This window comes from Mesoplodon bidens, assembly GCF_964165515.1.
Source record: "Mesoplodon bidens genome assembly, chromosome: 15".
Taxonomy (NCBI): domain Eukaryota; kingdom Metazoa; phylum Chordata; class Mammalia; order Artiodactyla; family Ziphiidae; genus Mesoplodon; species Mesoplodon bidens.
In genome coordinates, this window is record NC_138171.1 from 14,517,853 (window position 1) to 14,662,031 (window position 144,179).

The 144,179-nt window shown below is 45.8% G+C and overlaps 3 protein-coding genes across 9 annotated transcripts; all 3 read left to right on the forward strand.

The window, feature by feature from the left end:
* The first annotated feature begins 2,560 nt into the window (after positions 1-2,560).
* TP53RK (TP53 regulating kinase) lies at positions 2,561-6,204 on the forward strand. 2 transcript variants are annotated; one of them, XM_081256945.1, is made up of 3 exons: positions 2,561-2,962; positions 4,553-4,992; positions 5,436-6,204. In XM_081256945.1, exons 1-3 carry the CDS (start codon positions 2,680-2,682, stop codon positions 5,445-5,447), a joined length of 735 nt encoding a protein of 244 aa, XP_081113071.1. In that variant the 5' UTR covers positions 2,561-2,679; the 3' UTR covers positions 5,448-6,204. The 2 variants fall into 2 exon arrangements, with proteins under 2 accessions (XP_081113071.1, XP_081113072.1); XM_081256946.1 differs by having other exon boundaries at positions 2,566-2,962; positions 4,553-6,192.
* Positions 6,205-13,879: 7,675 nt separating this feature from the next.
* Positions 13,880-101,158, forward strand: SLC13A3 (solute carrier family 13 member 3). 6 transcript variants are annotated; one of them, XM_081256932.1, is made up of 14 exons: positions 13,916-13,968; positions 43,893-43,954; positions 52,728-52,993; positions 56,037-56,197; positions 65,336-65,402; positions 68,106-68,291; positions 70,519-70,644; positions 74,850-74,945; positions 75,921-76,025; positions 80,375-80,472; positions 85,751-85,863; positions 94,320-94,481; positions 97,633-97,770; positions 99,191-101,158. In XM_081256932.1, the coding sequence occupies exons 3-14, from the start codon at positions 52,758-52,760 to the stop codon at positions 99,365-99,367; spliced, it is 1,665 nt and encodes a 554-aa protein (XP_081113058.1). In that variant the 5' UTR covers positions 13,916-13,968; positions 43,893-43,954; positions 52,728-52,757; the 3' UTR covers positions 99,368-101,158. The 6 variants fall into 6 exon arrangements, with proteins under 6 accessions (XP_081113059.1, XP_081113058.1, XP_081113056.1 ...); XM_081256934.1 differs by lacking the exon at positions 13,916-13,968 and adding an exon at positions 23,217-23,295; XM_081256933.1 differs by lacking the exon at positions 43,893-43,954 and having other exon boundaries at positions 13,880-13,968.
* Positions 101,159-106,430: 5,272 nt separating this feature from the next.
* OCSTAMP (osteoclast stimulatory transmembrane protein) lies at positions 106,431-113,983 on the forward strand. Its single transcript, XM_081256426.1, is given in 6 exon segments — positions 106,431-106,512; positions 109,227-110,229; positions 113,205-113,557; positions 113,559-113,622; positions 113,625-113,705; positions 113,708-113,983. Coding segments are annotated over 6 exon segments (1,689 nt in total). The 5' UTR covers positions 106,431-106,468; the 3' UTR covers positions 113,852-113,983.
* The last annotated feature ends 30,196 nt before the right edge of the window (positions 113,984-144,179 follow it).

Here is a 144,179-nt window from a genome sequence, read left to right on the forward strand (position 1 = left end):
ACTTCTAACAAATAGAATACAGAAAAAATGATGATTGTTATTCTAGAGATCAGGTTATAAAAGATAGCAATTTCCGTCTTGCTCACCCTCTCCTGATCTCTTCTTACTCACTCACTCTGATGAAGCCACCTGTGTGTTGTGAACTGCCCAATGGAGAGTCCCACATGGCAAGAATTGAGGGTGGCCTCCAGGCAATAGCCAGGGAGGAACTAAGGCCCTCATATTAACAGTCTGTGAGGAACTAAATCCTGCCACTAATCAAATAGTCATACAAACAAACAAAAAGACAATGCAAAAGAGGAGAGATTCACAGGGGCACCAGGAATTATCAAGGTTGTTTTTTCCCTCCTATGAGAAGTCAGGGAGGGCTTCCTTGAGGAAGTGACATTTGAGCTGAGAATGGAAGGATGCCTAGATGGGTCTAGGCAACAAAGAGAGGGAAGAGCACTTCTGACATGGGAAATAGCAGGTGCAAAGACCCCATGGCAGGAGGGAGCCTGGCAAGAATGAGACTGAGAGAAAGCAAACGTGTTTGAAGATCACAGAGCAGAGGGGAGTTTGGTGGGAGATGAGTCTGAAAGAGGGACATAGGGGCGCATGCAGGACCTCATGGATCTTTATCTGAAGCACAAGGAGTCACTGAAAGGTTTTAAATAGGTTTCCTACCACAGAAGCCAGAACCAGTCTGACCATAGCAAGCCTAGGACTTGTAAAGATGTTTGCGCAGTGGATTTTCCAAGGAGGGTGTTGGAGGTCGGAAGGAACGAAAAGTACCTACAAACTGAGAAGGTATCTTGAGAATAAAAAAAGAGGCAGGCAGCTCCATAAAATCAATGGATCCGTTTATTATAGGGTAACTTACAGTGTAGGAACTGGTGGACAGCAATCCACCCAGTGCATTTGCAGCTGCACTCTGAACCTTCAAGGGGCCATTGCGACAACTTTATAGTTAACCTAGGGTATGGGGGCACATGCTTGGAAACAGGAAATGTATTCCTAAGTCAAGATTTATGAATGGGTAACTAGTTCTGTAGGTACTAGGAGTACGTCAGCAAAGGTCTTCATCATTGTTTGGAGGCTAACGGAGCATAGAGGTCACCTGGACCTAAAGATCATTAAACAATATCTATTAACTACAAAGCCCTTGATGACAGAGCAAAGATTTACTATGCAGAACAGCCGTAGGTAGGGTCAGTGGAAGGACAGCAGGAACTGTACGGACTCAAGATGGCGTCAGTTATGTTAACAGCCATACAGAGGGGTTCAGACAGATTTGGTAACCATGGAGATGATCATGTGGACACTAACAATTATGATAATGAAACTACAAACCTGGGAAACTGGGCACTATAAATAGAATTGTTTCTGGGTGAGCTTTAAGTATGCTGGCTGATGAAAGGTTCTGGAAACCACATTATGTCAACACAAAGGGTCTGATGATGGAAAAGGTGACCTACCCTGTGCATGAATGAACGCAGGGACTGTGGCGCTGAGGGTTGGTGTCAGTCGTAGCAACCCTCAGACCCAAGGGCCTTTCTTCAATATTTCAAACAGGGTCTCAGTGATGGGGGAAGGCAAATGCACACGTGAAGAGTGTATGCAATCCACCAGGTACCCTCATGAGCAACATCTTATTTAATTTTAATAAGCTATGGCTAAAGTAAACTAATTATCTTCTTTCTGAAGATGATGGATCTGAAACTCAGAGAAATAATGTTTGTTGCTGCATCACACAGTGTGACAGGCACTTGAGGCTGCCTCCACTATGTGTGAGAGTGAACACATATACATTAAAAAAAAAATCTGGGAAGAAATGTTATATCATAGTTGACGGGGGGGGTGCAGATTGATGGCAGGGACAGGGGTTCTTCAATTTTTCTTGTGGACAAAACTGTGTATTGTAAGAATTTGTTATAGCCTGTATTAGGTTTGCAAATAAAATAAACAGTAAAAGTTTATTTGCTAATCACTCCCAGTTCGGCTTGGGTTCTGTCTCCTTTGAAAAACTCTGCAGCCTGATTATCCCCACCACCCTCTCTGACTCTCAATTATTATTATTATTTTTCTGTAAGATGGGCTTTCATCATTTAACTTTATTCCTCCTGAATGCACTCAATAAACGGTAGCTGTTACTATCCTAGCTCTAAAGACGACGTCGGACACATGGTTCATTGTCCACCAGCCACACCCGACTCTGACTAGTGTAAGCCCCTATTGGGGGGGAATTCAGGAGCCCAGGGACGAGGAGTTCCAAGAAGAGAACTCCTGGGGGTGCAGCTTCCCAGGATCCAGAAAGACTCCTGAGAAGAGCAGATTCCAAAAAAGTTTTTCCGCGAGAAGCACCGAAGCTTTCCGAAAATAGCCGAAGAGCTGGGATGCAGGGGCCAACAAAGCCGACCGCGAGAGTCACCAAGGGCTTCCGGAAAGAGCCGAGGAGTGGAAAGAGCGGTTTACCGAGAGTTGCCGAGAGTTTACGGAGATAGCCGAAGAGTGGGGAGGCGGGGCCACTAGGCTTCGAAAAGAGCCGAAAGGTTGGGAGGAGGAACCACTTTCACAAGGCGGAAGTGTCGGCGTTCGAGTGGCCGAAGAGCTCCGAGGATTTCCGAAGCTAGACGAAGCAGTTCCGACAGTTTCCGAAGAGGGCCGAGGGTCTCCGAGCGGCTATGCGGAGGCGCAAACATGGCGGAGGCAGGGTCCGTTGCGAGTGAGCTGAACGAGGGCCTATCGCCCGCGGCCGAAGCACTGGTAGCGGCCCGGGAGCGGAGCAGACGCTTCTTAAGCGGCCTAGAGCTGGTGAAGCAGGGCGCCGAGGCGCGCGTGTTCCGCGGCCGCTTTCAGGGCCGCGCGGCCGTGGTGAAGTACCGCTTCCCCAAGGGCTACCGACACCCGGCGCTGGAGGCGCGGCTCAGCCGGCGACGGACTGTTCAGGAAGCCCGGGCGCTGCTCCGCTGCCGCCGCGCAGGTGAGGCCGCCCGGCTTGGGGGCGTGGGGGACGCGGGTAAGCGGCTCCCCTGCGCTGCGGGCTGCGATTTGCCTCAGTTTCTCTGTTTGTACCTTCTGCATGGCTTTCCGTTAAGAAATGTCATCCTTTCATCCTTCTTTTCGTTCATTAACTCTTCAGAAGCCTCTTGGCCTTGCAGCGACTAGCATTTGTCCCGGAGCCATTGGCGCCTGGTTCAGTTCTAGGCTCTGCCACTCTTGCTCAACATTGCGCATGACATTTAACTGTCCTGAACCTCGGTTTCCCCATTTGTACCGTCTCAATTTTCGATCATTATCTTTTTTTTTTCCTTTTAAGAAGCAGACGTAATTACAAGTACTTGCCCAGAAGCCAGGCTCTCTGGGTTCAAAATACTCCGCTCCTTCATATATAGCCTTTCAGCAAAGTTATATAACCTCAGCCTCAGTTTCCTCACATGTAAAGGGAAGTCATTGTAGCTATATCCATCTCATAGGGATGTTGTGACCATTAGACGGGATGTCTATGCCATGTATTATGTTTGAACGTAGGACTGACTTGTGGCGCTCAGTAAACATTAGATTTCATTCAACTGTTTATTTTTTCATTAAAACATTGCACCATGACTGTAAACCTTGTCCTCAGATGAGAAACGTAGGCTCAGAGAAGTAACTTGCCCAAGCGACCCAGCCAGGCTCTCAGCCCGTATCCCTCTGACCCAGAAACACTGGCTTTTCACTTTTACACTTCCTACCTTTGTTTCTGTCATTGGTATTTTTTAGGTGTCTGCTGTACTCCAAGACACTGTTAGGTGCAGGGAGATCTGGAGGAAATTCAGTAGCGGACAAGCAGATGCACCTCTGCCCTTGCTCAGATTTAACGACATTATTCACGTGTTCATATTTTCTGTTTTCACTCTCTCCAAGATCTAAGTTCTGTTAAGCAGGGATCGTGCCTGCTTTGTTTTCTGCTGTGTCCCAACAGATTTGTCTCCAGTATCTAGAAGTGTCTTGAGGGTGATTGACATTCAATGAAGATTCATTGAATCTTCAAATTCAGAGAAGTCATTGAATTATTGGGAGTATTGATCTCATGTTATAGAAGCAGAAATGACAGCTTAGAGAAATTAATGTGACTTTAAAGTTATACAGCTAATAAGGAAGGGAGCAGGGATTTAAACTTGTCCTTCCTCTCTATAAAGATGAATCTCTAAGCCGGCACATGGCTTGGCCTCCTGCTGGTGTCCTTGTCAGGTAGAAACGGCTCTGACTGGGCTGTGCTTACCCTTCTGGCTCTTTATTTTGTTTTGTATTTTAGCAAATAAGTATGACAAATGAAGTCCAATCATAAAGGGTGGAAGGGAGGAGGGAGCTTTGGCTCTGCTCACCTTAGCTATGGGGTGGTCTTAGCACAGCCCTGCCGGGGAAACTTCCAGAGAAGTTAAGCTGTACCATTCTGCAGCATTCCTAAATCTTTTTCCCAAAATACGCAGATACACACTGTAAAAAACTGGCTCAGTCTTTGAAACTTAAGCTTACTATTAAAAAAAAAAAGTAGTATCTAATTCAATGACCCCTTATGTCTTGGTTGCAGGAATATGTGCCCCGGTTGTCTTTTTTGTGGACCATGCTTCCAACTGCTTATTCATGGAAGAAATCGAAGACTCAGTGACTGTTCGAGATTATATCGAATCCATTATGGAGACTGAAAAATCTCCCCAAAGTCTCTTTGGCTTAGCCAAGGCAATCGGACAGGTTTTGGCTCGAATGCACGATGAAGACCTCATTCATGGTGATCTCACCACGTCCAACATGCTCCTGAAACCTCCCCTGGAACAGCTGAGCATCGTGCTCATAGACTTTGGGCTGAGTTTCATTTCAGCACTTCCGGAAGATAAGGGAGTTGACCTGTACGTGCTAGAGAAAGCCTTCCTTAGTACCCATCCCAACACCGAGAGTGTGTTTGAAGCCTTTCTGAAGAGCTACTCCGCTGCCTCCAAAAAGGCCAGGCCAGTGCTTAAAAAATTAGATGAGGTGCGCCTGAGAGGGAGAAAGAGGTCCATGGTGGGGTAGAAGAATTCTGTGACGACCGCAGACGGTTAAGCTGTTCACAGTAACTGAAGGAATGCTGTTAATATGAGATCCGACCTAAATAAAGGTGGTGGGATATTTTTAGGTGCCGTCTGTGATCATGCTTCTTAGGCATTATCATCTGCAGTTGACTGTTCTCAAGAGCTTACTCTGTACATAAGACATGTCTGGCAGAACTGGGCATTCAGAATAAATCTCAGGCTTTCTCTGCAGTTGTGCCATGTACACCTCAGATCGAGGGCATGGCGTTACAAAACATTGAACCACATACTGAGAACCTTATGCTGTTTTCAGTCTTGGTGAAGCAAGGACAGAGTCTCAGTTGGTGACAGTATGTCTTTATCAGCCCTCTAACCCAGCCTTTTTTGTTGTTGTGTTCACGACAGACTCCTCTTTGAAACCAATACAGTGGGTTACAACCAGCATTTTAAGAAAGAAATGGAATCAGAGATTAGAAAATATCAGAGCACATTACATGTAGTATTGTAAGTATTGTTTTATGAAACTTGTTTGAAATGTGTATATAGACAATGGTATGTACTAGGTTTTGATGTAAAATACAGTTCTTTTTGAGGGTCATGGTAAAAAAAAAAGCTGAAAAATGCGCTTAACTCCAATTTCTCCTTTTTAAAAAAAGCAGGCTCATAGCTTTCAGGCAACTGAAATTTATGTAATTCTGTACAAGACTTTTTATTTTTGTTGCTCTGTGTTTTTATGGCTATCTTCTAATTAAGATAAGTGATTGGTATAAAGTTCCTTTTAATTTCTATAGGTAAAAAAGCCGGTTTATATCAAAGACAGTAAGTAGATTGAGCAAAGATAGTGAAGTAGCTTGGAAATGACTGAAGTTTGATAAAAACCTGGTTTAAGAGAAGGTGCAGGAAAACTGTATTAAGATGCAAAGTACCGCGAATTAGCTCACACTTATCCTTGCCCAGTTTCTTCCCCCAAAGAACTTGTGTGTGTGTTGGGAGGGAGGTGGGTATAATAAAACACTTTCCTCCTTGTAAGCTCTAACTAGCAAGTCAGTATTTTGAGTGCGGGTACTGTACTGGGTACCAGGTGCAATGATGAGCGGGATGGACAAGCATTGTTCTCATGGAGTGAACATTCTGGAGCAACTTGGACTGTGTCAGTTTTGTTCACCACAGTTATCACTCTGCACACGGCAGATGCCCAGGAATGAAAGAAAACCTCCCTTTCTGGGTAGTGGTAACTGGTTGAGAGAACTGACATCATTGTTTGGTTACTACACGTCAGGCATTGAATCTAAAACAACGCTAAATTAGGTATTGTCACCATTCGATAGAGAAACGGGCTCAGAAGTGGGGGAGCTTGTCCAACATGTCACAGGTAGCAAGGGGTACTTTTCCCTGGCCCCAAAGCCCGTATGCTCTCCACTGATCCTTTAAGAAATGAGATGCATTTCAATATATGACACAAATTATTATAATATTTGTTGGCATTATGTTACACGATTTTCAAATAATTCCAAGGCCACAGGAGCTGGCCATAATTTTTTTCAATGAATATTCTCAACGTGACTGAGGGCTCATTCCCCAGTTTCCTCATATACTGTACAGCTAATATGGCTGATCTCTACCTCGTGGGGAGAATGGTTGACCCATGTGTGCAGCAGATACCTAGCGCTCGCTATGTGCCAGGCACTGGAGATATGGAGGGGACACGAATCTCTGGAAACAAACTGAGTACCTAAGACAATTTCAGGCAGTGATGAGGGCTGTAAAGCAGTGGTCCCCAACCTTTTTGCCACCAGGGACCGGTTTCGTGGAAGACAGTTTTTCCGGGGGGTTGGGGGCGCTGGTTAAGGCAGTCATGCCAGCGATGGGGAGGAATGGGGGGCAGTAGAAGAAGCTTCGCTCGCTTGCCCACCGCTCACCTCCTGCTGTGCGGCCCAGTTCCTAGCAGGCTACGGACCGGTACTGGTCCCGATCCGAGGCCCGGGGATTGGGGACCCCTGCTGTAAAGGATGCTGAGACTCTGAGTGACCTCGAGTGGAGTGGAGGGAGAGGGGGGAGTGGTCAGGGAAAGCCTCGATGAGGTGACCTTGGGAGTAAGACGTGACGGAGAACCAGGAGATGGGGCATGGGACGCCATGTACCAGGTTGGTGAAGGAGGAGCATCCCTGAGGGACAGCAAGGCTGGTGGGGCTGGTTTGCGGCCAAGCGAGGAGGAGCAGGAAGTGAGATCAGAGAGGTGGGTAAGTGCTGGGTCATGCAGGGCCGAGTAACAAGGCTGGGTTTTTATTCTTAATGCAGCTCAGGAGGTTTTAAACCAGGAACATCTGATTTACATTGTGAAAGGATAACATTGGTAGAAAAAAAAAAAAAAAAACTGCAAGGGGCCAGAGTGGAGGCAAGAAAACAGTGAGAAGGTTAGCCTGTGATGACGGTAGACCAGGGTGGAGGCGTCGGCAGGCATGCCGCAAGCCGTGTGGCAGTCACCAGGGTATGTGACACGGCGTCCAGCGGCTGTGGGAGTGGCGGCAGCAGCAGCAGGGAAGCAAAAATGACCTCTGCAGGCATTAAGAGGGAGAGGGAGACACCGGAGGCTGGAGACACTTCACACGTGTTCCCAGCAGGAGTATTTCCTGTCTTCGTTCTCAGCCGGTGGCCAGGCCAGGGAAATAAGGATTAACAAGCCTTCCTAGGGGAGCAGTGGATTCCTCTCCTAGTTCAGTGTCTCACAGAGGGCTAAGGAGCCCTCTGCGATCCCAGATCCCTCAAAGTCCACAGGGGACAGACAGCCTGTGCTTTGCACCGATGAGCCAATGGCACCAGCAGCAGCATGTGAATTCCCACTGGTTATAACAAGGGTTATAACGGATGAGGAAACACTCTTAACAATGAGAAGTAGGACGTCCTAGGGTCACAATAAGTGACAGAGCTGGAATTCAAGCCCACATTTTTAACAACAGTTAACTTTATTGAGCAGTTACTAAGTTCTTTGTGTGCATTAACCCATCTTACAGAGGAGACAACTGAGGCACAGAGAAATTCAGTCTTACCCAAGGTCACACTGCTAATGAATGGCAGAGCCAGGGAAATGTGATGTGACACAGATGTGTCCAACACTGAAAAGGACACAGGCCCACATCTCCAGGGAAATTGTGGCCAGTCCGCCGGCCACAGAATGGAGTTACCCAAGCCTGGCCTACTGAGTGCCCCGTATAGGCGTGCTCTTATTAAATGATCTGAGCTGGCCAAGAGGAGATGGGACCACCTGCACTCAAGAGGCACGTGGGCTATAATCTGCCATAACTGAGGACGTTAGCCTGAATCCTGATCCTGGTTCCCATACAATTTTATTTACAAAAACAGGTAACTGGTTTGTGGGCCACACTTTGACGTTTTAAAATATTACATTAACATATTTGTCTCAGTTAACTGAGTTTTAGGGGCCCCCTTCAGTTTGTGCCCTAGGCAGGTGCTTCTCTTGCCTCGCCAGAGCCCTAACCCTGCCGTCACCAACTGACGCAGCCCCTGACAGTGAGTGCCCACGTCCTTACAAGGGCCTGCCCCAACCCTCTTTCTGGAACTGGGTATCTCCTCTTTTGTCTTGAATTCAGGGCCCTGTAACTCCAAAGGACTGAGTTCCCCTTTCCCCGAACCCAGTGGAGTGGCTCTCCTTCGCCACGAGAGGTCGCAAGTTACCGTCATTCTCTGTGCAAAGAAGTCAAAAAGAAACTTCCCTCCCCTTCCATCCTCTTCCACTTCCTTCTCTCCTCCCCTCCTCCTCCTCCTCCTCTGTCCTCCCCTCCACCTCCATTGTTCTCCTTCCTCTCCTTCCCTCTCTTCTTTCTGTCTCCCTCCCTCCATCCCTCCTCCCTCCCTTGAACTTGTTCATTTATTCACTCAGCACCTTAGCTGAGTGTCCAGATGTGGTGGGCACCATGCTTAGCACTCAGGATCCTAGTGAGCAAGACAGACCAGACGTGGGGACGTCTAGTTCCCTCCCGCCTTGATTTTGTCATCCGTTCTCTCACTCACTCGCTCACTCACTAGGCATTTAGCAAGCATGTTGGCTGTGTCCAGCTCAGTGCCAGATCCTGAAGAAGCTACAGTGACGAGGAAGTCCCCCTACCACTACCCCAGTGCCGCTGCAATCAATGGTTTCCCCACTGCTCCCTGTCCACCACCACCCGCCCCACTCCTGCCCCTGCATTCTTCCTCAGCAGCCAGAGACACCCTTGTAAAGCCAGAGGATGCCACTTCCCTCTTCAGAAGTGTGATGGCTTCCATCCCATGTCTCCTTGCTCACCAGCTGCATGGCTTGGGACCCCCTCACTACCTCTGAGCCACAGTGTCCTCATCTGTAAAATGGACTAACAGTGGTGTCTACCTTGTGGAGCTGCTGTGAGCACTCTCCTGGGTCGGAATTCCCAGGAAGCACACTCAGCGACGCAGTTTAGCATGTAGGATGTTTATTAAGGTGTCAGCCTCCAGGGAAGGGAAGCGAGGGAAGGAAGCAAGGGAGAGCGGGGGCAGAAGTGGGGCTGAGAGGCAGACCCAACCACAGCCTCAGCCAGCTTCCCCGCCCGGCGGAGCAGGGTGTCTGCAGCTACAATGGCCCTGCAGAGATGTCCCAAGTTGGGCAGAGATGGCCAGGCCTTCATAATCTCACATCACCCAGACACGAGCGGGCCACCCCTGGAAGGGTTTGGGCTTGGATGAGGCCACTCTGCTTGTGACTCGATGCCTGAAGGGGAGACAGATGAAGGCTGCCTGCTGACTACATCTGCATCCGGGGCAATCGGTCCTTCCTTGTAGAGGAGCTGGGTCTCACATCAACCGCCCCCCTAAGCATTAATGAAATAATGCACATAGAGCACTACTGCAGTGCGTGGCACATCGTAACAATTAGCTGTTGTTGTTATTATTATGTAATTTATATCGCTACTATTTTTAGAGACCAACAAACAGGCGATTATAATACAGCATCATTTGCTTCATTTTATAAGCCAAGAATACACAGGTGCACATTGCCTGGCCCCAGCCCTAATCTATCTGAATCAAAAGGTCTCAGGCTGGGCTGAGAATTTTCATTTCTAACAAGTTCCCAGGTGATGCTGAGGCTGCTGTTCTGAGACCACTGCCCTAAGGGAAATCAAGGGGTTTCATGGGAAGATCAGGAAATGGATGCTGGTAGGGCAGAAACAATAGTTCTTTGCTCTACCCCTTTTACAGAAGAGGAAGCTGAGGCTCACAGATGCTAAGCACCTTGCCTAGAGTCATCAGCCTGTATGGTAGAGACTGTGCTAGACATTGTCTGTTGCCTACTAAAAGCCAGCCCCCTTATTCCTTTTGGACAGAGCCTGGATTTGTCCAGGTATTTATTAGGTGCAGATGGCTTTATCTCAGAGAAGCTCAGATTGGTCCCTGATATAGGGGTGGGCATGTGACCTTTTTCTGGCCAATAAGACACAAGAGAAAATTGCAAAGTTTGCTTTTGGGGAAGATTTTGCTTCTTACAGAAGGTGAGAGAATTCCAATCCAAGAGCATGGGATATCTTTCTGACCCCCTCTTCTCACTTTGGGTCAGCCACACGGTTCTTCCAATAGGCAGTCATGCTCCCATCTCAGGGCCATTGTACTTGCTGTTCCCTTTGCCTGTCACACTGTTCCTCACACATCCTCACATGGCTGCCGCCTTCACTTCCTTCAATTCTCTGTCAAACACCACTTTGTCTTCCATGAGCACCCTGTATAGAAGCTAACACCCCCAGCCTCAGCCCTCCCCATCACCTCCCCAGCTTTGTCTCCATCCCATTCACGAGCACCTGCTACCATTTATATTCACTTGCTCATTTGCTTCTTGTATGCTCTGGGGGGCAGAGGGTCCTGTTTGCTGCACTGTCTCAGCCCTTGTTTCTCTGTTGGTGCCTGGAAGGTAGTGGGTGCTCAGTAAACATTTACTGAATTGAGTTGGATTCCCTCATACAAGCCCAGCCTGCTTGTTGGAAAAAAGACCAAGGAGCCACGTGAGCCTTCCTCCCCTATGCCAAACTCACACACACACCCACACACACCCCGCCCCCCCCACCCCACCTACCCACAGTCTTCCCTGCTGGAGGCAAAGCAGAGTAGGGTCCTGGCCTGCAGCTTGGAACAAAAAACAGTCAGAACCCTGGGGGTTTGGTGCCGATCAAAGGCCTCCTGATGTTTGTAAGCCTTCGCTCTCTGCCCGGGATAGAGGGGGTTAGGGGATGGCCCAGAATCCAGAGTTAGTTGTAGCTCCAGGCCAGGAGAGTCCGGGCCCTGCCCCTTTCCCCGTAGAGAGGAAAGGCCCTGAGAGGTCAAGTTGCTTGACTCCCTCCCTCCAGGGTATCTCAAGGGGTGACTTATCCCAGCCCCAGCCTCAGCCTACCTGCTGGGACTTGCTTCAAAGCCAGTATTGCTCTTGGAGCCGTAGAGGCCTTGACCAAGATGTCACGCTGAAAGATGCTGACCGTGGTACGGGGCTCAGTGAAGGGAGTGGAGGAAGCACTGAGAGGCCCTTCTGTGCAGGTGAAGTGGAAACTGGTGCCCATACTTTCCCCTCAGGCTCTCTCCCTCTCCCTGCTTTATGTTTCTTCTTAGCACTAAGCACCATGTGATATGCTATATATGTCACTCATGCATCTTGTTATAGAGCTGCCAAAATAAAAGCTCTATGAGAGCAGAGACTTCTGCTTCATTCGATCACTGCCATAGCCCCAGCACCCAGAAAGATGCCTGGTACATAGTATGCGCTCAATTCATATTTGTTGAACGAATGATATGCATGATTTTGGTTGATGTTCATAGTAATAAAACACACTTTATTTAAAGCATGTTCAACTATTCAATAGTTGATTGAACCCCTGCTATGTCCCAGGCACTGGGACTATAGCACGGTACAATCTGGACTCCTTATGCTCATGGGGCTTCATCTAGGAGGGAATAATTTCAAGTGGTGAATCATGCTGTGAAGGAACAACTCAGGGGATTTTTATACAGAGGGAGTGTTGGAAAGTTGAGGAAGGCTACATTTCATTAAATTAGGTATTCACGGAGGCCCTTCTGAGGAGGTGATGTCTGAATTGAGACCTGAGTGAGGAGAAGGAACCAGCCACTATGAAGGGATGGCGGGGAAGGAGTGGGGAGGAGAGATCCAGGCAGAGGGAGCAGTCAGTGCAAGAACTTGGCATGTTCAAGGAGCAGGAAGAAGGTCACAAAGAGGGTGGCATCCAATGGTTGAGGGGAAGGCAGGGGACATGGTGTTGAAGTATTAGGCAGGAGTCAGTCATTCATGTAAGTGACCAGCATAGTGCTCGGCACATAGCAAGCCCCTTAGTAACTGAGCTGATGAGTATAATCAGTGTGCATGTGTGTGTGTGTATATATATATATATATATATACACACACACACACACTTTACAGAGGTTGTAATTTGCGTATTAAAAAGGAGGGTAGTGGGCTTCCCTGGTGGCGCAGTGGTTGAGAGTCCGCCTGCCGATGCAGGGGACACGGGTTCGTGCCCCGGTCTGGGAAGATCCTACATGCCGCGGAGTGGCTGGGCCCGTGAGCCATGGCCGCTGAGCCTGCGCGTCCGGAGCCTGTGCTCCGCAGCGGGAGAGGCCCCAACAGTGAGAGGCCCGTGTGCCGCAAAAAAAAAAAAGGGGGGGGGTTTCGTGATGTGTATCAGTAGAATTTCAGCTCTATTGTGCCCTGGCTGTGGGACCTTGGACAAATGTCTTAATTTCTATGAGCCTTAGTTTCCTCATCTGTCCAATGGGCATACCAGTGGGAATGAAAATAAATGGTAGTCAAACCATCCTCTGACTGTGGAAGTTCTTTAAGAATTCCCTCCCCCGACACACACAAAAGATAAAACACACCAAAAAAAAGAAAAGAAAGAATTCCCTCCCACACTCTACTTTCTTTTCAGTGTAAAGGGGGGAAGAAACAAAGGCAGGGAGCTAATTAGTGGGTCCAGCCTTGGAGCCCCCTTGCCCCCTGTAGAGTTCTAAGTCATCCAGCTAGAGGCCTCATGGCTGCAGACTCTCCTTCCTATAAGAAGCTCTTCTCCAGGGGAGAAAAGTAATAATGGTGGTAACATTTACCAATTGCTGTGTGACAAACTGCTCCAAAACATAATGGCATAGAACAACCATTTATTGTGTTTTCAGATTATGTGGGTCAGAACTTTGGACAGGGCAACCCAGGGATGTCTTTTTTTTTTTTTTTTTAACCGAGGGATGTCTTTGATCTACCACTCCTGGGGCCTTAGTTGAAAGGCGAAGGGCTGGAATTATCTGAAGGCTCATTCACTCATATGCCAGTTAGTTATTGCTAGTGGCTTCTTGGGAGCCTCGGTTTCTCTCCATGTGGTTTTACTGCCTGGTTTAGTTTGAACTCCAAATATGACAGCTGGGTTTCAAGGGCGAGAGTCTCAAAGAGTGAGGGAACCAGGCAGAAGCTGTACCCACTTTATGGCTCAACCTTGGAAATCACGTCACATCCATTCTGCCATGTTCTATTGGTTGGTGCATCACAAGCCCCCACCCACTTTCCAGAGGTGGGGACATAGACCCCCAGCTCTCAGTGTGAAGTATTAATCCCATTGTAAGAGGAGCATATGGGATGCACACATAGGATGGAAGATATATATTGGTGCTGTCCTTGGAAAATCTGCCACAAGTAGAATAACAATGGCCAATTGTTGCACACTTACCGTATGTGAGTACCGTGCTATACCCTCGCCTGTTAATCCTCCCAACATCCCTATGAGTTACATACAATTTTTGTTCTCATTTCAGATAAGGAAACTGAGGCCCAATGGAATTAAATGTCTTGCCCAAGTTTGCATAACAAGCAAGTGGTACAGCCAGAATTTGAGTGTTGCTTCATCCAGTGCGGTGTGACAGGCTCAATAAGGTAATGAAAATGGATTATTGTAAGGATTAAATAAATTAATACATGTAAAGTGCTGCAAACAGTGCCTCACACATAGTTAAGTGCAGTATATGTGCTTGCTATCATTAATGCTATCATTATTATTATTACTACATTTGAGTCACCAGATTGAAACCTCTGCTCTAATAGAAGATATCTGTACTCTGAATCTCTCAGCTGGTTCCAGAAACAGGGAGCCAGTCCAGGGGCGCTGGGTGCAATATACCCTGGTCCCAGTTGCCTCCACTCAGGCTTTGGGGAATGGACTTGAGTTTCTATGATGTCAGCTGGTCCAAATCCCCAGGACTCGTTTTTCCGGTTTGGAGCACCCCATCCTCCCACACCCAGGCCTCAAATGTCCAAAGTGCTCCCTGCAGGGCCTCGCCAACCATCCAAGGCTGTCTGACACTAACCTGGCTAGAACCTTTGATGAAGCCGACTATTGGGCTGGCTTGAGGTCAGGTCTCCAACTTGAAAGGACATGGGAGAAGGTTTCATCACAGCCTGCAAAGGGTGCATTGGGAAATAACTTGCCCTAGGGGTTTACGGGAATCATGGCAGCATGACCGGGATAGGAAGTGAGCACTGCACCTCTTCCAGGGCCTTTCTCTTGCCATCTCTTGCTTTCCCAAATTTCAGATCTTTGCATCCAATTTTTGGAATTTTGCCATAACCATGCACTTTCCATACTAAGAGTTACTTAGTATTTTTCTTTGAGTTGCTTCACATTGTAAACTTTAATAGATTTAACTTAAAAGGAGGATTGTTTTAAAATCATGGGCTTTAGTTAAAAAAAAAAAAAAGAAAGAAAGAAATCACTTGTCCTAAGTCAAAAGTAATTAGAAGAATAAATAAAATAAAAAGAAACCAGTGCTGTCCAGTTGCAGCAAGATGTCGAAGTCTCTGGCCCTGAAATCTTCTTTGGCTGTTACAAAGAGAGTTACCAAGCGATGAGGTGTTAAAGGGACACTAACACCCAGCCGAGACCCTCTCCATGGTGTAATGAAGAGTTAAAGAAAATTGACACAGGGAATAACTTTCACTCTGTGGGATTAAATGTTATTTAAATACCATCTAGTACAACATAAAATGATCTGTGTTTCCTTACGGGTCTGCCTCTCATGTGTTGAGAAATATTCCACCATCTAATTCGGTCTCAATGACAGCTCCTTTCTGTCCCTCCCTCAGAGATATGAAGACGTGTCCACAGAAAAACCTGCACACAAATGTTCTTAGCAGCGTTATTATAATAGCTCCAAAGTGGAAACAACTCAAATATCCATCAAGTGATGCATGGATAAATAAAATGTGGTATATTTATACAATGGAACATTATTTGGCCATAAAAATGAGAGAAGTACTTATACATGCTACAGCGTGGATGAACCTTGAACAAAATCATGCTAAGTGAAAGAAGCCAGACACAAAGGACCACATATTATATGATTCCATTTATACAAAATGTCCAGAATAGGCAAATCTAGAGAGACAGAAAGTAGATCAGTGGTTATCTAGGGCTTTGGAGGTTGGGGGGAGATTGGGTGTTGGTTGAGACTGTTAATGGGTGTGGGGTTTCTTTCTAGGATGATGAAAAATTTCTATAATCGATTATAGTAATGATGGCACAACTTTGTGAGTATACTAAAAACTCTTGACCTCTTGGCTTTAAATGGATGAATTGTATGCTATGTCAGTTATATCTAAGTAAATCTGTTACTAACATAATGAAAGCAGAATCTGTCACTCTGCTTAAATCCCTGCAGTGGCTGCCCTTGTCATTCAGGGTAGAATGCAGAATCCTTACTCAGCCTTTCAAGATCCTGTGTCTTCTAGTCGCTGGCTGCCCTTCTGATCACACCTCTATACCCAGGTCCTTGATGACTCTAAGCCAGGTCTTGCTTGCTCTTGCCTCAGAGCCATTGCACTTGGCTTTTCCTTCCTCTTGGAATGCTTCCTTCACATACTCAGAGGGTCCACTCGCCCACTTTCCTTAGGTCTCTGCTTAGCTTAAGGCCCTTAGTCACCTAGTCATCCAGGGCTTCCCTGACCACCTTATCTGAAATGGTACCCCCGCCCCCCATCACAAGCCATCTCCCTCTCCTGCCTCATTTTCCTCCATAGCACTTGTCATCTTCTCATCTTTATGCCATAATACATTTTACTCATCTGTTTATCATTTGTCTCCTCCAACTCCACCCCCACCCAACTAAATGAAAGTTCCAGGTAGGCAGAGATTTTAAATTTTTGGTCTTATTCATGATTGTATTCATAGCCTGGTATATAGTTGCCATGCAGTCAATATTTATTGAATAAAAGGGATAATGAAAGGTATGTATGATTAGCCCCAAGTTTACTGATGAGGAAAACCAAGTCTAGTGTTTAAATATTCATTTAGTAAACATTGACAGAGCAGCTACCACAGACCATGCCTGGGCCCTGGAGATATTAAGTGGCAAAATTTCGGTAGAACTCAGGAGGGCCATGAGAACCGGATTGAAGTCTCTAGATGTGAAGTTATAGAAGCCAACTCAGATTTTGCATCAGGGAAATGATTCCACCAGAATCTGACAAAAGATGGATTAGCTTTTAGGGGTGTGGGGAGTTGGAAAGCAGTGGAGTTGTTCCAAAAGTGGCTCTCAACCCCAGCTGCACATTAGAATCTGCTGGGAGCTCTTAAAAATCCTGATGTTCAGGCCACGTCCCAGACAATTAAATCAGACTCTCTAAGGGCAGTGCCTGGGCGTCAGCATTTTTAAAGCTTCCCAGGTGATTCCAAGTGCAGCCAGGGTTGAGAACCACTGTGTTAGATGGTTAGAGGAGTGTTGATGACCCTTGTTTTCTGATGGTATTGAGTATTAGGAAACAGCTTCTTGAGTGCATACGCTCAAATTATTGGCAACTCTCAAATATTTGAGGGGATGAGGTGTTATTTTACTTTAATGTTCACCGTAAAAGTCATATTTCTCGTATCTAATAAACACATCTAATGAAACATATCTAATAAAACATATACTCTGAGTCATTACTATGTCGTGGTTAGTCATGGGGACTCTGGAGCTAGACTACTGGGATTTGAATCCTCCTTAATAGCTGTATGTCCTTGGATAAGCTACTCAAGCTCTCTGTACCTCAGTTTCCTCCTCTGCAAAATGGGAATATATTAGCATCTACTTCATAAGGTCATTTTTGTGTTCAGTGAGTTAAATCATATAAAGCTCTTAGAACAGGGCCTGGCACAGAGCAAGTATCCAGTGAATGTTGGCTGTTATTATTCATTAATGAATAAGATATGAAGCCAACATTCCTTGAGCATTTGACATAGATCACTAATTTGATTAAATTCTCTTGAACAGTATAAACTGCAATTATACATTTTAGTAAATCTGATTCTTTTGAATGGTTCAAGCATATTAAACAGTAGACCAGGGACTTCCTTGGTGGTACAGTGGTAAAGAACCTGCCTTCCAATACAGGGGATGTGTGTTTGATCCCTGGTAGGGGAACTAAGATCCCACGCGCCGCGGGGCAACTAAGCCCGCGTGCCACAACTATTGAGCTCATGTGCCTCAACTATTGAGCTCATGTGCCTCAATGAGAGAGCCCGGGTGCTGCAAACTACAGAAGTCATGCGCCCTGGAGCCCGCGTGCCACAACTAGAGAGAGAAAACCCGCATGTCACAACTAGAGAGAAGTCTGCGCGCTGCAACTAGAGAGAAACCCGAGCAGACCGTGAGCCATGATGCAAAGATCCCGCATGCCTCAACAAAGATCCGGTGTGCTGTGACTAAGACCCGACACAGCCAAAAAAAAAATAAGGAAAATAAATAAATAAATAAATAAATAAATATAAAAAAACAAGTAGACCAAGTATATACAGATTCATTGTGGATGAAACTCATGCATACTGTTACACCAAGATAGGTTACAAAAGTGCTGACCCCATGGACTTTAGTTTATTTCTTATTCATATTTTTAGAAAATCATAGTTTTAAAAAATTCATAGATAGAACTATAGAAATTACATAATCTGAACACCAGAGAGAAAATAGACTGAAAAAATGAACAGAGCCTCAAGAATCTGTAGGATTATAACAAATGGTCTAACATTTGTGTCATTGGAGTTCTGAAAAGAGAGGAAAAAGAGGAAGGAGCATAAAAGTATTCAAAGAAATAATGGTTGAAAACTTCTCAAATTTGGCAAAAGAATAAACGTACAGACTCAAGAGGCTGAGTTAACTCCAAACAAAATAACTAAAAGAAACTACACCAAGGCATATAGTCAAACTTCTGAAAACTAAAGACAAAGAAAAACACCTTGCAAGCAGTGAGAGAGAGATGACATCTTACCTCTAGAGGAAAAACAATTCAAATGACAGCGAATTTCTCACCAAAATTCATGAAGTCCAGAAAAAAGTGGCGTAACATTTGTCAAGTGCTGAAAGAAAAAATCTGTCAACTCAGAATCCTATATCCAGTGAAAATATCCTTTAGGAACAAAGGGGAAGTCAAGACCTTCTCAGATGAAGAAAACCTAAGAGATTTTGTTGCCATTGGACCTACTCTAAAAGAATGACTAAAGGAAGTTCTCTAAACCAAAAGGAAATGATAAACAAAGGAATATTTGAATATCAGGAAGGAAGAAAGAACACAGCAAGCAAAAATATAGGTAACTGCAATAAACTGTTTTCCTGTTGGGTTTTCTAAATTATGTGTAGTGGTTGAGGCCAAAATTATGACATTGTCTGATGTGGTTCTAAATGTATGAGGAGGAAATACGAGATAATGATAATATAACAGGGTAAAGTAAAGGGACATAAAGGGAGATAAGGTATCTATACTTTACTGAAATTGGTACCAGTAGACTGTGCTGAGTTATGTACATACAATGTAATAGCTAGAATAAGCACTAAAAAATCCATACTAATAAATGCACTCAAAATCACTATGTAAAAATCAAAATGGAATTCTAAAAAATGTTCAAGTAATCCACAGGAAGGCAGGAAAAAGAAAACAGAGAAATAAGAGAGATAGAGGTAGAGATAGAGAATAGATAGAGAACATATAGAAAACAGAATGGCAGATTTAAGCCCTAATATATCAACAATTATGTTAAATGTAAATGGAATAAAAATACTAATTAAAAGACAGAGCCTAGCAGAGTGGAGTTTTTAAAAGCATGACCCAACTGTATGCTGTCTGTAAGAAACTCACTTCAAATATAATGATATATGCATATTGAAAGTAAAAGGATAAAAAAATGTATATGGCAAACAGTAGTCAAAAGAAATCATAAGTGTCTATATTAATATCAAAGAAGGTAGACTTCAGAACAAAGAAAGTTCCCAGAGACATAGAGGGACATAATATAATAATGAAGGAGTCAATACACTAAAAGATTTAGCAATCTTAAATGTGTATATGCCAAGCAACAGAGCTACAAAATATGTGAAACAAAAACTGATAGAACTGAAAAGAGAAATAGACAAATCTACATTTATAGAGACTTCAACACCCTTGACTCAGTAATTGATAGAATAAGTAAACAGAGAATCAGCAAGGCTATAGAAGAACTTGACAATACCATCAAACAACAGAATCTAGTTGACGTTCATAGAACAGTCCACTCAGCAACAGCAAAATACACATTCTTTCAAGTGACTATAGAACATATAGAAAGATAGTTATGCTGGACCGTAATACAAACGTCAACAAAGTTAAAAGAACTGAAATTATACAAGGTTATGGTTCTTTGACCATAGTGGAATCAAATTAAAAATCAATAACAGAAAGATCATAGGAAAATCTCCAAACACTTAGAAGCTAAACACCTCACTTCTAAATAATCCATGGGTCAAAGAAGACATCTCAAGGGAAAATAAAAAATACATTGAACTGAATGATAATGAAAATACACCACATAAGATTTGTGAGACACAGATAAACCAGTGCAGAGAGGGGGAATTTTTATCATTAAATGTATACATTTGAAAAGGTGAAAAAGATCTCAAATCAATAATCTAAGCTCCCACTTCAATGTCCTAGAAAAAGAAGAGTGAGAAGCGTGGAAAAAAGAAAGATAAGCCTAGAAATCAATGAAATTAAAAACAGAAAAACAACCTCCAAGCATTGGTTCTTTGAAAAGAGGATTAAATTTAAAAATCTCTAGTAAGACTGACAAAAAGAGAGGGAAAAGATACAAGTTACCAAATGAATGAATCAGGAATGGATGAATGAATCAAGGATATCACTATAGAACCTGCAGACATTGAAAGGGAGTACTAGAAACTCTACATGCAAACATTTAACAATTTAGATGAAACAGACCAACTCCTCAGAAAATAAAAACTACCACAATGTACTCAGTATGAAGTAGATAATTCAAATAGCCCTATAACTATTAAGAAAATTAAATATAAAATTTTGCAAAAAATAAAAAAAAATCTATAGGCCTAGATGGTTTCACTGGGAAATAATACCAAACACTTAAACAAGAATTAACACCAATTCCATGCAATCTCTTCTAGAAAATAGAAGAGAAGGGAACAATTCCCAATTCATTTATGAGACTGGTATTATCCAGATACCAAAAGCAGACAAAGGCAATAAAAAAAGAAAACTACAGAAAACTACAATATCCCTCATGATTATAGATGTAAAAATCTTTAATAAAATATTAGCAAATAGAATTCAACAAAATATAAAAATAATTATACATCATGATCAAGTGGCATATTCCCCAGGGATACAAAGCTGGTTCACTACTTGAATACCAATCACTGTAATCCATCATATTAATAGGCTAAAGAAGAAAAGTCATTTGATCATATTAATTGATGCCCCCTCCCAAAGCATTTGATAAAATTCAACACTCATCCATGATAAAAACTCTCAGAAAAATAAAAATAGATGGAGACTTTCTCATTTTGAAAAGGAGCATTTACAAAACACCTACAGCTAACATAGTGAATAGTGAAAGATTGAATGCTTTCTCCCTGAGATTGTGAATCATGCAAGAATGTCGTTGCTCAAACTCTTATTCAACCACAGTGCCTGAAGTTCTAGCCAGTGCAACAAGGCAAGAAAAGTAAATACAAGACATACAGATCTGAAAGGAAGAAATAAACCAGTTCTTGTTTGTAGATGGCATTATTGTCTATATAGAAGTCTGAAGGATTTGACAAAAAAAAAAAAAACCCTCCTAGAACTAATTAATGAATTGAGCAAGATTTTAGGATATAAGATAAACATACAAAATTCAATTTTATTTCTGTATACTAGCAGTGAATATATGGATCCTGAAAAAAATAGAATACCATTTACATTGCTCAAAAATGCAGTACTTATGTGCAAATCTAACAAAACATGTATAGGACTTTTAGGCTGAAAACTATAAAATGCTGATCAAAGAAATCAAAGAAGATCTAAATAAATGGAGAGACATACCATGTTCATGGATTAGAAGAGCCAACACAGTAAAGATGTCAATTATCTCCAAATCGATATGCAGGGTTAATTTTTGTAGATATAGATAATATTATTCTAAGAATTTACATAGAAATGCAAAGAAACTACATAGAAATGTAGTTACTACATAGAAATTACATAGAAACTACATAGAAATTACATAGAAATGCAAATGAAACAATTTTGAAAAAGAAGGATAAAGTGGGAGGAATCACTGTCCCTATTTTCAAGACTTATTATACAGTTACAGTCATTAAGACTGTGTGGTATTGGTAGAGGGATAGACAGATCAATGGAACAGAATAGGGAAACCAGAAACAGATCCACCAAATATGCCCAATTGATTTTTGACAAAAGTGCAAAAGCAATTCAATGGAATAAAGATAACTTCTTAAACAAGTGAAGCTGCAGCAATTGGTCAATGATAGGCCAAAAAAAAAAAAAAAAGAAAAAGAACCTCAATCTAAGCCTCATACCTGATATAAAAATTAACTCATGGACTTAAATATAAAACATAAAACTATAAACTATCAAACTTCTAGAAAAAAATGTGAGAAAAATCTTCAGGATCTAGGGCTGTGCAAAGAGTTTGACACCAAAAGCGTGATCCAGAAAAGGGAAAATTTGATAAATTTGACTCCACCAAAATTACAAATGTTTGCTCTTTGAAAAGTCTGTTAAGAGGATGAAAAGCCAAGCTATAGACTGGGAGAAAATTTTTGCAGACAACGTATTTGTCAAAGGACTGGTATCTAGACTATATAAAGTACTCTCAGAACTCAACAGCAGGAAAAAACAGTCCAATGAGAAAATGGGCAAACAACAGGAGGAAATAATTTCCCCCAAAGAGGATATACAGATGGCAAAGAAGCACGTGAAAAGATGTTAAACATCATTAGCCGTTAAGAAAATGCAGATTAAAACCACAGTGAGATATCTCTACACCCCTATCAGAATGGCTAAAATAAAAAATACCACCCCAATGCTGGCAAGGACGTGGGGAAACTGGCTCACTCATACATGGCTAACAGAAATGTAAAACAGTGCTAACACTCCAGAGCATCACTTGGCGGTTTCTTCAAAAACAAGGGTGCAACTACCATACAATCCAGGATTGTACTCCTGTGCATTTATCCAAGAGGAACAAAAAGACTCCTCCAGGCTCCAACCCACAGATGACTGACCCACCGTGGGAGAAAATAAGAAAAACAATATCAACAGCAATAACTGCCAACAGACCTCTTTGTCTAGTAGAGACCATTATTGTCATCACCCCCACTTTTTGGTTGAGAAAACTGAGGTTCAGAGGCAGTTGTCAAGGCCACGCAGCTAGTATGTGGCAGAGCCAGTACCTGAACCCACTTAGTACTAGTAAGTGATTTAATCTTCCAGTTGTCAGTATGGCCCTTTTCACGGGAAAGTAAGGAAGGGTTCAGCCAGTTGCCCCAGGCCACATAGCTGGCAAGTCAGGAGGTTTAAACCGGAGGCTACTCTGCCTTCTGGGCTGGAGTCCTGTTCCTTAGTTCTAGGGTCGAACTTTTCCTAACTTTCCCGGGTCTCTTTCGCCCAGTCCCAGGGGAGCAGGCACCACCCTTTTCCTCCGGGAGGCGCAGGGAGAGGGCGGGTCCCCAAGCGCAGTCCCCTCCCCAAACCCTCCCCCAGGCTATAAGCCGGAGCCGGGGGGCCAGGCGCGGGCAGTCCCGGACTGGCCCGCTCCGCGGGGCGATCGCGCAGATGGCGGCGCTGGCGACAGTGGCCAAGAAGGTGTGGAGCGCGCGGCGGCTGCTGGTGCTGCTGTTCGCGCCGCTCGCGCTGCTGCCGGTGGTCTTCGCCCTCCCGCCCAAGGTAACGCCTCCTTTGCCTGTGGGCCCCCCCGTTCCGCACCCTGGGCGGCCGCGCAACAGGCAGGACCCTCTCCTCCCGAGCCTCTGAGGCGGAACAGCGCTGAGGTCCCAGTCTAGACAGATTTCACCAGACCCCCTCGACCGTCCCCCCTTTACCCTGCCTTGGACCGCTGTGAACACCTCTTGCCGCAGTTCCCCTTTTCCAGCTGCTCCTTGGAACCTGGGTCCCACCTAGCCTTCTGGCTCTTCTCACTTCTACAGGAATGATTTCTTTTTATTGAGCTCTAACTATGTGCTTGGCGCTGTGTTGCACATTTCACTTGATAATCACAAGGAACACTTGATGAATGCCAAGCTGTGTAACCTGGGGCAAGTCATTTAACCTCTCTGAACTTCAGTTTACTCATTTGTAAACATGGGGGAAACGATAATGCCAATCCACTGGGTTGTGGTGAATATTAAATGAGGCAATCTATGTAAATCTCTTAGAACTGAGCCTGATACACAGTAAGTGCCTAAGAACGCACAGGCTGGTCTTATTTCCACGCGCCTTATATGATGGGGACGGCCAAGATTTAATAAATGCTTACCGGGAGCAAGGTGCAGTGCTAAAATTTGCCTTATGTGCATCATCTTATTTAATCCAGACTGAAAGTGCCCCTCAGAGGGGGAGGATTATTTACCCCATTTTCCAGAGGAGAAAACTGAGGCTTAGAGAGAAGTGACTTGCTCACAATCACACAGCAAGCAGCTGAGTGGGATTCAATCCCTGGCTTATCAGAATCCAGAACATGACCTGTTTCTAGAATCTCAAAGAAAGTAATCCCTAGAAGATCAAAGGCTGCAGATTGAGGTCAGGAGTGTCATGATAAAAGTCACCACCAATGGGAGCTGGAAGGAGATGGTACTGCAGGTCCCTGTTGGGTCCCTCACCTCTGCTCAGCCCATTTGCAGCATCATGGGAGGGCACTAGGCTCGTTAGACAAAGCTTCTACCTCCAGGAAGTTGTTTCACTATCCCTCAGTGAGATAGTAAATGTTCATAAAAGTAAAGAGAGTGTGTAACTTAGTGGCAGATTACCCAGCACCACCAGCAGAGACCAGGGGAGCTGGGAGAAGTGTTCAGAGAGGGATGCCTGGAGGAAGGAGCCCTCCTTGGGCCCAGGGGGTGAGGACGTGATACGAAGGACATGGTGTCAGGAGATCCAGGGCAAGTTCTTTGGTGTGGAATTATCCAAGCAATTAGACTTTCTTGACATGCAAGAGAAAAACAATGAATCCTGGTGTAAGGATTAGGTTGCTTATTCAAAAACTGGCCCACCCCAGACCACTCGCTGACTTCAGGACCTTGGACCAATCTCCTTTCTTTTTTGGGTCTCCCTTTCTTTGTCTATAAAATGGAGCGATCTCCTTGCTAGCTTCTGAGATTTGATGTGAGGGGCTGAGTAAGGAAGTTGCCTCGCTTTGTGAAGCATCACCGGTGGAAGGCTGGATGGGTGTGGGAGGTCCCAGGCGGAGCTCTGGGGAAGAAGTGATGAAACACACAGAGTCTCTCTCCTCAGCAGGGGGTTCTGAAAGCTTCTGTCTGCTCTGCCCTCTAGCAAGATTTGTGAACCCAGGGGCAGGTCCAAGTGTTACGGGGCCTGATGCATGTACTATTTAAGGGGCTCTCTTTAAGAAAAAGCATACAGATTTACAGATACAAAATTCAGTACAGGGTTTGGGAGTGGCTCTGAAGCTTAAACTTCATTAGCTTCACAGAGAATCCACTTCCATATGATCCCCAATGTGCACATGTAACAGCGAATGCCTGACCCTCTGCGATGGTGGTGAGCCTAATAAATAAAGTGTTTCACTGAGTGCTTCACTCTTCTTATGTGCGAGGCTCCATGCTAAGAGTTTCTCAGGCATTGTCCTATATAATGTCCACGTAATCAGGGAGGCAGCTGCTGTTAGCGTCCCTATAGTACAGGTGAGGAAACAGAAGCTCAGTAGGGTTAGGTGACTTGCCCAAGGCCACACAGCCAGTACAAAGCCAGAATGCAGTGTCTGTACTTCTAACAGCTGCATTTTATACCCTTTCTTTCGTTATTATTGACTAAGAACCTCTCCTGTTTCCCTGCAGATCCCTGGTGGGTACTCTTGGTGTGGCCCTAGATGTCACTACCTTTTAAAGTGGCTGATAAGCCAGGGCCTCCTCCCAGGAGGCAGGTCTGACTCCTTGGGAGATCTTAGCCTCCCTCAAAATCTCTGTCGGCACGCTCAAAGCCCCCTCCTCCATGTAATACGCATGTATTTATCATATTATATTATTATTATATCCTTGGATATTAATAACTGACATGTCTCTTAATGTACAATGTGAATAAAAGCATCCTTAGAGAATAATGAACAGAGAAAATTGCTGTTTTTATTGATCTGTGACATAAATTTAAAGCAAACAGAGTGGGTGTGCTCTGCACACGTAGTTTCAAGACAATTCCTGTAATCGTAACCAGTTTTAATCCCGTGATAACCTCCGCAAACAAAGGCTGGCAGTCTAAAAAAACATTGTGCTTTCTGTGCAAATGAAGCTTCAAGGCAAGTGTCCTCCGTGTCCACCCCACCCCCAACATCAGATTGCTGCTTCTAAGCCTCCCTGACCTGGAAACTCTGGAGCCACCAATGCCGGTCATAGGGTACACCTGAGTTCCCAAAAACTTTTGCAAAATTGTAGGTATCGGGAAAGAAGTTTGAGATCCTTGGCACTGATCACTTGCCCCTCGCTGGGTTCTGTTTTTCCAGCTTGATAAGGTCTACAGGCCATTGCTGCTCTGATGTTCTAGAAGCTTGTGTGATCGAAAGGGTTGGTTCTCATACACCTGTCCCCTGGTTACTGGTGAGGGAGGCTGCAGGGAGGCTGGGGTTAATCTGAAGGGTAGAGCCAGGGGGTGGGGATGGCAGGGGATGGGAACAATTCCTACATTATGTCCTCCTGGCTTGGAACGCTGTCAGCAGGGGTGAAAAGGAGTGGGATGCCCTTCTGGAATGCAGTGGCTGCAATTTCCAGGGCCACTGGGGATCATGGCTCTTGCCATAAAGAGTGCCAGAGACTAAGGAAGTCAGGACACTGCCGGAGGGACCACCTCAAAGTTTTCCAAGAATGGGCATCTTGGGAGGTGGATATTAGAGGACCAGCCTTGGGCAGCTAGAGGGGACGGATGAGACTATTAAATCAGGCTTGCAAATCTGCACCAGTCCCATGTGTTTGCAGAGAAATCTTGCCTCCTTTCCCTTCTTACACCCACTGAAAGCAAATTTAGCTGGACTGACCATCTGGCCAAGATGAGTTCTTACAGTGGGTACTCATAGGTGACTCTTTCTAAGGATGCTTTGAGGAGGAGGAGTTTGGGGGAGGGGGTGCTCTGGGCAGGACTGCTGTAGAGTGTTCTACAGGCTGTGCACTGCACAAGGAGACCTGAGGAGGCAAAATGAGACTGAACCAACCTGCACTCCACACGCCAAGCTGTGTACTCTGGTGCAGTGCTGGATCCACCTGAGGAAGAGCCCCTTTTCCCAGTTTGCACAAAGGCGTCAAGTCTGGCTAGCAGCACACTTGTTCTGGGGCGGTAGTACATCTGTGAAGTCAGAGGCCCACTTGTTTTTGCATATGCCTAATTCTTGGGTGGGGGAAATTCAGTTGGGTGACCAGGAAAATGGTTATTTCATTCCCAGTTTTGAGTCTTTTGAATCAGAACTGGATTCTCATTCCACATCATTGCTCTGTGACCTTGGGCAAGTCATTTGGCTTCCCTGGGCCTCAGTTTCTTCATTGATACCATGCCCATAACATCACCTTCCTCCCTGGTTATTATTTGGGCCCAATGAAATCGTATATTATACTTGCACCATAACTTTTACTTTTTTATTCAACACTCAAGGTATTTTTTAACTCTCCTATTTCGCAGATGAGGAAACTGAGACTCAGAAGTAAGATGATCAAAATAGCATGGGCCTTGGAGCTGGGAAGACCTGGGTTTGGGTCTTGGTTCTGAAACTGTGAGTCAGGGAGCTTGGGTTGGAGATTTCACATTTCTGAGCCTCGGTTTCCTCACTTGTGAAGTGGGGAGAACTCACATGCTTCCCAAAGGGCTACTATGGGACTTAATTAAGAGAAGATACAGAAATTGTCCAGTGCCATGTCAAATGTGGTGGGAGTTTATAATAATAATAATTTGCTAAAATTTTTTTCCATTTGCCCCACACTGTTTTACATTCCTTTCACATTTTAGTTCATTTACTCTTCACATCAGCCTTAAGAAGTAGGAATAATGATTATCCCCATTTTTACAGATGAGGAAAGTGAGGCCCAGAGAAGGAAGGAAGTTGCCTGAAGCCTCACAGTGAGCTGTGAGTGGCAGGGTGGGGGTGAGTGCCTCCATCTCTCTCTTCTTGTCCAGTGATTCCCCCATCTCAGGCTTCCAGTCATCACTGATTTATTCTATCGACATTTCAATTAATCTCTGAAGCCTAACTTCTAGATTAGGGATGCGGGGAAGCAGAGGTCGAGCTCCCTTATTTCCGTTCAGATTATAGTAAGCCCTCAAGAAAGGATAGGAACAGCTAATATTTATCGATTATTTACTAGAAGCTCAGGCCCCCTCTCTCCCTCTGCACTAGCCACACTGGCCTTCTTGGTGTTCCTTAAATATCCCAAGATTGCTCTCACTCCAGGGCCTTTGCACTTACTGTTCCCTCTGTCTGAACTGCTCTTCCCCCCAGGTGTCTGCAAGCCTTGCTCCCTCACTTCATTCATCTTAGTTCAAGGATGAACCTCCTCAAAGGCCTTCCCTGGCCACCCTATCTAACATAGAATACAAAAAATCCTTTACACTTTCTTCTCTGCCTTATCTTACTTCATGGTCTTCATCACTATCTGCCAATATATTATGTATTTAAGGAATGGGCAAGTCAGAGTAAGCAGACTTAGGACTGGCTAGTTCAAATAATTTCAGTGGGCTCTGGGACATAGATATTGTCCCTAGTTCTTTGGTTCCTGCCCCTGGATGATTACGGCAGGCAGATAGTGGCCTGGAGTGAGAGAGCCCAATAAAGGAGGTGGTTGGGGGTGTGGGCTCTGGATTGGCTGGTTTACATTTGAAAAACTGATGCACAGGTGAGTTGTTTACTATCTGTAGGAATTAGCCCTGGGAGAGGCAGACACTCCAGGTTTAGCAAGGTCCCAAGATGCCAGAGCATCAAATTCAGAAACTTGAAAACATGGTTGTTACGATCTCCCATACTCTTCTCTTCTCTCACTATGGTCCAGCCTCATGGGCCTTCTTTTGGTTCTTTAAACCTGCCAAGCTTGTTGCTGCCTCAGGGCCTTTGCACTTGCTGTTTGTTCTCTGCCTGGGATGCTCTTGCCCCTGATCTTCCACAGCTGGATCTGTCTGTCATTTGGGTCTTAGCTCCAAAGGCACTTCCTCCAAGGAGTCCTCCTTGATTACCTTTTCTCAAGAACACTTACTCTCCTCACCGTACAAAGCACTCTCTAAAACAACTTCCTATTTTATTTCCTTCATGGCATTCATCCCAATCTGAAGTGTTCATTATCTGTTCACTGTCTGCCTCCGCCACTAGGCTGTGAGTGATGTAAGGGCAAGACCCGTGTCTGTCTTGTTCCCTGCAGCATCCCAGTGCCTAGGACAGTGTCTGACATGTAGTAGGTACTTGTTAAACTAGTGAATGAATGAATTTGCATTTGAACTCAGGTATCTCTGATTTCAGAAGACATGCACTTTCTAAAACCCCAGGCTGCTACTAATTTGTGGAAGATTTGAGCTGGATTCGGTGTTTCCAGCCCTTTTGTTTTTCAGTGGGGAAGACTGAGGCCCAGAGGGCACATGGAGGGATTCTCCCAGCCCCTCCCAGCCAGGTGGTCCCAGACCCTCATCTGTGCCCCCTCCATGCTCTCCCGCCAGGTTTCACCCGTTGCCCACACAGACCCCTTGGCCTCGGAAACGTTCCTCTGAGGTCCAGCCAACTTTCCACTTTCCTGGAGCTCCTGCCAGGTGTGTAAACAGGCCAGTGCGATTCCTGGTGATGCGGCGGGGAGCAAGATCGTGTTTCCTGACCTAACTCGGCAGGACAATGCCCTCTGGACTGATGAGCAGGATTTCAGACACCCTCAGACCTTGAAGACACAAAGTCAGCATCCTAGCTAGGCTGGACCTGGCCAGGGCCTGGAACCAGTGGCACAGGTGTGCGCGAACTGCTCTCTCCAGTGGAGATGCACCAGGGACAAGAGGGATACACAAGGCCACGCCATCTCTGGCAAGCCTCCATTTCCTCATCTCAAAAATGGGCATAATGAAACCCACCTGCTTGGAAGACTTGACAGTGCCTGACGCATAGTAGGTACTTGATAAAGAATTGCGGCTCTTTCTATTATCTGCAAAATAGGGGTACCAGGCTCTCAGCTTTATGTACTTGTCCCTGAAATTCATAGGGGGAGGGGCAGCCAATGGGAAGGAGCCTGTGCTGGGTGGGGGGGCGGAGGAAGGCAGGAGGACTGATACACAGGACAGAGGAGTGATCCCCAGTCCGATAAAGGCATTGGAAAAGGTCTGGGGAGGCCAGCATGCCCCTCCTGGCCAGCCCAGTGGTTCCCCTGCCCAGTTCCTTTTGCTCTCCTCTCCTGCGGGGTCCATTCTCAGTCTGGGCTGAGAGAAGGATTTGATTTCAGCCGTATTAAGCTCTCCTACAGGAATGTGCTGGTCCCTGGGAGGCTCAGGAAGTGAATTCAAGTTTGTTGATGTCCTGGGCCACATGCCTTATTCCTACTCTCTCCTCTGTCCCCCAAGAGGCCTCCTAAGAACCATAGTCAACACCTCTCTAGCATTTATGAAGTGCCGGGCATGGTTCAAAGCACTCAGGATATGCTTGCTAGCTCGTTTATGCTCGCCCTGGCACTGTGGCGCAGGTGCTTCTATTATCCACATTCATAGATGAGGAAACCGAGTCACAGAATGGTTCAGTCACTTGCCCAAGCTCCCACGTTTTGGATGTGGCAGAGCTGGGATTCCGACTCTGGCATTCAAGCCCCAGAGTCTGTGCTTTTAGCCGTTGTGTGATGCAAGGGTGGTGGACCCATTTTACAAATGAGAAGGCCGAGGCTTAGAGAGGTGAAGTCACCTGCCACCTCACGGCCATTGAATGAGTAGCGAGGCTGCCAATCGAGCCTACGTCTGCCTTGTTAAAAGCCCACACTCCTTCATGGTTCAGTGGAGGCAACGGGGAAAGGAGTGATTGTGCTGGGTGTGGTGGGGGACATTAAGAAAGGCTTCGCAGAGGAGAGACCTGTCATTCTGACACTGGAGTGGGAGTTTGGAGGTCTCAGAGGGGCCTGAATATAGGAACTAACGTGGCTGGTCAAACATGATAGGTAGGAGCTTGGATTTGGGTGCTTGGGTTCAAATCCTGGCTTTTTAATATGCTGTGTGACCTTGAGCCAGTTACTTAACTTCTCTGTGCTCAGTGTCCTCATCCGTGAATGGGTATGATAATAATTAATGATGCCTGTAAAGGGCTCAACAGATGTTGCCTGCCTTCATGGATAAATCACTGCCTGTGTCCTGGGCTCTCGGAAATCCTTTAAATCAGGGTTCTTAAGCCTTTTGCTCCCCAGGAGACATTTGGCAGTGCCTGGAGACATTTTTGATTGTCACAGCTGGAAGGAGCTGCTACCGGCATCTAGGGATGCTGCTAAACATCCTACAGTACACAGGATGGCCCCCACAACAAAGAATTCTCAGGCCCCAGATGTTAGTGGTGCTGAGGTTGAGAACCTCTGCCTTCACTGCTTTAGTTTGTTTCATCCCCCAGCAGGCTGTGAGGCAGGCACACTCAAGTCCAATTTTCTGTCAGGGACACTGTGTCCCAGAGAGGGGAAGTGCTTGCCTGTGGACACACAGCCTGGCCACAGAAGGCCTCCCAGGGTGGAGGGGATTTGGAAATGGAGGGCGTTCCAGGCAAGACAAAACACCCCCTGGCCCTCCAGCCCCGCTCCGGGCTCTGCTGCATGGAGCTGACCCGTTCCCTCTGCCCTCTGGGCTGTCAGCGGGCGGGAACAGCCTCCTTTCCCTTGGCTGGGAGAAATAACAAGAGAGGCCCTTGTTTGCTGCCACCCACAGCCCGGATTGTCCCCTCGATTTCACATGCCGCTTGCACCTTACTCTCATGACAATCCACTTTGCTGGCTGGCTTGGGAGGCCTGGAGAGTGGGAGAAGGAAGGAAACGTCTTCCTGCTCCTTTTAGCCATTTCCTGCCCCTGTCTGGAGCCCCCTTGGATTTCTCTGGAAAGGGCTGGGACTCAGCAAAACTTCTCCTGGTGCCCGAGCAGGGCATTTTACAGCACAGAGTCCAAAAAACAGAAGTGTAGGCAGTTTTCTTAGACATGAGTCCTGGGAACGTGGTCTGCTGTGCTGACATCTGGGACTAGAATGTGGGGTCTCCAGGCATGGGGGAGCTGGCAGAGGCCTGATGCAAGGCCCTGCCTGCGACCCAGCTCCCACCTCTTGTTGGGGAAACTGAGGCTGTCCTGAGAGGCTCTTCCTACCTCCACTAAACTGGCCATCTACCTGGGAGACCTGGCTTCCTTTCCTGCTCCTGATCTTCTGCACGATCTGGACCTCCTTCAGACCTTGACTTTCCTCCTCTGGACAAGGGGTCTGCCCAGAATCACTGGGCTGGTTTGTCCCCCAGAATCGCTTTCTGAGGGGGAGAGGGCAACATCATGAGAGTATGAACTCTAACACCAGATTTCCTGGACTCCAGGACAGCTCCCCCACTTCCTGGCTGTGTGACCTTGGGCAAGTTACTTAGCCTCTCTGTGCCTCAGTTTCCTCCTCTGTGAAATGAGGTGCACTAATGGGACCTACCTCAGAGGGGTGTTGTGAAGATTGGTTCAGATACCTAAAATACTCTGGGCTGCTCCTGATCATAAGAGGTATTAGGTAAATGTCTGTTGTTACTATGGTTGGCAGTAGTAGTAGTGTTATTTGCATTACAAATGAGCCCGTGGATCCCGTGGAAGTGCTTTATAGGGGATGAGACTTTCTTCTGCATCCTACTGGCTTCTTCCCTTTACTCTCTGTGTAGGTTCTTGGGTTCTCTAAGCCTCCATTTCCTCCACTGTATATGGAGTAAAGCTCATCTCCTAGGAAAATTAAATGAGATAGTGCTTATTCAGAGAAAAATCCCAGTGAAAGTTCCCTTTCCATTCTTTTTTTTTTTAAATTTATTTAATTTTTGGCTGCGTTGAGTCTTCGTTGCTGCACACGGGCTTTCTCTAGTTGTGGCGAGTAGGGGCTACTCTTCGTTGCGGTGCACAGGCTGCTCTTTGCAGTGGCTTCTCTTTGTTGTTGTGCACGGGCTCTAGGCGCACGGGCTTCAGTAGTTGTGGCACGTGAGCTCAGTAGCTGTGGCTCATGGGCTCTAGAGCACAGGCTCAGTAGTTGTGGCGCACGGGCTTAGTTGCTCCGTGGCATGTGGGATCTTCCTGGACTGGGGCTCGAACCTGTGTGCCCTGCATTGGCAGGCAGATTCCCAACCACTGCGCCACCAGGGAAGCCCTCCCTTGCCATTCTTATTCTTGCCCTGAAGCCCAGAGCCCCAAAGGCCTAAGAAGTGAGGGATTGTGGGCAGTGGAGGGTCATTGTCAAGAGGGGCTTGGAAACTCCACAGGTCAGGCCTTAACAGCAGGGGTCAGCTTTCCCATCCCCCACTGCATCAGCTCCCAGGATGCCTGGGGCAGGGCCAGCTGGACCAGAGTGGAGGTGGGATGATGGTAAACGGTAGAGAATTGAAAATGTCAGGGGCAGGGAAGACCTCAGTGCCCAGGAGAAGTTAGGCTAAGTGGTGGGCACACAGGATGCAGCCTCAGATGATCCAGGATGGATCCCTGCCAAGAACTTGCTCTGTGGGAGGAAGTAAGACACTTCCCTTGCCATCCTCAGTTTCCTCATCTGTCTCATGCACCCGCTTGCCTCATGGGGCTGTGGGGAGGAGCCAGGGAAACCAAGCACTTTGTAAACAGTGAAGTACCCTGCAAATAGTAAAGTACAAATAGGGATCCTGCCCATCTTGTTCACTAATATACCCCTAGCACTTGGCAAACAGTGTGCTTAATAAATATGTCCAGAATGAATACGGAATCAAAACAATATTTCTTTAGTGTTTCCTGTGTGCCAGACACTGTCCATAAGTGATTATTACATTTAGTTTAAAAGTATTAATTGAGCACCTACTACATGCCAGCTACTATTCTAGACGAACATGGCAATGAACCAAATAGTCACAAATCCTTATACTTAAGGAGCTGACATTTTAGAGGGGTAAACATTAAAAACAAGCAAACAAAAAAAAGCAAGCAGATAAATATGTAAGATCTATAGTATGTCAGATGTTGATAAGTGCTATGGAGAATAAAAACAGAGAAGGCAGGGAGCCTGGAATGGAGGTAAGGGCAATTTTAGAGTCAGGAAGATTTCGAGAAGGGAACATTTGAACAAATACCTGAAGGAGATGACATTGGAGCAAAGACTTGAAGGAGGTGAAGGAAGGAGCCCTGAGCGCTTATAGAGGAAGAGCATTCCAGGTGAGGGGACAGCAAGTCAAAGTTCCTGAGGTGGGAGCATGGAGGGTGTTCAAGAAATATCAAATGGTCTTCCTGGGTCCTCGTGACAGCCCTTCCAGGAGACTGACCCCTGAACCCCTGATCATAGGGAAACTAAGTTGAAGATCTTAGATGGGATTTAAAGGCAGATCCCACCATAATGCCTTCAGGCTGGATTTTACTTCAAGCAGAGAAAAGCTTTCTTCCCACAGCAGGCCTCCAAAGGTGCGGGACAGGCTGTCAGGAGAAGCGAGAGGTGGAGAAACCCTGAGCAGGCTTTTAAGCACACCCGCCACCCATGTTGGGAACTGAAGGGCCCTTTGCACAGATGGGGAGACTGAGGCCCACAGAGAAGAAGAAGCTGCCCTTCAAGGTCACACAGTCAGTTGGCCTCTTTTTCAGAAGAACATGTTCTGTCCTCCTCTGGCTGAGCCAGGCTGCTGGGGACTCCTGGGTCCCATGCAGCTGCCACCCTGCCCCCAGCTGCCTGTCTGGCTCATGAATGATTAGCGAGGCCTGGGCGGCAGTGGGGTGTGAGCTGCCCCAGGAACGCTTTTAATGAATGGCTCAAAGAACTTTAACTTGTGACAACACCTGCTAATAAGTCCAGGGGTCTAACACAGTCTGTTCCAGAGGATAGCATGGCTGCCTCAGAGGTCTCCTGGGACAAGTCACCCCCTCCACTTCCTCCTCTTTCCCCCATTGAGTCTTGAGCCCAAATAGGCACAGGTGGCTCCTAACTGCTTTCTCAGAAGAGAGGGTAGGAGGGAGCCCTGCCTGGAAATCAGAGACTAGACATCTGCGCTGTCTCAACTATTTCCCTCTGGGTCACCCTGGGCTACCTTCGGTCTTAACCCTCCATGCCTGTCTCCTCCTCCAGAAGGTGGGCACTAAGATCAGCCGGGCTTATCCTCAAGACTGAACAGATCCAGAGAGGATGTGAAAGGGCCTGTCAAGTGTGTTTCTGTTGAATATCTGTCCTTCCATTTCCAGAAACTACCAGAGTGTGGGAGGAACAAAAGTCACAATAAGTGTAAAAGGCTTAGCTCAGCACCTGTACACAGTGAGTCTCAGTAAATGCTGGCTGTTACCATCACTACTGTTACCTTCCTCGCTGAGCCCAGGCCCAGGGCCCAAGGGATCAGGACCACGGCCCTGAGCTCGGACCACTGTGCTGAAATCACGGCTTCATCCCTTGCTAGAGATGCACATATGGATGAAGAAGTTGCTGGACCTCTGTGTGCCTCCAGTTTCTCATTTCTAAACAGGGTTGTGAGACGAGCAGGTGAGCTAATGCAGGCAAGTCTTGGTGCCTGGTCATAGTAAGCCCTCAATGGATGGTAGCTTTATTATTCTCACCTGTCATTCACACTGAGGCATTGTGAACTTGGGCCAGTCGCTCAAGCTCTCTGAGCCACGTGTAAACTGGGAACAGCGGTCGTAGCTGCCTCGTGGGGCTGTGGGTAGAGTTGAATGAGGGAATCCACGAACCGTGCCTGGCACATAGTAAGTGCTCAATGTGGGCAGCCATCTTGAATAACAGTGCTGCTGCTCTGAGACCATGAGGGACAGCTGCTCGGGAGACCATGGAGAGAGATGCTGCCAGCGCTGCAGGGCTTCTAAAGAAAGGCCACATCCATCCGTGTTCTCTTTGATCTCCTTCCCAGCTCTCTCAGGATGGCGTAATAAGCATCCTGATTTACGGATGAGGACGCAGAGGCTCAAAAAGGCCACCGGTCCTTCCAAAGCTTGAAGCTTGTAAGTGGTAGACCAGGATTTGCACTGGCAACTCTGTGGCTCCTAGTGGCCTTGCACCCAGAGCCTCAGTTGGCCTTACTTAACTCCCTTTTTGCAAGTGGAGACTCATGCCTCCGTGCCTCTTGGCCTCAGCGGAGAGGGTTTCTCCTGGGTTGTCTCGTCTTGCTGGGTCCTTTGCCTGGGCCTGTGGTGTGTGCTCCAAACTCCTTTCCTTTTGGGGTCAATATCTACCTAGCATCATTGCCTTCATCCCCACATGGCAGACTGCAAGTGCTTTAGGGATCACTGAGATGAAACTTCTGATAGAAAGAGGGCAAGAAATGTGCAAAAGTAACAGATTCCATCAGTAGGAGGTAACATTTTATATATATTCCTTACTCTACCAGCACTCTGCTCCCAGCACTCAACCTACATTCACTTTATTTAATCCCCATAGCAATAACTATGAAGTTGAAATTCTTATCATCATTATCATCATCCCCATTTTACAGATGAGAAAACTGAGGCACAGCATTAGGTCACTTTTCTAGGAAGCGGTAGAGGCAGGATTCGAGCCCAGGCACCCTGGCACTGAAAGCCAAGCTCGTGACTCAGGCTTCTCTGCTTCTTGGCATCAGGTCCCGATTTCAGCCCCCGTCTCCTAGCTCCCTGTCCACTGCTCTTTCTGCTGATCCCAACAGCTCCAGCTTCTTGGGAACTGGTCATTTTCCAGGTGCTGTACCACTGTGACTCTGAGATGCCATCGTGCCTGGGTTATCTGTGAGCAAACTGAGCTCTGAGCCTGCCCAAGGCCACTCACACCAGTCATGGATGCCTGAGCCACCGTGTTTCAAGCCCTGAGTGGCCCCAGGGGTTTTGACCACTGTGTAGGCCCAGCCTTGGGCTGGGGGTGATGAGGGGATACTGAGAGGTTTAAGGCATGGCTTTGGCCTTTCTAGAGTTCAATGTACAGGGCTTCCCACAGCCCTGGCCCTGGGCACTCCTGGGGAATGGGCCTCTAGTGGGCAGCAGGAGGGCACCACTGTGGGCAGCTGGCCCTGGTCCTGCTCCCTGAAGGGCCTGGCATGGAGCCTCCAGTGCCTGCTGAGAGCCTGGTCACAGCCCAGTGCCTTGACAAAAACTCAACCCAGCAGGGAGATGGGGCACAGGAGGGAAGGTGGTGGTGGATGCAGTTTCCGGACAGCTCCTGCCCTGGGCTCGGAGAACACACCATTTCTCTTTCTTTCTTTTCCTGAGTGAGGGGGGCAGACTTAGGGGCAATGGGGGAAAAGCTGCCGTGTGTCTGCCTGGAAATCATTCCCCAGCTCAAAAATTAACCGCCTGACATGGCACTTTCTTCTTTCTCCCCTGTCACCTCTGCGTGTTTTGCCTGCAGACTTTAATCCCCGTGGTTATGGACTGGCTGAGCCTGAGAAGCTGGGATTTCTTTGGTGGGGGGATTATAAGGCTTCCTGTAAGAAATGTCTGGGCTGGGTTGGCATGGATCAGGCTGGTCAGGGACTAAGGGGACCCCTGGCCCAATTCTTGCTCCCAGCCAGGGTCAGGACTAGGGAGAGCCAGGCAAGGCACCCCGGGAACAAAGTTTAAGGAGGGACTCACTGTCAGGGTCACGCACCTGCCTCACCCTGGTCCCAGCCCAGCTCCCAACTCCTGCTGTCTGATAAACCTCAGGGCGCAATGGTCTTTCCATGAAACCAGATAAAACAAGTCCTTACTTCTGACTTGCTGTGTGACCTCAGGCAAGCCACTTTCCTTCTCTGAGCAGTCATTGTATTAGGGGTTAAATTAGTCCAGGGTTCCTCAGCCTCAGCACTGGTGACATTGATCCTATTGGGAACAAATACTGTTCTGTTGTGGGGCACTGTAGGATGTTTAGTAGCATCCCTTGCCTCTACCCACTAGATGCCACTAGCATCATCCCCTCCAATCACCCAAAAATGTCCCTTTGTCCCCTGGAGGTCAAAATCATCCCCTATTGAGAACCACTAGATTAAGTAATCTCAGGTTCATTCTGGCTCTGATATTTTAGGATTTATTTAAAGATTTAAGAACAATGTATTTGAAGCTCAGCATTTAAGAAATTAAACTTGTATTATTAAGAATAAAGTAACATTAATATATGATTTTTAATAATTATTACAACGTAACAATAGCTCATATTTGTTGAGCATTCCCACGTGTCCATCACTGGGTCAGTGCTTATTTTATATGAAATAAATCACTCTCCGAGGTAGGTACTATTATTATGTGCCTACAGCACACAGGGAAACTGAGGGTGAGGGCAGTTAAATAACTAGGTCACACAGCTAGAGTGTGGAAGGATTGAGTTTATAGCTCAGGCTTGTCTGATTCCAAAGCCCATACTATTTCTACAGTGCATGTTTATTGAAGGAAGATTAGAAAATACAGATGAGCAAAAGGAAATATAGTACTTTCTGATGACAAAATTATTAGGTGGAAGGCACTTCTGGTTTAAGTTGGTGGAGTCCAGACTTTTCTATTCCATTCACCTTTCTGAAGCAGTCTGAAAACAGCAACAAAAAGCGACAAATGGAGAAGAAAATGCCATCTCTGATGAAAGAAGGGCAGACCACAGTCCCACCCTTGGTTTCTGAAGAAGAGCTGACAATGGTGGTGGGATTTGGACCCCATTGCAGGAGGGAACCAAGAGCTTCTGCAGCCCCTGGGCAGGAGGCAGAATTCTCCAGAAGTATTTTTCAACTCTATGAGCCCTTCCTAATCCCAGCAAAGCCTGAAGCATGCACACGGGAAGGGAGAGTCGCTGAAATGCAGGTGACAGTTCAGAGTCCAGATGAACTGGATGAAGAGGCTCGAAGACCATTGGTAAGAAGCAGGATGTTAAAGTGGCAGGTGAGAGAAGGACGGGTAACGATCAACCATATGGTTGTAAGCGTTCTAATTTTCTCTCTCGGTAAGTCGAAGAGACTTACTCAAGGAGACACTGAAGAACTGTGACATTCTTGGGTCTTTACACTTAATCTTCACACTAAGTCTATTGCTTAGAGTAGAGATATATTTCAGGGCAGTGGTGGTGAGAAGGGGTTCTGAGATAATCCACAGGGCTGCTGCATAGACACCTGCTGCCCCAGCTTCCTCCTAGCCCCTCTCCCTACACTTTCTTTTAACAAAGAACTGTGTTAAGTAGCCAGCATGGGACCTACAAAAAGACTGTGTGAGAAATAAGAAGAAAGGGAACATCAAATGAAAAGTAGACAAAGAATAAATACTGGAAGAGTTGTGTAATGAAGAGAAACTAGTGAACAGACATGTCTCTGTGAAATACACAAAAAATTAAAGAAATGATGGCCTTCCTAAAATAAATCTCAAGATGAAATAAGAAATAAAAGTGTCAAAGAAGAGATAATAAAAAGTAGACGGAGATGAAAAAAAGCAGTCTTCTGGAAGTGGAGGGAGGAGAAAAGTGAAACCACTCTATTATAAAAGCTCTTTTAGAAACAGCAAAATGGAAAATATTAAAAACATAATCAAGGACATGTTACACAGGCTAAAGAAGATTGAACAAAATGAAGTGGGAAAGAAAGAGTAAGAAAGGATGAAAGAAAAATGATCAATAGGGGGGACAAAGGAAATCCAACTTCTGCATAATTGGTATTGCTGAAGAAGAAAGAAAAAGAAATCAAACAAGTAAAACAAAACAATGTTGGAATCTTTAATAGTACAAAACGTCTCTGAAACCAAACTAACTTAAAACATATGCAAATTTTCTGTCTCCTAGAAAAAAACTTACAGAGATTCATCAACACTGAGCTATATCATGGTAATATGAATGAACTTGAGGATTCAACCAAAAAATCTTATGGCTATCCAGGCAAAAAATATGATGAGCTGTAAGAGGGAAGACATCAGGCTGGCCTCAAATTTCTGCACAGTGAAATATCTCCTAATTCTCAGAAAAAGAAAACATAACCCCAGAATTTTACGGATATATTAACTGTGTATTCAGGGAACGTCTACTTAAAAAAATACATATTTACTGTTGAAATTTGGAAAAGCAGAGCATATAATGAACACATTTATTCATAATCTCACTCCTAAAATAGTCTGCCTGTCAAGTACGTATTTCAAAATGCTTTCACATGCATTCATTCTAATGGGATCCTCTGTGATGTAGATATCGGAAAATTATTATTTCCAATTTGCAGGTGAATGAACTCAGTGACTTGACACAAGAATTCAGTGGCCAAACCACTACACCCAGACTTCCTGGCCCTCAGTCCTGAATTCTCTAGAGTAGCTCTGTCCAGCAGAACTTTCTGTGGTGATGGGGATGTTCTAGATCTGCTCCATTGAGAAAGGTAGACACTAGTCTCACATAGCTATGGAATACTTGAAATGTGACTCGTGTGACCGAGAAACTGGAATTCTAAATTTCATTTAACTTTAATTAATTCAAACTTACATAGCCACAGGTGGCCCGAAGCTACTATATTTGGACAGCCCAGCTCTAGAGATTTCCTTGGCATTCTTTTCCCTTCTGAAAAAGAAAGCTGACCACTTTCCATTTCAGCCATCTCCCAAGCACATCCACATCAAGTTCTTCCAAATTCTGGCCTCTGGGATCAATCAGCCTTCATAGTTAGGACCAGCCTTCTGGCTTCTGCCCCCTGTCTTCTCGGGCTGCAGTCTCCTTCAGGCTTGTCCACCCCTGGAGGTTTTAGCTGAGTCACTCCAGCTTCTGCTGGCAGAGGGGACAGGCTGGGGATGTGAGGGATGTTTCACCTGGAGCCACGACTCCGTCTACCCTGGGCCACCTCAGCAAGATTCCCCTTCCTGAAGCTGAGCCTCTGGACAGAACAAAGTGGCAAAGTGGCAGACTGCTGACTCTTGAGATGACCCAGAAAGTGAGCCTGCAAGATCAGACACTTTCCCCCACCTCTGGACTCCAGAAGTTAAAATTCAAAGGAACAGGGTCTCGGGATCATGTGACTCTAGCCTTCTACCCTCCTTCTACCCTAATCTGCCCTTGAGGGATCAAAGGAAGATTCCATCCTGCAGACACGCAGACTGACCCTCCCTGTGTCCATGTGGCTGCTCTGAGTTCACCAAACGGGGCCCAGAGGTAGAGGTGGGTCAGACGTGCTGTGCACTGGAGTAAAATCATGGATTCACTGGACCCCACTCCCTGATCCACTATTTGGACAGGGATCCATGAGATCTTCTCTTGTGCTCTGTGTGGTCCTGAAGAGCTCACTCCTCCTGTGACCTCAGTTTCTGTACCTGTAAAATGGGGATTTTAAGACGGAGCAGGGATTTTTCACAGAGCATCCTGATTCCTAGTAATCTGTGAACAACTTGACATTAGATTCCAAGTTGTGTATGTGTGAGCACTTTTCTGGGATTTTCCACTAATTAAAACCATTCAGACGAGAGGTCATAAAGTGGTGACCATGGGTCTGATGCATTTTGCAGATGTGTTTTTTAGCCCACACTTTCCTTTTAATGAGCAAATCATTTAAAATGGTGAGATTTTGCATAAAAGCACAATTTCAAGCTTCTCTTGAAAAAACAGGAAATCTGGCATCATTGGCCCCACGTTTCCCCATGACAACAGTCAGGAGCTGAGCAGCAGTTGCTGTTTCCAAGGGGCCTATATTCCCCACTTCACCACAGTCCCCACTCCTCCCTATTGCACCCATGACACTAAAGCCCAATGCCAGCTGTAATTTATCATCAAACTTGGGCATTTTTTTCCCTGCTAAAAGGATGGTTTTCTGTACCCACAGCACTGTCAGAATTGCAAATCAGACTTAAGAAAACAAGGTGATATTTCTTATGCCAGCCCACTTCGTTCATTAAATTGTCCCTTGCATTTGAGCTTGTGATGCCTGATTTAGAGTACTTAATCATTCATTTAACAAATGTCCATCGAGGCCCTGAAGAGAGAGGTGAACAAACACAGACAAGGGCCCTGTTTGTATGGAGCTTACAGTCTGGTGGGAAGAGAGCTAATGATAAGGGAACAAACAAGAAATACTTCGGCCATTGGTAAGTGCTTGACAAGAACAAGGCTGGATGGTGGAGATCAGACCACAGACAATAGCGTGGTCTGTGAAGAGATGACCTTTGAGATGAGGCCGAACAACAAGAAGGAGTGAGCTGGGCAGAGATCAAGGGGCCAGAGATCAAGGAGTGAGGACCAGGCGGGCCGGGCAGAGGAGACAGCAGGTGCAAAGACCTGGAGGTGGGAACGGGCTTGGCCCACTGGATCTCTGAGAGCCCACCGCTTAGTGTCCACAGGCCAGCTCTCTGGTCCCTGCCTCCATGCCTCCTGGGAGACTTCTGCTCTCCAGAAGCCAGTTATTGTCCTCGAGGCCCGCCGGGGCGCAGGGATGGGGATGAGGGGCAGTAGTACTAATTAATTCCTCACCAGATGTCTGGCATCCAGATGGCAATTCTGAATCCAGTTTGCCCACAGGAAGCTCAGCTGGGGCAAGGAAGGTATTTGGGGTCACCTCGGCCCTGCTGCAATCCCTAACCAGCAAGGTAATGCAACACTCTTGACCCACTCACTGCCCAAGCCCCGTGTGGGCCGAGGATCGACTTCCCAACTCCTGCCATTTCCCTCACATCACCTCCCTGGCTGACACGTGCTGTATCTGGAATCATTCCTCCACAAAGGATTGATGTTGACATCCCGGCAAGAGTACCCAGCGGGCCAGGAGGGAATAGGAGGGAGCAAGAGAAACAGAGAGAGAGGGAAAAGAGGGGAAAGAGGGAGAGGGAGAATGCATGCCTGGGACTCAAGGCCTTTGAAAGGCAACACTTGCAGCCAGAATTTACCAACACTTCTCCCCCTCCCCCCCCATTCTATAATGTGCAGAATTAATACATTGCACTAAAGAACTGGCAGGATGTCACCCCCGAAGCAGAAGTCCTTGAATATTTACAGCAGCTTTATTCATAATAATGCCAAGATGGAAACACTCCACTTTCCACCAGCAAGAAGATGTACAAAGAAAGAGTGGTATATTTACGGGATGAAATACTATGCAGTAGTAAACAAGAATTAACTGCTGATACATGCAACTTCATGGATGAATCCACAGGCATTATACTGAGCAGAAAATACAAAAGTACATCATTTCATTTAAGTAAAGCCCAAGAACAGGAGAAACCAATCTATAGCAATGGAAATCACAGCAGTGTTTTGGAGGGGGCATGAGGATTGACCTGAAAGGGGCTAAGGGGAACTTTCTGGGGGATGGAAATATTCTATACCTTTTTTTTTAAACTATAGTTGATTTACAATGTTCTGTTAGTTTCTGGTGTACAGCAAAGTGATTCAGTTATACGTATATACATATACATATTCTTTCCCAGGTTCTTTTCCATTATAGTTTATTATAAGATATTGAATATAGTTCCCTGGGCTATGCAGTAGGTCCTCCATTTTATATATGGTAGTTTGTATCTGCTAATCCCAAACTCTTAATTTATCCCCCCAACCTTTCCCCTTTGATAAGTCTGTGAGTCTGTTTCTGTGTTGTAAATAAGTTCATTTGTATCATTTTTTTAGATTCCACATATAAGTGATATCATATATTTGTCTTTCTCTATCTGACTTACTTCACATAGTATAATAATCTCTACATCCATTCATGTTGCTGCATATGGCATTATTTCATTCTTTTTTATGGCTGAGTAATATTCCCTTGTATGTATATTTCTTTATTGGAAATGTTCTATGTCTTGATTGGGATGGTGGTTGTATGGGTACGTACATTTGTTGAAATGCAAACTGTACACTTATAATGGACGCATTTTATTGTACGTAAACTATAGCTCATAAAGCTAATTTTTTTTAAAAAGTCATGTTTATTTTTCTCTCCAGCTATTGCTCTAAAATGTATTCAGTAGGGGACGTTCTTCCCCTATAACCTGGACTAAAACTCCTGCAGACCATGACTTTCCCCATCACTCTTGAGAAGTAACTAAAATCCTCCAGTTACTTGAATATACAAACACGATCTCTACTCAGAAAGTCAATGTTCAGTTCCAGGCAAGGATCAAAATGTGGAACTTGGTTCGAAGAAGTCTTTTTCCCTCCCCTACCTGGGTGCTCCACGGGCTGGGAGCCACTGAGAGGGAGATCCTTCTCTCCCGGACTCCCCCTTAAGTTTTTCCTCTTCCTCATGTTCTAGAGAGAGGTCTCTGACATCCAGTGTGAGAGAAGCCAGGAGGGCAGGAGGCGCCTGGGGAGCAGGTGAGTGCTTGCTGGCTCCTCTGTTCGGCTGGCTTCCCCCACTGGGGGCCTGGTACGTCCTCTGACACATCGTCTTGCGAGCATCGCAGGAGGTGGGGGAGCAGAGGGTCCCCACTCCAGAAACACTTTCCTTGTGGGACATATTTTCTCTGATAGGCTGCGCCCTTCCAGTGCCTGGTTTTCCATTGGTTTGCTGTGTGTGAACTTTTTGGGGGGTCCTAGATAGAAGCAGAAATCCTTCTTAGGCAGGATTTAAAGTGGCCCTGGTGACCCACCTCTGGTCCTCAAGGAACACTCGGGATTTTCCTCCTCACATCTTTGGAGTATTTGTCCAGCTAGGGTTGCCAGATAAAATACAGGGTGCCCAGTTCACTTTGAGTTTCAGATGAACAGTGAATAATTTTTTTAGTATAAGTATGTCCCCAAAGTTACATGGGTTATATATACTTATGCTAAAAAATTCATTCATTGCTATTCATCCGGATGCTGATTGGACATTTGGAAGTAGCCTGCTTAGCTTCTCCCCACCTCCCACTTCTGTACTGACATAATGCTAAGCAGAGGCCCGGGAACCTGCCTGTTTTATCCAGTAGGCTGCCCCTGTGACCTTGGCCAGGTTGCTTAATCACTCTGTGCATTAGTTTCCTTATCTGTTAAATGGAGATAATCACAGGACCTACTTCATAAGGCTGTTGTGACAATCACAACTAAACTGAGGTAACGCAGGGACAGTAGTTGGAATGGTGTCTGGCCCATAGTACATTCTCAGTAAATGTTGGGTCTTAGTAGTCTTACTGTGGTGGTGGTGGTTGCTATCCTATGAAGAGAGGGAGGACTATAGCTTCCAGTTAGATTATTCTCTAGAGAAAAAGAGCCAAAATGGAAAGAAGGATGAGGCTCCTGGATGGGAGAATTGGGAGGGGACATGGTGGTTATTAAAAGCACGCCCTTTGGAGACAGTGGGGCACAGACGAGAAGTGATGGAGGGACACAGATGGCAAGGCCAGGCTTGAGAGGGGTTCTTTTGGTCTAGGAATGCGAGAGATTCCAGGGACGCTAGAGAGTTAGAGGCTGCAGGAAGATGGCAAGGGCACCCATGGATCATGCAGAGATGCGGAGTGCAAACTCTGGAGTCAGACCGCCTTGGGTTCAAATCCTGCCTCTGCCTCAGCAACCTCGGGCAGGTTACCTGACGTACCCTCTTTGCCTCAGTTGTCCCATCGCTAAAATGGAGCTAATAATACCTGCCTCCAAGCGTGGCTGTGGAACGGAAGGAGTTAATGCATGTAAATTACTAGGAAAAGTACCTGGCCAGTTGTAAGCACTTGTTCATTAACTCTCATTATACTCGGAGCCCTTTAAATGTTTAGGGGAAGAGAGTTTAAAGATTAGAATTTCTGTTTAGATATGCAGTTCGTGAGCAGCAACACTACCCTGGGACCGAATTACCTGGGTCATAGCTTTATATGCATGACTAAATCGATGTCATTTATAATCCCCTCTGAAAAATAATAGGACCTCTCATTAAATGAATTAATACATGTAAAATACCTGGAACTTAATAAATACTCAAAACATGTTGGTGGTTTTGGTTGTCATTATTATCATAATTATTCTCCTGCATAGTGATGTGAGGCATGATAGAAAAGGCAGCTCTGAACAGAGCTTCTTAGGGTTCAGATTTTCCAGGTGGCTTTTCATGCCACTGACCTCGACCATTATAATATTCTCTTTTCTTTTCTTTTCTTTTCTTTTCATGCCCTTGTAAGGATAACTCAGGTAGCAGGGTTACCGTGGCCTCACAAAATGAATTGGGAAATGCTCCTCTTTTCTCTATTCTCTGGAAGGGTTTGTGTAAGATGGGTACTACTTAGTCCTTAAATGTTTAGTAGAATTACCATTGAGGTCAGCAGGGCTTAGAGGGTTTTTGTTGTTGCTGTTGTTTTTTGATGGGAGCTTTTAAATGATTGATTCTCTTTAATAGACAATGAAATATTCACCTTTTCTTTTTCTGATAGTTGAATAAGTTATGTTTTTCAAGAAGTTTTTCTGTTTCCTCTGAGTTATCAAATTTATTGGTATAAAGTAGTTCATACTATCCATTTAGTATCCTTTCAAAGCTGTAAGATTAGATTAGTTCATGAGGGCGGGGGGGGGGCATGATGGAATTATAGTCCTTATAAGAAGAGAGCTTGTCTCTGCATGCCTGGCACCAAGGAAGGACCACGTGGGGACATAAGGAAAAGACAGCTGTCTGTAAGCCAGGAAGAGAGCTCTCTGCAGAACCCAAATCTGCTGACACCTGGATCTTAGATCCTCCAGTCTCCAGAACTGTGAGAAATAAATGTCTGCTGTTTAAGCCACCCAGTCTGTGGTATTTGCTTGTAGCAACCTGAGCTGATTAAGACAGACATATATTCTTCAAACTGGAATACCTATTGGTCTGTCAGGTGGTGCATAAAACAGGATAGTTGTGTCTTCCAAAGCCAGCAGCAAGTTTCCAACTCTGACAGCAAATAATTGTATATTTTTAAACAATGGATGCATTATGGAGCATGGTACCACACATGGGTTGAAGAATGTCAAGTTTGCACCAGAATGTGACCCAGATTCCTTGGGGGCTTGCCATAGATGTTCTTTTGCCTGTAGGCCCACAGAGTGACTGGAGCCCATGTACTGGCTCATGAGACCTAATGGTTACATCTTCATGAATTTTGCTAGCTAGTTGTTAAACATAGATACTATTTAAAATGAAATTTTATTAATTGGGGTTAAAAAATTATATCAAAACAAAGGTAATAGACAGTCAAAACTCATCACTTCCTAATTTTTTTACTATTATCTATGGTCTTGAGGTTATTTACATCTATACGTGCGGAGGAAAGACTGTGGAGTGTTGTGATACAGTCCATCTCTTTCCAACACTGTGCTCAGTGATGTAACTTGGTGGCTTGAAATCAGCCATGTGGGCATATTTACACCATAGAAATCAGTAAACACTACAAATCAGGGCTTAGCTCATTGTTTGGTTGCTTGTCTAGACTTAAGAAGGTAATGGGAAAAGTTAGTAATACAGATCACACTTAAAATATGTTGTCTATAGCTGTTATATTGTGACTAGAACAAAAAATGAGGGACTATTCTTCTGGTATTTGAAAACCATCATTTGATTCAGTAAAGAAGACACACCATTGGTAAGTGAGTGACGTTCTGACATATTCCTTCATTGTGTCTGTTTTGTCTTAATAATTAATGTAAATGAAAACATAACCAACATTCATAGTGGAACTAAACTCACTGGTCAATGACATGAGTGACTTCTTAGGTGAATTGAATAATAATCAAGAACTTTTACACACACACACAAACATATACATCCACAGTTTTTTCAGAGAGCCAGTTGTTAAACATTTATCAGCACACCACTTGGGGATATTTGGTGGGTAGAGTCTGATAAGGTCATTTGAGTTTGAGAAGAACTAGCCACTGAGAATGGTCCTATGATTGGCACTGTCAGATTTCCTGGTAAAAGTGCCTTGACTATGTCTCAGTCATTTTCATAGTCTCAACTCCCAGTCTGGTGCTTAGCACGTGGTCAGGAATAATGTTTGCTGAATGGATGATAGTGAACATGTTGTAAGCACTGTCTGAGTTACAGAAGCACGTATTAGTTATTCAATAAATATTTTGGGTTCCTACTATGTGCCAGGCACTGTTCTTGGCTTCAGGGACACAATCCCTGCCCTCCTAGAGCTTACATTCTAGTGGAAGAGAAAACCAGTAAAGTACAAAATCTGCTTTCAGGTTAATTTTATGTCACCTTGACTAGGCTAAGAGATGCCTAGTTAGTTGGTGAAACATTATTTCTTAGTGTATCTGTGAGGCTGTCTCTGGAAGAGGTTGCGTTTAAATCAGTAGACTGAGATCTGCCCTCACCAATGTGGTGGGCATCATCCAATCAGCTGAGGCCTTGAATAGAACAAAAGGGTGGAGGGAGGGCAAATTCCCTTCTGCTCGATCTGAGCCATCCACTTTCTCCTGCCCTCGGACATCGGTGCTTCCTGTTCTCGGGCTTTTGGACTCAGATTGGAACCTACACCGTCAGTCCCCTGCTTCTCAGGGCTTTGACCTTGGACTGAATTACACCACCAGCTCTCCTGGTTCTCCTGCTCACAGATGGAAAGTCGTGAGACTTCCTGGCCTCCATAACTGTGGGAGCCAAATCCTATCACAAATCTCCTCTTATATGTATCTAGATATGTCCTATCCATTCTCTTTCTCTGGAAAACACTGACAAATACAGGTGGCAGCAATTGGTTATATGAAGAAAAATGAAGCAGGATAAGGGGATGGAGACAAGTGGTATCACGCTTCTGCCACACAAGGAGCCAGGACATGGCCTTCTACTTAAAACCTGACTCCATCTCTAGGAAGCTGTGTGTCTTCAGAGTAGTCACTTGACCTCTCTGAGCTATGAAAACTGTCTCTAGCTGATATTCGGGTCCATTTGTGGACTCACAGGTTCCAAGCCCTAAGAAGACCTTGTTGGCCAAATTTGCTTTTTTGTGGTCTGAACCTTTGGATTCATTGGCTTCCAGGGTGGTCCCTGAAACTCCACTGGCAGAACGTGGGCATTCCAGAAGCTTCTGTAAATGGGGTGCTGTTTATTGTGCTGCCACTTTCCTGCATCTTTGTTTGCTGTACTAGGAGTACCTGGGTTGGGTCTGCCCCTTTGTTTGCCTCTGTGGAACCCTGGAACGATGCCTTTTGGCTCCAAGCACCCATTGAGACAAAGAGGTCCTTTTCTATAACAGATGCAGCGCAGGATCTCAGCTGCCTGGGAAGCCCCAGTTTGGGGTTCTAGAAACATGCCTGACACCTATCTGTGGCCTCTCTGGTCTCAGTGTTCATATCCGTAAAGCAGGGGGCTTGGCGATGGTCTGACTGTCCTCCATTGAATTCCTGGATCAGGGAGGTATTAGGTTTGCCAGGGTGGGTGGGAGGGAGCGAGCGAACAGGGGGCCCAGTAGGGAGCTCCTCATCCCACTTCTCCCAGAAAAACTCCTTTTAACTAAATTTTACTCTCAGGGTTTGTCTGTTTTATTTTGTGATTCAATATACAATTTTGCTTGGACAAAGGCCTGGAAGTTATAAATACTTATAAATCTATGATTATCTAAGATCTCTCATCCCTGATATGTAGGAATCTGCCTGGTATAGGAACCAAAAAGATGTTAGGAAATCAAAACTTAGGCAATTTTTAATCGTGGTATTTGATTCCATATTATTGCTTTTGCTTTCGATCTTTAAAGTGTGTGTCCAATAATCTGACCTCTTAAAATATTCGTTTCAAGTGGTGTTGATTTGTTTTACAATTATTCTTCCCTGACCCCAACAACTCAAAACTGTGAGAACTAATAAATGAATTCAGCAAAGTAGCAGGATACAAAGTCAGCACACAAAAATCAATTGCATTTCTATACAATCTAAAAAGGAAATTAAGAAAATAATTCATTTACAGTAGCATCAAAAAGGATAAAATACTTAGGAATTAACCAAGGAGGTGAAAGACATGTACAATGAAAACTACAAAACATGGCTGAAAGAAATGAAAGACATAAATACAGATCTTCCTCAACTTGCAATGGGGTTACATCCCAATAAACACATTGTAAATTAAAAATATCATAAGTCAAAAATGCATTTGATACACCTAATCTACTCAACATCATAGTTTAGCCTAGCCTACCTTAAATGTGCTCACTTACATTAGCCTACAGTTGGGCAAAAATCATCGAACACAAAGCCTATTTTATAATAAAGTGTTGAATATCTCATGTAATTTATTGAATGCCGTACTGAAATTGAAGAGCGGAATGGTTGCCTGGGTACAGAATGCTTGTAAGTATATCGGATGTTTACCCTCATGATGGTGTGGTTGGCTGGGAGCTGAGGCTCGCTGTCACTGCCCAGCATCAGGAGAGAGGATCAGACTGCATATTGCTAGCCTGGAAAAAGATCAAACTTCAAAATTCTACTGAATGCATATCGCTTTTGCACCATCATAAAGTTTAAAAAATCGTTAAGTTGAACCATCAGAAATAGGGGACTGACTGTAAGTGGAAACATATCTTGTGTTCATGGGTTGGAAAACTTAATATTGTTAAGATATCAATACTACCCAAAGTGATCTAAAAAGTCAGTGCAATCCCTATCAAAACCCGAATGGGGTTTTTTTTGTGGAAATAGAAAACCCATCCTGCAATTCCTGTGGAATCTCAAGGGACCCCAAAGAGCCAAAACAATCTTGAGAAAGAACAAAGCTGGAGGACTCAGGAGTTTTCCTGATTTCAAAACTTACTACAAAGCTGCAGTAATCAGAACAGTGTGGTACTGGCAAAAAGACAGATACAAGCCAATGGAACAGAATAGAAAGCCCAGAAATAAACCCTCACTTGTATGGTCAAATGATTTTTGGAGAGGGTCCCAAGACCATTCAATGGTGAAAGGACAATCTTTTCACCAAATTATGCTGGGAAAACTGGATATTCATATGCAAAAGAATGAAGTTTGACCTTTATCTAACATCACATACAAAAATGAACTCAAAATGTGCTCATGATCTAAACATAAGACCTAAAACTATAAAAATCTAAGAAGAAAACATAAGACAAAAACTTCAGGACATTGGATTTGGCAATGATTTCTTGGATATGACACCAAAGGCACAGGCAACAAAAGAAAAAATAGACAAATGGGAAAAGAGGATTTGTCTTACAAAAATTCCCCCTGCAAGAGACTTTTTGTAGGTCTGTAAATTGCATGAGAGAATGTAAACACTGGTACAAAAGCTAAGGCACTTGGGAAATGGAAATTCTCCAATGTTGGGCGTGTTAAGCAGAGTCTCAGGATGTGTTTTCAAGGTTTGGAAATGGATGTAGGTGTGTCTTAACAGTCTTCCCTCTCTCAGTAAGGGACAACCTCATTCTTCCATTGAGGCCAACAACTAGAATTAACCTGGGCTTCTCTCTTTGCCTTACACATCATAACAGATCCTTGGCAAAGCTATCTTAGAAATAGATCCAGAATTTGACGGCTTCTCATTACCTCCACTGCTCCCATCAGACCCTAGCTGCCAGTATCTGTTGCTTGGATTATTGCCAAAGCCATCTCATTGGTCTCCCTGGACCATTGGACCTTGCCCCTTTAGATGGATTAACTAATTGTAGTGTCTGCACATAGTTTGAGGCCTGTGCTGTGTAGCTGAGGATATGTTCTGTTAGGATGGTGCTTGTTAGGATGGAATTCAGTTCAGTGTGCTGTGGACACTGAATAAAGTCAACAAAACCTACTATGAGTAAGAAGTAAGAAGAATAAATGGCACCAACCAGCACCAAATCCAAGAAATAGTCTGTGTTCACTGGAACATGCAAGATCATTGCCTTGAGAGAATATAAGAAAGCAAGGTCAGGGCAGTAGGCAGTTTTATTTAAATAGTGACTATGGGAATAATAAGACACTATTTGTTATGGATCCTGTGGGACACTGATGTACCAGAAGATGTAACCATTACTGCGCTCTTGTTTCATCAGCAGGTGAATAGTTTCACAAGTTTTGACAAATGTACAAACCCATGTAACCACCACCCCAATCGAGGTCTAGAACATTTCTGTCACCCCAGTAGTTTCCTTTGTGCTCCTTTGCAGCTCCCCCCCACAAAACACAAACATCCTAACCCCAGCCTTGGCAACCACCGTTCCGTTTTGTTTTGAATCTTTGAAATTGCATTGTCAACCTGAATGCATAGATTCTAGCATTCAGCTGATAACAGCTGTGGGGTACCTGGTTAAGAGAGTTGGCTCTGGAGGCAGATTGTCTTGTTTGCACAACCGTTGCCTTGCTACTGACCTCCTGGAATCTCAGTTTCCCAATCCACCAAATGGTCATAATAATTATACATACTTCACTGGGATTTTGTGAGGAATAAACAATAGCAGGTACCTACTAGCCCAATAAATATCAGTAATTATTATTACTATTTACAGAGTGGGTACCAAGTGTTGGACATTGTGCTAAATGCCGTGTATGGATGCGGCAGTTGCTACTGGTGCTCTGTCCACATCCCTGTTGGCAATTACCACTCTGCACCTGCCAATAGCTTCTTGCAGAACCCTGGATGCTCTGCATGAACTTGTTATCTGGCTGCTGCACAGGGCAGGTCGAAGTGCTGGAGAGTTAACGCTCCCATGAGCAGCCCTCAACCAGTGATGACCAAGAGCTGGCAGGTAAATAGCCACCTTCCTTGCCCCCCAGGGGAACTACTCTGAGGCACGATCTACACTGTCTTCTAGGGTCCCCATCAAGATTGAGGCCCAGCTGCCCTCCGTAGTAACCTTCTTGTTAATACACTGTCTTGGCGTCCTTCTCTGTTTCACTTCCTCACTGCCCTTCCAGAACTTTCTGAGATTCCCTGTCGAGCAAACTACATTTCCCTCTCATGCTATCTCAGGGTCTACCTCTAAGACAATGGGGTATTTCATTTTATCGTCAAACAATCCTATAAAATGCACAGATATAGCTTCCCCATTTTATAGTTGAGCAAAATGAGGCTCACATAGGTGACACCACCGGCTCAAAGTCTGAGCCTTGGGCACTTACCCTCTCCACTGCCTCCCCGAGGAATGGGCCCTGATGGGCCCTGCTCCAGGACCTCTTCTCCCTCTGCCACCCCAAGCTCTGCTGACCCTCCTGGGCCTGCATCTCCCCCCTGCAGGAAGGTCGCTGCCTGTTCGTCATCCTGCTCATGGCGGTGTACTGGTGCACAGAGGCCCTGCCCCTCTCGGTGACGGCCTTGCTGCCCATCATCCTCTTCCCCTTCTTGGGCATCCTGCCCTCCAACAAGGTCTGCGCCCAGTACTTCCTGGACACCAACTTCCTCTTCCTCAGCGGTCTGATCATGGCCAGCGCCATCGAGGAGTGGAACCTGCACCGGAGAATTGCCCTCAAGGTCCTGATGCTCACTGGGGTCCAACCGGCCAGGTAAGGCCAGGTAATGGGTCCAGCCCAGAGGTAGCGAGGCAGAGGGACCACATCTCTTGGAGCCCAAACCCACTCTTCCTGCTCTGGTCATCCAGGGCAACAAACTCATCATGTCCCACCATCCACTTGTTTATTCATTTCTCAAATATTTAGTGAGCCGCTCTGTGTGCCAGACACAGTGCTAGACCCTTGGGCAGTTCTCGAAAGTACGCATAAGAATCACATGGGGTGGGACTTCCCTGGTGGCGCAGTGGTTAAGAGTCCGCCTGCCAATGCAGGGGACACGGGTTCGAGCCCTGGTCCGGGAAGATCCCACATGCCTCGGAGCAACTAAGCCCGTGTGCCACAGCTACTGAGCCCGCGCTCTAGAGCCTGTGTGCTGCAACTACTGAAGCCTGCGCGCCTCGAGCCCGTGCTCTGCGACAAGAGAAGCCACTGCAATGAGAAGGCTGCGCAGGCAACCAAGAGTAGCCCAGCTCACTGCAACTAGAGACCACGCACAGCAATGAAGACCCAAAGCAGCCAAAAATAAATAAATAAATAAATTTACAAAAAAAAAAAAAAAAAAAGAATCACATGGGAATCAGTTGAAATGCTGATTCCCAGACCTCACCCCCAGGGATTCCTGTCCAGTAGTTTTAGAGGGGGCCATATTAGCAGTTTGACTCAGACTACTTGGGGCTGAATCCCACCTTTCCTGCTCTGGGAGGTGACTTAGCCTCTCTTTGCCTGTAAAATGATGATACAGTAGCTTGGACCTGCACAGTAAATGCTGGCTGTTATCATCCTGGTTTTCTATTTACCAGCCAAGGTGACATGGTGGGTGGGGAGTGGATGGAAAGATGGCCTTGGAGAGGCAGGGAGGTAGGGTCCATTCCTAAGGGCCTCGGGTCCCCTAGCTAGGTTTCCAACTTTTATTTTAAGATGATTGAATGGCCTTTAAAATAAGGTCATTGTTGTTCTTTTAATTTTTTTTTTTTGCAATTTGTTGAATCTTAAGGATTCCTTCCCAGTAATGTTTTTAAATGCATAAGGCACAACACATAGGATTTAAAACAACAACCACAACAATTACAGCAAAATGCACTTATCCAAACAATTTTTTTAAACCACACAAATTTGTGATAGAATACTATATGTACTTCTTTATTAACACAACAAATGATGAGATCTAGCAACAGCCTCATAACTGTAATTTTGAGGCAGTTCTGAGTGTCAATGATATTCCAAGATGTCTCAGCTATTATAATGTGATATGGTATAATGTGATCTTTATTGGTAACCAACTCCCCTTCTAATAGAGAAAAAATTTTTTAATTAATTAATTAATTAATTAATTTTTGGCTGCATTGAGTCTTCATTGCTGCACAGGGGCTTTCTCTAGTTGTGGCGAGCAGGGGCTACTCTTTGTTGTGGTGTGCGGGCTTCTCACTGTGGTGTCTTCTCTGTTGTGGAGCACAGGCTCTAGGCGAGCGGGCTTCAGTAGTTGTGGCATGCGGGTCAGTAGTTGTGGCTCGCGGGCTCTAGAGTACAGGCTCAGTAGTTGTGGCTCACGGGCTTAGTTGCTCCGCGACATGTGGGATCTTCCTGGACCAGGGCTCGAACCCACGTCCCCTGCATTGGAAGGTGGATTCTTAACCACTGCACCACCACGGAAGTCCTCCCCTTCTAATAATACTGAACTTTTTTGCTTAAGTTTATCACTGAAGGAAATATTTAATTTCTATTAGATGTTAGTAAAATAGAGGTGTATTTTCCCCTATCATGTCCATTCTGAATTATATCCATGGCCCCCCTGGTTATCAATCTCTGCTTTAAAGAATTCTAAGCTGGGGAGTGACATGACCAGATTTGCATTTTTAAAAAAATTCCTCTTGGCTGCCATGTGGGGATCAGATGAAGGTGAGAAGCTGGATGCAGCCCAGGTAAGAGACTGTTCTGGGGATCCAGATGAGAGATAGTGCCACCTTGGACTAGGGTGGTGGCAGTGGAGATGGACTGAATGGATAGGTTTGAGAGCTCTTTTTGTGGTGGGAATGGGGGTGGCGATGAGGGAGAAGGAGGTTCTGAATAACTCATGATTTTCTAGCATCTGCTCTGGGCCAGGCATTCTGCTAGGCTCTATAGCTGTTTCCTCATGGAGGAACTGTCAGTCCTATGGGAGAGATTCCATCTATAGAACTGATCCCAACACAGAGCAGAATTTAATACCTAAGGGACACATGGTGCAATGTGAGCCCACGTGAGAGATATAGGGTGACTTCTTGGAGGAGGTTACATTTGGCCTTGAAAAATGGATGAGGCTGCTGTCAAACATGTTTTAAAGTTACAACAATGAAAACGGTATGACACTAGTTCAGAAATAGATTTTTAAAACACAGAATAAATAATCTGGAAGAAATCTAAATCTGTGGGAAAGGGAAGGATTCAAGAAGTGGTGGGTGCTAGAATAATTTGTGTATTCTTTACGAAAAAATTCTACTTAGATCCGACTTTGTTCTATACAACTAAATAAATTCCAGGTGAATTAAGAGTTCAATGTAAAGAAAAGCAAATCACTAAACTTAGATTCCTGTTGGTGGGAGGGACCAAGCAATGGCAGGCAGGCAGGACATCAAGGCATGTTTGGGAGCTGGCGAGAAGCTCAGCAGAGCCTGAGCAGGGGTGCCTGGGAGGAGTGGGAAGGGAAGGGTGGGGAGAGGAGGCTGGGAAGGCCACTTAGGGTGAAACAGTGGAGAGTCTTGGTGCCAAACCAAGACACCTTTATTCTGCAATGGGAGCTATCCAGGATTTGTGGGCAAAGGAGAGAAAATTTCAGGGTTGGTGTATCTTTAGAACTATTTTACCTTGGGCACCTGAGGTCAGTTCACTTACATACACTGAGTCAGTTTCCTTAGATCTAGAATAAGCGTGGTGAGTGGATTTGGTTTCCACTTGGTCACTAGCTTGTCCTCTCTGGGCCTTAACTTTCCATGTGTAAACAAGTGGGATACAAACCAGAGGCCCCAGTTCTAGATCTGCCTCTAACTCCCTCTGTTCCCAGGCTCATCCTAGGGATGATGATGACCACCTCCTTTCTGTCCATGTGGCTGAGCAACACGGCCTCCACTGCCATGATGCTGCCTATCGCCAGCGCCATCCTGAAGAGTCTCTTTGGCCAGGAGGTTCGTAAAGACCTCAGCTGGGAGACTGAAGAGAAAGCAGGTGAGTCTGTGGGAAGGGACTGGGAGGAACTCCACCAAGGTGGAAAAGTGGGAGTGGGGACATCCAGAGGGTGTTGGGGAAGGCCAAGGGGATGCACTTATTGAGCACCTACTATGTGCCAAGTTTAATAATAATAACTGAGAATTCACTAAGTCAAACCATAGCACCTTTTTTTAAAATTTGCATTTATTGAGCATTTACTATGTACTAAGCAATGAGTTAAACACTTTACGTACATTAATTCCTTGGCCTCTCAAAACAGCCTCATGAAGTAGGTACTATACAACTTGAAACAATGATAAGATTTATTTCAATGAGATTGGCAAAAATAAGAAAGCTGGATAGTGCCCAGTGTTGGTAGGAATGGGAGCCATTGGAACTCTGTGCGCTGCTAGACAGTGTGGACAGTCAGCCTTTCTTAAGGGCATTCTACAAATATTTAATCAAATTAAGAGTGCGTATACCCTGGAACTCAGAAGTTTGGCCCTGAATGCAAGTGATAAAGGCATTCTGACACAGGTTCATGAGGAGACACGTGTGACCATGTTTAGTGCAGCGTTCCCTGTGGTATGCTGGTTAGGGTTCGGGTTAGGTTTAGGGTTGTGGTATGGCCACCATCGCCAGTAAAGGAGGAGATTGAGTGTGGTGGGTGCACGTCACTGAGCACTATGCTGCTTTTAGGAACAAAGAATTAGAGGGACGTATAGTTATATAAATAAATCCCATAAAACCTAGTTGTGTTTGGAAAAGCCAGAAGGATATATAGAACACAATATCGTTATGTAAATTAAAAATACTCACAAAAGACAAAACGTTTGCAAGAACATAAACAAAAGAAAAGCTACACATTAAACACATCCCAATGGTTGCTCTGGGAAGGATGGGATTGGGAAATGGGGATAAAATGGACCAAATTAATAAATAAAACAAAAAGAGTGGCCTTGTGCAACAGATAGTGAGAATGTGCCGTGAACTGAGGGATTGGCTTCACTTATATCTCTGAAATTGTGTTCTAAAGAAAACAAAACACAAGTAGCTGCCATGTTTTTAAGTGACTAAATGAGAGCTCAGAGAGGGGAACTGACTTCTCCAAGTCACACAGCGAGCAAATGGTAGAGCCCAAGTTTGCATCCAGGCAGTCTGGCTGCAGAGCCCACTCTCTTCCCCATGAAATCAGCTGCATCAGTGAGAATTCTTTTGGCTGCAGGTAAAAGGATGCCTGTCTGCCAGTGACTTAAAGAACAAGGGTTTATTTTCCTCAAATGTCAAAAAGTCAGAGAAGGGCAGTTCCAGGGTCATTTCAGAGGCACAAGGATGTCAGGGCTGTTCACTGGTATCTCTGTGATTCCCTTGGTCTTTCCCTCATGGTTGCAAAATGGCTGCCACATCCGTCTGCTTTAAAACATCTTTCTTTACACACATGTATTTTATTTTATTTTTTTAATGTATTTTAAAAGGAAGTTTTAAATTGGTGTATATGTGGGCAGAGATTGCAGTATTAATTCTTCCTTTGTTCTTTTAGTAATAGAACCCCTACCTGGGCACATGCTTGTGCAGAGAAAAGACTGAATGTCTCAGCTTCCCTTGTGATTAGATGTGGTCATGTGACCAAGATTAGCCAATGGGGTATGAGTGGGAATGGTGTGTGCAGCTTCTGAGTACTGCCCTTCCTGCTTCCTACTCCTGCTGGTTGGGATGTGAATAGGATGGTGCAGATGAGAGATGCTACCTAGGACCCAGAGATGGAAGGTGCGTGTTGAGAGAGGGGATCCTACATCTGCTCCAGTAGCTTTGGATCATTTACTCCAGTGAACACAGCATTTTCCACGAAACCATGGGCTTTGTGTGCTAGTTATATTTTTTCGAATATGCGTGAAAATAAATATATATCTGTTAAAAATCTAAATATTGATCCATGTGCCACCTATGTTAATCTCACCTACTGTGGTATGGGTATTTCCCCATCATGCAGTAAAGGGTGTTGATTATTTTATTTCCGTGACAGCCCTGAAAGCTAGAAATGATTATAAGTACTTTACAGGCGAGGTTTAGAGAGTTGAAGAATCAATCATAGTGTTGGTAAAATAGTAGAGCCGGGATCTATGCAAGGTCAAAGTCTTCCACATGGAAGGGAAGAGATGTTCTGTAGCAGGGGTTGGCAAACTTTTTCTGTAAATGACAAGACAGTAAAATACGTTTTGCTGGCCACTTGGTCACAACTACTCAAACTCTGCCCTTGCAGGGAGAAAGCATCCATAGACAATATGTAAATGAGTGGGCGTGGCTGTGTTCCAATGAAATTTTACTTGTGGGTGCTGAAATTAAAATTTTGTATAATTTTTACATCACAAAATATTATTCTTCTACTGATTTTAGCCATCCACTTAAAAATGTGAAAACCACAGCTGGCAGGCAGCAGGCCAGATTCAGCCCATGGACCATAGTCTGCAGATCCCTAGTATTCCTTAGTAGGAGCCAGGTATTGGCTTTGTCAGCTTTCAAACTGTTTCCCCTGAGTCTTGGGGCTCCAAGAGAATACCTCATAGTCACCTTGGGGTGGCAGCAAGCAGTTAACTCTGCTCTCATTTCAACCCAGCTGCCCCCACTTTACCTACTTTATACCCTGAGCTTCCAAGTAACAATCACCAATGTTTATTGAGTACTTACTTTTATGCAAGGTCTCATCTAAGGGCCTTACATCTGAATGACGTGGCGCTAGCTCTGACCTCATTTAGAGCAATGGAAATGGAGGAAGAAATTTAAAAAGTGGTTAAAGTAGTCCCCAAGGTCACATAATTCCAAAACAGCAGCTCTGGTATTTTGAATCCAGGTTGGTTGACTTTAGCGCCTGTACTCTTAACCTCTGTTGTTCTGCCTCCCATAGAAGATGTCTTTTCTAAGAGTTTAGTGGCAAAAAAAAAAAAAAAAGTATGAAAGCCAATTCCCTCGTTATATGAAAGAAGATGAAAAACCTGAGACTCGGGAAGGGGAAAGGACTTGCCCAAGGTCACACACAGCGTCATGCAAAATCCAGAGTCTTTTCGCTTACGCTGCAGGATGTCAGGAGGCAGGAGACCCTGGGAGGCTGGGCCAGACCCCTGTTTTCATAGGCGGCGGGATCAGAGAGCGGAGATTAGTTAATGATCAGCCCCAAGACCTAAAATGGGTAATTCCAGTGCAAAGAGAGATGTTCTCTTTCATCCAGTTTCTGTGCTCTGTCGTGGTGGCAGGAGGTAAGGACAGGAGTGGAGGGAGTGGAGACTCTGTTTATGGGCCAGGATAGGGGCGAGGAGGCTCCTGGAGGCTTTAAGTCCCTGAGGGACACCCAGAGCAACAACTGTAAGGATGATGTGAGCTACCATTTCCTGAAGACCCACCCTATGCCAGACACTGTGCTGAAATTTTCATACCCATTAGCTCATTTAATCTTCATGACAGTACTATGGAGTACATGACACCCATTTTACAGACGAAGAGATGGAGGGTCAGAGAGGCAAAATGTTTTGCACAAAGCAACGTGGTGAGTTAGCTGCTGAGCTTTGTCTGAATCTGGAATCTGTGCTTACAAGCCAGAACAAGATAGAGCCTGGGGCAGGGCAGGGCTTGTTGGACAAGCCCCTGCAGATCCTCAGCCTTGGAGGGCAGCCCTGCTGCTTCTCTTCAGTTCCTTTACACACTCTGCTCCTTGCACTGCCTGGGGGACCAGGGCCACATGGGTGGTGGCTTCTCCTTCTACATGCATGTTCTCCTTAGATCCTCCACGTCAGCCCTGCAAGGGTGGCCCTATCATCATGCCCATTTTACAGAGGAGGAAACTGATGCACAGAGTGGTGAAGTATTTGCCCAAAGTCCCTCAGCCAGTAAGGGGTCCACTTGGCTTTTGAATCTAAACTCTACCACTCTTCCCCCTCCTTTTTTCTGCCCAAAGAAGGCTAGGTTGCCACCCATGCCTTTCCTTTAGGAATGCCCAAGATGCTGTCATTCCAAAAGCAATCTTGTAAGCTGAGTTAAGCATTGCCCTCCTCTTCCCGCTTCATTCATGAGGCTGGGAGAGGGGGCCTCTTCCTGAGGCTCTTCTCTCATCTATAAAATGAGGACAAAACCACCCGTTTCGTACATATCGTTGTGAGGCTTACATGAGAAATGAGAGCCTGGCACATAGATATGGTTAATACGTGGCAGTTATACAATTGCTATTATATAAAAACCAATGTAAGAGTTCCAGGAATTAGAAAGAGTGGGTAATAAGACCCTACACCTTGACTCAGTTTGAAGTTTCCTATGACTGCTAGTTGAGAAGGATTTGTTTATTACCTGTCTCCTCCATGGACTCCAAGTTCCATGGGAGCTTGTGTCAATCTTTCTCATTGCTGTGAACTATAGTATTGTTCACCTAGAACACTGTTTGGCACGTAGTAGATAATCAGTAAGTGTGTGAAATAAATAAATAAATAAACAAACCAGTTACTGAACTGTTCTACGCCTGTTTCCTCATATATAAAATGGGGATATTAATCCTTACCACCCAGGTAGTTGTGAGAACTCAGTAAATTAATGGATGTAAAACTGCCTATCCTGGGGACCTTTGACTTTCCCTGGGGTGCTGTTTACCTAATCTGATACAAGAACTCTTTCCTGAGAGCCTTCTGTGTGCCAGACTTCAAGAACATTTCAGTCATACCGGGGAGTTTCGATTAGAGTTAGCTATTCCAGGTCAGAGCCAGGTGAGTGCCTTTGGAGGTGGGGTGAGATTCAAGGGGTGGGGAATCAGTAGTCCTGGGAACAAGCCCGACTCTGCCATTAACCCAGTGGGTCATCTTGATCCCACGCTTCCCCCATGTCTCCGGGCCTCAGTTTCCCGAGGTGTAAAGAGGAAGGTAATAACCCCTGCCCAGCTCTCCCAGTCTGTTCTGAGGCTGCTGTAAGATTACAAATGTGAAAGTTCTCAGTTCCCCCACCCAATATAAACTCAGGGATTGTTATTATTTGAATAAGATCTTACGTAAGCACCAAGCTCCTAACCAGCCTGCGATTTCTGGACCCAGGGAAGTCAGAACCTTTGGAGACTTTGGCCTGTTTTCGTGTGGTCACTTGGGTCACTGTGGTCACAGGAAGTACAGGGATGACCCGGGATAAATGGTTAAGAGTAGCTGAGCTGCTAGGGGCTGAGTAGCACCTTGGTTTTCCAAGTTTTTTTCAACTTCATCTTCATTGGTTTTATCATCATCACTAGAAAAAAATAATGCTTGGTATCAAATTTTTTCACATTACTAATTTGCATAAAGAAAAAGTGAAACTCCCTCCTTCCTAATTTTAATTGCTACAGATAATTACTGTTCATAGCCGTGTGTGTATGAATAGCTTCCGCTGCCTCGTCTATAGCACGTACAGTTTTGTATCAGGGCTCTCCAACTCCGATGCTGGCAGCAACCAGCTTCCATGGCTGAGAAAAGCGGCCAGGTGAGGACTGTGGCAAACTGGTGAGCATTCACCCCCTCTAAGGTCATGGGCAGCCACTGGAGGCTTTAGTTCCCCATCTCTAACTTCAGGGGAGTCTTCTCAACCCTGCCTGCCCAAAAGAATGACCTACAGAGCTTTTAAAAATACTGAGTCCCCAGAGCCTCTAAACCAGAACCTCCAGGGTGGGACCTGGGCATTCTCAGCAAATTCTAATGTTCATCCAGGGCTGAGGAAGGTGGCCTATTGTTATACCCGAGATGCTGGTGAGCTCTGCGGACATCTGATGCTGCGTGACAGCCATTCCCAACCCGGATGAGAAGGGTACAGAGAGAGCTAGAGATGGGTGGGGGGTAGGGAGTCACTGGGTCAGGGTTCTTCCTGTCTGGCCATCCCCTGGGGAGCGACTTTGCCCACCAGCATCAGTGTCCTATTAACAGCCCTTCACTTCCTGCTTCAGTGCCCCGGCCTCCGGCCCCGTGTGTTGCATGTGGACATGTGTTCCCATCACGGGAGCCCTGAAGCCCTTGTCCCCATGGCCCAGGGTGAGCTGATCTGAATTTAGCCTTCAGACCCCTGCTGGTGGTCAGCAGGGCCAGCCTCAGGCACAGTAAAAATGACCCAGTCAGCCACCATGGAATGCTGCTCCCTCGTGGTACCAGCAGGAAAAGAACAGCCCAGAGTGGAGAAGGGAAGGGACTTCCCCAAGCACCCTGGTGAGACAGGGAAAGAGCTGAGGCTGGAGTCTAGACCCTTCCACCCAGTCCACGTGGCCAAAGCCCCCCAGGAATACATCTGTAGTTAAACAGGTTGAGTTTGTTATCGTTGCTGCAGTGGGGGAGAGCACACACCACGGGCGACTACAGTCAACTCAGAGGGTGCTAGAAAGCACCTCTCATAGGATTTGGGCTTTGGTTGGGTCATTTGGGATGGGGATGGGGGCTAAGGAAGCAGGGTTTGCTCTAGATTGGGTGCTGTCAGAGACTGGGGACGATTCTGTGGTTAGGCAAGAAGTAACCATTTATTTAGCAAGAGAAGTGGAAGCTTGATATTTTGTGGGTGGCAAATGGCTTTGCACTTAAACGAGATTATGAGGTGTCCTTGCTCTGGCTCATTTTATCAGTCTCAGAGTGACTTTGTCTGAAGTCGGTGATGTGTAAGATTATTTAGGTCCAACAAGAGAATGATGTGTCGTATCTGGGTCAGACCAGTTGCAGACTTCAGGGACCACTCTTTTATTCTTTCTTGGTAGTAACCCACATTTTCTAAATCCCCATGAGTGCTCAGATTCCTGTTAAATTTTTAAAATCAGGGGCTGGCAAACTTGGGCCCACCAAATCTAGCCTGCTGCCTGTTTTTCACGCAGCCTGTGAGCTAAGCATAGTTTTTATGTTTTTAAATGGTTGGATAAATCAAAAGAAGAAGATTCTGTGACGTGAAGATTATATGAAATTCAGTATCCAAAAATAAATGTTTAGTCACACTTACTCATTTCTGTATTGTCTATGGCTGCTTTCATGATATCATGGCAGATTTGAGTGGTTACAACAGAGATCATATAGCTTTTCATATTTACTACTGGCCTTGTACAGAATAAGTTTGCTAATCCCTGCTTTAAATGACGTTTTAGTTGTTCAGGTTGCTATGACAAAAATACCAGAGGCTGGGTATTTATTTCTCCCAGTTCTGGAGGCTGCGAAGTACAAGATCAAGGCGTCAGCAGATCCGGTGTCTGTTGAGGGCCTTTTTCTGGTTTGTAGACAGCCGTCTTCTCACTGTGTCCTCACATGGTGGAAGAGGCAAGGGAGCTCTGTGGGGTCTCTTTTATAAGGGCACTAATCCCATTCATGAGGGCTCCTCCCTTATGACCTAATCACCTCCCCAAAACTCCACCTGTTAATACCATCACATTGGGGATTAGGATTCAACGTATGAATTTGGGGGGTGATGAAAACATTCTGTCTATAGCAAATAAGTCAACTCTTTAATCCTCTTGATAACCCTAGGGGAATTATTACTTCCGTTTTATGAATTAAAGATGTTCAAGGAGATCAAGGGATTTATCTAAGCCAGAGCTTCTTAACTTGGGCACTATTTGACATTTTAGGTAGGATAATTCTTTCTTGTGGGGGCTGACTTATGTCCTGTAAGATGTTTAGCAGCATCCCTGACCTCTGACCACTAGATACCAGTAGCACCCCAACTCCCCCCATCCCAGTTGCAACAACCAAAAATGTCTCCAGACATTGTCCAGTATCCCCTGGAGGCAGAATCGACCCCAGGTGGGAACCACACTGATCTAAGGTCGCAAAGCGGGTGATGGAGCTAGGACTTGAACCCTGAACCCATGTGTTCAGCTACCAGTCACATTTCCAATGCCCTGGGATGGATTGTTTTGCTCTTGGTGATGGTTTCAGCTACAGAAACTTTGAATCCCTTCAGTTGTCTCCACGACACTCCAAGGCTCCTGCAGGGAGACTGACCTATCACGCAAGGGCTTCTTTAAAAATGAAGTCAGGGCTTCCCTGGTGGCGCAGTGGTTGAGAGTCCGCCTGCCGTCGCAGGGGACACGGGTTCGTGTCCCAGTCCGGGAAGATCCCACATGCCGCGGAGCGGCTGGGCCCGCGAGCCATGGCCGCTGAGCCTGCGCGTCCGGAGCCTGTGCTCCGCAACGGGAGAGGCCACAACAGTGAGAGACCCGCGTACCGCAAAAAAAAAAAAAAAAAAAAAAATGCAGTCAAATCCTGTCCTGACTCTCCTCTGCTCAAACACTCCCCTGGCTCCACTCCCATCTGGCTCAGAGGAGAAGCTAAAGTCCTTGCTGTGAGCCCCGAGACCTCTGTGTGATCCACACCACTTCCTGCCACCTCACTCCTGCCTCTTCTCCCACCTCTCCTCCTCCTCCGTGCCCCTCCAGCCCCACTGATCTCCTTCCTGCTTCCCAACACACCACACACACTCTCACTTCAGGGCCTTTGCACTTGCTGTTCCTGTTGCCCCCACCCCTCTTCCCACAACTCTTCAGATGACTGGCTCCTTTTTATCCTTGAGGTCTCAGCTCAAGTGCCATCAGCTCATATGTCTTCTCTGTTGACCTGGTCACAAGAGTCCACCTGCTCCTCCCCCCCACGCTGCAGTCACTTTCCATCACATCGCCCAGTTTCATTTCCACTGTCACTTTCATCACAACTTGAAGTTTTCTTTATTTGGTTATTGTCTGTCTCCCTTTCTAGAATATAACTCTCATGGGAGCAAGGACACTGTCCTATATTATTCACTGTGTACCCCAAGCTCATAGTCAATAGTACACAGTAAGTGCTCAATAAATGCTTTTTGAAGGTATGACAGACTGGGGTCACCCATCCCATTGCTGACCCATTACCACTTAGAGCTAGTCTTTCCCAAACATCCCTTTGACAATGACAGCTCAGGTTAGCCTAGGCTTGAGTTATGGGTTGTCAAGCAGCCTTGCAGCTAACTCCCTGCCCGCGGCCCTGAAGCCCTCTCCAAAAAGGGATGGGTGGGACAGGAGAATGGAATTTGGAGTATCTTTTTTTTTTGGATCCAATGACTCGTATAGGTCAGGACCTCAGGAAGCACTCTTGATTGACTGCACAAGAATGGTACACTCCTGTCCCATTTACTACATCACACTAAAGACATCGTGTTCTTTCCTCCTAGCTGCTGTGCGGAAAAACGGCCTGCATACTGTGCCCACGGAGATGCAATTTATTGCCGGCACAGAAGAGTGAGTTCCTGGTGAAATTCACAGAGGAGCCAGTGCTTGATATAAGGAGATGATGAGCAAGAATTCAATGCTCCTCCGCCTACCCCCCAATTTTTCTCCAAATGACCTAATGCCCAAGTTTCCACCATTTATAGCTTTGGCTCCAGGCTCCTTGAAAAAAGCAAATGTGGGAAGGGCAAGGGAGCACATTAAATCCCTAAAGGTCTGCTGAGGTGCAGGGTCTAGACGGAGGGACCAGAAGAGCAGGAGGCACAAGCCACACGACAGTCGTGGAGGAGAGGGTGTACCAGGCCAAGCGGCTCCAAAGACAAAAAATATCCTGAGACACCCTTCGCACTTGTGTGACTTAGGAAGTATCTTGACACTGACAGCACATTTAGTCTTTGGTGTCTTTTGTATATAGCAGTGTGGATAAGATCTGGGTGCTTAGAGCCATGCAGGCCTGGCTCTGAAGCCTGGCTTTGCCGCTCACCGGCTCTGTGATCTGGACAAGTCACTTAACCTCTCTGAACCTCAGCTAGTTTCACTTACCAACTGGACATGATATCAGAACCCACCCTCTAGGGCTGTTTTGATATTAAATGAGAACCTGTAGCTAGAGCAGGTTTCTGGGCCTTCCATGCACGGATGGTAATGCTTGTTATTAATGGCATTGTTATCTCGATTTAATGGTGATGAAACAAACAGCAGGAAGTGAAGTGACTTGCTCAAGGCATTGCTGGGCATCAGTCAGGTCTGTTTCATTCATTCAACAAATATTTATAGAGAGCTTACGGTGAGCCAGGTACTGTCAGGGATACAGCAACAAACAGAAAAAAAAAACGCCTGCCCTTGTGGAGAAACAAATACACAAGTAAAATCCATGGTGTGTCAGAAGGTTGGTGAGTGCTATGCAGGAGAACAAAGCAGGAAAGCAGGCTAGGGATGGGGTTGGGGTAAAGGGCAGTTTTTAAATGGGTGGTCAGGGAAGGCCTCACTAAGAAAGTCATTCTTGAGCAAACGGCTGTAGGAGGTGAAGGATCTGTGGGAACAGAGTTCTCAGCAGAAGGACCAGCAGGTGCAAAAGTCCTGAGAGTTCAAAGCAGCCAGGAAGCCAGTGTGGCTGGACCTGGGGGTCAGAGAGATTGCTTGTGTGGCAGGAAGATAATGGTAGAGGGACAGATCATGTGGGACCTCATCGGCCATTGAGGTAGCTTTGACTTTGAATGAGGTGGGAGCTGGTGGAGGGTTCTAGCAGAGGAGGGACATGATTTTACATGAGTTTATCTTATCCCATGGCCTGCGCTCCTTCCTGGCACCTTGTTTGGGGGCTTTGAGTCCAGCTTTGAGATATGGGTTCTATAGTTGGCCCAGCTACTCACTACCATGCAACCTGGGAACCACCTGCCCACGCAGAGCTTGTGCTGAGTCTTTTGGAAAAGAGCTGATCCCCACTCTCTGGAACTCCATGTCCACTGGATGCAGTCCCCAGCCCCACTCCGGGCCTCCGTTTCCCATCCAAACGAGGAAGGGAGTGAACAAGACGAGCCTGAGGGCCCTTTCCCTCTCTCATTCTCCTGTGAGGCTCAGTCTGGTTGGGGCCCCAGGTCTGAGGGAGGCCACAGATTCCTGACCAGGCCTCTCACCCTGAAACGTCAGGCCAAGGCATCTGTCTCCAGGTGCTTCCAGCCGTTGTCTTCCTTTCAGACCCAGATCACAACCCCACTGCCCTCTGGAGAAGGGGCCCCTCATGTTAGTAATTAAGGCCTGAAGATATTTGAACTATCTTTCATTCTTTAAAAGAAATTGATTTGTTAGGCAGGGACAATTCTTAGTTTTATTTGCTTGTAAACATTTTATAATTGCACAAGTAAAAAGAAAAAAACTCTTAAACAAAAAGAAAAATGTTCTCAGTATCTCACTCCCAAAGATAGATTAGAACAGTTAAGTAAATACGATTCTAGACTGTTTCTTGATATCTCTCTATATACATAAGTGCATTTCTTTATTTAAAAAAATTGATCATGCTACATATGCCACTTTATAACGCATCATCTCACTTAGTGGAGTGTAGTGGACATCTTTTCACCTCAGTAAATTTGTGTCAACATCATTATCTTTTAATCATATAATTAACAATTCTTAATTTTATTTTTCCCCCAAACTCCTCAACTGTACCAGGAAAATAACCCAGATAGTACAAATAAAAAGCAAAAGAGGAAAAAAATCCATAATTCCGTCCCCAAGAAAGGCACCAAAACAACTTTGTGTATACCATTCTAGACTTTTCTTAATATTCATATATTCATGAAATATGTGCATATTTTTAAAATAAAAAAACTAAGTAGTGCTTTTACCTACCTTTTCACTTTATATAATGGACATCTTTCATTTTAATAAACACCCATCTGCATCACCATTTTTAATAGCTGCATTGGTATTCCATCCAGAAAGAGGATCATCTTTTTTAGCCAATCCCTTTTTGATGGTTATTTAGGTTGTTTTCCATTTAAATTATATTTAATACCAGTTATTACTTTAGGACAACTTCTCAGAGTAGAACACTTAAGCTGAAGGGTTGCACATTTTTAGAGGTTTTTGGAGCCTGTGCCAATAGCCTTCTAGAAAGTTCACTTAGCTCTCCCGTCCTGGGCAGTGTGTTTCCCCATAAGGCCAGGAATTCTGAGTGTCTTCTGAATGGCTTCTCTTTGGGTTTGTTTAAAGCAAAGACTGTCCTGAGGAGGCGGAGGCTCCAACGGATCTCCAGGCTAACTCTAAGAAGGAGGAGGAATATCGCAGGAACATCTGGAAGGGCTTCCTCATCTCCATCCCCTACTCGGCCAGCATCGGGGGCACCGCCACCCTCACGGGCACGGCCCCCAACCTCATCCTGCTTGGCCAGCTCAAGAGGTAAAAGCCAGCGCCGCCCCCCTCCCCAGCACTGGGGTTTCTGTTCCTTCTACTCTTCTCCTCCTCCATCCAACATTCAGGGGTGTCTGTTGAATGTCTTCTATTGGCCAGGCTCTGGGGAGCCAGCGATGCACAAACCCCAGCAAAGTCCTTACTCTGGGGCACCTCCATTCTGGTGGGAGAGACAAGCAATACAGGAAAAAGCAAAAGAATATATAACATGTGGGTGTGACGAGTTATGAAATAAAGCAGAATAATGGAGTGGAGGTGACAGGAGTGATGCTGTTTTATGTAGGTTGGTCATGGATGTGTGATCTCTCTGATACGGTGACATTTGAGCAGAGACTTAGAAGTGAGGGGGTGAACTCTGTGGACACAGGAGGGAAGAGCATCCCAGACAGAGGGAATAGCTCGTACAAAGGTGGGACTGTCCTGGGGAACAGCACAAAGACCAGCCAGGCTGGGGTTCAGAAGGGGATAAGGTAAGAAGAGGCCAGACTAAGGCAACAATTGTAAGGACGCAGCTCTTCCTAAAAGTGAGATGGGGAGTCAGAGGAGAGCTGAGAGCCGAGGGGTGACATGATATGACATCTGCTTCTAAAACCAACCCCGGTGGGAGGTGTTGGTGTGTGGCTGTGATGTGCCGTGAGAAGCTTTGCAACCAGCCACACGGGCCAGCAGTGGAGTGGATTCTGCCAAGAAGTGAAATCTCCCCATCGCTGAAACTGTTCAAGCAGAGGCTGGGTGGCCATCTGTCAGGGCGTGAGAATCAGAGAAGGATTCGACAAGATGGCTTGTCGTTGATTCCATTATTCCAAACCTCTTAGTCTGAAGATTTAAAAAATCCTTAGAATCCTTCAAGATTCCAAGTATTTTCAGATTCCAGGATTCTGAGAGGTGGGGTTTCTAAGATTTCATTGCAGTAGAGATGCACTTAATATATGAATGTAAGCATTTGACAAACAAACAGCAACAAAATTATTTGATATTCAACATGGCCACATGTGCTGGCCAGCTTCTTTATCTGGTATTCAACCAAAGAATCAAGGACTTACTGGGATGATGGAGGGAAAGCCGGTTGGGTTGGTCTTCCTGAGAGTGGGCTTGGTGTACATAAATCAGTACTATACTTGCGGGTAGTCAAAGTTATTTTCATGAGAAAACTTAAGTACGCCCATGTCTTACCTCATGAACCAATTTTAAAACCTTAACCCTGCACCATATTCTCAGGTTCTCAAATCCTTTGATTTTAAGAGTATGATGAAAAACAGTGATTCTCAGCCATGGGTGCATTTTAGAGTCTCCAGGGAAGGTGAAAAAAAAAATATGCTTGGATCTCGGTTGCAGAGATTCTGATTCAGGAGGTATGGGATGGGGGCCAGGTATCAGTATTCCCCCATTTGATTTCAGCCCACTGCAAACCTTTGGTGTCTTTTTGTCTCCATTCTTTGAGCAAGACTTGGCTGTGAGACTGGAAAACCAGAAGCCAAGATGGCCCTGCTTCAGATGTAGGGACGATCTGGGCTGACCCTTTAGTCTCCTCCATTAGCAGGAAGTGCCAGCAAACGGGCAGTTGACTGGGAGGACAAAGCAGAGTGTTGGGTATTAGTTCTTGCTGGAGCACATCCCCAGGGCTGGACAGGAAAGACGTGGGCTCTGGGGGCCTCAGGGGCTGATCCTGAGTTGGGGGTTGGGGAGAATGGGAGGGCATTTGCTATCAGAGGGTTTTTAGGCTGCCTGTCTGCTCTGATGTGAGCAAGCCTTTGTTCCGACTTGAAAAGAAATTAGGGGGAAAATGCTGGAGCTGTAAGTAGAAGTATCAAACGAAGGATTTTGAGTAAAGTGCACGCAAATTACATGCAAATCATATACAACATTTAATTGCACAAGCTAGGACCTTCTGGTCAGGAAGGAGGGTATTTGAAAGGAATATGGGGTTAATGTGGGGTTCTGAATCCCCATCGGGGAACCTGGGGAGACAAGGAAATGGCTGCCCTGAATGTTCTCCTTGGTCTTTGCTCCCCAAATACAATTTTATTAGTTTATTCTGATCATGCACAATATAGACACATTATAGAACACTCAGAAAATACAGAAGAGAAATTGGAACGACGTTCAATCCCACTGTTAATATTTAGCGTACTTCCTTTGGTTTTCCTCTGTAAGTATACGTGCATCCATCGGCGTGGCTGACCTCGGCGGGCTCTCACCTCCCTCTTTTCTCCAGTTTCTTCCCACAGTGCGACGTGGTGAATTTCGGCTCCTGGTTCATCTTCGCCTTCCCTCTCATGCTGCTGTTCCTGTTGGTGGGCTGGCTCTGGATCTCCTTCCTGTATGGAGGGATAACCCTGAGGTACCCTGGGGTTTCACCTGAGCTTTGCGGCGGGATGAACCGTGCTCAGTAGCGAGTGGCCGTCCTAAGTCGTTACAGTTTCATGTCAAATGTGGTGCCTGTAGTCCTCCTCGCCTCCCAGGGATGTGGGGATCACAGGTGGTGTGGGAACCCACCTGCTAAGCCCAGGCCCTTAGTGAATGTCGCTCACCATCAATAATTACTAACAGCGTTGTTACTTAGGTAAAGTACACACTCATATCAGAGGAGCAGATGTGCCGTGTTTCCCATTTCACGGGGCCTCAATACAGGAGAGAGTCCGGGGGTCATGAGGACAAGGTATCAAATAACATCGACTCAGACAGTGAGAAAAATATTCCTTTATCGACGCATGTAGAATCCATCTGCTTCTGCTGGGGAGAAAGTCTCAGTAGGGTGAGGAAAAACTTTAACTCTCTAACCTTTCCAAATTGGCCTTTTACAAAAGAAAGAGCAAGCCTCAGGCCCAGAGACTAAAGCCAGCAGTGGTATCTAGCCATTTTGCTTTGCTTTCATGTCTTTATTTTTGTGGGTACTTTCTATGTATGACAAGTGATTCTTGTTTTCTACGTATGGGAGCGATAGAGAGTTTTCCATTTAAATACATTTCTTTAACTAAAATGCTGAGTCTAGTTGGAGGAAAATATTAAGGAGACATGAGCCCTGTGGTATGTGGCTATAGGAACGTTTGTGAAAGTAGGTTATGAATGCCTGGAGTTTGGAGAATACTAAAATAGGAGCTGCAGCTCAGGGCTGGGGTAGCAGGCATGTCATAAAGTCATTTTCTGACTCAGTCCCCTCACCTCTCTGGGCCTTAATTTTTCTCATCTGTAAAATGGGACCAGTAAGAGCTACTCTGGATCAAAGAGATGTGAAAACACCTTGAGAATAGAAAGGCTCTTATCGTGGTGTTCCTTGATCCCTCAGAGCAGAAACTCAGGGTTCAAAGCCCAGCTTAGCTGAGAGAAGCAAGCCCAGACATTGGACTCAGATAAACCAGAGTTCACATCATGGTTCTGCATGACCTTGAGCAGCTCTGGCTGAGCCTTTGCTTCTTTAATTTCTTCACTTGTAGTTGGGGGATAATAATGAGCTACAGCTAAAATAAAGTCTAAATGAGGGAGAGTGCGAAAACTGCCCAGCGCTGAGCCTGAAACAGAGCCCCTTTCTCCTGTCTGTTCCTTGGACATCTGCAATACTTGGTCTCGGAGGAGGCTGTGATGAAGGAAATGCAGGTGGAGGGAAGCCCAGTGAGAGAGGTATTTCTGGGTGGGTAGCAGGAAAGGTTCCGGCCAATCCCATGACACCACCTTCCCTCAGCAAGTATCCACCGAGCATCTGCTACGTGCCTGGTCCTGTCACACAGGTGCTGAGGATGCAGCCCCTGGGCAAGGCTGAGGCATTCCTGCCCTTGGGGAGCTTGCAGTCTAGGTCGGGGGAGACAGACAGTGAACAACTAATCAAAGCAGAAATACCAGTCATGATTAGTGCTGGGAGGGAAATGGATGGTGAGATCTGAGGGTGCACACTAGAGGGCTCTCACCTTGCTGGGAGGGCAGGAGAGCTTCCTTGGGAAAGTGCCTTTGGAGCAGGAATAGGAAGAGTGAATAGATTAACTCAGTAAAGGGAAGAAGGAGATAGGGGTGATGAAGAGCATTCCGGGCCGATAGAGCAATGAGTGCAAAGGCCCCCAGGCCAGAGGTAGCAAGGGGTCTTCTGGAAATGAAAAAAGGTTAAAGGGACTGAGTTCAGGGTGTGAGGGAGATTTGTGGGCGATGAGGCAAAATGATCAACTGGGCAAGATTTTACCTCCCCCCACCTCCCCCCGACCCAGGGACTTTTGGCCACATCTGGAGACATTTTGGTTGTCACAGCCGAGGAAGTACTACTGGGGTCCATGGGGTAGAGGCCAGAGATGCTACGAAACATTCTACAATATACAAGTCAACCCCCTACACCAAAGAATTATCCCACCTCACGACAAAGAATGACCCTGCCCCAATACTGTCAAGAGCTCCAAGACTGAGAAACCCTGGGCTAGATCACGGAGGGCCTTGTGGGACATGGATCTTCACAAAAAAGAACCGTTGTGAGTTTTTTAAAAAGCATTTATTTGTTTAATTTGCATAAGCAACACATACACACGGTTCAAAAATCAAAAACAATACAAAGAGGTATGCAGTGAGGATTCTTCCCAGCCGTGCCTTCGATTACCCAGTACATCCCTCCCAAACAGGTATCCACTTTTATTGGTTTCTCGGGTAATCTTCCAGAGTTTCCATAAGCAAATACAAGCAGATACTATATATTTTCTGGTGACTGGTCTCCCTGACAGATACCATTTTGTATAGTAACAGGTATTTTTGTAAGGTAGATTTCCATAGGAGGGATTTCTTTTTTTTTTTTTTTTTTTTTAATTTATTTTTGGCTGCGTTGGGTCTTTGTTGCTGCGCACAGGCTTTTCTCTAGTTGCGTCGACCAGGGGCTACTCTTCGTTGCGGTGGGCGGGCTTCTCATTGCAGTGGCTTCTCTTGTTGCGGAGCACGGGCTCTAGGCGCATGGGCTTCAATAGTTGTGGCTCAGGGACTTAGCTGCTCCGCGGCTTGTGGTATCTTCCCGGACGGGGGCTCAAACCTGTGTCCCCTGCGTTGGCAGGCGGATTCTCAACCACTGCGCCACCAGGGAAGCCCCATAGGAGGGATTTCTGGGTCAGAGAATAAACACTTTATTTTAATAGATATTGTCGAGTCATTCTCCATAGGAATTGCACTAATTTGTTCCCCCATTTACAATGTATGAGAGTGTCTGTTTCCATGCAACAAAGTGGATTTTTGCCAATCTGATCAGAGAAAAATAATTTGCATTTATTTTAGAAGTAATTTTGAGAAACTTTTCATACTGAGGAGCAATATGAAAACTTTTCATATATTCATGGGAGACCCTGGTATTTCCTTTCCTGTGAATTGTTAAACTGTGTGTTTATATCCTTTGTACATTAAAAAAAATTGATTGTTGGTCTTGGTTTTACTGATTTCAAGTACTCTTTCTATACTGAAAGATTAGTGCTTATTTTGAGTATGAGTTGCAAATATTTTTTCCTGATTTTTTACTTTGCTTATAGTGCTTTCTTCCATGCAGAATTTTCTAGAAACATTTTATGTAGATGAATTTATCAATCTTTTCTTATGTGTCTTCTGAATTTTCAATTACAGTTAGAAAGGTCTTCCCATTATAGGAGTTATAAAAGAATAACCCCATGTTTTCTTCTAGTATTTTAATATTTTTAAATTTTTTTTATCTATTTGGAGCTTATCCTTAGGGTACAGTGTAAGGATCCAACCTTGGGGTACAGGTTTGGATCCAACTTTTTTTTTGTTCCGGATGGCCATCCAGTTGTCCTGATACCATTTACTGACACACAAATGTTTTTAATTTTAATGAAGTCAATTTATCTATTTTTGGTTGCTTGTGCTTTTCGTATCATGTCTAAGAAATATTTGCCTAATCTGAAGCCATGAAAATTTACCCTTATGTTTTCTTTGAAAAAATGTTACAGGTCTAGCTCTTCTTCTTTTTAGGTCTTTGATCCATTTTGAGTTAAATTTTGTATGTGGTATGAGGTAGGGGTCCACATTCATCTTTTTGCATGTGGCTATCCAGTTGTCTTAACACCATTTGATGAAAGACTATTCTTTCCCCATTGAATGGTGTTGGTACCCTTATCAAAAATCAATTGACCATAGAAATGTGGGTTTATTTCTGGACTCTCAATTCGATTCCATTGATCTATATGTCTAACATCAATGACTGAATAGGTCATCTTTTCTACACCAAGCTGGGATACCAACTTTATCATAGATTGAATCCCCATTTATGGTTTTGTCTATTTCTGGACTTTCTATTTTATTTCCTTGGTTTGTCTGTTTATTCATGAGTCTGTTTGACCCCCTAAAGGATTTTAAGCCTGGGAACCATATGATCAGATTCACATTTTAAAAAGACTATCCAGGCTCTAGGTGGGCAGAACAGATTTTAGAAAGGGAACATAGAGGCAGGCAGACCACTCAGCAGGCTGTTGCAGAGTCTCCAAAACAGAGATAGTGAGATCTGGCCAGATGGTGGTGGGGTAGATGAGACGTTAGTTAGACTGCAGTGGCCATTCCTAACCTCCCCACTTTCTGTTTCAGGGGCTGGAGGAAGAAGAAATCTGAGATCAGAAGTGACGCAGAAAAAAGAGCTCGAGCCATGATTCAGGAGGAATTCCAGAACCTGGGGCCCATCAAGTACGTGGCACAGGGGTTCTCAGAGTGGGGAGAGAGCCAGGTACTAGACTTTCAGGAGAGCTGCCTCTTGGCTTAATCCCTGACCCCCTTGGAGACTGAGTCCCAAGGGGATTTCAGGACCAACAGCCTGGGAGCCTAGAGATGGAGGGTAGGGAGATGACTTACACAGTCAGCTCTTGCCCTGTCGCTGGGGTAGATACCCTGAGGACCAGTAAGCCTCTCAGGTTGAACTTGGAAGGGGACCCTGTCACCTTCCCGCCTAATGCACACTTTCCTTCCTGGTTCATGGAATACCCGATGCTGCCTTGGGTGGCTTCCAGAACCTTGTTTAGCGCATATTTCTCACATAGTGAAAATAACTAAGAGTTAGCAGGCCTTCACACAAGGTCTGACTCTGCCACTAATTTCTTGTGTAGCCTTGGGCAAGGCACTAACCCTCTCTGGGCCCTGCTCCCTGATCTGTGAAATGGGCGCATTGGGTAGATGTTTGCTCCAACATTTAGGGATTCTCTCTTTCTGCCTCTGTCTACCCCTCTCTCCATGTCTGTCCCTCTCCGTGTCTGTCCCCCTCTGTATGTATGACTGTTCCTCTCTCTTTGCCTACCTCTCTGTTTCTGTCAGTTTCCTTTCTCTCTGCTTTTCTGACTCTGTCTCTGTTTCACTTCTTTCTCTCTCTGGATTGTCCCTAGGACTATGGGAAATTCCCAGCGGGAATGATATGAATGGTTTGTGGGGAGGGGTGCCTGATGCTCAGGAAGGACCCTAGGGCAGCATGGGAGCCCCAGGAAAGGAATCACTTACACCTGGGACACCACTCCCCTCACTTTCAGGACCACCTGGGGAGTGAACTACTTCCAGCTTTCAGAGGTAGGGCCTGGCCCAGTCACACCCAGTGGGCCCCTGCCCGAGGGCTTCCTGTGCTGTGGTCCGGCCACAGCCCACGGTCACCATGGTGTCTGCATCTCTGTGCCACAGGTTTGCCGAACAGGCCGTGTTCATCCTTTTCTGCATATTCGCCATCCTCCTCTTCTCCCGGGACCCGAAGTTCATCCCCGGCTGGGCCAGCCTCTTCACCCCTGGGTGAGACTCTGGGGACCCATGGGATGGCGTCCAACAGGGAAGACTCGGGGCTGGGCCGCCAGAGCTGAGGAGGCAGTGCAGCTGGGGAGAACTGGGCTAGGTTTCCACCTCTCATCCCATGTAATTATTAACAGTTCCTTCTTTTGCCCTCAAAAGAGTTTAGGTTTGGATGACAAAACATTTAGGGTCTCACGTGTTAAGAGCTTTGCCTTTGGAGTCAGACAGAACTGGGTTCGAATGCCAGCTCCGCCACTTACAAACTGTGCAACCCTGAGCACGTCATTCATTCATTCATTCACTCAAACAACTTTTATTGAGCACCTATTTTGTGTTAAACATTATGCCAGCACCTGGGGACAGAGATAAAAACAAATAGACAACAAAATAACTGCGAATTGTAATGAGTGCTATGAAAGAAGGAGTGAGAGGGTTATACTATAAAAGAATGGAGTGGGGGGCATTGACTTTGGATAGCTCTGGAAAGAACCAAAGTTTAGGAAGAGTAAAAATTAGAGACACACTGGGAATATCTACTAAAAGCCTGAGGTGGAAATCAACATTTGAAAACTGAAAGAAGCCCAGTGTAACCAGGGCCTGGTGGGAGGGAGGAAAATTGGCAGACATGTGACTGGAAGGGCAGGTGAGGACCAGACCATGAAGGGTCTTGTTGGACATGCTAAGAGTTTTGGTCTTGTTTTGTTTTTTTTTTAATGGGAGATCAGTAGCAAGCTATTGGAGGGTTTTAAGGTACTTAATCTCTCTGTGCCTCAGCGTTCTCATCTGTAAAATGGTATTGTAAATAGTCCAATTCTCATTGAATTGTTCTAAGGAGCAGTGAGTTAATACATGTCAAATGATTAGAATGGCACCTAGAAAGAGCTCAATCACATGTTAGCTGTATTTATTAGGGAATGGATAGTGGGGGCAAAATATAGGTAGGGAGAACAGTTAGGAACTATACCACCACCTAGATGATCCCAGCGGTCGTCGAACCAAGGCTCATGGACCAAATCTGGTCCACCGCTTGTTTTTGAATTTTTTAAAATGTTTTCAAGTGGCTAGGAGAAACATTTTGTGGCACATGAACATTATATGAAATGCAAATTTCAGTATCTACAAATAAAGTTTTATTGGAACACAGCCACACCTATTCACTTATGTATTGTCTGTGGCTGTTTTTGTATTGTGTGCCCTTTATAGGAGATGTTTACTGAACCCTGGTTGAGGACGAAAGCTTCGATGGCTTGAATGAAAGTGGTGGCAATGGAGATGGAGCAGACAAGATATATTTCAAAGTTGGAAATGATAGGACTTGCTACTGGGTGGGATTTGGGGGCCTGAGGGAAAGGAGTAGCTGCATAGATGGGTAGTTGGAGAATAACATTTCTTTAGGGGGTTGGGGGTGGCTTATCAACAGTTCCATTTTGGAGTTGTTTTAGACGTGTCAAGTCTAGAATGCCTTTCAAATACTGCAAAGGGTAGTTGGATGCGCAAGCCTGAAGCTCAGAGGAGTCAGGTTGCAGATATAAATCTGGGGGTCACCATATAAATTTCCAGTTTAAATCCCTAGGAATTGATGGGCTCAGCCAGGGAAAGCATATAGGAGCGTAGAGAAGACTCTGAGGAACCCCAACATTTAGGAGCTGGGTAGAGAATGATCCCATTAGAGAAAATGGAGAAGAAGCAGTCAGCGAGGTAGGGGGAAACACTGGAGCAACGGACTAGCGCAGGCCAAGAGAGGGGAATGTTTAAGGAAAGAGTGAGTGGGCAAATGTGTCAGATTCTGGTGTGAGTTAGAACACGATTAGATGGAAGATACATCCTCTGGATTTGGCGAGCTCTGATGATTTTGATCAGCACCATCCAATAGAGATGTAATGTGAACCACAAATGTGATTTTAAATTTTTTAGTAGTCACATAAAAAAGTAAAAAAAACCCAAACAGATGAAATTAATTTGAATAATGTATTTTATTTAACACTATATCATTTCAATATGTAATCCATATAATAAATTATTGTTGAGCTATTTTACATTCTTTTTTCCACACTAAATCTTCAAAATCTTATGTGTGTTTTACACCTGCCACATTTAGTCTTGTCACATTTCAAGTGTCCACTAGACACATGTGGCTCATGGTGACCATACTGGATAGAGCAGCCCTACACACTTCACCCTCTGAGCCTCAGACTCCCCCCACCCCTGGTAAAATGGGGGATACACGTTCCCATTTCATGAGGGTTCTTATGAGGAAGAAACAATATAATATCATGGAGCCAAAAGAAGTGGCTCTTATTACCATTCTTTAATTTTGCCAAAATGTAGGTACTTTGGGGTTTTTTTCAAATGAAAACTGGTGTTATAAATAAACATTCCAACAATAGTGAAAATCACTTAGAACTTCAGTCTCCAGTTCTGATGTATGTCTTTTTTCTGACTTAAAAAATGCCTGTCTGGGAACCGTTCTACATCTTGATCGCATTGGTGGTTACAGGACCGTATACATTAGTCAAAGCTCATTGAACTATATCCTTAAAATGGGTGCATTTTATGGCATGTTAATTATACCTCAATACAACTAATTTTAAAACACATGCAAACTCACTAAAAAGAAGCCTAGCAAACACAAGAATTTTTTAAACAGAAATGTGATTACAGTAAACATAGTATTTGTTGTTTTTTTTAACTTTTTATTGTATATTGGAGTACAGTTGATTGACGATGTTGTGATAGTCTCAGGTGCACAGCACAGGGACTCGGTTCTACATGAGTCACATGAAACACAGTATTTGTGATCTGCTTTTTTCTTGTTGTTTAGTTACAAAATTATGCTCATTATAAAAGACTCAAACAATGCTAAATTGAAAAAGTAAAAGTTAGTTTTCCTTCATTCCCCAGAGATTATCACAATTAACAGTGTGGTGTAGAACATTTCAGATATACACACACAACCCATGTTAATATATACACACATACATATATGTTTACATATAACAAAAAATGGGAAAATGCAATAATACGATCATAGACAACCTGCTATTTCTGACCTACTTCATTCTTTTTAAACAGTGCATTGTAGTCTATAGAATGGGCGCATCTTAATTTATTTAACCAATTCCTTTTTGGATTGGGTCCAATACTGCAGATAAAAACTTGCTTGTTAAAAAAAATTTACAAGGTAACTTGGTTGTATTTCCATGTCAAATGTAACAATTGATAATATCTTTTATCCTTTTTTTGAACAGCTGAGGGGTATTTCATTATATATATTGTAATACACAATGTATTTAAACATGTCCCTACTAAAAATCCTCCATTTTTTCTAATCTTATCAATAATGAACATCCCGGTACATAATCTGTGTACAAGAGCCCAATTATTTCCTGAGGATAAACTCCTAGAGGTACAACAACTGGATTAAGGGGTATTCACATGTAAAGTTTTGAAATGTATTGCCAGCATGTGTTTCTCAGCATCCTCATTAGATATTATCACCCTTTTCACGTTTTGCCTGTCTGTTAGCATGTGTTTTGATCTGTATTTCTCTATTACAGTGATATTGACCATCTTTTCCAGTTTCTTGGCTGTTTGAATACTCTTATTCCCGAATGTGTGGGCTGAAAGCCCTTTTGTTGGCACTTGGCTCTGTGCTTCATTGAACTTGGAGCCAGATATATCTGAGTTCAAGGCCATCTCCTCTACAGACTATGGTCTGGCCCTGACCAAGTTGCTATTGCTCTTTGAGCCTCAGATTCCTCATCTGAAATGGAAGATGCCTGCCCTCAAGGGCTGTTTCTGAGACTTCTGTGGGCTTAATGTCTCCACAGGACATGATGTGGATCCTTGGAAGATGGTAGTGAGGTTTTGAGGGGCTGTGAGGTGGGCTCCATCTGGGCTCTGCTGGTGTGAATGGGCTGCATCTCCATGTACTAAGCTGCCCATCCCAGGAGGAAGGCAAGCAGGAGCTGAACAAATACATACAGGACTGTTACAGGAGCCCCGGTTATGGTGATGCATGGGGGTACCATAGACCCCAGCCTTCTGTGGCTCTCAGATTCTCCCCTCTTTGATCAAGTCCCTCTTCCTAGGGCCCTTGAAATGGGAGGATAAGCATTTGTTTGGCTCAAGCAGAGTCTAAATGCCCCAGGGAGCAGTGGATAAAGAGCTTCTGCATCCGTGGGTGGTTGCATCCCTGCTGATAGCAGTGCAGAACAGAATCCGGTGGCCTCCAACAATGTTCCCTTCATGGAGGGCCTAATTCCCTTCGACAAATCCTCATTTGCGAATCTGCCAAACCTTGGCCTGCTGAGATGCCCAGGGTCACATGCTCTGGGGCCTTGTCATTGTAGGTTTATTTCTGATGCTGTCACGGGCGTGTCCATTGTCACCGTCTTGTTCTTCTTCCCGTCCCAAAAGCCATCTCTCAAGTGGTGGTTTGACTTTAAAGGTAAGGTGGGCAAGGCTGGGGTGTCGGTGGCCTGGAGCGTGGTCATCAGTGGCCTGAAGGCAGGGCCCTCCTGGGACTGACAGCCCTGTTGTACTAATCACGTGGTGCTGCTTCTTCCCTTTCCCTGTCTGAGCATTTACCATGTCTGGGTACTCAGTGCTGCCAGAGGTAACAGTCCAGGGCAGGGATTAGCAACTCTAGTCCATGGGCCAAATCCGGCTGGCTGGCTGTTTTTATACAGCCTGTGAGCTAAGAATAATGGCTTTCACATTCTTAAAATGGTTGAAAAGAATCAAAAGAAAAATATTTCGTGACTCGTGAACATGGCGTGAAATTCAAATTTGTGTCCACAAATAAAATGTTTTTAATTTCTTCAATAAGAGGCTTGCGGACATCTATTAATATTTTCTTTAGTCATATAAGAACCTATACAGTAGCCTCGACTTTGCCCAGAAAAACTCTGGGCCCAAAGCAGGAGCTGCAAGTCAGTTGCCTAAGGGCCCGGAGATGAAGACCTCGAGCTGGGTTTAAATGGATAGCCAGTGGTGGGGGAACTGAGGCAAAACTGGCTATAGGCATTCAAATTCAGCCTCAGGGAATCACTGAGCCCTCCACACCAAACTGCCTGTAGGCTGGCCTTCAGGTCACCAATCTGTGACCCCACCGGAATTCCAGCCGGTGTCTGCAGAAGAAGGTGCCAACACCTGCCACCTGTGACAGAGGCTGTGACTGGCCCATCTCCATCTGGGGCAGTGGGATGAGCTCTGGACCAGGAGTCAGGAACTAGGGGGTCGTAATCCAACTATCTTCGATTGTTGGAAAAAAATAGCGTATTACACAGGACAGCTCCAGTTTCCAGGAGGAGTGGGGTTTTGTGTGTGTGCAGTGCGGGACACGGACCAGTAGGGAGCCGATTTCCCAGGGGCGCACAGACAGTTACTGTAGCAGAGCTGGACCTGGAGGAGGCTTAGGCTGTGGCCCCTGGGGCTCTGCCACTGAATGGGATTCAGTTATTCTCTTCCTCTCTGCTTCTCTGTCTTGTGGCCAGCCGGCTTTCCTCACCATCCACTCTCGGTATCATTTCTTGGTCTGTTTCAGAGTTTCTACTGCTTCTGAGTTTTGGCATCTTGGTGGTTTCTGCTTCATCCTAGCTCCCGCTTCATTGTAACTTCTGTTCCCTTGTGGGGTAGCGCCCCCTCCCCCACAGTACCTAATCCCACTGCTCCAGCTACTTGCTGCCTCCTGTTTCTGTCTCTGGAAGCATTGAGCCCCACACACCTTCTGCTTCCTCGTAGTAGCTACTCTCTAAAGGCTTTGCTCCGTCTCCGGGTGTGTCTGCTCCCTCCAGCCACCGCTCCCTCAAAGTACCTATTTCCTCACACGTTCTGCTTCCTCGGAACTCAGCCCGCTCACGGCCTCCGTATCACCCGGCCCTCTCTCTCTGTCCGCTCTTGCATCTTCAGTTATCACTTCTCTTCACCGAGTTGTCTCTCTACTTCCTACTGATGCTTCAGAGAGTCAGAAACTGCTTGGTCCAGCTTGTTCTTATAAAAGCAGATCGCTTCCTACTGTGTCACCTCGTAGCCTCGTAGTTTCCTGGCCAGCCTGTGGCCTGGCTGCTCTAGATCGGGTGCCCAGCCATGGTTCTGTCACCTGTGGGTGGGCTCATAAGGCCCAGAGCTTCCACTCAGCTGGGACTGTGGGGAGGGCACTAGGGCATACATGTGCAGAATCCCAGCTCTGTTACGAATTTGCTGGGTGACCTTGAGAAAGTTCCTATACCCTCTGGGCCTTGCTTTCCCAGTTAGGAAGTGAGTGGGGCCCTTAGTCACTTTTCACCCCTGGCTTTAGCGGTTCTCTAGGACATGTCCAAACTCAAACGCCACATAGCGTTTTTGTGTGCCGCTGATCGGATGCAGGAGAATGTGTTTGGTGAAACTTGGCCCTCCCTGTGCATCTCTCCCTTCACATTTTTGAAACAGAGGACAGTTTCTGTGTTACAAGGAAAACAGCAGCAGCGGATGATCGAAATTGGCAAGACCTTCAGTGTCAGAGCCTGGTGGGATCTGTGGAAAACAGCCGAGCCAATGTCCAAGTAAAGGGGGCAGCTGATACTCAGTCTCTCCTGACTGTCCCCGTGTAGGAAAGCACGACTAGTTTTGCCAGATTTGCCGATTTTTTAAGAGAAGCAAAGAATCTGGAATTTTATGAAATCTCCCTGATTTTAAACTTTGGCAACTAACACTGGAAAACGAATACTACGTGGGCCTATCCAGTAGGGTTAAAACACATCTCTAGGTTGGATCCGACCCATGGAGTGTAGCATCCTGCCTCAGCTGAGGGTTCTTTAAACTGGAGTTTTCAGTGTTGCCCAGTGGGTGGGGAGAGGGAATTCCACCCGCACTGCCCAGCCTTGGGCAACCAGTGGGCCCGTGCAGACTTGGCTGAAATGATGCTTTCTAGTACTCAACACCCATGTCTTACAGGCAGCCTTAGAGAGTGGTCAGTCCGTTTCCATGGAGAGAAAGTGACTTGATCAAGGTCACACAGCTAGTTAAAAAGAGACAGGAGGTGGAACCCAGACATCCAAGCCAACCTTGATTTTCTTATCTTACCCACTGTCTTCCATTCTTCTATGGATCTGAGTTGCACTTGCAACTCCCTTTGTGGTCACTCAGCAAGTATTGATGCTCTGCCTACTGTGTGCCAGGCACTGTGCTTGCGGTTGACGATAATGATGATGATGATGACGATGCTGTTGATGATGATGACGATGCTGTTGTTGATGATGATGATGATGATGTGGATGATGTGGATGATGATGTGGATGTTGAGGAGGAGGAAGAGGAGATGGAGGGTGTTGTTGAGGAGGAGGAGGAAGATGACCACCATGTGGATGATGACAGCTTTCATTTCCTCTTTGCCCAAAAAGCTCTTCCTCCAGATATCTCCAGAGAAGCCTTCTCTGACTACACCGTCTATAAAAGCACCCCTCCTTTGCCACTCTGTCCCTTTCCTGTATTTTCTTTTTCTTCATAGCACATAAAATGTCCCAACATTATACATTTATTGATTTATCACCTGCCTCACTTATTGGAATGTAAGTTTTCCAGTGGGCGGGATTTCCTCTGTTTTCGCCACTCCCATATCCCCAGTGTCTAGAAGAGTGCTTGACACATGGTACGTCCCCAATATACACTTGTTAAATAAATGACCGAGGACTTGCTCTGAGCCACATCCTGTGCTGAGCCCTTTGCATATATGGGCCCGTGTCATCCTCCCAATTGGTCTCTGAGAAGGTACTATTGCTCCCTCTTGCAGATGAGGACACTGAGCCTCAGAGAGGTAGAGCCACTAGCCCAAGTCACATAGCCGAATGGCAGAGCCAGGGTTGAATTCTTTCTAGTTCAACCTCAAAGCCTGTGCTTTCAGCTACTGCTCTAGAAGGCAGCTGGCATAACGTGAAAGTGAGAAATTTCGACAGTTAGAGGCTGCACTTATGAGAAATAGTGGCAAGGGCATGGTTGGATGGGAAAATAGTAAAGGCAATAACAGCTAACGTTAATTGCCATTCCCGGGGCTTCCCTGGTGGCACAGTGGTTGAGAGTCCGCCTGCCGATGCAGGGGACACGGGTTCGTGCCCCGGTCCGGGAAGATCCCACATGATGCGGAGCGGCTGGGCCCGTGAGCCATGGCCTCTGAGCCTGCGCGTCCGGAGCCTGTGCTCCGTGATGGGAGAGGCCACAACAGTGAGAGGCCCGAGTACGGGGGAAAAAAAAAAAAAATTTGCCATTACCATATGGTGAGCAGTCTTATAAGCACTCACCACTTAACTCACTTAACCTGCATTGTGTTAAACTCACCTCAGGGCCTTCTGCCTACCCTGTCCACCCTGTAAAGTGAGTCACTTTACTTTTTCAGACCTTGGCTGTCTCTTTAATGAAATGCTATTTTATCGCCTGAAGGCAGAGGGCTGGGCCTCCTGACATCTCCAGCTGCCTCTTCTAGTTCTGGGCTTAAATCATACATTGTGTTTGGCCCAAGAATCCCCTGGCGGTGTGTGACATCGGAACCGCGTGGGTACACCCAAGGGCTGCAAATTATCTAGGGGCGGCCTTTATTAAGTAGCTTTGATTGTCTTTATTATCCAATTATTAACTTTTATTTTAGAAAACCACGGTGTAAAATTTTGAAAAACACTGAAAAGGGGAAACAAAATATCAATGGGTACTTAACCAGGAACTGTCCTGACAGAGGGCGAACTGCTGTGAATGGGCCAGACCCATCCTCCTCCAGAGAGGCCGCTGGCAGCCCGCGTTGAAGAGCGCCAGTTCAGGAGTGCTTATTTGTCACCAGGCACTGGGCTGTGTGAGTTGAATATATTATTCGACAAGTACTTATGGAGTGACTTCCAGGTGTCAGTCAGGGACACTGGGATACGGCTCCAAACTAAACAGAAACGTCGCTCCACTCACAGCTCCCTCATTGCTTCATCAGTGCCCACAAGAACCCCCAGGTACTATTATTGTGTCAGGTATTGGCTGAGGATATGGGGGCTTAGAGGCAAGGTCACGTTTCAAGGGCACACAGTGAGCCAGGGTCCAGGAGAATGCTCTCAATGCAGGGATGACAAACTATAGCCCGTGGGCCAGATCGGGCTGCCACCCACTCTGTAAATAGAATTTCATGGAAACACTGCCACACCCACGTGTGTCCGTTTTTTGTCTGTGGCACTTTCATGCTACTGTGGCAGCCTTGCTGCAACAGAAGGCTGCAAAGCCTAAATTAGTCACTCCCCAACTCGCTACAGAAGACATTTGCCGACCCCTTGTTCAAACTACTGCAGACATGGCTGCTTTAGAAGAAATACAAATCATCCTGTACTTCCGTGGAGCAAACATTCCCTTGGTTTCTATTCTCCTGCATTTCCTTCCTCTTTTTTCCCTCTCTGTACACCTTCAGTTACAAAGAGGGCCTTTTCTCTTGTAAATGAGAAAGTAGTACTTACCCAGAGGGGCTTGTTATGAGATTTAAAGGATGTTCTGCTTGTGGACTGCCCAGTTCCAGAAGATTCTCAAGCTGCATTCTGAGTAGAGCAGATGCCACAAATCAGACACTGGAGCCAGATTGTGGCTTCCTGGAGACCCCTGAGTGTCCCCACCAAGATAGGGCTGCTGGGGCCGTTATCCCCTCCTCCGGCTGACTGTCCTGAATGTGTGTTGGGTCCCTTCCCTGCCCGGAGGTCCCCTCCCAGGCTAAGTGTCTTCTCTCTGCCCAGCTCCCAACACAGAGACAGAGCCCTTGCTGACATGGAAGAAGGCTCAGGACACGGTGCCCTGGAACATCATCCTTCTCCTGGGAGGGGGCTTCGCCATGGCCAAAGGCTGTGAGGTAAGAGCAGCAGGCAGGCTGCAGCCTGGGGAGGTGAGCGCCAGTCCCGGGGCAGCCGCGGGCGCAGGAGCAGAGGCAGCAGACTACACGGGCCCCACGGGCACCACAGATTCCGCATCTGCCACATGAGGGTCATCGTAGTTAACACCTCACAGCTCCGTGCTGTGCCTGGCGCTGCCCAGAAAGAGAGAAAAAAGGTACGATGTAGAATCTCAAGGAGCTTGCAATGAGCATTACACTAGTACTACTACTAATAGCATGACTAGAGGGTCCTGTGAGCACAGAGGAGTAACACCCTAGCAGGCTCACCCTGTACCAGGCACTGTTCAACGTGCTTTACACATATCGCATTTAAACTTCCCAGCAAGCCTATGAGATAGATGCCATTGTTATCCCCATTCTATAGATTAGGAAACTGAGGCACAGGGGGGTAAAGTAACTTGCCTGAGGCCACACAGCTATGTACTCAGGATAAGAATCCAGGTAGTTTGGCTCTAGAGCCTACGCTCTTGACCGCTATGTTAGGTGCTGTGAATATTAATTACTTGGTGTTACTATTAATGTGATTCTAGAGGGCTCTGTGAGCACAGGGGCAGAGCCGGGACTAGACTGAGGCGAGTGAGGCACTGACAGAGCAGAACTTCTGGAGGCACGCAGTCTCAGCACAGCCAGCCCTGCTCAGAGGAAGTGCAGCTTCAGTGTCCAACATGTATCATAACATATTATCTCATTGACTCCTCACACTGGCTCTCAGGGTTGGGGAATATTTATTTAAAATTTTTTTTTTATTTTGGCTGGGTTGGGTCTTCGTTGTTGCACACGGGCTTTCTCTAGTTGCCGCAAGCAGGGGCTACTCTTTGTTGCGGTGTGTGGGCTTCTCATCGCGGTGGCTTCTCTTGTTGTGGTGCATGCGATCTAGGTGCGTGGGCTTCAGTAGTTGTGGCTCCTGGGCTCTAGAGTGCAGGTTCAGTAGTTGAGGCGCACAGGCTTAGTTGCTCTGCAGCATGTGGGATCTTCCCGGACCAGGGCTCGAACCCATGTCCCCTGCACTGGCAGGTGGATTCTTAACCACTGCGCCACCAGGGAAGTCCTGGGAATATTTTTATACCCATTTTCCAGGTAGGAAAACCGAGGCCTGGAAAAATGAAGCAATTCTCTTAAGGTCATACAGTTGCCCTCTGCTTAAGGGGTGGGATTCGAACTCCAGTCCATCTGATTTCAGAGTCCAGCCTCCTAACGGCTCACTCTTGAGAACTTACCAAGTGCCAGGCACCTCAGGAAGCACTTTGCAAATACTGACTCTATTAATCTTCAAAGACACAGTTGAAGTAGATACTGTTGCTGTCCTCATTTCCAAGGTGAGGAAATGGAGGCAACTCGAGGCTAAACAAGTTGCCTACTTTTGTGCAGCCAGAAGGCAGAGCTGGGATTTGAACCCACAGCTCATGAAGCTGGGCCCCACCCCACCCCCTAAATTTCTCCATGTAAGCCAAGGTATGAGAGGCCACAGCCAATTAAGGGTCAATGGGAAATTAAGGTAAAGGAAACCTGAAATTACTTCTCAAATTGCTTACTTTTTAAAATTCAGTTTTGTGTTTGCATGGCAGAAATAGAGACACAGATGTAGAGAACAAAAGTATGGACACCAAGGGGGTAAAGTGGGGTGGGAGGGTGGGAGTGGTGGGATGAACTGGGAGATTGGGATTGACATATATACACTAATATGTATAAAATAGATAACTAATAAGAACCTGCTGTATAAAAATAAATAAATAAAATTCAAAAAAAAGAAAAGAAAATTCAGTTTTTTAAAAAATTTATTTTATTGAAGTAAAATTGATTTACAATGCTGTGTTAATTTCTGCTGTACAGCAAATTGATTGTTTATATATATATATATATATATATATATATATATATATATATATATATATATATACACATTCGTTTTCAAATTCTTTTCCATTATGGTTTATTACTGGTTATTGAATATAGTTCCCTATGCTATACAGTAGGACCTTGTTGTTTATCCATTCTCTATATAATAATTTGCATCTTCTAATCCTAACCTCCCAATCCATCCCTCCACCACCCCTCTCGCCCTTGGCAACAAGTCTGTTCTCTATGTCTGTGAGTCTGTTTCTGTTTTGTAAATAAGTTCATTTGCATCATATTTTAGATTCCACATATAAGTGATATCATACGATATTTGTCTTTCTCTTTCTGACTTCCTTCACTGAGCATGATAATCTCTAGGTCCATCCATGTTGCTGCAAATGGCATTATAAAATTCAGTTTTAATTATCAGTTTCAAATAGTGTTACGGAAACCCAGGCTTGGGATCTGAGTACCTGGATTCACATCCAAGCTATCCTACTCCTTGCTGGGGCCCTTTAGGCAAGTTCCTTAAGCCCTCTGGGCACCAGTTTTCTCAGCTATGAATGGGCTTGAAGTTCTTACTCTATGGGGTTGTTGGGAGTAATTAAAGAAGAGAGTAAATGAAGGGATACACCGCTAATAGGAGCCAAGAGCTCCCGTGTGTTCTCTGGAAACACTCACTCCATGGTGATTGCGGGCTCAGCTTCCAGGAGGCTGACTCTGAGGCGGGGAATTAGTGAGCAGGCATTAGGCTGTGTCCTGTGGAAGGGAGGGAAGGAAGCAGGAGAGGTGGGGAGACTCCGCCCCAGGAGTGGTATAACCTGGGGCAGGACAACTTCCGGTCTGAGACGGTCCCTCAGGGGCTGGCAGTGAAGGCCGGGGCTGGCAGTGAAGGCCGTCTGCAGCCCGCACTTCCTGCGCTGGGACAAAAGGCCTTCAGAGCCCCGAGAGCGGAACCATCATGCTATGGACCCCACACCAAGGCCGCACTGAAGCGGGACTGGGGGGCACATCCAGCTTCTCTACATAGCTACTCTTTTTATGTGAAATGTGTTTTTATTTTGTTCATTTTTTTCAATAAATGACACATACAAAGGTACAGACTTCAAAAGGAACAAAAGGATGGATGAGCAAAAGTACTGTTTTTGTCTCCATTTTAGGAATCCTGAGGACCAGGGAGGTTAAGTGACTCATGCTAGGGAACACAGCTCATAGGTAACAGAGCTGGGCTTTGAACTTGCATCTGTCTGACTCTTCTCACTATTCTCACTATTGCCTCCTACTGGGGATGTATCAGGGAAGGCTTCTGGCAGGAAGTGGCATGTTAGCCATGGCCTTGAGGAGGCCATGCAATGCAATGGTAGAAAGCATGGGTGGTGGACCCAGACCATCTGGGTTGGAGTCGATCTTTCACCTCTGAGCTGTGTGCCTCCATTTCCTAATCTGTAAAATGGGCATAATAATGGTGCCCATCTCATAGAGTTGTTACACTTATTAAGTGAATTAATACATGTGGAGAACTTAGAACATAGCCAGACATAGTTGTTTATTACGATTAGATATTATGGAAAAGGGGAGGTTCTTGCCTTGGGCAACTCAGTGGAAATGATGCCATTTATCGAGATGATATGAACCTCGCCTCACCCTGAGCCTGACCTGCACCCCAAAGGCTTCTCCAAGCTCAGGGAGTGGTGGACAAAGACTGGCTCTCAGTGGGCCTGGCTGCAGGACTGATGAGCATGCCGGGAGGCCAGTCTGGCTCCTGGCCCAGCCTTGGGCAGCTGGCCTCGGTTTCTGTTCAAAAAGGACTTTGTGTGACAGCTGCTCCCTCCCCCAACCCCTGCTCATACCATCCCCCCCACAGGCGGCCTGCTGCAGGAGGGACCAGAGTGCTCATGGCATGTCCTGCTTCCTAGCCCTGCCCAGTGCCCTCGCCAGGTCACAGCCAGGCCTCCTGGGGCTTAGAGGCCTTTGCACTGGGACTGGACTCCCACCTGCTGGTTCTGAAGGGCTGGAAGCAGATCCCAGTGCTTGCTCTGAGCTTGACCACTTGATGTCCTCACTGCAGGTTTCTCCCGCTGCAAAACTGCCCATATAATTAGACTCTAGTCTGATGGCTTGACTACACACGACAGCCCCTGCCTACCTTCCTGATGTCAGCTCTTAACCTCTATCCCCTCGTGGGCTCTCCTCCAGTCCCACTGGCCCCTTAATGTTCCTCAACCACATGACTCATTTGCACCCCAGGACCTTTGCATCTGCTTTCTCTCTGCCAAATGCTCTTGCCTGAGATCTCTGTGTCCTTACCCTCAGGTCTCGGCTCCAAGGTCACGTCCTCAGAGAGACCATCCCTGACCACCCTGTCTAAAGTAGCATCCGCCCTTCACAGTCACTCTCCCTCTTATCACCCCACTTATTTCCTTTACACCATACCTACCCTCCAAGTTATCCTGTTCATTTGTTTGTTTATTGGTATCTCTGTTACTAGAATGTAAGCTCCACAAGGGCAGGGACCATACCTGTCTTATCCATTGCTGTTCTAAGCATCTAGAAAAGTCCTAGTACATAACATGATCGTTTAATAAATATTTGTTGGACAAGACCTACAATATGGGCTGTTTTGAGGACTGATGACATGATGGATGGCAAGTACCTAGCAGAGGGCTGATACAGACCAGGTGTTAAAGCCAGCAGCCTATGTCAACCTCACCACTTTTCTTGTGATTATAATTTTACTGTCTCATAGAAAAAGGTCTTATTCTGACACCTTCATTTATATCTCTTTTAATCTCTACCCACAATAAACTTATCTACAAATATATTCAGTGATACAAGCTTGGTATTAAATCAGGGTGGAACAGACCCTATAGGCAAGTAGAAATGTGTGTATTCTCCTGAATCCCTCACTTCCTGCTGGAGAGTTATCTTATTATTATTATTGTTGCTGTTGTTGTTATTTTATTGACGAGGTAGACTGATGAAGTAAGAGCCAGATCCTGGGCTCAAAATTCCAAACTTAATTGACTTATCTGGGCAAATCACAACTTCTTTGTGCCTCAGTTTCTTCAACCATAAAATATAGATAATTATACTACTTACTTCATGGAGTTGTTTCGAAGATTAATAAGTTAACATTAACAAAATACTTAGAAGAGTGCCCAGCACAGAGTGAGCACTATATTAAGTGTTTGTTAAGTTACATAAATAATAATAAGCCCTGTTCAGTACTTACTATATAGAGGGATCGTTTCTACCTGTACTCATTTAAGCCTCACCACAACCCCTTGAAGAAATCAAGGAACAGAGACGTTCATTAATTTGCCCAATGCCACACAGCTTGTAAGTAGTACAGTGGTTCGAATGTTCACACATGTGCGTAAAGTCTTCCTCCTTTCCTTTAATCAAATTGACTAGCTCTCTCTACCTAAGAATTCTTACATGGAGTTGTACACACACAGCTGAGCCTATTGTGTTTTATGAGGCTTTTAAAGAGATTTTCAAGGGTTTTCTATTGAGATTTAAACTTTTTAAAAAAGAATTATTTATTATTTATTTATGGCTGCATTGGGTCTTCATGGCTGCGTTGGGTCTTCATTGCTGCGCGCGGGGCTTTCTCTAGTTGCGGCGAGCGGGGGCTACTCTTCGTTGCGGTGCACGGGCTTCTCATTGCCGTGGCTTCCCTTGTTGCGGAGCCGGGCTCTAGGCGCGCGGGCTCAGTAGTCGTGGCTCACAGGCTCTAGAGCGCAGGCTCAGTAGTTGTGGCTGGCAGCTCTAGAGCGCAGGCTCAGTAGCTGTGGCGCACGGACTTAAGTTGCTCCGTGGCATGTGGGATCTTCCCGGACCAGGGATCGAACCCATGTCCCCTGCATTGGCAGGCGGATTCTTATCCACTGCGCCACGAGGGAAGTCCCAGAGGTTTTAACTTTAAACATTCCACTTGTACCATAACACCCTCCTTTAAGATCTGACCCTACTATATGTCAGAGAGATCAGGGAGAGAGGACCTCGTGGAACTGGGAAAGGAGGAGGAAGAGGGGGCAGCTCAGCCTCCCCCTCCCCCCTGCGATGTGGCCTCAGGTACCTCTTGGCATCTGTGGGGGCTATAAAGAGCACAGTTTGACAATCAGAGCCTGGGGCAATTTCTGAGTGTTCCGCCACCTCTGACATCTCGTGACTTGATGCCACTAATGGCAGCTGGCATGTTTTGGGCACTTGCCCGGTGCCCAAGCACTCTTCTAAGTGCTTTACAGATTAGCTCCTTTTCTCCCAACAATAACCCTCTGGGACAGGGACTGGTACATCTCAGTTTACAGAAAAGGAAGTGAGGCACAGAGAGGTTAAGTTACTTGCCCAGGATGACACAGCTAGAATGGATTAAGGTGGGGGGACAAACTTAACCTGATTCCAGAGCCCTTGTCCTCACCCCCTGGGCCTGCTGCCTCTGACCTTGCCCGCTGTTGGCCCTGAAGTCCCTGGGAAAACCATGTGGCCGTGTGTTTCCAAGGAAACAGAGCTTCCGATTCCAAGGGAATGGGAAAGGGCAGGTGAAGCCCGTTCGAGTCCCCTTGAGAGCAGCTGGGGGATCTCCTCTCTCTGGAAGCTGCCAGGCCTCCCTCCGGCTGCGGAAGCTGAGCCAGGGCCCTGAGTGGCTGCTGGGACGCTGGCTGGAAGCCTGGCACCCAGAGGCCCGGCTACAGGGAAGCTCTTGGCTCCTCATTCATCCAATTCATTAATATTCCCTCTCTCCAGCCGCTCTCCATTTAACTGCACACACGCTGTCGGTCTCTTTGCCAGAGCTGTGGCCTCTGGGAAAAACTAGTGGACCCATTTTTCCCTGCAGCGTTCCCTGGGCCAGAGGAGGGGCTGGGGCTCGACTCTGCCATATACTATACTTTCTAAGCTATCAAGCAGTGCAGATGTGAAAGCCACACCTTAATTTTATGAAGTCTCTTCTAGGGAAAACTAGCATGTGTTACTCATTCCTTGAAGGTAACTTTTAAGTCATATTGTACCGACAAATGTATTATTTTATTTATGTAAAAACAGAATACTGCATTCTAGAATCCACTATGAAAGTTTAAGTTCTGGAATAAGCAGCAAATTTTCTATTAAACACAAAAGAGCATAAATTGTCTCTGATAAACCGAAGTTTGTTGGTACCAAAAGATACTGCGTAGACATACAAGTGTATGTCTACCATAAAAGGGCTATGGTAGACATACACTTGATTCTAAATGTTAGGGGTCTAATCCAACTCTGCCCTTGATCAGCTCCTAAGCCTACAGTTTTGTTATCTTTGTTAAGAAAATGACCTACAGGCAGCGCCCTTGCAGCTTTAATGAGATATTGCTGCATGGCACCACCAGGGGGCAGCATCGAGCACAATTTTACATCAGTTTTTCCTCTTTGGGGTCTTAATGAAGGTGCATTGGATTCCGGGTTGTTAAGGATACATCTGAAGTGGTGAGGACAGAGCTGGGGGAGGGTATCATTATTAAATACTCGTAAGTACAGTAATTCCTGGAGAACTCAGCAGAGAGAGAGCTCGGAGGTAATTCTGCAGCGTTGATGGCAGGTGTAGTCTGGAGCCAGGGAGGAGACAATCTACCTTGTCTTTTCTCTGTCCTGGAGGGCAGTGGTCCGCTCTGGGCACTGCCTTTCATTAAGAGGTGCAGTGACAGTCTGGTGTATCCAGTGGAGGGTGCCCAGTGACAAGGAACTTTGCAGGAGAATGTTAGTTTACTGACGTACGTGGCCCTGAGTGCAAAATACATCTTAGTCACTATTTTGGGGACCTTGAGCAAGTCACAAAAACTTTGCCAAGTTAGGGTTCCTTCTCTGTAACACAGGGAGGAAAGCTTACCCTGCTGGATGGTTGGGAAGAGTCGGAGGTAATGCAGGCAGGTGCCTGGCACCCTGTAAAGCCTCAGTAATGGTGATTCTTATAATGAATAATATGTTAATAATGTTAGTGTTTGTGGTACCACCATTGTAATACTCATTATAAATATCTTTATTATTGATAATCCTATTCATTGTGTTGTACTTGATATATATCTGACACATTTCCCATTATATATGATATATATCATATCTTGTATATATTATATATTTGGTATGTATTAATACATGATAATTATAAAATTAATAATGAATATTTTGTATAAATGTGTTAATATTTTTGTAATTAATAACCATCACTGGAGGAATGAGAAGATTTAGCATGGAGGGTCCAGTTCCCCTCTCCCACTCAAGTTTAGGGGTCCCACAACCAAATGGATTATTTGGAGAACCAAATGGATTATTTGAGGATCCAGGGGTTTGGGCCCTGGGCCTGTAGAGTATGGAGTCCAGAGCAGCTCAGGAAGCAGAGAAGCTGACTGAAGTCCAGGCTGGAATATGTGACCTTGAGCAGGTGACTTACCCTCTCTGAACCTCAGTCAACCCGTATGTGAAAGGGTGTAGTTGTCATCGCTGTGGCCGACCCTAACCTTCCCCCCTTGGCCCAGGCTCGGGGTGGGGGGCAGCTGTTGGAGGGCGGGGGGTGAAAAGGTGTCCTTGCTTCCTCCCCTCTGCAGGAGTCAGGGCTATCCGCATGGATTGGTGGGCAGCTGCACCCCCTGGAGAAGGTGCCGCCAGTGCTGGCCGTGCTGATCATCACTGTGGTTGTCGCCTTCTTCACAGAGTTTGCCAGCAACACGGCCACTATCATCATCTTTCTGCCTGTCCTGGCAGAGCTGGTGAGGGTCCATATAGGGTCCTGGGGCGGGAGGGAAACACCTCTCCCCAACACACGTTCAGAAATCTCTTTCTCTCTCCTGGGTGCTCCACCAGGAGCCACAGTTGGTCATCGCTCTCGTCCAAAATGCATGATAGTGTCAGAACCATGATATTTTTTTTTAAAAAGAATACTGTTTTTTTCTTTAAGAAATGCATAAATGGGCTTCCCTGGTGGCACAGTGGTTGGGAGTCCGCCTGCCAATGCAGGGGACGTGGGTTCGTGCCCCGGTCCGGGAGGATCCCACATGCCGTGGAGTGGCTGGCTCCGTGAGCCATGGCCGCTGAGCCTGCGCGTCCGGAGCCTGTGCTCCACAACGGAAGAGGCCACAACAGTGAGAGGCCCGTGTACCGCAAAAAAAAAAAAAAAAAAAGAAATGCATAAACAGAGTAAATATTTTCCAAATGCACCAAATTTCTTCCTTTGGGAAAAGTAACCCATGGTGACATGGAGAGTTTTCTAGGAAAATAGGAATTGCCAAATATGGATTAAGAAGAAGTAGAAAATCTGAGTGGACAAATAACCTTAGGAGAAATTCTAATGGTAGGCAAAGCTCTAGCCTCCCTCTAAAGCAGGGTTTCTCAGCACTATTGACATTTTGGGCCAGAGAATTCTGTTATGTGAAGCTGTCCTGTGAATTGTAGGATGTTTAAGCAGCATCCCTGTTCTCTACCTGCTGGATACCAAAGGCATCCCCCCTAAATTGTGACAATCCAAAATGTCTCTAGACATTGCCAAATGTCCCCTGGGGAGACAAAATTATCCCCAGTTGTGAATCACTGCTCTAAAAATCACTAGCCCCAGAGGGATGTCTGAGGTGAGAGCTAGCAAACCTTCAAGGAACAGATAGTCCCCACTTACCCCAAGTGTTCCAGAGCACAGAAAGATCGAGAAAGCTGTTCAATCAAGGTACAAGGTTAGCAAAACCCTGACACTAAAAACAGAAGGAGAGCAAAGGAAAAGAAAGCTATAACTCAATGTCACATGTAAACAAGGATGCGAATAACAAAACGGACCCACGATCATATGAATTCTACTAGAAATTTCAAAACTGATTAACAGACACTCAGTATAGTTTTATATTTAAATAGACTAAAGAAGACCAAACCATATGATTATCTCAATATAGACCAAAATGATCAAATTAAATCAATGTTGTAAGTATATGCTTTGTATGCAAACAGTGATATGCCAGGCACACTATCTGAATCACTTTTTGCTTTTTATTAATTTATGCATCAATTTATAATGGATATCACACTGTATTAGCACACACAGATACACTTTATTCTTTCTCAATGACTAGAGAATATTCCATTATGAATCCATAGTTTAAGCAATCTTCTACTGATGAACACAGAGGTGGTTTCCAGCCTCTGCTATTTCCCAACAGTGCTGCCTTGGCCTCTCCTTCTCTGAGCACCGTCTTATATGTAGATACATCTAGATCTCCAGAACCGAGATCCCTGGGTGAAAGAACATGTGCATTTACAATTTTGTAAGAGATGGACAGATTGCCCTCCCAAGTGTGGGCGTGCCATTTCCACTGCCACCAGCAGTGTGGGGTAGGGGTCCCCATAGCCTTGCTAAGTGTGATTGGATTTTTTTTTTTTTTTTTTTTTTTGCTGTACACGGGCCTCTCACTGTTGTGGCCTCTCCCATTGTGGAGCACAGGCTCCAGACACGCAGGCTCAGCGGCCATGGCTCACGGGCCCAGCCGCTCTGTGGCACATGGGATCTTCCCGGACCGGGGCACAAACCCGTGTCCCCTGCATCGGCAGGCAGACTCTCAACCACTGCGCCACCAGGGAAGCCCAGTGTGATTGGATTTAATCACACCCTTCCCCAGGATCTGATGGATCTGGCAATTGAGAGAGATGGGGGTGCTCTGGGGGAGGGGAGGGAGAGCAGACCCAGTCAGGTCTGCAGGGGCAGCTTTTGCTGAAGAAGATACTAGCAAATGATTTATTCTTCTAAACGTTGCTTATCATCAAAATCAAAACATTTTACCTGCAAGGGGGTGATCTTAGTGCTTTTTGATAAAATGTATGTGCTTTGTTTTACAAAAATTCCCTAGAGGGGCCAAAAATCCTTATCTTAAAATAAAATGCTGGGCTTCCCTGGTGGCGCAGTGGTTGAGAGTCCGCCTGCCGATGCAGGGGACACGGGTTCGTGCCCCGGTCTGGGAAGATCCCACATGCCGCGGAGCGGCTGGGCCCGTGAGCCGTGGCCTCTGGGCCTGTGCATCCGGAGCCTGTGCTCCGCAACGGGAGAGGCCACAGCAGTGAGAGGCCCGCGTACCGCTAAACAAACAAACAAACAAACAAATAAAATGGTGGCAAAGTGATCAACATGAGTCACAGATGGACATGTCATTTGGGGGAGGTGATGAACCGGTGGTCTGCTAACTGAGGCCAACCCACAGACACGTTTGCTCCACACAGTCTTAGAAATTTGGAAATGAGTGCCGAGGGGTGCTACCTTGAGCTCTCTTTATCTCTGAAATCCAGTGAGGCCCCAACAAAAGGCACCCAGAGGCCAGCTGTTTGGGTTGTTAGGCTGAGAGAAGGACCAGGCCGGGGACTTGAGGGTTTTTAGAGCCGCGATTCTCAAGGTGTGGTCCCTGGACCAGAAGCATCAGTATCACCTGGGGGCTTGTTAGAAATGCAAATTCTTGGGGCCCCCTGCCCTAGACCTGCTGACTCAGCAACTCTGCAAGAGGTGGCGCGAGCGCTCTGGGTTTTAACAAGCCCTCCAGGTGATTCTGATACGCACTCAAGTTGGAAGAGGGAGTGTTCTAGAATAATCCCCCCAGCGCATCCTCCCTGATGGGCCTGCGTGTGCTTGGAATGTCGCTAACCTAGGAATGTTCTCTCCATATCTCCCTCGGTCTGGTTCTCTTCCTGTCTGTCTGTCTCTACTTCTGCCTCTGTGTCCGTTCTGGCCGCATTTCTCTCTGTGTGTCTTTAAATCCGTCTTCCCGTTTGTTTCTCTCGTTCTCTCTCACTCGCCAATCTCTCTCCATGCATCTCTGTCTCTCCACCTGTCTCCATCTCCCGTGTGGTTTCTCTGTGTTTCTCGGTCTCGGTCTCTCCTGCCCCTGCTGGGCCCAGGCCATCCGTCTGAGGGTGCACCCCCTTTATTTGATGATCCCCGGCACAGTCGGCTGCTCCTATGCCTTCATGCTTCCAGTCTCGACACCCCCCAACTCAATCGCCTTCGCCTCTGGACACTTGCTGGTCAAAGACATGGTGAGTCTGGGCATTTTCTAGCAGAGGTCCGGGGAGGTGGGTGGATGCCAGGGGTGGGCAAGGCATCAAGGCAGGACTTGTGCTTCCCCCAACATCCCGCAATTTCTGAATAGGTCCTTCCGAGTGGGACCAGAAATATACCTTTTAGCAAACACTCTGAGATGATTCTTATGCTTAGGCAACTTCAGGAAGCACTGCCTCAGCGACTACTTTCCAGAGTTTGCTTCAGAGATGAGGGGCTTCCCCTCTCTCTGGGCACCGCCCTGTCTTCTGATTTGTTTGGCCAAGCGCTCTGTGCCCGGTGGCAGCGTCTCTAGGAGAGGAGCAGTGGACCACACCTGGGACTTAGGGCCGGGCCTCGGTGCCCAGCCTGCTGGAGAGGAGACAGAGGCCGAGGGTCGTGGCAGTGGCGGGGGACCTCCAGCTTTCGGCAGGGACCCCCGCCCCCGCCCGGGCTCCCCTGCCGAACCGGCTCCTGCCCCCTCCTCCGCCTGCTTCCTGCCGCCCTTCCCCCTCCACTGGCTGCCTGGGGTGTCTGCACCGTGGGTGCTCAGGGACCCAAGCTTCGGGGTCCTAAGCTGGTGCAACTGAGAAGGGGGAATCTGCTTAACCAGTCCTCAACCCACGCAGGCTCTCCAGGCACAGAGTTCCCCCAGGACAAATGGAGACCGTGAGAGGCAGAAAGAGATCACAGAGCAAAGAGACAGCAGGGACCCAGGCAGGCAGACGTTCATCCACTGTGGGTTCATTCGCTGCACAGATATTTGCTGAGCCCATTCCATGTTCTGGGCCGGGGGTTGAGCAGTGCAGGGGAGACACAGGCCTGCCTCTAAGGAGGTTGCCTTCTATGAGGGAGACAGGAAATGAAAAGCAGAGGGTATGTTTACTGATCAAAGCAGATTATTTTCAGGTTGTGTGATCCTGGGTGGGCCAAATTCTCTGAGCCTCATTTTCCTCTTCTGTAGAATGGGAATAATGATGATGATGATGATAACAGCCCTCACAGGGCTGCTTTCAGGGTAAAGTACATAGCTCTGTGATAACTGCATGGCATAGTGCCTGGCACCTAGAAACCACTCAGTGAATGGGGACACTTTCAGCTCCTTGAGGGTCAGCCTAAGGCGTGTAAAGATGGAAGGGTCTTGGGTATCGACCAACCTCGGTTTGTGTCTGGCTCCATCACTTGCCAGCTGTGCAGTCTTGGGTGAAGGACTTTCTGACTCTGAGCCTGGGCTTTTCCATCTGTATAATGGGCCTTGAGCAGACCCCTCCCTCACTCTGGGCTCTGAGCCTGGGCTTTTCCATCTGTATAATGGGCCTCGAGCAGACCCCTCCCTCACTCTGGGCTCTGAGCCTGGGCTTTTCCATCTGTATAATGGGCCTCGAGGAGGCCCCTCCCTCACTCTGGGCTCCGTTGCAGGTGCGGACGGGACTCCTGATGAATGTGATGGGCGTCCTGCTGCTCAGCTTGGCCATGAACACTTGGGCACAGACCATCTTCCAGCTGGGCACCTTCCCGGACTGGGCCAACATCCACCTAACCAATATCACAGCACTGCCATCCACCTTGGCCAATGACACATTTCAGACCCTCTGAGTACCCCTCAGGTGCTGTCTCTGGGCTCGGCCCTCCCAGAAGTTCGCGCCATCATCTGCTGCCAGGACCCTACAGGATGATCAAGCAATTCTTCTCTGTGATCCAGTACGCAGCAAGCAAGGGTGACTTCCAGTGGTCCACTTGGGTCCATAGTCTCGTTATCTAGGATACCTTCTCCTCTGTCATGCAGTTCAGGGTGCAGCTACCTCCCAGATCTGCTGCCTGAGCAACAAGCTCCTTTATCTCTGAGCTGTTCTGTGGTTAGGATGCAAGAAAGCCCAATTTCAGCAACAATAAGCAAATCTGGAATGGCGTTTGTCTTGAATAGGTAGGGTGGGAAGCACAGCTAGCATCCCTCACTGACTACACAAGTTACCATCTGGAGAGACCATCTTGCCTTTAGGGATCGCCTTCCTTCAAGAGACTTTGGGGCTGCTGGGTCCCAGTCCAGCTGTTCCAGCTGTTCACAGCTGGTGTGTGCTCTGCTTGGTGGGGGCCAATTCTCTGCCAGTTATTCAAATATCACCCCTGCTGATACCCAGCAGCCAGGGGTATTTTCAATCCCTGGAGACAGGGGGAGGGACAGATGACATCCTGAGGACATAGAGATCGTGCAAAGCCTCCTTGCTGCTTCTCCGGGCTCCCGAGCGCACAAGGGGAGTTCTAGACCTTTCTACTGAAGCTTATTAGGATTTTCCTGTTCAGTCTGATTCAGTGTGGCCACAGTTTCAGGGTCAGGCCAAGTCTGGGCCATGCCCTCTCACAGGTGACCCGTGGCCCCTCCAGCCAGGCCCCTTCCGCATGTGGCCCGCAGGGGCCTTCGTGGCTGCAGGCTTCTTCTTGTTCCAGGAGCTGGTCTTTACCTCCCCACCCCGACCCGAAGTGGTAAGCATGTTTGATTAGCAAAGGCCACATTTTTCAGGGGTGAGAGAAAAGTCAAAAGATAAATTGGGGCCTTGTAAGAGGTAAATGTCTCAGGCAGGGAAACACCATAATCCTCTTCTACAGACGAGGACAACTTAAGACTTGCCCTGAGCCAGTGGCTGGTGGAGCCTGTCCTAGAGGATCTGATCCCTCCTTGCTTCAAGTAGGAACATCTCAAAAAGGCACCGGCTGAGGGGCCCAGAAAGCTCACATCCCCGGCTTCCTATGCCTCTGAGGGATGAGGTTCCCCAAGCAGCTCGGGATGGGAAGCAGCACCCAGGGACTGAACTTGTTCTTGAAACAGCACAAGTGAGTCATGGATGTTCCCCTGGGAGCAGTGGGGAGGAGGGAGAATGGGCTCCTTGTCCTTCCCGTGGGGTTACTTCAACATTTAGTCACAGTTACAGCCCGTTGGGGTGGGGCGTGCACTCCTATTGGATGGGGCAGTGGAGAAATTCATTCACAGAGAAACCCAAGGGGCTTATAACCGGATGAATCGTGATTTCAAATACTTCTGATTGAAAATTCTATAAAATAAAGAATGTTAATCAACCCTGGGCCTGGAGATTATTTGCCTTTGTGGCCATAAAAGAGCTTCAAAGCCCTAAGTTCTGGAACTGGGGGTTTCACAGAATTGACCTCACTTCCTTACTGCTCTCCCCTCTCCACTCTACTCCAGCCACATACTCAAACTCTCCTGCCTCAGGGCCTTTGCACATGCTCTTTCCGTTACCTAGAACACTTTGCTCCCAAATATATGCTTGTTTCTCACTTTATTCAGGTCTCTGCTCAAATGTCACCTCCCCAGAGAAGCTTCCCTGACCATCAGGTCTAAAATATCACCCTCATTACTTTTTATCCCCTTATCCTGCTATATTTTTCTCCTTAATATTTAGTCAGGACACTGTATTACTTACTTTCTTGTTTTTTAACTTTCTCTCCCTCTAGAAAATAAACCTATGAGAATACAAACTTTATTTTGTTCAGTGTTGTAAGTCCAGTTCCTAGAATCGTTTCTGGTACATAGTAGTAGATGCTTAGTAAACATTTGATAAGTAAATCTATACCAGAATTTATGAGAAAGCAAACTCACTCTTCAATCTGGGGTCTGTTTAGCTCATTTCTTTATTCACTCATTCTTCCATTTATTCATTCAACAGTATTTATTTAGAATCTGTTACGTGCTAGTTCACTGTCCCGAGCCACATGGAAATTAGCCCAGGAGACAGGCAGTAGGCAGGTAAACAAATAGGTAAAGTGACTCTGGGTCATAACGTGGGCTAAGAAGAAAATGAAACTGGCCAATGTGAGAAACCTACTCAGAGGCTATGTTAGCCAGGGTGGTCAGGGAGGACTTCTCTGAGGAGGCGGCCCTGGGCTGAGACCAGTAGGAGTCAGCCATGTGCTCAAGGTGGTGTGGGAGGAAAGGAGATGGCAGGGGTGGTACAGACTCATTAGAAATTTACCAAGGACTCATCTGGAATACACAAGGAATACCCAGATGCCAGAAGAGACAAAAACAAAACACTTACCTGAGGCTGCATAACGAATCACCCCAAAGTTCAGGGCCTTAAAACACAACACATTTCTGCACTTGGTCAGAGTTCTGCAGGCCTGGTTTTGTCTCTGCTGTACATGGTGTGGCTGGGGCCACTCAGCTGGGGGTTTAGCTGGCGCTGGAAAGTCCATGATGGCTGTGGACCCTCCAGGGTCACGTGGCTTCTCCAGGAGTCCAGCCTGGACCTCTGTACATGACAGTGGGCTTCTCAGAAGGCAAAAGCAGAAGTTACAAGTCCCCTTAAGGCGTGGGCTTGGGAGTCCAAGAACGTCAATTCTGCCACATTCTGTTGGTCACATCAGGGCACAGGGTTAGCCTGGTCCAAGGGGAGGGAAATAACTCCGCCCCTTGATGGGAGGAGTGTCATCCACATACAGGGCAGAAGATGGCTAGCCACCAACTTTGGAAGCCTTCCACCATAACATCCAAGAGAAAATTGGGTGAAAGTTACAAATATGCCGTTCTAAAAAGGGATATGTAAGTGGCCAGCGGGTTTATAAAGAGATGCTCAGACCACTTGTAATCAGGTAAGTGCAAGTTAAACCAAGGTTCAACAACATGCCAATCAGACTGGCAAAAACTAGAAAAGTGGACAGTGAGTGATGGTGAAATGGGAGGGCACAGAAACCCTTGTTTTCTGTTGGCGAGACAACAAACTATTACCATCAGCCTGGCAAGCAACTTGGCAGTAATCGGGGATTCATTGTCTGCGTTCCCTATGGCCCATCCTGTTCTTGGGCTTATATCCCAGCAAAATTATCCCATGGGTCCCTAAGGAGACAATGTAGGAAGATATTCATGCCACAGTTGTTTGAGGTACCAAGGAGCCGGAGGCCACCGAGATGACCGTCACTGGGGAAGAGGGGCATTTAAATAAAACACGGAGGAAGCACCCCGTGGAAACATGGCCACAGGCAGTCGTGATGAAATGTGGATTGACAGCATGAACACGGACAGACTCCGGCACAAACGTCAAAGAGAAGATCATGTGGGCAGAGGAGTGGGAGCTGTGGTGGTAAATGGGGGGAAAAGGTGAGTAAAACTCATTGAGCGAATAGTCCAGTAAGCTGCATGGGACAGCTGGCTCCACCCATAACATCTGTATGACCTTAAGCAGGCCCTTTACCGTTTGGACTTTGGTTTCCCCATCTGAGAGGTGAGGGTCTAGTTACAAGGTGTGGGCAGGCGGTCACTTATGGAAACCACAAGAGAAAGCATAGACCCTGGTGGTGAGAGGGAGGGCTAGGCATGGAGAAGCACCTCTCAGCCCGGGGTCTGCGGGACAGCTGCTGAGCTGGAGCCGACAACTTTAGTCCAGGGACACATCCAGCCCTTGATGACGTCACAGGGAAGTAGCTGTCCTGGATCTTCCTCCCCTCTCTCTCTCTCAGCTCTCCTGCTGGGGCTCCCCAAGGGGCAAGCACAGCTGTATTGGTGAGGGTTCTCCAGAGAAACAGAACCAACAAGATGTGTACGTATGGGAAGAGTTGCAGTTCAAGCCCAAAGGCAGCCTGCTAGCAGAGTTCCCTCTTGCTCAGGCGAAGCCGGCCTTTTGTTCTATTCAGGCCTTCATCTGATTAAACGAGGCCCACCACATTATGGAGAGCAATTGGCTTTATTAAAACTCCATTGATTTAAATGTAAATCTCATCTGGAAACACCCTCACAGAAAGATCCAGAATAATGTTTGATCAAATATCTGGATACCATGGCCCAACCAAGTTGACACATAAAATTAACCGTCATACCAACAGAAGCCAGAATGTAAGGGAGTCCTTTGATGCAGCCAATCCAGGTCCTCCTTTATAATTTTTTGTATTAATTACATGTTAAAAGGATAATATTTTGGATGTATTAGGTAGAATAAAATATTTTATTAAAATTATTTTCACTTTTTTAATGTGACCACTAGAAACTTAAAACTTTTCTGTGTGACTCACATCATTTCTCTCAGAGAGCACTGCCTATCGGATGAGACTCTAGCCACCTTTCCACATTCTGAAGCCAACTGGATGGTGGCAACAGTCTACCCCCACAAGCTGTAAAATTCAGTGACTCTAATATTCTGTGGACCTCTGATTGTGATTCTAGAACTGAAGAATTACCACTTCCTCTTCATGTTCTGTCTTATGGCTCTGAATCCTCCACCCAGAATTCCCCTCAGCAAAGCTCTTTCTATTTTTGATGATTCAGACACTCCTTCCGGATGTTGTGGGCTTAGGCTCAGGCCAGCCTTATATAGGCAGAAGTGACTGCCTGTATGTGCTGAGAAAAACCAAAAATATCTTTTGCCCTTTCCCTCCCTGTGCTCACATCCTCCCAGGTCTTATGCATCCACTAGATGTCCTGGGGGAATGACCAACATGTTCCTTAACCAATCAGCTCCCTCGTGCTAGTGCAGTAACTAGGCAAATGCCAGTGTTTTCCAAGACTTTTCCCTCCTACCAGCACAATGCCCTGAAGTTTCCTGTGTGATGGGACCCAGGCCATGGGATCTGGTCCAGTGGGCATCATAGAGGCCTGTATGATCTGGTCTGAGAAGCCTGGGGCTCACTCAGGCCAAGCTATCAGTCCAGGTTGGAAAGAGCTGGCCTGGAGCATTTATATATTGTTTACTGGGCACTGAACATACATTATCACATTGAATTCTCAACCCTAAGAAGCACGTACTAGTATTCTCCTCATTATAGCAGAGTACATCCAAGTTCAGAGAGGGACAGTGTCTTTCCCAAGGTCACACAGCACAGTAAGTGGCATAGCTGGCATTTGAGTGAAGGTCTGCCACCTCCACCCCAGGGACCCTGCAGATCAGAGGAACAGCTAGACTGCTCCCTGCATCAGTCCTACCGAGGCCTCTGTCAGAACTTGTAAACTGGTGGCCTTCGTGCTGGCTTTGGCCCACAGACCTACCAAGATCGGCCTGCACAATGGTCTTTCACTTTTTAAAAATCCTGGCTTTTGAAACTTGGAGGCTTCTACATAAAATTGGGAATGACTGGCATCTTTGGAAAAACTGGCCACCCTGGTAATGTTGGGCCTCATTTTCGAGGGGCTTCAACCCTTAGCTAGAGCAGAGTAGAAGCTACCCTTTTCGAAGGGCCTCCACATGGCAGTTCACCGCTGTTTCCACCTGGCCCTCTGCACCTTACCTTAGGTGGCCCCTGCAGGTGCCTGCATTTCCCGCTCTTGGTCTACTCTGTGTGCCCAGTTCTTTGCAGACTTGACAGTGGCCTGGCTTCCTAGAGGGGCTTGTGATCCAGGAAGGGTGTTAAGCCCTCTAAGGACTACAGGTGTCTCATCTAATTGTGTGACTATGAGAATGCCACTTCCCTTATCTGGGCCATGGAACACGCTCCTTCAGGCCTGAGCAAGTGACCCAGGCAATGTCCTTAGAAAGGAAATGACAGGGAGTCTGGAATACTGCCTAACTGTGCCCCCCGCCCCAGTCCATCCTGTAGGGTGGGGGGCTGGGGGCTCAGGAGAGGCCTCCTGGCGGAGGTGGTCCTACTGGCAGTGATGGGGCACAGAGACACTGGAGTGTAGTGGGGAGGAGGGTCTGCTTTCCAGGAAGGGATTGGCTTTCAGGACAGCCCAGAAGTGTACCTGCAGGGCAGTGACCGGCAGAGCCCACAAACAGAGAATTCACTTTCCCTGAGTGCCTGCTCTTGGCAGTGCCAGATGCATCCCAAGGTCAACATGAATCTTGAGAATTCTTCCCTCCCCACCAGTAGGGCCCAGTGGCTGACCAGTAAACTCTGGAGCAAGGATGCTGACTATAAATCGTGGCACTACCTGTTACTAACTGAGCGGCTGGGTTAAGGGACTTAAGTCTCTGGATCTCAGTTTTCTGAACTGAAGAATGGAAATAACAGTCCCTGCCGCAAAGGGTTGTTGGAAAAAAAAGATTCAGTGAACGCCAGTAGAAGCTATGTAGCAGCGTGCCTGATACTTAACAAGTGCTCGATAAATGTTAACTGTTCTTATCCTTACGCTCTTTTAAGAGGAGAAAACTGAGACAGAGAGGCAAGATCACCTGCCCAAGGTCACACAGCTAGGGAGGGACAGAACTGTGATTGGAAGCCAGGTCCATGTAGGGATAAAGACAGGAAGGGAGCTGAGAGGGAGACCAGAGTCCCTGACGATTGGAAAGAGTCATAGCAGAGGTCCAATTGTCTCCTGTGGGTTTCCACCCCCTAAGAGTTAGAGATCAGGCTCTTCTGGGGGCACATAACTATGCATGGGGAAGGAACATGAAGCCGAGCTGAGTTCTAGCCCCAGCACTACCGCTTCTCTGAGCCTCAGTTTCCTCCTCTGTAAAATGGGACTAATTCTACCTTCTTGCTATCGGGATTAGAGACTTTGCTTGAAAAGGCCTTTTCTCTCCTCCCACACCTTCCACTGGCTCCTGCCTGCCGGAAGAGGATGAGTCAGCTTGCCCAACCCCCTGGGAGGTGGGCCCAGGCAGGGCGGGACAAGGCCACCAGAGGCACTTAATTCGGGGCAGAAAAGCAGAAGTGACAGTTCTGGTCACTTCTGGAGGACGGAATTCCCCCCACTTCCTCTCCACTTACCTTCGCTGCCTGTGCCCGCCTGCCCAGATCCACTGCTGTTCAGGGAGCATGAGGGCCCCCCGGGAGATAGCTGAGCATCTCGTCAGGACCAGGTAGGTCTGGGGACTTGGACACTGGGGGCCACAGGCAAGAAAACAGTCAGTGGTCAGGCCTGATGGGTATGAGCTAGGTCTCAGTCTCTGCCATTCCCTGGCTGTGTGACCTTGGGTAAATCCTCACCTCTTTGAGCCTCAGTTTCCCCATCTGTGAAATGGGAGTAATAATAATGTCTACGAGACTGTTGTGTGCATTGAATGAGAAAACGCATGCTTAGGGCTTGCCATTGTGCTCGGCTCAGAGTAAGCACCCAACGAGTGGCAGCTGGTTCCTTAGCATTTACAACATTCAGCACGGACCTTGGCACCCAATATGACTTAGAATTGGTTTTCCATTCCAATATCATTCAAATGATTAGCTATCATTTTAACAGCTACCATGTTTCAAATATGAAGTATACAGTAGAAGGGAGTTTAGTCCCAAATTCAAATGTCAGCGGGACTGGGAAGACCATATTTCATCACCTCTAACCTCACGTGGGTCCTCAATGCCGCCCAGCATGTATATAACTTCCCGAATTCATTTACTCTCCCACTTTCCTGGCCACCTATGTTATACCTTCTTCTTCACCTTCAAATTTCCATCATCTCCTCTAGCATCCTCACCATCAGTGCTGATCTGCCATCCTGCTACCCTGAACAAACAGAAGCAAACATGCTACAGTCCACAGATATTTATGGAGCACCCACAATACATCAGACACTATTCTAGGTACTTAGGATTTATCAGTGATCAAAAGAGACCAAGTCCCTGCCCTGGTGGAATTGAGGCTCTAATGACAGGTATTAGCTGACATGGTACTTCGTATGTGCCATGACCCTATGAGGTACCACTTTTATGCACCATTTTACAGATGACAAAACTGAGGCACGAAGAGGTTAAGAAGCTTGACCAAGGTCACACAGATGGTGAGTGATGAAGCAGAGATTTGAACCCAAGCAGTCTGGAGGTCACGCCCTTAACTATTGCTCTGTTCTGTGTATACTGGTTGATACCGGTACATAAGTACGCACAACTTACCTGTCCATTCACCATCACCTGTAACCATTTCCTGTGCCTTCCCACCTGCTACTAAGGATGAACAGCCCCTGCTCCTTTCTAAGACCAGCCCCAGCTTCCATGCTCTCAATCTCACCCATGCCACTCACTGAAGAACATCACACCAGCGAGCCTCCCTTCATCAATGTCTCCCCTCTTGATTGGATCCCCCATCTGCAAACATGCTCAAGTTCCTCCATCTTAAATGAACTTGGTTCCATTTCCCATATCAACTACTACACCATTTCTCTGCACCTTTACTGCAAAAATGACCTGAAACCGTTGTCTGCACTCGTGCCTCATGTTCTTCTCCATCCAGCCTCCCTTGGGTCCACTCTAGTGAACAAGCCACCCAGCTGCCCTTGTGCAGGTCACCAGTGACTTCCACGTGGCTAAATCCAATGGTCATTGCTCAGCTCTCATCTTTCTTGACGCATCAGCAGCACTTGACACGTTTGCTCACTCCCTTCGTCTTGAAACATTTCATTGACTTGGCTTCCCAAGCTCCACAGTGCCTGGTTTCTTGGTCTCCTGTGCTGGTTCCTCCTCATCTCCCAACCTGTGAACCATGGAGTGCCACTAAGCTCCGTCCTCGGAGCTCTCTCCTTCTCGCCAGCACACTGTCTTAAGGAATCTCATCTACCCCATGGCTTTAAATACCGTCTATCAATCCACAACTCCCAGCTTTATATCTCCAGCCTGCTCTCTCCTCTGAATTCCAGATTGTTTCCAATCACACATTCAGCAGTTCTGCCAAATGGCAAAATTGACACCTCAAATTTCTGACTGCCAGCTGAATTCTTCCTCTCCTTCCTCCACTCAAACCTGTTTCAACCACAGATTTCCCATCTCAGGAAACACCACCTCAGTGCTTTCAGCTGCTCAGACACAAAACCTCATTGTCATCCTGAACCCCCCTCTTTCTCTCACACTCACAACCAGTCAGTCTGCCAATCATGTTGGCTCTTCCAGCAAAACGTATCCAGAGCCCAACCTCTTCTTACTATTCCTCTGCTATCACTCTTCCATGGAAGCTCTATGAGGCCAGGAATTCTCCTCTGTTTTATCCATTCCTGTTTCTCCAACGGCTAGCACATAATAGTTGCTTAATAAATATTTGTTGAATGAATAAATAAGACTACAATAGAGGAGAAAAGTTCCTCAGAGATCAACTGGTCCACTCTTCCCATCCTCTAAATTATAGAGGAGACACTGAGATCCATAAAGAAGGAGTGTCCAGGGTCACACTGAGCTGACCAAGACTATGAATTCAAGTGAAAAAGCATCTCTCCCCATTTCTCTCTCTCTCATCCTCTCTCTTTCATTTGTGCTTCTCTCTCCATGACTCTTTCATTCCCTTGCACCAGTTGCCCTCATAAGACACACGCAGCCCAGGTATTCATCCTCTCGTCCTCAGGAACTGCATGGAAACTAGTTCTTGCCTGACAACTCAGTGAGAATAATCCTGGGGAAGGCTCTGATTGGCTCAGCTTAGGTCATATGGGTTTGGGGTGGGTTACTCTGATTGGCCCGCCTGGGAGGAGTGCCCACCACTGTGGCTAAAGGGGTGGAGCCTGTTGGCAGTTGACGAGTTTGTAGGGCAGGGGCATTGGGCAGACACACAATGCCCCAACCCTCCTGATAGAGGCTCCCCCTATTTCCTTGTGTGCAGGTGGAGATTCTGGTACCTGGGGCTCCACAAGGCCCTTGCCCTGCTGCAGGCCGCCTGGGTTGCCTTCTCCCAGCCTGTCCCAGCCAGCTGTGGCCAGCTGCTGACCCAGCTCCTCCTGTGTGGTTCCCTGGCCATTGCTGCCGCGGGTCTGACCTACCATGGGCTGGTGTCCCTGCTGCTTTATCCTCTAGGGCCCTCGGCCATGGTGGCCACTGTCTGTGGCCTCCTGGCCTTCCTGGGCCTGGGACTGGTGCCCCCTGCCCGCTGTCTGTTTGCACTCAGCGTGCCCACCCTGGGCACGGAGCAGGGCCGCCGCCTGCTCCTATCCTGGAGTACTGCCACCCTGGCCATTGTCGTGGTCCCCAACATCTTGGCCAACATGCACGCGGCTGGGCAGGTGCTGAGGTGTGTCACGGAGGGCTCCCTGGAGAGTCTGCTCAACACCACTCACCAGCTGCACAGAGCCTCCCAGGCTCTGGGCCCTTACGGCCAAGCAGGCAGCCAGGGCCTGACGCTCCAGGCCCAGGGCGATGGCTCCTCCTTCCGGCTCCACATGTTCAGGGTCACTCAGCAGGTCCTGGAGGACTTCTCCGGCCTGGAGTCCTTGGCCCAGGTGGCAGCACTGGGGACCCAGCGGGCAGTCACGGGGCTCTTTATGCTGGGCCTCCTAGTGGAATCAGCCTGGTACCTCCATCAATACCTGACTGACCTGCAGTTTGATAACATCTATGCCACCTGGCAGCTGGCTCAGCAGCTGGCAGAGGTCGGGGCCACGCACCTGGTGGCCTCCCCACCAGCCTGGCTGCTGTGGGCAGCCCGGCCAAGGCTGTCCCAGGGGGAGCTGCTGAGTTGTCTCCTAAGGCTGGGGCTGCTTACCCTGCTCCTGATGGCCACAGCTGTGACAGTGGCCATGGACCACGTGGCCTTTCTCCTGGCGCAGGCAGCCGTGGGCTGGGCTCAGGAGCTTCCCGCTGTGCCCGTCACGCTCACCATCAAATATGATGTAAGTGCTGTGACAGGAAGGTGGGAATAGAGTCATTTCCTTGAGGGAAAGGATAGGGTTTGTTAAACCCTTGACTCAAAATTGAATTTTACTTGCCTTCAAGTCGTGGTCCTTGGATACGCTGTGGGATCCAGGGCCTTTGGCAGATGAACCATGTAATTCTCATGACAACCTGAGGCAGTGGCTTCTGTTTTCACCCCTTATCACAGGTGAGGATACCCAGAGGTATTAAAATAATTTGCCCCCAAGGCCACTCTTCACACGTCGCAGCATATCCCAGCCTCGTTTTTCTCACTCGTACAAACTGGATCAATCCTCCTTACCCTGCAAGGTTACTGTGAGTCTTAAAATGTGGTAGAAGTATCTAGTCGGCTCCATGCCACATGGGAGATGTTTAATAAATAGTGACTATTATTAATAGCTCACATCTGTAGATAACAGACTGGAGGAAGCCTTAGGAACAGCCCACGGGCCAATCCTGCCAGCTTCCTGTTTTTATAAATTGAGTTTTATTGGACTCAAATTAGCCATGACTTTGTTTACATATTGTCTGTGGCTGCTCTACAAAGTTGAATGATTGCAACAGGGATCGTATGGCCTGCAAAGCCTAAAATATTTACTATTTTAATGGTAATATATATTTACCATCTATTTACTGTTGGAAAAAATTATGATCTCATCAAGTTTTGGGGGTTTTAATCTTTTCTTTGGCCACAAATCTTTTTCTTTTTAATGGTGAGATCTCACACAAAAGTCCATTGCGTAAAACATGCCAAAGTGTCAGACCCTGAGTTAATAATATTAATAACTAATATTTGCTGAGCACTTATTATATATCGACTAGGAAAGTGTTCTTCAAACTGAATGAAATCAATTTAATCAATTTAGGGGGTCATGGTGCTGTTTTTTTTTTTAATGGATAGAATAGGCTAGAAATGTATTTCAGAGTATATCATAGGTGATGGGGGATGTATTGTTCTATGAAAATTTTCTTCATAAAATGCATTTCTTACTGTCAGTCACAGTCAAGAAACATGTCAGGCAATGTGCTAAGTGTGTCACCTGATTTTCTGTACTTCATCAAATCTAAGATGCATTTTCTGCAAGTCACATCATCATTCTATGCGTTAGATAAGAAAAGGCTGCCACTTAAACCATGACACAATGCCTTCTTATTTAGAATTTTAATTATATTCATATAAAACAGTTCACTGATCATTTAACAGATTTATTTTATCATTTTTCTCATGGATAACAAGAAAAATAGTGAAGTAATTTTCTGAAGCTTTTCCTAAAACCTCCCATTCAAGCCTGACTCTTTGGAATGACTCTGGCTGAGTTGTCAGTGTCTGGTTTTTCACCTGGTCCTGTTCTCTGTGCCTTCGAGAGAGAGCACTGGTGATGCTCCACTATGTTTCCCAGCATTTTCTTCCAGACTGTGGACACTCAGTCCACAGGTTTTGCTGCCGGCACCCTCTGACCAGAAAGCATGTTACCAGTCATATTGATATGAAGACACACCTTCATCACAAAGATGTGAAAATGTGGGGAAAAAAAAGAATCCCAGAACTGATGAAATAAAATAGTTCATTTAATTGCCACTGTGATCCTGTAAGACAGGAATTACTATCACCGCTGATTTACCGATGGAGACACCGGGGCTCAGAGAAGTCAGTGAACTTGTCCCAATTCATCCAGCCTGTAATTGCAGTACCACGGCTGCACTGTGACTCTGGTGGGCCCTTCTGTGGATGCCTTTCTCCAGAAAAAATATTAATGATTGCATTGGTATAATGACAAATATATTAATATTATATGGTAAAACATATTCTTCAACTTAAAAGTTTGGTTTTTAATTCTCATTTTAAAAGAAAATAAAACATTTTCATAGGCCCCTAAAAGTACTGTGGGTCCCCAGCACTGTGCTTTATGGGGAAGATGTCCGTGGGCAGAGCCAGGATCCAATCCAAGAAGTCCGGTGTCGAAGTTCAAACGGTTAACCTCTGACCTCCCTGCTTCTCTAGACCCCATCCTTCTCGTTCCAACATGCCCCATGGAGAAACTGTAGGGCCTAATACTTAGGAGCAGGATATTGGGACCCACCCTTGCTGGGACTGACTCCTGGGTGGGCTGCATGTAACCCATGGTGTGACCATAGATTCCTGTCTTTTTTTTTTTTTTGGTACGCGGGCCTCTCACTGTTGTGGCCTCTCCCGTTGTGGAGCACAGGCTCCAGACGCGCAGGCTCAGCGGCCATGGCTCACGGGCCCAGCCGCTCCGCGGCATGTGGGATCCTCCCGGACGGGGGCACGAACCCGTGTCCCCTGCATCGGCAGGTGGACTCTCAACCACTGCGCCACAAGGGAAGCCCAGGTTCCTGTCTTTTAAATGAGGCTTGGGCTTCCCTGGTGGCGCAGTGGTTGAGGGTCCGCCTGCCGATGCAGGGGACACGGGTTCGTGCCCCAGTCCGGGAAGATCCCACATGCCGCGGAGCAGCTGGGCCGGCGAGCCATGGCCGCTGAGCCTGCGCGTCCGGAGCCTGTGCTCCGCAATGGGAGAGGCCACAACCGTGAGAGGCCCGCGTACCAAAAAAAAAAAAAAAAAATGAGGCTCCTCATGGACTCATCCTCATAAAATTGTGCTTACTTGATGGACTAGAACATCTGAAGTTTCACTAAGGGCTCAGAAAAGAGTAAATGCCCTTAAGCATGAATTGGTTTTCTCTAAAGCGTTCCCTGCAAAAGTAATAACAATATAAATAGCATTTGTATGGTGCTTTTCATTTGTCAAAAAGCCTGTTTCAGATTCCTGATCTCAGTTGACCCTCGTCAAAACGGGCAGATTTTGCGCCCATTTTGCAGATGAGGACAGGGAAAGTTGGACCCATCCAGACCCACAAGCATCCGGATGTGGTGGGGGACAGGGAACGGCTGGGGTGTCTGTCTGCTGACTTGGCCTTTTTCTCCTTTTTGAAGGCTGCATACACCATCCTGGGCTTCATCCCTTTCCTCTTCAACCAGCCGCCTCCGGAGAGCCCCTTCCTCTCTGCCCACAACTCCTTCCAGTGGGAGCTGCGCTTCGTCGCCCCTGGCTGCCCACTGCTGCCCCCCCGGCGCCCGCACACAGCCGCTCACCTGGCTGCAGGCGCCCTGCAGCTCGTCGCTTGCTCCACGGTCCTCCTGGAGACCTACGCCCGTCGCCTGAGGCACAGCATCGCTGCCTCCTTCTTCACGACCCAGGAGGCAAGGAGGGTCCGCCACCTTCATGCCCGGCTCCAGCGAAGATATGACAGGCACCGAGGCCAGCAGCTGGCCCCGGGCACTCCACAGGGCTCCTGAAACCTGGGCGGGCAGCAAGCACCTAGAACGGCTAGACAGACCTGCTGGATACCTGGAAGGACAGAGAGCAGTGGCGCCGAGAGGAAAGCGCTTTGGAGTTGCCCAGACCTGAGTGGTAACCTTGGCCCTTCTGCGAGCTCCCCTGTGTGACCTCGGGTAGGTCACTTCACCTCTCTGAGCCTTGGTTTCTATATCTGCATAAGGACTGCGTAACAACAATTAGTGTGACCTACTTTGCACACGGGAATGTGTTAAGGGTGGAATATTGGGCAGGAAAGGCCTAGATAAACAGAAAAGGACGATGCGAAGTGAAGACAGGGTTCCTCCGGCCGGCGCCAGGTGTCTGTCCAGGCTTCCGTCTGCATAGGCTGCTGTACCTGGTAGATGGAGACTTTGCACCCTGACTGTGTCTAAACGCCCCTGGAACTTATTTATATGTTTCTGAATCTTCTGAACTTATTTATAGTCATTAAAATTTTCTTGATTTTATAAATAAATGTATTTATTAAATTCTAAATTAGATTGTTATTCCTTTGCTTCAAATTCCTTCAGGCTTTTCCCATCTAGGGTTGCCAAGTTTAGCAAATAAAAATACAGGCCACCTGGTCCAATTTGAATTTCAGATAAACAACGAATATGGGTTTGGTATAAGTATGTCCCGAGGCTACTTACACAAAACCAGTATTTGTTGTTTATCTGAAATTCAAATTGATGGGTAATCCGTATTTTATGGCAACTCCATCCCTATGGAAGTTACAATAAAATCGCACCTCCTTACCCTGTGGGCTTGGTGTTCCCTGTTTTTCCCTCCAGGTCGTTCTCTGCCTTTCTCTCACCTGCTCTCTTTCCCAGGAGTCTGGCATTTGTGGTTCTATCACCCTGGTTCCCTTGACCTCTGACTCCTGGTTGGGCTCAGCCAATGGGAGGCACCGGCAGGTGATTTAAAGTGGGAAGGGAGAGAGAGGTCAGGCTGTTCATCCCTGTGGCTTTCTGGGCACTTATTTGGCAAAGGCCACGTTCCACGCTCTGGGTGACCTTGCTCCCACTGCTACGGTTCCCCCTGCGATCCAGAGAGGCACAGCTTCCATCTACCAGGTACGGGTCTCTGGGGGTGTCACTATCATTCCCTTAACCAAGTCCCCACCTCTTTGCCTTCATTAAGTTCTCTTTAGGGAATTCCCTGGCGGTCCAGTGGTTAAGACTCCGTGCTTCCACTGCAGGGGGGCGCAGGTTCAATCCCTGGTCAGGGAACTAAGATCCTGCATGCTGTAAGGCCAAAAGAAAAAAAAAAAAAAAACCTGTCTGTCGTTATCCCTTTGAGAGCTCTTTCCTGGGTCACAACACCTTGACTGAGCCAGCCTCTTCCTCCCTCGCTATGCCCTGGCCGCATGGACTTAAGCTCCTCAGAGGCTGGTTTGCACCTTGGGGCAATGCCCTTGCTACTCCCACATCCTGGAACACTCTTCCTTCAAGTCTCGGCATGGCCGGCTTCTTTGCATCATTTGGGCATTAGCTCAAATGTCACCTCCTCAGAGAAGCCTTCCCTGATTATTCTACCTAAAACTGTCCCATCCTGCCTAGTTCTACTCTATCACAGGAGTCAGCAAGCTCCAATCTGTGGGCCAAATCGGGCTTGTTTCCATGAATAGAGTTTTATTAGACCATTGCCACACCCATTAGTTTAAGTATTGTCTCTGACTTCTTTTGCTCTGATGGGAAATTTGAGTAGTTGAGACATGGCCTAGAAAATCTGAAGTATTTACTATCGGGCTCTTTAAATAAAATGTTTGCTGACTGCTGATCTATCATATTAAGTTGTTTTACCATGTTTATACATACCCTTATCAATATCTTTCATTCCATATGCATTTGTATGTTTAGCTGCCTCTTTTTTTTTTGTTTACTTGCTGGTGTGTTTCATGTCATCCCCACAAACATGTGAATCCCATGCTATCTGTCTGGTTCTCCACAGTTTTCCTAGCATCTAAAGCAGAACCTGAGCAAGGACTCAGTAACAATTAGTTGAACAGCCAGATATCTGGAGGTAGAATTGCTCTCTCTCTGCTCTCGGCTCCTTCCTGAAGATTTTGGGCTTGCAGAAGGGAATAGTCAGGCACTGGAAGCAGCCTGCATCAGGCCAAGTTTGTGGCCAAAGGGAAAGATACAAAGCACTAAGAAATACATCCCCTAGGGAGGGTGGGAGGGAGATGCAAGAGGGAGGGGATATGGAGATATGTGTATACATATGGCTGATTCACTTTGTTATACAGCAGAAGCTAACGCACCATTGTAGAGCAATCATACTTCAGTAAAGGTGTTGAAAAAAAAAAAAAAGGAAAAAAAGAAATACATCCCCAGACAAGAGTTTCAACTTAAACAGCCAGTACCTTTGAGAGAATCACATCAGGCCCCAGGAAGCGCATCAGCGTTGCCTCCTAAGGCCAGCTCCCTCGTACCATGCATGTGGTAGACAGAATAATGCCCCCCAAAGCTGTCCATACCCTAATCCCCAGAACCTGTGAATATGCCACCTGACATGGCCAAAGGGGTTTTGTGGATGTGATTAAGTCAAGGGTCTTGAGATGGGGAGATTATCCTGGATTTTCTGGGGGGTGTGGGGAGGCAACATAATCACAATGGTCCTTATAAGAGGGAGGAAGGAAGGTCCGAGTCAAGAGGAGGGGATGTGATGACCAGAACAGAGCTTGGAGTGATGTCATTGTGAGGAAGGGGCCCTGAGCCAAGGAATGTGGGCAGCCTGTCCTGAGCTGGCAGTGCAGCAGAAAGAGGGTCTGTGGATTCCTCGGGGCCAAACTCGCCTCCCTCCGCTGCTCCCCTCCAAATTCTGGCTAGAGTGGATCTGGGGGACCATGAATCCTGATTAATTATTGTAAAACCCTGAGTTGGTTTTTTTGTTGTTGCTTTTTTTTTTTTTTTTTTTTTTTTGCGGTACGCGGGCCTCTCACTGTCGTGGCCTCTCCCGTTGTGGAGCACAGGCTCCGGACGCGCAGGCTCAGCGGCCATGGCTCACGGGCCCAGCCGCTCCGTGGCATGTGGGATCTTCCCGGACCGGGGCACGAACTCGTGTCCCCTGCATCGGCAGGCGGACTCTCAACCACTGCGCCACCAGGGAAGTCCCAAAGCGTTTATTTGAATGCCAGGACTCAAAGGGGACCCAGCGGCCTAGGCTCCCTACAGTCACGTGTCATTACAGGGGGAGGGCACACAGGTGGAGCTTCGGCCCAGAGCATCTGATCTGTCCTTTAATGGAACTGACAATCAAAGGCACATCTCGGTGGTTGGGTTTTCAAAAGGATGGAGAACAGAAGTGCTACCACCTGCCCCTTCCACCCACATGCCCCCAGCTCTGAGGTACTTTTAGGCAGTGAATCACCAGCAGCAATGAGCAGGGCCACACTCCAGCCACTTTTCCACCCACTCTCTGGAGGTGTCTGTCCTCATGCCTGAGGGGCACCCTTGGCCTCCCATGACACCCAGCCCCCATCACAGCTCCTGTTCCCACAAAGCTGCCTTGTTGTTTGCTTAGGCAGTGACTCATCCACACATGTTTTTAACTGCCCAAGTAATACATGAATCCTTGTCCTTATAAAAATTTGAACATTACAGATAATAATAACTAGTGTTTGCTGGGTGCTTATGATGTGTGGGGAGTAGGCTAGTAAATGCTTAACAACTGGTTCTAAAAATACATTAAAAAATTATAAAAGGGCTTCCCTGGTGGTGCAGTGGTTGAGAGTCCGCCTGCCGATGCAGGGGACACGGGTTCGTGCCCCGGTCCGGGAGGATCCCACATGCCGCGGAGCGGCTGGGCCCGTGAGCCATGGCCGCTGACCCTGCGCGTCCGGGACCTGCGCTCCGCAACGGGAGAGGCCACAGTAGTGAGAGGCCCACGTACCGAAAAAAAAAAAAAAATTATAAAAGCCCTCATTTGTGGTGTTTGCAGATTTCCATGGTGTTTGCAGATTTCCATGGTGTAAACACTCCCACCATGTGATTTCAAGCGACCCACACGTTGTCACTGGAAGTGGACTTAGGAAGAGATGCTCGCAATTGGCTCTCATGAGCTGGTGTGGGTTGGCTCCAGCACACCATCAGATGTGCCCAAACTCGGTAAAAACCTCTATATACATCATCTTATTTAAACCTCACAGAAGTATATGAGATCGATGGTATTATTGTTTTCCTTCTTCTAGAGGCAAAGAAACTGAGATTCAGAGAGGTTAACTATTTTTCCCAAAGTCACACAGCTAATAAGCTGCAGAGCCAGAATTTAAACCCAGAGGGTCTGGCTCCCGGAGCCTATGATCTTAACTGGTCTCTCAAAGTAGGGTAAAGCCTACTTTGACCACCACACTCAAATCTATTTGCCTTCTTGCACCCACAGACATAACCACTATTACCAGTTGAGTGGGTACCATGCAGATATTTTTCTATATGTGTATGTATATGTAAATATGATACTATATGTACGGTTCTGAAGCTTGTTTCTTCATTCACCAATATGTCTTGGCCCTACCTCATTCTTTGTCTTTGCTGAAGGGCATTGAAATATCATGAGTTGTTTAGCAGTTCAGTGTCGGTGGATGTTTAGGTGGTTTCTAATTTTTGCTATTGTAAACAATGCTGCAGTGGACATCCTGCTTATGACCCATTGTATATGTCAGAGGGTTTCTTTAGAATAGATGTAGAACTTCTTAAATTACATAGGAATTTTCTTACTGAATTTTCTTATTAAAGAGTATTCCAGACCTGGGTTCTGGCTCCTAGCTTTGCTAAGGTCTTGCTGTGTGGCTTTGGGTAAGTCACTTCACCTTGCTGAGACTTGATTTCCTCCTCTGTAAAATGAGAACAATTACAGTGCTCATCTACCTCAATGGATGGTAGTAAATATTATAAATCCGGCATATAGTAAGTATTCAACATATGGTACCTATTATGGTTGTTTTGTTGGGACATTAATGTCTTTTTTCATACTGGGTGGGCTGTGTCTATGGACCGAGTATTCCTTTCATGCCTACGAGAGTCCTTGCAGAATGCAATGTACAATTCCACCAGGGAAGAGGCATTAAAGGAAACCAGAAAGCCCAGTGCAAGGTGGAGAATAATAATCACAACAATTAACATGTGTTGGGTATTTGCCATGTGCCGGGCACTGGTCTTAGTGCTTACACAAATGTACATTTTGAAGTTTTATAACAATTCTACGATGTATGAACTGTCATCATCTCAGTGTGACACAGGAGGAAACTGAGTCACAGAGAGGCTGCCCAAGGTTACAGAGCTGGTAAGTGACAGAACCAAGATTTGAACCCAGGCAACCTGGCTCCAGAGCCCCCACACTGCCATCCAGCCTTTAGCACCCAAACGAACCTAAAGTGGAATGGAACAGGATCTGAATTTGGTAAAATCAGGTGTCAAGACCTACTAGGGAATTCCTGCGATTTTACGGTTCCTGGATAATATTATAGCACAGGAGTTTACTACCTCAGCCGGAGCCAAGCCTGTTAGGAAAGGAACTAAACTCATGGACTCTGAGACGTGATCATAAGCTGGAACATACCAGGCTAGCTTCTTCCTTGATGAGAAAGTTTTCTCGCCCGTATTCCCCAGAGCTGATTGAATGTATCCAGGGTCTTCTGGACAGAGCCAGTGCCAGAACTATTTGGGCAATTTAAGCTCTAGTAAGTGAACTCTTGCCACCCGCATTTTGGTCTCTCAAGGGGTCACTGAGGACTCCAGGGGTAGGAGCACGTGTGAGCTGCTGTCCTTCCAGGTATTAAGGATGTCCGGCTCCATTGACAGATGTCCCCCTGTGGTGACTTCATTCCGGAATTTAGAAACTATGCATCTTTTGAAACACCTTCCAGTGTGTACCACCTCTAGGAGGCTTTATTTAGTCTATGCTGTCAGGGAAGTGCTGGCTGAGATCTGAAGAGTCAGGAAGGGAAGAGGAGGGGGCAGGGAGAGGCATTACAGGCGGTCAAGGGCAAAGACAGGAAGGAGCTTCAGGAGGGAGGGAGCGGGGTGAGTGAAAGAGCCGGAGGGGAGCGTGTGGCTAGGAATGCTGGGGAGAGGGGGACACGTCTAAGGCCAAACAGCTGGTTCGTGGTGGAGGCAGGATTCTAACCCAGCTCTGCCCAGCTCTGCACCTCATGCAATTACAATAGTAATAGTAGTAGAGGTTATATTAGTAGTAGCAGCAGCAGCAGCAGTAAACCCACAGTAAACCCACATAAGTATCTACTACACGCCTGGCACTGTTCTACATTCCTTACTGGCATTAACTCCTTCACTCCTCATGTCCACCTATGATGAAGGCAGTACTGTGTCTCCATCTTATAGAAGAAGGAACTGAGGCTCAGCGGATGAATGAATTTGCTTACAGTATGTGGTAGCCTATCCAAGGGCTTTGGAGGTAGATTGGAGCTGGGAGGTTTCCAAAAGCTTGAGCAGGGCAGGGAAGGCTGTATAGTGGTTTTCTAGGTGGGGATGGAGTTGAAGGGAGAGCATGCACGAGGGCACAGCTTGGCGAGGCCCGGATACTCTTTTGGGTTACTCCTCCCGCAAGCTCACAGAGAGACCCAGAACCCAGGGTTCTCCCTTGGCACCCATGCCTTTCTTTTCTCCTGTCTTACCCTGCAGGTCACCAAGATGCTGGCTGTGGTGGTGGTCCTTTTTGCTCTGCTGTGGCTGCCCTACCCCACCCTGGTGGCGTGAATTCCCTCCTGAGCCCGCCTTACCTCAACCTCGGCTTCCTTCTCTTCCTCCCTTCCTTCTCTTCCTTCCTTCTCTCAACAAAGTCCTCCTTTGCATCTATGTGAACAGTGCGGCCAACTCCATCATCTGTGCCCTCATGTCCCAGCGCTGTCGGGAGGCCTTCCATGAACTATTTCAGTGCCGGCTGGCCGTGCCCCAGCTCCCGCCCCAGGAGGCCACCCCTGTTTACTATAGTGTCATCAGAGACTGTTCCCAGGACAGACTGGGCTCTTGGAAGGAACCAGGAAGTGTGATGTCCAGGCAGGGAGGGCATCCTGGCACATCAGGGCAAGGCCCACCCTCTTGCCCCTGCTGAGGTGAAGGGGTCTCCATGCATTTGGGGAAACATGGCTCTTGGAGGAGAGAGTGGTGTCCAGGGCTGTTCGGTAGAGGTGCACAGGTTGTGCACTGCACAACCCTAGGGATCACCATTAACATTGCAGACAGCCTAGATTTGTATATTTAGTAAAACAGTCTCCCAGTTTAATAAATATACAAATCTGAGAGGTAGCCACAATTATTTATTATGTGAACAAATGAATAGATAATGAATAAAAACTAACTTTAATCTTAATACTCAACACCCTTTGCTGAGATCTGGCTACCAGTGTGAGGTGTAGATTGTGACTTGTTGGGAGTTCTTTGTTGGCAAGAGAAAGTATCTCTGGCTAATTAAATCCAAAAGGAATTGATTGGAGTTGGAAAGAACCATAACCAGGATAACCCCAGGGATCCACGTGGCAGGAATTGATGAGCAGTGGCTTCATGGCATCTATATCAGAATGAATCAACCCCACCTAGGCCAGGAGAAGGATGGGCAATTTATTGGACTGTCATTCAGTAGCTGTCATTGACTGTTGTATAGTTTGGGTACTGTTCCATTCCAGTGGGCACCACTCAGCAGTTTAAATGGATGGCTCCTCTGAAGTTGTGCAGTGCATAGCCTATGTGAGTGTACATGGCAGACCTTAATGGGAATAGGGTGGCTCCTCAAAGGAAAGTTGAAGTGCTTGTTATCAGAAAAAGGCAGTATGGATGTCAGAGGACCAAACAAAAACAGAAGCAAAAAAACTAACAACAATAGTTATCCACCACAGAAGAGTCCACCCAGGTTCACAGCAGCAGGACCCTTCTGCCAGGGCAGCAAAGTTCACCTATAGTCAACAGCCTCTGGCCCATGATAATACTGTACGTGTCTGTCTCTGTGTCCAAATTCTGCATGTTGCTTCCCCCCCCCCCTTTTTTTTAGTAAAGACACAGTCATATCAGATTAAGGTCCACACTAATGACCACATCTTAACTTGATCATGAAAAGACCCTATTTCCAAATAAGGCCACATCGACAGGTACTGGGGGTTAAAACTTCAACATCTCTTAGGGGAACATGACGCCATCCTACAATCCTCCTGATAGCTCTATTAGGATAAAATTAATTATGACTTTATATTTTCTTTCTGATGTGTATGGATATCTCTCTTCTGAGTTATTTGGACAATACGACATAAGTGGGTCTTGCAAGGGTAGAAATCCCAGCATTGAATCTATGGCAGAGATAGTGAATCTCAGGCTGATTCCAGCATATAGGTGGTGCTGCAATAAACATCTGTTGAATGAATGGTTTAAAAAACAGAGGGGAAATTATTGCAAGAATAAGGGGGGAAACAGGGAAAGTGATAGGGGGATGGGGTCTGAGTTCTATAGCTTCCCAGGTCCCCAACTCCATGGCTCAATCTTGTTAGCACAGAGCTCAGGGACTGGTCCTCAGAGGTGATGAATCAGTCTGGATAGTCTAGCAGGAGGGGAGGGGAGCAATGGGAAAGGGGTGGGAGAGGAGGGGAAATGGCTGGAGGGAGGATGGGAAAGAGGCAGACCAGCAAGCAGATACTGACAATGCAGTTTCCACTGTGGCCTCTTATCAATTTCTACTGATTAGACTCCAAGGACCCAGGTCCTTAACACTTAGTTACACAGTCATAGAAAACTAATACAAACACAAAGATCTTCACAGTTTTTGCCCACTGCCATAAATGCTTTTTTTTTTTTTTTTAGGAAGAGGACTATGAGGGTATTCTTAGCTTACTAGCTGAATTTCAAATGTATGCGTGTGTGTGTGTGTGTATGTGTAAAGGCAGAAAGAATAGAATACACACAGATCCTCACTGAGATAAGCACTGAAGAAAATAGAATAAAAATATTACATAAATCATCACTTTTAGGTACAGGCTCATAGGTAAATTTTATCTTTGATGTTAAGTATTTTCCTTTTAAAAAATTTCCATAGTGCTGCAGTAACTTCTGCCTGTCCTCAAATCATTCCTTCTGCCATCTTGCCTTCTGTGTTAGTTTGCTAGGTCTTCAGTAGCAAGGTACCGCAAACTGGGTGGCTTAAACAACAGAAATTTATTGTCTCACAGTTCCGGAGGCTAGAAGTCTGAAATCAACTTGTCAGCAGGGTTGATTCCTCCTGAGGGAAGTGAGGGAGATTCGCCAAGCTCTCCTCCTAGCTTCTTGTAGCCTCGGGCGTTCCTTGGCTTGTAGGTTTCATTCCCTCTGTGTCTTCACATCGTCTTTTTTTACTGGAGTATAATTGCTTTATAATGTTGTGTTAGTTTCTGCTGTACAGTGAAGTGAATCAGCTATATGTATACATATATCCCCTCCCTCTTGGACCTCTCTCCCCCCCAGTCCCACCCATCTAGGTCATCACAGAGCACCGAGCTGAGCTCCCTGTTACACATCTTTTCCTTGGATATTATTGCTGTCACCCAATCCTCCAGTCCTGCGCTTTCCAAGCCATAAGCTGGACAAGCTATGCAATGCTCCCCACTGATAGATTTCCTTTCAGCATGAATTCTTGGATTAGAGAATGTTTGAATTCTACGTTTTCATACATTCAAAATATTTATATGGATTCACCAAAATAGGTGAAAGCTTTGCTGTGTTGGTTACATTCTTCTGCTTGCTCCCCTATGAGATCCTTGACATATACTATAGAAGGCTTTCTCACATTTGAAATGCTCATTGGGTATACTCCCCAGTGTGTGTTCTGATGCTGAGTGGGAAAAACAGTAGGAAGAATAAGGGACTATACACCTCTGGTGTTCCTAAGAGAAGTTTAGGAGAAAGATAAGGATTTGGGAATCATTAGCATTTTGGTGGACACCTCACAGTCTGTAATCTTCGCTTCTCATCTATAGTCTTCGGTGAAATTCATATGCCCCTTTTCTTTTTGTATTAATGGCTCCTAGCAATAAAACCAAGCTGAGTAAGGACAACAGAGGCTCCTCTAAGAGGCCCTCCGTTGTGGGCGGTGGCCGCGGTGCCTTATGGGGAATGTAGTCCGGAAAAGCGTCGACCGCCCTTTGGAAAACCTGGGAAGGACGGCCCGGCGGCCTCTTCTGCGCATGTGCGGCCTCGGCTCTCTACGTGGGCGCGTCTACTTGTTCTCTTCTAGGCTTTTCCTGCGGAGGGTCCTGCAGCCTTCGGGGCGCGGTGTTCCGTGGTCACCTGCGCCTGGTGAACTGGGAGCGAAGCGGGTGGACCCACAAGTTAAATGACTGGCAGGGAGCTCCGAGCCCTCGGGGGCTGGAGGGGAAGTGGCTGGGGCGGAGCTGGCTTTGGTCCGCGGAGAGTGGATGCGCGCTCTCCCCGCATCCCTCTCCAGGGAGGCCCGGAGCCGGGTTTCCCATGGTCCCGGAGAAGGGGAGCGAGGGCCGGGCTCCTGACCTGCAGGCCTCATGGCGGGCGCTCCCTGCAGCGCTTCATTGCCTGAAGAAGGTGCTCTGTGAAGGTGCAAGGTTTGTACATCCAAATGGCTAAAACCCGGTCCCCAAAGTTCCGCTGAGGCGCTTGGATCTGCAGCCTGCTGGGCTGGGTTGAAGAATACTGGAGGACGTTAGGGAAGGGAAGGAATATTTATAGAAACAAATACGGTAATCATTATATTAGTTATTTTATACTAAGCATTTATTAAAAGAAAGATGTGAGCTTCAGTTGAGGAGAATGGCCAGGGTGTAGATATGACTGGAAAAGACTTTGGGGGGCTGGCGCTGGGGGGTGATGTCTGCAGCGCTGCATGAGGTTTTAAGAGCATGATGTTTATGTTCAGACCAGGTGCTGCCACAGAACAGCACTGCATCCCAGGGCATGTTATTTCATCCTGTTTTCTCATCTGTAAAATGAGCCTAGGAATAATATTTGCCCCATAGGGTCGTTCTGAAGTAAAAAGCAAGCCCAGAATATAATACACCCTCGACACGTATCCCTTGCAATCAGTGTTACAAAGATTTTTAGGTATCTCCCTCAATCCTCCCAACCAGGCTGTGAAGTCGGCATTACTGCCCCCTGTTGGAGCACATTTTAAAACCTCATTTACAGAGAGCTAAAGTGATTTATTCTCTGGTGAATGAGTTGATTTTAAAATGAAGTCTATTTTACTCCCAGTCTCATGATCTTTGTAATATGCATTCCCCTCTGCCTACACCCATTGGAATTTTTTCTGGCATGATGACTTGCCTTCTGTGTGCCCTAGAAAGCAGTTATACTATGTATTTTGATAATCAAACCATTGGACCTATTTTTCTTAGGTCACAAGGCGTAATCGAGGCTTCTAGGCTCTTTCTGCCTCCTGCGGTATTGTCTCACTTCTCAGCAGCCTTGATTGGATTTTAGGAAAGGTCCAGCTCACCAGGCACTTGAACCTTGGGACCCCAAGTGCAGATTCCAGCTAATGGAAAAGTGGCCGCTATGCCCAGGTGGAAACAAAACCATCCCAGTGAAGGAAAAAGCAGAAGGCGCCAAGGACAGAAATCACACCTGGAAGAACATGTCCCTGAACTGAAATCTCTCCATAGGATTTTAAGGCCAAGACAGAATTCCTGAAAGGAGCATATTCAAGAGTTACTGGACCAGGGGCTTCCCTGGTGGTGCAGTGGTTGGGAGTCCACCTGCCGATGCAGGGGACGCGGGTTCGTGCCCCAGTCCAGGAAGATCCCACATGCCGTGGAGCCGCTGGGCCCGTGAGCCATGGCCGCTGAGTCTGCGCGTCCAGAGCCTGTGCTCCGCAACGGGAGAGGCCACAACGGTGAGAGGCCCGCGTACTTCAAAAAAAAAAGTTACTGGACCAGAATTTTCTTCTCCAGGGTGAGCAGAATCTGGGTGATCATACCATATTCACAGACCATTGATTATTGTGACTCAGCAAAGCCTCAGTTCAACTTTCAGAAGAAAGATGTGAGTTGCAGTGGAAGGGAAAGGGCAGGGTACAGATTTGTCAGGAAAAGACACTTTATTGGAGGATTGGTGAGGCTGTGAGTTGGAGGCAAGGGGTACCAGGCATAGCTAAGGAGATTACTTCCTAAACACATACATGTCATTCCCTGCAATCTCCACTCTGTCTTTCTTTTTTTTTTTTTTTAAGTTTTTAATTTTCATTTATTTATTTATTTTTGGCTGCACCGGGTCTTAGTTATGGCATGCATGCAGGATCTAGTTCCCTGACCAGGGATTGAACCCGGGCCCCCCTGCATTGGGAGCGTGGAGTCTTACCCACTGGCCCACCAGGGAAGTGCCCTCCACTCTCTGATTGTTCTGAGTTGCTTGAACCACGTTTCTCACCTGCTTATGTCATTTCAGCTCACCTGATACAGTCTTGTGTCTGCCGCCACCACACTCATGAAACTGTTCTAGTAAATATTTTCAAATCCAGTGGGTATTTTCCAGTTCATGCTTTACTAAACTCTTTGTTGCATTTGACAGTCTGACCACACCCTCCTTGAAATGCATCTCTGAGAATGTCTGTGACGCCACAGACAAAGATACACTTAGAGAGTTGTCGCTTTCCCCCATCCCATTCTACCCCATTCCTGTCACCCCCATTCTTTCCAACTGTCCCCACCTGTCCCCTGAAGGTAACCAGTTTCTTTGGTTTCTGGTCTACCCTTTCTGTATTTCCTTTTGTACACATAAGCAGACACATGTGTATTTTCTTACATCCCCTTTCTTACATAAAAGGTAACATACATAGATACTCTTTCTCACTTACCAATATAGCCTGGGAATCACTCCATATTGGTCCATAGAGATCTTCCCCGTTATTTATGCCTTCTAATATTGCTTTTGGTCACCACTCTTCTGAGCGTCAGAAACAAATATCCAGCTGCCCACTGGACATCTCTACTTGTATCCTTCAGACTCCAGCGTGGCATCTGAAACAGCAATGCATCAGTTTCCTATGCTCAGTTCTTTTTTCGGTTTTGTCTTGTATTCCTAATCTCAGCATATGATGCTACCAAAATAGTCTGGAACAAAATAATCTGCACATTATATCTCCCATGCACAACCAATTAGTGGCCAACTCCTCTGGCTCCTCATACGTAGGATTGATTCCCTCCTTCCCACCCCTACCAGAGCTACCTGTGGTCATGTCTCACTGTGGCGTCCTAGTTTTCTTCCCCTCTAATTTGATCTTTAATCCATTTCCCATTTTTCTAGAGTTGGGGACAGCAGACATTTTCTGTAAAGGACCAGATAATAACTCCTTCTGGCTTTGCTGGCCCTATGGTCTCTGTCCGATCAACTCAGCACAGCTGCTGTAGTGTGGCAGCAATGTAGATAATGTGTAAACCAATGGGCACGGCCGGATTTGGGTCTTAGTGGGTTGGATTAGGCTCACAGGCCGTAGTGTGCCGACCCCTATGCTCTGGAGCATTGCTTCCAAAATGCAAATTTGATCACATATTTTAACAGTCCTTGCTGACAAGTATCTCTTTATGGATTTCCATGATCACAACAGTGGTCGCCAAAGTGGAGGATGGAGGCACCCCAGGGATCCACTGGGCTTCTGTTCACCTCAGATTAAACATATTCTTTCAGAGATTGGTTTCATTCAAGGGCCTGACTGTGGACTTCACCCAGGAGGAGTGGCAGCACCTGGACCATGCTCAGAGGCTCCTGTAGAGGGATGTGATGCTGGAGAACTACAGCAACCGCATCTCAGTGGGTAAGTACAGCTTCCCTGTGTAACTACCAAGAGATGTGTTTGCTCTGTGTTGCAAAAACATGTTGAATTTCATTATTTAGCCTTGAGTGTCAGGGGAGAGAGATGATTAAACCCTTTGAGGCAATGTGAGTGTTGTGCTTGTGCTCACTGCCCTCCCTCCCCCCTTCCCCTGAATGTTCTAGCTCTAATGACCTGTTGCTGGACATCTTCATCATGCAGCTTTTGAAGCTGTCTTTCTTCATCCTTCAAGTCCCCAGTGTCCAAAGGGCTTGGTCCAAGTTCTATATCATTTTAACAGGGTATCAACGTTAGCAAACCAGATGTGATCTTCAGACTGGAGCAAGGAGAAGAACCATGGACAGTAGAGGAATTCTCAAGTCAGAGCTACTCAGGTGAGTGATAACTAAGCAGGTGGAAACCAGTGGAAATGAGAGTTCTATGGTGGTTAGTGATCATAGTTGGCGTCTTTGTAATGTTCCTCAGGAATCTCTTTTTATAGGCCCCAGACCTTGAGAAGTAATTCAGGACAAGTGACTGTCATGCTATAGATACTTAAAAACATTGTCCCCGAATAAATGTACTTTTTTTTTGGTTTGTTTGCTTGTTTATTTATTGTTGGCTGTGTTAGGTCTTCGTTGCTGCGTGCGGGCTTTCTCTACTTGCGGCGAGTGGGGGCTACTCTTGGTTACTGCGCGTGGGCCTCTCATTGCGGTGGCTTCTCGTTGCGGAGCACAGGCTCTAGGTGCGTGGGCTTCAGTAGTTGTGGCGCACGGGCTCAGTAGTTGTGGCTCGCGGGCTCTAGAGTGCAGGCTCTGTAGCTGTGGCACACGGGCTTAGTTGCTCTGCGGCACGTGGGATCTTCCCAGAGCAGGGCTCGAACCCATGTCCCCTGCATTGGCAGACGGATTCTTAACCACTGCACCACCAGGAAAGTCCTAAATGTACTTCTTTAAACAAAATTTATAAAGATTTTTGCTGCTAAGTCATCCGTCCCTGGTATACAGACCCTCTTTTAGCGTACTCTGAACTTTAGTTCTGTGGCATTCTCTTTTGCCTACCTGACCCCACCTTCCTTTAACATAGACTTGCTGTATATTCAGACATTCATAGGTCAGTCTTAAAAAAATAAATCTTGCTTGATTTACACAATCTATTTGCAAATCTAGTTGCATTCCACGTTTCTCTCCATCCTTTAACTGAGAGATCAGTTTCACTCTCCATGCTCAACCCCACTGCGGGGGGACTAGGGTGAGACAACCAAGGTGCCTCAGATACAAAACTTAAGAAGACACTCACTCTTGGGGTGGTGCAGGTGCCCTAGAGGTCACGCCTACCTCACCCTAGTTCCAGCCCTGCTCAGCCCACAATCTTTCTTTGTATTCTTTGTATTTGTGCAAATTCTGAAGTTCCCATGTCGCTGGCAAAATTTGAGACTCACCCCTTCCTTCTGTGTCTCTTTGTAACTCTGACCATCTCTCTGAAGTCTGTGTCTCCTGGTCTCACTGTCTCTGAGTGCTTCTTTGAGTCTCATCCGTCTTATTCAATACTGTGTCAGACACACTTGCAGTATACTTTGAGCTTACTGTTCCTTGTGACTGTTTTCCTTTTTCCGTGGCAGAGGTACTCGTATTCTTTGCTACTTTCCTCTTCCTTTCATCCTGTTAAACAGGCTAGTGTGGGTGGGCTGGCTTTTTTTCTACTGTTTGTTTTTTTCTTTCCCCCAAATCAGTCGGAGATGTTTGTATTTGACACTTCCTTAATCCTGAAGAGCTGGGCCAGTCTACCACAACAAGGCATTTGTAAGGAACTCTCATTTCATAGCAAGTGTGTCACGGATCACAAGTTATTATTAATGGTACTCCCTCCTAGAAGCTGAAGATGCCTTAAAGGAGGACAAGGAAATCCAAGGCAAACATTTGAGGCAAACTGTATTCTTCTGCAATAAAACACTGATTACAGAGAGAGCTACTGTATTTGGGAAAACATTTAATCTGGGCGTGAATATTGTTCCCTCAAGAAAAACACCCTACAGATATCCATGTGGAAACAATTTGAAAACTAATTCAGAAGTAATCGTTGCAAAGAAAAGCTACTTTAAAAAGGTTCCTGGGCTTCCCTGGTGGCGCAGTGGTTGAGAGCCCACCTGTCGATGCAGGGGACATGGGTTCGTGCCCCGGTCTGGGAATATCCCACATGCCGCAGAGCGGCTGGGCCCGTGAGCCATGGCCGCTGAGCCTTCGTGCCTGGAGCCTGTGCTCCGCAACGGGAGAGGCCACAACAGTGAGAGGCCCGCGTACCGCAAAAAAAAAAAAAAAAAAAAAAAAAGGTTCCTGATGAATACAGTAGATGTGGGAAAACGCAACTCGTTTCTAAGCAAGAGAAAAGTCATTCTGGAATGAAACAATACAAATATAATCCAGTTAGGAAAGCCAGAAGTCAAAATGAAGATTTGATTCTGCACCAGAACATTCGGGCTTTGAAGCAACCTTTTGGCTATAGCAAATGTGGGAAAACCTCTTCAAGAGGGCAGTCCTCTTCACATAGAAGAGGATACATTCTGAAAGGAAACCAAGTTAATGTAATGAATGTAGGAAAACCTTTTCTAAGAAGTCCACCCTTATTGTACACAGAGATTTCATACAGGGGAGAAACCCTATATTCATAATGACTGTAGGAAAACTTTCCATGTAAAGACGAACCTTACTCGACACCAAAGAATTCATACTGGAGAGCAACCCTGTGAATGAAACGAATGTGGAAAAACCTTCACTGACAAATTGGCCCTCGTCGTGCATCAGAAAATTCAGAGGGGAGAAATCCTATGAGTGTCATGAATGCGGGAAGACCTTTATTTGGAAGTCAGCCCTCACTGAACATTTCAGGTCACACACAGGAGAAACCTTATGAATGCAAAGAATGTGGGAACGCCTTCAACAAGAATCTTACCTCACTGTTCATCAGCAAACTCACAGAGGAGAGAAACCAAATGAATGTGAAGAATGTGGGAAAACCTTCTGTCATTCAGCCTTCAGTGTGCATCAGAGATCTCACATAGGAGAGAAACCCTACGAATACAGTCAGTGTGGAAAAATTTTATGTACTAAAGCAGCCCTCACGGCACATTAGATAACTCATAGAGGAGAGAAATCTTACCTATGTAACAAATGTGGGAAATTTTTCTGCCATAAGTCAACACTCACTATACATCACAGAACTCACAATAGAGAGAAACGCAGTGTGTTTAATAAATGTGGTAGAACATTCGCTGTGATGTCAAACCACAGTGAATATAAGAGAGTGCACACAAAGGGGAATCTTTATGAGTGCAACGGACGTGGACACGCCATCAACAAAAACTCACACATCAAGCATCAGAGAACTATATGGGAGAGACCATATGAATGTAGCGAGTATGGGAGAACCTACTGCCGGAAGTCGGCCCTCACTCGCCATCAGAGGACACACACAGGAGAGAGACCCTATGAGTGTAATGTGGGAAAACCTTCCACCAGAAGTTCTCCTTTGTTGAATGCCAGCAAACTCACACTGGATAGTAGCCGTATGAATGTGCTGAATGTGGGAAATCCTCCTGCCATAAGTCAGCCTTCAGAGTACATTGGAGAATTCATATGGGAGAGAAACCCTAGGAGTGTAACAAGTGTGGGGAAGCCTACCATCGGCTGTGGACTCTCCCTGAACATCAGAAAATACACACAGGGAGAAACCCTATGAGTGTCACGGATGTGAGAAAACATTTTGCCACAAATCAAACTTCCTGCTACATCAGAAAACTCATAAGGAATGAGCTCCGAGAAAGCGGTGATCAACAAAGGAACAAATCAAGTAATTTCCACAATGCTAAAACTCTGTGGATAGGCATAGAGGAGTGAAATTGTATAAACACAATTAATGTGAGAAAACTTTCAGCCATAAATCAAACCTCATTATCACATCAGAAAACTCACACAGGAGAGAAATAGAGCATGTTTAATAAGTGTGTTGTAACATTCACTAGGCACCATGAAAACGTTCAACAATTCAAACATTATGCCACGTGTGCCTCCCTTTTAAAATAAAGAGATGATGTTTAAGTTAATTTGTTCCTTTCCACATTGTTGTGTAACAGTATGAGGTTTGAGGATCTAACCTTATTTCATTCCACATCAAAACCAACTGTTCCTACGATAATTTAGTAGTTTATAATTTCCTAATTTATGGTGCTTTAAATTCTCAGATTGAACAGGTTGGGTTTTGTCTTCTAACTCTGTCTCCATAGCCTTCTAGTAATGGACCCAAATCCCTTCATCTGCAGAGGTGTTTATAAGGGGACTAACCATGGTATTCCATCCTCCTGGTTCCACATCGTGCCTGCATGATGGAGCCTCCATAAAAACCCCAACAGTACGGGGTTTGGAGAGCTTCCAGGTGGAGGTGCTGGGAGAGTGGCTTCCCCAGGAGCTCCATGCCCCTTCCCACATACCTTGCCCTATGCATGTCTTCCATCTAAATGTTCACCTGTATCCTTTATCATACCCTTTTATAATAAACTGGTAAACAGCAAGTAAACTGTTCACCTGAGTTCTGTGAGTTGCTCTAGCAAGTTAATCAAACTCTAGGAGAGGGTCACGGGAACCTCTGATTTATAGCCAACCTGTCAGAAGCACAGGTGACAACCCGGACTTGGGATTTGAAGATGGGGTGGAGGGGCAGTCTTGTGGGACTTGTACCCTTACCCTGTGGGATCTGACACTATCCCTAGGTGGGTATAGTCAGAAATGAGTTAAATTATAAGACACTCAACCAGTATCACAGAATTGCTTGGTGTGGGAAAAACCCACACACATTTGGTGTCACGAGTGTGAATGTGGTGGTAGTGTGGGATAAAGGAGAAACACAAGAGAACTGAGTTTTTCCTGCACACAGGGGTTAAGACTTCAGTGTATCTTTTGGAGCGACTCACGTCAACCTACAACACCCTGTTGGATTCTGTCCTCAAACGTGTGAGTGAATTTAAATAAGGAATTAATTATTAAAAGCAAACAAAGGAAGTTGTACACACTATGTTGGTGTTTAGATGACATTTTAAGCCTCTGTATAAGCATTTCTAGCTTCTATCTCCACTTATCATACCGACAACTCTATTATTTGCTTAAACAGTAGAAATATCTTATGTGTTTTAATATTAAAATCCGATAGGAAATTAAGATTTTCAGCTGAAACTTGCCAATGAGAATGTCTTGAATGGCCTAACTTTTGCATAATGACTATCCTTTTATCCTTTTTATTTTCATATCATTAGAGACTTTTGGCTTATGATTAGTGATAGTTCCCAGGAAACATGGCAACAGATATAAAAAGAATATGTTAGACATTGCTTATTGGAATCTAGGCTTCTATTGAGTCTGGTGTTAGCAAATTTGGAATACTGGACTTTTCAGTACAAGCTGTTCTGTTCTATTAAGCTTCTTTCTTTTCTCCTTATAATATAGACTTTACAGTTAGGGGCCATGTTGGAAATTCGTAATGTTTTTAAGCACATAAAATAATTCCTGTTAAATTTGACTCTAAACCAGAATTTTAAGGACCAAAATTAGGAGTAATTGCCAAATTTTCCCCTCCTTATCCCAATAACCATTTTACATTTTTATAATTGTATTTATAACATTTATTTTGTACTCATTTTAAAACTTATTTCAGTTGGATTTTCAGCTCATATATAACTTAACAGACACATTATAGTTTTATAGGTTATTTGCAAAAAGTGAACTTATATACACACCTTTTCTTAGAGATAAAAAACACATAAGGAACAATCATGAGACAAGGGGCCACATCTGGGGATTACAACAATTTAGCTCTGTGGCAGCCACTATTATACTCTAATATCTTGGAAAGCAGAGGTCAGAAAGATGAGAAAATGACCCTCGAGGAAACAGTGTTGTCTTTCCATCACTTTCTATGGATTGAGGCCAGTCCTAAAGAGACTTGTTAGACTACGCCCATCCCACTTGGCCGAACAGGGTTAAGCTGCCGCCAATGATTATGGAAACCAATTCAGGAAAGTCTAGATTTCTGACACAAGGCCTGATTGTATCCAGCATTACACACCAGTATTAGCATGCACTAGAAAACTTATGATTTAGTCATCAGGGAATACAGAAAATCAACTTATTACAGATAACACTACAAGTAATAAATTCTCCAAGTCCTGAATCTAAGTCCTAGAATTGTTGCAATCTCTCCATCTCCTCTTGGTTCTCTCTAATCCAAGAATGGTGCCAGCTCTTTGGGGAGGCTGGGTGTCTCTGAGTTGTTTTCGTTTAGAACAGGAGCAGAAACTATCTTCTCACCACTGACCCAGAATCTTTGGATTTCTCATGTCTACCCTCTTAACTCTTTATCCTTTAGTTTTTTAAATAGTGACCCACTTTTCATTTTTCATTGTTCACTGGCAAAGTTTCTTCTTCTCTGAAGTTTTAATTCCAAAGAGATGGCTTTTGTTTTCCTTACTTACACTTAGATTAGGGTTGCATCCTCTCCATACAAAAGTTTATATTTTTAGAGAGCTACCTCTATTGAAAATATGATTTTATTCACTCAGTGAAAATAGATTATGAACAAACACCCTACTACACCCTTTGAGCTGCCTCTTAGCCTACTTCCCATTATAGGAACTGCCTTATTCAGTTCCACGTTTTGCTTGAGCATGTTTAACTATTTTTGCTCAAAGATTTGAGTCAATTATAATATAGAAAGTACATCTCTGGTCACATCTTCCCATTTCTTCAACATGTATTTAAATTTCTAAAATATTCCATACAGGATGAATTCATGCAGAAGAATGGACTTTGGCTAAAACCCTTTCCACATTGATCTCTTTGGTTTAGATTTTTTATTTCTAGTAAAAGGTAAGTGATTTCTAAGTGCCTTCCTACATCTTCTATAGTCTTAGGGTTTCTTTTTATCATGAGTTTTCAGATGTCGAGAAAGTTTAGAGTTTAGACTGAAAGCTTTTCCACATTGATTACATACAAAGGGTTTCTCTCCAGTATGGATTTTCATATGCTTACTAAGGTTTGAACTATGGTTAAAAAGCTTTTGACACTCACTACATTGATAGGGTTTCTCTTTAGTATGAATTTTTTTATGTCGGTTAAGGTCAGAGTAATAGCGAAAGGTATTTTCACATCCGTCGCATGTAAAGGGCCTCTCTTCAGAATGAATTTTCTGGTGTTTAATAACATTTGACTGATGTTTAAAGGTTTTTTCACAAACATTACATTTGTAGGGTCTCTCTCCAGTATGAGTTCTTCGGTGTCGCGTTAGATCTGAGAAACGGACAAAGGTCTTTTTACAGTTATCACAGATGTAAAGTTTCTCCCCAGTGTGGATTTGTTGATGACGATTAAGATCTATGAGCTGGGTAAAGGTCTTCTCACATTCATTACATGAAAAGGGCTTCTCTCCAGTATGAATTTTCTGATGTTTGTTAAGATTCGATTGGCTTTTAAAGGATTTTTCACAATCATTACATTTGTAGGGTCTCTCTCCAGTATGAACTCTTTGATGTAAGAGAAACTGTGAATATGGATTGAAGTCCTTTCTGCAGTGATTACATGTGTAATATTTCTTTCTAGTATGAGTTTTTTGGTGGTGAATTTTTTCTGAGAAACTGTGAAAGGTCCTTCCACAAAATGTACAGACAAAGAGTTTCTTTTGTGGAGGAATTCTTTGATGCTGAGTCAGATTTGATCTCTTGCCAGCATGAAATCTCTGATGTGTAATAAGGGATGAAAGAAACCTGAAGGCCTTCTGACACACATCACACTTGTGTGGTTTCAGTCCGCTGTGTGTGCTCTGATGTTGAATAAACTTTGAAGCTCTGTTAAAGGTTTTGCCACATTGGTTACATTCAAGGTGTTTATCCAGGATATAAATTCTTTGGACCATTGTAAATGATGCAGGATGCCTAAAGTCCTTTGCATTTTCATCGTATCTGTGGGCTTTCTCTACCTTGTGAATTCGCTGGTGTTCAGTAAGTTGCGATCTATAGCTAAAAGCCATGCTGCAGTCATCACATTCATAACGCTGAACAAAAGTAGAAGGTTTTTGATATTTTGCATGATGAGAGCTTTGCCTGAAGGTATTCATAGATTCATAAAGGGCATGGTAATTCACCAGTGATGGTTGACATGCTAATGGGAAGACAGTATGAGAAAAATAAAATTAAATCCAGGCATCACAACAAATGAGATCACTAGTTAGTGGGGTAGCAGGGAGAGAAGGGTTCAGTGACTGGGGACTTTGGAGGGGTAGGAGGAGAAGTTGGAGTTTGTCAGGGGAAGAATGAGAGAGAAATGTTCTCCAAGTACAAGGATAATTTAAGTGATCAACGTGTATCCAGTGAAAAATTTCTTTCAACTTGAAATACTTAATATTTGTAACTGAAAAATGACTCGTTGAAATTGTAATCACCAAAACAGAAAAGTTTAAAGACTCTAAAAAGAGCCACATGAAATTCTAAGCAAGGATTAAAGTTTTGTTTTCACTAAGGTCCTTTAAAATCTCTCTCTATAGATATAGCAATTTGTGAAAGTGATTATACTCTAAATACTTTGAACAACAAAACTGGGGATTTCTCTATGAGTATATATTAACCTGGTTTATCAACTTTAGTAATATTTCATATTTTACTTTATGACAGGGTTATTATTGATTGGGCCAGTGCTCTACTTGGATATTTGAGTTCTGTTTTTTTTTTTGTTATTGCTGAGAACATTAAGAACAATCATATATACACATCTTTGTTAATTTGTTGAAATGTATTCTAGGCATAGATTCTTAGAAATGAAAAGGAGTCCTATTTTTTTATGTATACACACACCACACTCAAGTAAGTTCTTATATTGCATGAGCACATCTTTACTTTCCAGTATCTTAATAACCCTAGACTCTATCAAACTTATGACCCCACAGTTTGACAAAAAGATAATTTCTAGCATTTATTTTTTTTGGGTAGTAAAGAAATCTAAATGAAAATGGGTTAATTGCTAGGAAATTTTTTTAATTAAAAAGGTTAATTAACAATGGATGACTAGCATGTGTTTCTTTTACTCTCATCATTCTAGATCTTAAAATGCTATTGAAGTAATTAGAAAATGTATGGCTACAGAGGAATAGTTTAAAGATATACATGACTAATACTGTCTAAAAGACATTGCAACATAAGATGAAATCAGGTGGTAATAAAAAAGAACAAAGTGAAAATTGATTTGAAGATATAATATTTAAATAAACCTAATAGTTCACATGTATAGAAAAATCGTATGGCCAAAGACAAAGTTATACAAAGACAACACAGTAACCTGTGAAACCTGGTTGGAGAACCCAGAGGAAAAAGGACTGAAGAAATGGAATATGTAACTCAGAAGTTAGAACAGTCAGGATTAAAAGAGAAGTATCACCATCCATTAATATAAGTCCCATAAGGGAAAAAAATGCTAAAAGATTTGCCAACTTCAAATGGCTTAATATATGGGCAACTGGAATCCCTGAAAGAGATGAGAAAGGGAGATGGAAGGACCAGAAAGGAAAATATTTAAAGAAATAATGGCCAAAAAATTTCCAAACACAATGAACACTATAAACTCACAGATCTAAGAAGCCCAGCAAAGTCAAGCCTAGGAAACATGAAGAGAATCACAGCAAGGCATATCATAATCAAATTGCTCAAAGTCAGTAATAAAGAGAAAACTGTAAAATCAACCAGAGGGGGAAAAAATGCTGTGCATGAAGACAAGGATGACATCAGATTTCTCACTGGAATACTGCAAGCAAAAAAAAAAAAAGAAAAAAAAAGTAAGATCTTTAATGTTTAAAAGAAAAAGAAAACAAAATCCTAACAACCAGAATTCTATGCCCAGCTAACCCTTTAAAAAATGAAAGCAAAGGAGCTTCCCTGGTGGCACAGTGGTTAAGAATCCGCCTGCCAATGCAGGGGACATGGGTTTGATCCCTGGTCCAGGAAGATCCCGCATGCCATGGAGCAACTAAGCCCATGTGCCACAGCTACTGAGCCTGTGCTCTAGAGCCCGCAAGCCACAACTACTGAGCCCATGTGCCACAACTACTGAAACCCACGAGCCTAGAGCCTGTGCTCCACAACAAGAGAAACCACCACCATGAGAAGCCTGTGCACCACAACGAAGAGATTCCCTGCTCACCGCAACCAGAAAAAGCCTGTGCACAGCAACAAAGACCCAATGCAGCCAAAAATAAATAAATAAATTAATTAATAATAAAAATAAATTTAAAGAAATAATTTTTTAAATGAAAGCAAAAAAATCAGACATACAAAATTTGGATTTAACCAAAGGAATAAAAAAAATCAATCATAACTACATGCTAAATATGTAAGTTTGTTTAATAATGATAAAGAGGTCAGTTAATCAGGAGCATTGTTTATGCACCTACAGAGCTTCAAAATACATGATGCAAAAAGAATGTCAAAGAGAAATAAATTCACAATTATAGTTGGAAATTTCAATACCCCTCTCTCAATAATTGATTTAAGAGGTAAGCACAATATCAAATATCAATCAGCTTCCACCTTAAAATCTTAAAAGAACCAAAGTAAGAAAAGAAGTAATAAAAAAAATCAAAGCAGGAATCAATAAAATAGAGAACAAGAAATCAGTGCAGAAAAAAACAATAAAACATAAAGCTGGTTCTTTAAGATCAGTAAAATTGATAACCTAGCTAGACTGATCAGGAAGACAAAAGAGAGGAGGACACAAAGTATCAATGTCAGGAATGAAAGAGGTGACATAACCACAGGTTCTCTAGCCATTAAAAGAGTAGTAAGCGTATATTATGAAGACATATATAGACAACTGATTTTTTTTTTAGCTAAGGTGCCAAAGGCAATGCAGTGTTTTCACTCTAGGTGAAAAGGAGTAATTAAAACTACAAGAAAGACATCCTCCAAATACAAACAAACTGGAAACAACCCAAATGCCTGTGAAAAGATGGATGGATAAGCAAATTTTGTACATCTATACAATGGATTACTTTCAGCAGTAAAGAAGAATTAACTACTGATATATGCAACAGCATGGGTGACTCAGAATAATTATGCTGAGTTAAAGAAGCCAGACAAATCAAAAACAAAAAGTGTGTACTGCATGATCCTATTTATATAAAACTCCAGAAAATGCAATCTAGAGTAACAGCAGATCCGTGGTCACTTGGGGATGAGGGGGCAGGAGGGGAGGGTGAGGAGGGGAGGATTGAAGGGGACAGGGAAACCTCTGGGGATGATTACTGTGTTCACCATCTTGACTGTGGGATGGCTTCCCAGGTATATCTTCATGTCAGAACTTATCCAGTTGTATACTGTAAATACGCACAGTTTAAGTCAATTATACTTCAATAAAATTTTATGAGACTGATGTACTGCCAGCTGTGCTAAGAGGGCAAACTATAAAAATGTTTTTAAAAACAAGAAATAACCTGATAATTTCCCAGAATTAAAGTGAAGAGACTGCAAATTGAAAAGCCCCATTGACCACCAAAGAAGATAGAAAAGGAAAACCCAAACCAGGTAAAAAGATCATGAGTTATAAGAACAATAGAAATGAAAATTCCAAAAGCTCCAAGAGAGAAGGTACTGATCACCAGTAATGGTAAGAGCCTGATTGATGTGAAGCTTTTCAGTGGGAGCAGTTTGGCAAAAGATAATGGAGTAATACTTTCAAAGTGTTGGCTGAGGATCCTCAAAAATTTTAATTAGGACTGTCGTATGATTCAGCAATCCCACTGCTGGGCATATATCCAAGAGAAATAACATGAGTATCTTGAAGAGATAAACACTCCCATGGTCATTGCAGCATTATTCACAAGAGCCAAGATATAGCAACAACCTAAGTGTCCAGTGATAGATGAATGGGTAAATGTTGTATATATACAAAATGAAATATTATCCAGCCATAAAAAAGGATATCCTGCCACTTGTGACAACATGGATGCACCTAGAGGACATTCTAAGTGAAATAAGGCAGACAAAGGCAAATACTGTGTAATCACACTTCTATGTGGAATCTTTAAAAAGAAAAAAAAAAAGGTTGAACTCATAGAAACAGAAGAACAATGATTGCCAGGGGCAGCTGCAGGTGGAAAAAATAGAGAGATGTTGGTCAAAGTGTGCAAATTTTAATTTATAACATGAATAAATTCTGGGGCCCTAATGCATAGCATTGTGACTACAGTTAATAATGTATGCTTGGGGCTTCCCTGGTGGCGCAGTGGTTGAGAGTCCGCCTGCCGATGCAGGGGACACGGGTTCGTGCCCCGGTCCAGGAAGATCCCACATGCCTGTGCCCGTGAGCCATGGCCACTGAGCCTGCGCGTCTGGAGCCTGTGCTCCGCAACGGGAGAGGCCACAACAGTGAGAGGCCCGCGTACCGCAAAAAAAAAAAATAATAATAATAATAATAATAATGTATGCTTGAAACTTCATAATATGGACAAGATCTATGGGTTATAAATAAAATAATCTAAAATACAGTCAAAACATTTGAGAAAAAAATAAACGTATTAATGAATGTAAAACCAACATCTGAATAGAAAGTAGAGCAATATTCATCAATGGGAAGGAGGATGGTAGTTCTTCCCGAATTAATCTGTGCATTCAATAGCATCCTAAAATAACTGTACTTTTCATTTTTGAAACTCAAGTATTCTCAGAGTTTATAAGAGAAGGACAGACTCTGAATAAATAGAGTTTTAGCGAAAGCATCAAGGCAGAAATAGGCTCAATTTTAAAGTATTAAGTATAACGTAAAAGTATTGAGATACACTACAAATATCAATGGAAGAATCCATTCGTGGATGAGTAACTGATTTTGAACAAAAGGACCAATGGGAGTACCTCCCAAGTATCTGACCAGTTCAGCTATTCATACTCCTATCCCTTCAAAATTTTTAACCAGCACACCATTTAGTACCCTAAGACTGGAGGAACAAGGAGAGGAGTACAGGGGGAGGGATGAATGTGGGATAAAAATAAGATTTCTTTAGAAGCCCACAGGAGAGCTCTTCTCCTGTCACCTGAGGGGTCCAGCTTAGTCTGACCAGTTGGGATGTGAGCTGTGACGGCCTCCGCCTGCTTGTTACTTGTTGCTTGTCAATTACCTGGGCAAGGAGCACTTGTCACCTCTCTCTCCACCATCCAGGGCTCCTTCCCTCGCCTCAAAGAGGCTATCACTTCTGCCTTATAAGTCCAGTGTCCTAAGAAAAATAAATGACCTTGACCATGCTGTGGTTATTACAGAATTCAGACCCATACTTTTGGTGATAATGAATCTCATATCACCTCAAAAATCTCTCAGGAACTGTTCTGTTTAAAAAAAAGAAAAAGCCATTTACATTTTTAACAGTTCCCCAGCTATTTCTTAGGCAGACACGAGCCTCAGCGGCATGGTTTTTAAGGAAGGTGTGATGGTTTGGAGAATATGAAGCTTCCATCATCACGAGATGAAACTGCCTATCACCACCCAGGGCCAATACTTTACCGAGGAATATCAAGGTGAAATTCAGCCAAGCATTTTCAGGGACTTTGCAGATGGTCCCACGGAAGGAAAAATTCTACCCTGGGCAGTTTTAAACTAACAAAGAAAGCTCTCCTTACCCAAAAACACAAGGTGATCACAGGTATCCAGCATCACATCCCGGTACAATTCTTTGTCTTCAGGGCTCAGATGAGCCCACTGGTCCGGAGAAAAGACCACAGCCACGTCTCTAAACTTTACTGACTCCTGAAATAACAATTTATTCTTTATAGGTGTACATGCTTTCCTGTGGCCCTTGGTAGATATCTTTCAGGTTGTCCATAATAGGGAGGCAGGCAGAATATAAGGAATGAATATATATGTACATATACACGCACACACACATATACACAATGGAAACTGTAAGAAATAAACTTTGTCCTTGTAGAGTCTGGAAGGCAAAATTACCTATCCTCATGAAAAAGTAACAGCTAAAGAAACATACGTTTTGTGTATGTTTGGCTGAGGAGTCAACGAAGTGAAGCTACCATCTGCAGGATTATGACTGCCAGCCTCTGATCAGACTCCCAGCCAGGTGGAATAATAAAGACACTCCTGCCCGACCATTGGACTGGGACATCGTTCTCTTCCTGCCTTCAGACTTAAACTGAAACACCACTCGAATCTCAAGCCTGCCAGACTTCAGGCTGGAACGTACACCATCGGCTCTCCTGGTTCTCAGCCTTTCAGATTTGGACTAGAACAAAACTGTCGGCTTTCCTGATCTCCAGCTTGTTGACTGCAGATCTTGGTACTTCTCAGCCTTCATAATTACATTATTCTCAGCCTTATAATTAGTCATTATATCTATATAATATACCAATATCTATCTATATGGATGGATATATCCTGTTGGTTCTGTTTCTCCAGAGAACCCTGATTAATACAATCACTAGTTCAATGCCACACAGTGTGGATTGATAGAGATTATATGGGCTTGAGGCATCAAGGGAGACCTTCAAAAATGAAATCAGTTTGAACTGTACTTTATATGAAAGGACAGACACCTTTGGTTCTAGCCATGATGAAATAGTTGCTCTGAATTACCCTCTCACTGTGAAAGGGCGGAAAAAGCTAGATAAATATACAACCACTACTTTTACACCCTGGAAAGCAACCTATTCAAGGTTGTGATCCTTGACAGAGGAAAAGCACGTCATCCTGGCATTCTCTTTGATGGCATTTCTAGAGCCACAGTGCAGGGACATAGAACCCAAGTAGAAAGCAGTGACCTTGCTGGATGTAGGGATTGGGCATCAGAGTTTGGAGCTTCCAAAACAGCTGGGATTTGGAGGGCAGGGTGCTACACAGGGAGCCTTAAACGCTTGTGTGAAAATTTCCCTTGGGTCCTTGGCTGTCATTGGAATTGTGCCTACACGGGGCCAGGCTTGTAAGAACAGCTGCTGGGATACTGAGTCAGACAGAAGTTTTGAAGGTCATGCAGTGCTGGTAAGAAAGTGGGATTCCAGCCAGAGTGGAGAATAGGGTGATGGGGCATTTTGTTGAGGCCATGCACCTGGAGTTCTATACCCAGTGAAGATATCCTTTAAAAACTAAGGCAGATATAAATGTATCAGTTTGGACTTGAAAACTGAATGACCAATGACCATAACAGAAATGGAAAACTTCTCTACCAGAAGAAATAAGTCTTGTTAATTTTTCTTGTATCAGTCTGTTACGGATTCATAGTGGTCCTCGGAAAAAGATACATGGAAGTCCTAACCCCCAGGACCTCAGAAATGTTATCTTGCTTGAAAATAGGGTTTTTACAGAAGTAATCAGGTTAAAATGAGAAACAGATGGGCCTTAATCCAATGGTTTAGGAAAGGGAAATCTGGATACAGAGGCTGACATGCACTGAGGGACAGCTATGTGAAGAGACACGGGGAGAACACAACGCGAGGATAAGAGCAGAGACCAGGGTGATGCACCCACAAGCCAAGGAATGCCAAGGACTGCCAGCAACCACCAGAAGCCAGGGGAGAGGCCTGCAAAAGATACTCCCTTACAGCCCCAAACAGCCAAATGTTATTAGGCCTGTAAATTGGTATTTGGGAAGGAACTCAGAAGTAAGTGATTCACCTGTGATGTCACCTTTAGAAATGAAAGAACCATGTTTCTCCTCTTCCTCCTTCTGTTCTCAGGGCAAAACAGGCTCCAGAGAGCTCACTCCTTAAAACTGAGGGCAGAAATAAGTGAGATCAAGCACCCAAGCCCCCCGTCCCCACCCCAAATCACATACCACATACACTACCACATACCTCAGCCACATACACAGAGGAAACCAGGAACGCACGACAGCCTCCCAACCTGGGCCTGAAGTTTCCCCTCTTCTCCTGGGCCCTACAAGGAGCCCACACACGATACTGCAGTAGCTGGGATTTCAGTTATATTGGGCCTGTCCCCACGTGCCAAAGTGTGCTACTCTATTTCCCAGATCTGCAGTGAACAAAACTTCCTCTGCCTTGCAGTGAAACAGGGCGTGAACTCATCCTCTCAGAGAGGTCAGCCCCAGCACGGCCAGCAAGCCTGGCACACACCTGAGCCTGCTTATATAGAGTTCAGACCGTCACACCCAGGATCTTCTCATTTCCCAATCAAAGCCAGTCACTGCCTACAGGACTGGGATACTGGGTCAAACAGAAGTTTTGAAGGTCACACGGTGCTGGTAAGAAAGTGGGATTCCAGCCAGAGAGGAGAATGGGGTGATGGGGCGTTTGGTTGAGGCCATGCACCTGGAGTTCTATACCCAGTGAAGATACCCTTTAAAAATGAAGGCAGATATAAACGTATCAATTTGGACTTGAAAATTAAAGTCATGAAGTCATTGGTCATGACCGTAACAGAAATGGAAATCTTCTGGTCCTGAGTATATTGGAAACAGGAAGGATTAGGGGATGTAGGATGGTCTGGTCAAGGTTTAGGGTGGAAATTCCCCAGTGATCTTATTCATGCCTGCTGTGTACCCCGATCATGATGTCATATAACACACTCCACTTGACACTCTTCCCACTTGGATCTTTGAGATGAGGGGTCCCATGTGGTGCCCCTCCCCCACGTGAGGCAGCTGGGGAGGAGGAGAGGCAGTTACCTGCATTTGGCAGGGAAATGGTGTCAAATAGCACCTCCACTTTCCCATGGCCCATCAGTGACGTGGAGGAATCCAGCATGTGCTGCCTGCCCCACACGGGCTGGGAACGATGGAAGGGCGTGGTCCACAGAATAATG

What these genes read in the sequence shown, in the direction of transcription:
- TP53RK (XM_081256946.1), top strand. Translation starts at nt 2,680, where the DNA reads ATGGCGGAGGCAGGGTCCGTTGCGAGTGAGCTGAACGAGGGCCTATCG. An exon ending in GCTCCGCTGCCGCCGCGCAG is followed by an intron (nt 2,963 to 4,552) that starts GTGAGGCCGCCC and finishes TCTTGGTTGCAG; the next exon opens with GAATATGTGCCCCGGTTGTC.
- SLC13A3 (XM_081256930.1), top strand. Translation starts at nt 23,185, where the DNA reads ATGGCGGCGCTGGCGACAGTGGCCAAGAAGGTGTGGAGCGCGCGGCGG. An exon ending in GTGGTGGTTTGACTTTAAAG is followed by an intron (nt 80,473 to 85,750) that starts GTAAGGTGGGCA and finishes CTCTCTGCCCAG; the next exon opens with CTCCCAACACAGAGACAGAG. An exon ending in CCATGGCCAAAGGCTGTGAG is followed by an intron (nt 85,864 to 94,319) that starts GTAAGAGCAGCA and finishes TCCCCTCTGCAG; the next exon opens with GAGTCAGGGCTATCCGCATG.